The following is a 144,179-nucleotide window of genomic DNA, read 5'->3' on the forward strand; positions in this document are numbered from 1 at the left end:
ACGGGATACGAGTGGAACAACGTAGATGAATTGGTCACTGGGAAGAATACATCAAAGCTGAGGTGTAAGACCTGCGGCCATAATTTTAGTGGAAATGCTCACAGGATAAAAGAACATGTTTTCAAAATTCTTGGAAACGTGTTAGCTTGCAAATACCCCCCAAGAGGTATTACTGAAAAATTTCCCAAGTGGACGCTCAAGGCAAAGAGAATTCTTGAGGGTAAAAAAAAGGGAGGTCCCAAAATGATGGCTCCATCTATGGCTAGGGACATCGAGATGACGCTCGAGAATGATCAAAACCCTCACTCGACCCCTACTGCAGGTCAAGGAACAGGTCAAGGAGGGTTCCATTCATCCTTTGTTGGGAATTGTAGCTCTAATCCTACCGGAAGCTCTACTTCTAACATAAGCCAAAGTGAAGCATGGACTGGAGGAGAATTTGCACCAAGTGATCCTACTTTGCAACAGGCATTTGGGAAACAATAGTTGCTTGAACTCCATCTTAAGTGGACTCAAGCATTTGTTGCATGTGGAATTCCTTTTACTGTCATTCGAAATCCTATCTTCAAAGATGCTTTAATGAGCACGGCAAAGAAGGGTTTTGTGGTTCCTGATAATAATAAGATGTGTACAGAATATTTAGATAAAGTAAAAACAACATCAGAGAATATTTTACAGCACACAACTCTTGATTTTGTGCCAGCGTATGGATGCACAATTGCTCTAGATGGTTGGACAAATTGCCATAAGAAACCATTGATTAATGTGATGTTGATTTGTCCAAGAGGTGCCATTTTTCTTGAAGCAATCGATACATCCCTGAAAGAAAAAACTAGTGGACATCTTGCTGGTGTTTATGAGCGTTCGATTAGAACAGCAGGGGGACCTAAATATGTGATAGCCATTGTCACAGATAATGCACCTAACTACAAAGCATCTGGAAAAGAAATTGAAGCAAAGTATCCAGAGATTACATGGGTTCCATGTGCTGCTCACACTTTGAATTTTCTCTTAAAGGACTTTGGAAAAGTTCCTTCTATTAAGCAACCTCTTCTAGATGCAAACCACTTGGTGAAGTTTATAAGAGAGCATTCATTTTCTTACGCTTTGTTTAGAACAAAGTCGCCAACAAAAAATTTGCAGATTTTTTGTGTGACTTGCTTTGTGACAGCATATTACGTTCTCTCCACACTACCAGCAGATAAAAGCAGCCCTTGTTGAAACAGTGGTAGATAGAAGATGGGACATTTGGCTTGATAAATATCCCAAGTATGAACCTGCTGCTTCCAAATGCTATCAACTTGTAAACTCTCCTGTTTTTTGGAGAAATGTAGACAAAATAGTTACTGTCACAAAACCTTTCACTCATCTGATACGATTAGTGGACAAAGAAGCCTCTATCTTTGGACGGGTTTACTCGTACATGCATGAAGCCACTCGCAAGTTAAAAGATAGTACATCTTATGCAGGAAAAGAGAAATCCATGATGATGACATTTGTCAAAAGACGACGGGAGCAGTTGCATACTCCTTTACATGGAGCAGGTTTTGTTTTGGATCCCAAGTTCCAGATGCACGAGCAATCTTCAAACAATGAAGTGATCAGTGATTTCAAGAAAGTGTGTGCTCAACTATTAGGCAATGTGGATGGACAGGTGGCATAAACATAGAAGACAGCCTACACTAGTAGAGAGGGAACGTTTGGGGATCCTTGGCATATAGATGCTATCAAGACGATGAGCGCACCAGTTTGGTGGAAAGAGTACGGAGGAGAAAAAGTGGAACTTCAACATGTGGCTGTGAGAGTATTGTCTGTTGCCGCCTCAAGTGGTAGCTGTGAAAGAAACTGTTCTTCATTCGCTTTCATGCATACTAAAAAACGAAATCGATTAAGTCCTAAACGAGCTGCGGACTTGGTGTATGTCTTTTGTAACATGCAACTTATGCATAAGCCTGCGAAGTTAGCCGCATGTGCCACAGAAGAAAGCTTTGGGCGCTTCCGAACACACAAAGCAGTTGCAAATGAGCTCAACTCTGATGATGAAATGGAATGGAAATATTGATCCGGACTGTTCAGATGTCAAAGAAATTGATGACATGGTGCCTGTGATTGAGGGGACGGATGAGCTGTAAAGTTTGTACTATATTCTCAATTAATTTTGCGATGCAAAAATTATGTGGAGTTTAGCTTTACAATCTCTCTCTCTCTCTCTCTCTCTCTCTCTCTCTCTCTCTCTCTCTCTCTCTCTCTCTCTCTCTCTCTCTCTCTCTCTCTCTCTCTCTCATTGTTAAACAGAGGGTAGTGTAGAGAGAACATAACTTACACAATTGCAACAACATCTGTCACGTCCATTTGTTCCAATAAGTAGAGATTTACATATCAAAAAGAGGTTTTAATTACTAATCTTGAGATTTAAGATACAAAAAAGATATGTATTGTTTGGGAGATTTAATTTAAATCATGGGCTTGTTCTCCAAAGAGATCAAATACACGAAATTCTGAATTGCCAACTGAATCACTTGGGCTGGCATTGCCCATCTCTTCTTTGTTAACAGGCCCATACCTTGCCTCGTACCATGCCAACTTTCTTTCTAGCTCTGTTATACGAGCGTGCAACATGGCCGGGGTCTCTCCTTGACTTGCCAAATCCATGCCTTGGGTTGCAAGCTGCTCAATAACTGCAGTTTCTTCGAGCAAATATGTGTAACCTCTCTTGCGAGGAGGGTCTTCTTGATTAGCTTCCCGTGCATAAATCTTCTCGGCTGGGCGCCCTTTACCAATGCCTCTTGTAGTGGGATGATCGTTTCAATCTACTTTGAGCCGCAATACGTAATAACAATAGCATTGTTGCACAAAGTAAATTGCCACTTGATTATTATCTGGTACACTTGGATAAATCTTGCAAGGATATTTCATGCGAGGACAGTGTGTTGCAGGTCTGAAACCTTCAAGGGAGCAGAAGCCTTAGCATTTCCACTGACTCAAAATAATGTGTTGCGTACGAAGTGATTTGGGCATAACTGTCTGCATTGCCTGTAATTCAGTGGCTCCCCTTGAAGTTCTGATTCATCTTGTTGGGTTGCAGCCAAAGCCCTAATATCTCCTTGAGCCACCCAAATCTCTTCCTCTTTGTGAATTTTTGAGCCAATGCATGATTAAGCAAAGGATCATTAGGCTGTTGTGGTTCTGGTCGGAAGCAATATCTTCCATAACTGAAATGCAAAATAATAAACTTTAGCAAGACAAGTTTTAGCACTTGAAAAAGAGAAATGGTTTAAAGAATTGAGCGATCTAACTTGAAATACTTTAAAACTTCAACTTGAAGAACTTTAAAAACATTGCGCACGTGACACCACACATTGCACACGTGACACCGTTAATGCCAAAAAAGTTGATCTGGTTTAATCATCAATAGGTCTCAAGCCAGATTCGGTTACAATATGATAGCCAACATTATGGCTTCCATTCAAACAAAGGCTAAATCCCATATCTTAGGTCTATCTAATGGTTTGGGAGATTTTCCACTAGCAAGATGTTTGTTTACATTGCGCAAAAATTCACGCTTGAGAACTTCGGTGGGCTCTGGAATACATAAAAGCAAGCGCCTAAGAATATACGAGAGACTATATATATCAGATGCCTTGGGTGAATGGAGGAGGATTGGTGCTGATATTTTCAGGGGCAGTCCATGGATAATCTCGCTCAAATTGAGCTCTACATTGAGGGGTGAGATTTGGCAGCTTGGGAAATGTTGCCAAAGTGTTTGATGGTGTACTTTGTCCTCAGTCCGCAATGCCAGCATACACTCCTCACTCGCCAAAATGGAGTAGAATATTTCTAGTGTGTAGATCATTGTGAATAAATTCGTGACTATGCACGAACTTAATCGTCTGTAGAAGAGCATTGCATATTGGCAAAATGTTTGCTGTGAACTGCTATACAGTTCCAGATGTGTGTTGGAACTCTCTGATTGCAGGCTTGCTTCCATCATGATGACATGCCTGAATCCACTGCTCAAGATGACCTCCATTCCAAATCTTGAAGATCAACATAGGTCTTTTGCTATACCGAACAAGAGCACGGGTCAATATCATGCCACAATGCTGAACGGTTGTAGCAGTTGCCTCCTCTAGCACGATCTGCAATGTCAGCTTGCTTCCTATTTGGTGTTTGTATATCTTCGCCGCATAGATGGGATCTTTGAAGAGAGGATGAGCCACTGATACTTGTTTCACATTTGCAAAACGTCCTTCACCTAATTGGGGTGCTTGCAAGTGAAAGATGGAATGCTCCCCAAGTAAGTGTAGGACAGGAGGACACATCGTATCATCCAGGTTTACACAACTAAGCACATGATAAAGGAGGTACATCCTCTTCTATCCTAGGACGTTTTGAAGAGCCTTTGATCTTATCCTTGCTCTTCAATTCTGAATGTAGCTGTGCTACAAGCTGCATTCGCTCTTTGATTCCAGGTTTGGTTTTGATTTTTGGATGAACCATACTTTCAAAACTTCTAGTGATCTCGCCTAATAATTGCTTTACTGTGTTATGCATCACTCCATTAGTGCACAGAGCTGGGTCAAACGAAACTGGGAATGCACTGCACAGCTTCAGCCAACAATGTTCCACAAGTTCAATCACAAAATCATCAAAATTTGCCTGCAATGGATCAAATGCTCGTCGCAAATGATCGTCTGAAGCTCCATAGAGAGACAAAATAAGAGCATCACTAACAATTTTGCGATGCTGACGCGTTAACTTTGTCTCTACCATGACTGAAGCCTGAAAATACATGAAGGAAATATAAGTAAGGTAAATCCAGAATAGATAAAAATTTGACATATATAATTGTTAATAATCTAGACAAAAACATTTCATGGCCAATAATAACCTCGAGTAATGAAAGATCTAAACATTTCATGCATCATAATAACAACAGTAATGAAAGACGCGATGGTTAAAGCATTCAGGATTGAAGAATGTATAATATATATCTTCTCCTTGTAGTGCGACACATGGTCAACAGCAACCAGAGATGAAGAATTCATTAAATCCAATCTCCTAGCAGTGCGACACGATGATCAGCAACAACCAAGAATGATGGATGTAAAAACTCGAAACCTCTCCCTGCAGTGCGACACGGTGGTCAGTAACAACCAGAGACGAGGAAGTTATTGAATCCAATCTCCTTGTAGTGCAACACGATGGTCAGCAACAACCAAGAACGATGGATTTAAAAATCCTAAACCTCTCCCTGCAGTGTGACACGATGGTCAGTAGCAACCAAAGACGAGGAATCTATTGAATCCAATCTCCTTGGAGTGCGACATGATGGTCAGCAGCAAACCAAGGACGATGGATTTGGCAACCATAAACCTCTCCATGTAGTGCGACACGGTGGTCAGCAACAACCAGAGACGAGGAAGTTATTGAATCCAATCTCCTTGTAGTGCGACGCGATGGTCAGCAACAACCAAGAACGATGGATATAAAAATACTAAACCTCTCCCGGCAGTGCGACACAATGGTCAGCAGCAACCAGAGACGAGGAATCTATTGAATCCAATCTCCTTGGAGTGCGACACGATGGTCAGCAGCAACCAAGGACGATGGATTTGACAACCCTAAACCTCTCCCTGCAATGCGACACGGTGGTCAACAACAACCAAAGACGAGGAATCTATTTTTTTTAAATCTAATCTTCCAATAGTGTGACGCAATGGTCAACAATAACTAGGAAGAAAAGATGCATGATAGCTAACTCCTCCCTGTATAGTGCAACTCGGTGGTCAGCAACAACCAGGGACGGAAAGTCTAATTGTACAACCTAAGCTACTCCCTGAAGTGCGACACAGAGGTCAGCAACAGTCGAAGATGAAGCGTCTAAAGTCTAACCCCCCTTGCAGTGTATCACGAGGATCAACACAGCCAAGGATGAGTGTCTAAACCTGCAAACTAACACTGAGGTGTGAGCAAAGCTCCACAACAACAGTGTTAACAAATTAACTGCAAAAAAACAGAAAAAAACACTAAAAGAAAATTTACCGACTCTGTGGCTCGCTTTGGATGTGATGTGCTCGTTGTCTACTACTCTCTCTAAAGCTCTAGCAACTCTGTCTCTATCTCTCTAGCAATCACAATCGCAGCAGTTCGTTTGAACTGTTGCGGCGCCTCTTTTTTTATAAATATATTTCGATCGAAGTATATTTCTATTGAAATATACTTCGATCGAACTCCTTTTTATTCGGATATGCATGTATAATATGGATATACATCGTATAAATCTGTAATATACATACAATTTATAATACACGGGCGTATAAATGCAACGTAGATCCACATTTCTTTGAATCAAGAAATCGCATAGTAAAAGGGGATTTAATAAGGTCACCTTTATCAAGAGACTGGATGCCTCTTAATACTTTGAGTCATGCTTATTCTATTGAAGTTGCCGACAGATTGGCTAAAAAAACCCAAGTTTCAATAGAGATAGGAGCTAGAAAGCCTCTGTTGGGAAGGGCCCACACGTGATGGTCCACACCAAGGGCTTTGATTTCAACTTCTTTGGAAGGTAAGAAGGGAAAAACTCGAGAAAATATAGGTACCATTTCCATAAGAGATGTCTCACTAAGGGAGCACATTTCTTTCCGAAAGGCCTAAATCGCATCTATGGCCAGGGAGTTGGTATTGTTTGCATCTGGGTGGATGGAGCTGAAACAAACCCAGGGGTGAGAACACATAATTTGCATAAATAATTGGTTAGTTCAGCACCTTCAAAGTCCAACTTGGCTAACTCTCCTTTGTGAGCAAGTGTCAGTGCCGAAATATTTTCAATGAATTCAAATAACTTTGTCATCCCTTCCTTAGAGATGTTGACAAGTTGGGCAAGGGTATGGACACACTTATCAAACGTCATGTTTTGAACCAAGGAGTTGGCTAGATAAGTTGAAGCCCCTAATATCAGTTCAGATGCCATAGGGTCATGAATGCATCTAAGTACCTGAAGTGAGGCTTTAGAAAGAGGCTCCATAGGAAGCTCTAACCCTTGAGATGAGGCTCTACAAAGTTTATAAAAAGTTATTTAGAGAAATATATCACCAAAGGAAAGAATTGGTAGCCTCTTCGGCCTTCAACCAACCAGGAGAACCTATAAGGGCCATGTGAAGAGAGCCCCATCCCTCAAGGATCAGTCCAAGGTAGAATTATCTAGGACAAACACCGAGGGATTGAAATATAGTAACTAGGTCTTTGAATAGTATCAATATTATTCTTGGTGTTAGGTGTGTGTGTATGTTCCAATAACAATATAACATATACACCAAAGAATGCTTTCAAATTACAAAAGACACTAGAAACTATGTCAGCGAAAAGGTGGTGTAATTCCATTCATTGTACAGAATAGTCTTCATACATCACTATTGAAATCAAGGGCCAGTAGATATAAAAATCCGCCATCTTCTAGCCAAGGAACTTTGAAAACCATAGTTGAGAAGGTAACCCTCACCTGCACCCATGGAAACAACACAACTTTTAGCTAGCATTGGTACCGTATGCAGGTCATGCATGGCTATCCCACATGTTATAGATGTCACCCAACTAGATTCTTTCAAAGAAAAATAATAAAAAAGGTAAAGCTAATCATATATTTAGAGATGGTTTCTTTTACGATGGGAAACCATATGGAGCCCCAAGCTTTCATGAGATAAGGGTAAGAAGAAGTAGCCAACTATACCCATAACAGTCATACACCGACTTAGTAAAGTCAATAATATTCATGAGTTCTATATTGGTATACTGATACTGCTATATTGCAATACTGGTATATGTATACTGGTATATTGGTATTGGTCTCAGATTTTTAGTGCTAGTACTAGTACAGGTAGTACTGCTACAACGACATCATAAAGTCAAGAATATGCATGAGTCTAGATTGTTATACTGCTATATTGATACTAGTATACTAGTACTACTATATTGCAATATTGGTATATGTATACAGGTATACTAGTACTGATCTCATATTATCTCACCGCTAGTACTGGTACTGGTAGTACTGGTACCATAACAGTCAAACATCAACTCAATATAGTCAAGAATATGCATGAGTTCTATATTGTCACATTGCTATACTTGTACCGGTATACTAGTACGGTTATATTGCAATACTAGTATATATATATTGATGTACTATTACTGGTCTCAGATTTCCAATGCCAGTCATAAGAAGTAGCCAACTATTCCCATAAGTCATTCATTGACTTAGTATAGTATTGGTACTAGTAGTACTAGTAGTACTGATGTAGTAAAAACCTATAATATATATATATATATATATATATATATATATATATATATATATATATACTGGTACTAGTACTAATGCAGTAGAAACCATAATTGGTACCAATACGATGTAGTAAAAAACCATAAATGGTACTAGTATTGATGTAGTAAAAACCATAACAAATATATGTATACTAATACACTAGTACTGATCTCAAATCTTCAGTGCTAGTCAGAAGAATTAGCCAACTATTCCCACAAGTCATACATCAACTTAGTATAGTACTGGTAGTACCGGTATCGGTAGTACTCATAGTATTGGTACTCGTAGTGATGTAGTAAACAAACCATAACATATATTCAGAGAGGGTATTTCCATAACATATATATGTATACTGGTATACTGGTGTAGATCTCAGATCTTTAGTGCTAGTCAGAAGAAGTAGCCAACTATTCCCACAAGTCGTACATCGACTTAGTATAGTACTGGTACTAATAGTATTGGTAGTATCGGTAGTACTGGTAGTACTGGTATTACTGTAGTAAAACCCATAGCATATATTCAGAGATGGTTTTATGTACAAGGGGTTTCAGGGAAACCAATCAGTTACTAGTACTGGTACTAATGTAGTAAAAACTAGTACTGGTATTGGTACTGATTTCCTAAAAAAAACCTAACTATTATTGGTGTTGGTACTGATGTAGTAAAAAAACCATAACATATACTTCTATATTGGTGCGGGTCTTAAATTTTTAGTGCTAGTCAAAAGAAGTAGCCAACTATTCCCACAAGTCATACATGGACTTAGTATAGTATTGGGACTGGTAGTTGGTAGTATTCATACTGCTTGTATTGGTACTGTTGGTACTCGTACAGATGTAGTAAAACACAATAACATATGGTTTCATTTATAAAGGGTTGCAAGGAAACCAATTAGTTTTTTTTAGTGCTAGTACTGGTACAGGTAGTACTGCTATATAGGTACTGGTATACTGGTATACTAGTACTGATACACCAGAGAATCCTTTCAATTTACAAAAGACACTAAAAATTATGTCACTGAAAAGGTGGTATAATTCCCATTCATAGTACATAACAATATTTATACACAAGTATTAAAATCAAGAATTTGAAAAAAGTCCTTCATTTTCAAGCCAAGGGACATTAAAATCATAGTTGAGAAGGTAACCCTCACCTAAGGGTCAGAAGAAGTAGCCAACTATTCCCATACCAGTCATACATCAACTTAGTATAGTCAGAAACATGCATGAGAGGGCCTACTGCTATACTGCGATATTGGTATATGTTTAATTGATACTGGTCTATGGTTTTCGGTGTTAGGTCTGGGACAGGTAGTACTGGTGCCATAACAGTCATACATCAACTTAGTATAGTCAAGACCACGCATGCGTTCTATACTGCTATACTGGTACTGGTATACTGGTATTGCTATACTGGTACTGGTATACTGGTATTGCTATACTGGTACCGATTCACTAAAGAATCCTTTCAAATTACAAAGGACACTATGTCAATGAAAAGGTGGTATAATTCCCATTCATAGTACCAAATAGTCTTTATACACAAGTACTCGGATCAAGAGCTTGAAGATAAAAAAGTTCACCATCTTCAAGCCAAGGAACATTGAAACCATAGTTGAGAGGGTAACATTCACCTAAGGGTAAAAAGAAGTAACCTACTATTCTCAAAACAATCATACATCGACTTAGTATAGTCAAGAACATGTATGAGTTCTACTACCATATCAAAGGTGAATCACAACACAACCAAACAGCTCGGATACTAGTCCATATTGGAGACAAAGTCACTTGAGATTGAGTCGAAGCAACTAGTTCCACAATAGCTTGCTTGTCTTTGCCTTTTGCCATAGAGATAACAACACAGACCCTTGCGAGTTAAATCCTCACAATCTCAAAGTACAAACACCTTTCTCGGGAGGTTTTAAGGCTTTAGTACCATAAACAAACAGTATCTTGCCTATAAGAATTAGTTGTGTGTCAAAAAATGCAGCAGTTACTTGTACATTCTCACAATTCAATAACATTTTCAAGTTATCCATTTAGATTATTTTTCTTATTTAGTGTGTCTCAACATCAAGCTTATTGTTGCTCTATATGGCAACCAGTTATAGATTAGAAGAAACCCTTATTCTATTTTATATCAAATATGCCTAAACAACACTATCCATCATCTGATTGATGTTGAGGATCATGTATGATATTCAAATCAGATAGGTTTCTACATGTACAAGAATAAACTTTGCTAGGAAAAACTAGTGCCATTGCTTATGAAACCCTTAAGGCCTTATAAAGCAACAATTCATGCCAAGGACCTACCATAAGTAAGGCACCTTTCCTAAATGAGGAAAACCCAATAATTTCCAAGACCATATTTGTCATGCGAATGTAAACAAAGAACATCTATTAGAAAAACATTGTACTATTATCCAATATGAGTTGTAGTTCGATCTTAACATGTACTCATCCTAAAAAATCAACTTAGACATTCATCATAGCTACTCAGGTGCAGTAGTCATTCGTCATAGCAAAAGTATAAGTTTATGTTACGAATATCCGACAGTAGTGCTTTTTCATTATATGCTAGAGACTTCTGATAAGAGCTAGTTGTTAGTGTGATAAGCATTGCAAAGAATCGTTTAGCTCTTGCTAATTAGTACCCCTCTCTCTTTGTGTCACTATTAAGGCATCTATGCTGGCATTTTCAGACATTTTATTGTATGATTACAGACCTGAAATCCTCTTTAGAGAATGCATATTCAATGAGATCCAAATGTTCGTGTTTAGCCAATTTCAAAAGACTATTATGTTTGTTATGTTAATACTTAATGAGAGATAGAACCATTAGCTGCACAATCCAATGAAAGCAAGGCTAATAGAGCAATCTAATCAAATTTGGACAGAATCTCAATCGTATACCGGGCAATTTTTCAAAAAACTAGTATATGCCATCACAAAGAGACCCTCCACAGGAGTTTTGAGGCTTCGACAAGACAAAGAGCAAGTATTCCATGTATCAATCGTTTGTTATATGTCAAGAGGAACCGTTTCGAGTACCATTTATTATAACCAAGACCAGAAAATAACACTGTCAAATTATTCACCCCAAAATCTCACTCTTATTCATCAAGTTATGTTAAACAGCTTTATCAAAATAGAATTAAATAAGCATGACATATCTAGTTTCCTTATGATTAAGTGTTCTTTACTTATGCAAAGCAATCCAATTTTACCAAGTTACCATGCATCAGCATTAAAAAATCATGTCATAATCAATTTCTAAGTAGGTAAGCACCTACCTGCTTCTGGTAGCAAATGTGATTAAAACCCAATTTTGTAGTAAGTGTCAACCACAGCTAGCCACAAACAAAGTTACTCTGCAATCATATCAAACAAGTATGGTACAACCTCATGAGACCCTTTATGGCTCCTATATATCGTAACAGCACATGCCAAGTCCTGGTAATGCAAATCCAAGTTTTCAAAAAATTATATGCTATCTCATGAAGAACCATCTACAGGAAGATTTAATAACCATAGATCACCTATTGCAAAGATTCATTGTACTTCAAAAAAGCTTTAAATATCTTGCAAAACAAAAAATGGGCAAATTCTAAGTAGGTGAACAGGCACCTACCTATGGGTAGTCTTAAAATGTCCATAGCCGAGGTTGATGATGGCTTCCATCGCACATATTTTCATCATATAGCTCATGCCAACATCCTGCCATCCGAAGAGGTGTATGTATGAAAGATGCCGTGTGTAGGCTGCAAGAACCAACCAATGCAAACTGAGAAACTGCTTCCTCACAATTCCTTGCTTGAAGGGGGTGTGTTGTCACTGCGCCATGAATCATGTGTGTGTTGTTGATGTAAATAGATTTCCAGCAAGGCATTACCTTAGTATTGAGCCCATGATAGGCACCATATCTATATTTTAAGTCATAACCTCCTATTGACATCATAATTTGTGTGTGTGTGTGTGTGTGTGTGTGTGTGTGTGTGTGTGTGTGTGTGTGTGTGTGTGTGTGTGTGTGTGTGTGTGTGTGTGTGTGTGTGTGTGTGTGTGTGACCCTCCCCCATCCCTGAGGAGAGGTCCACATGGTGGAGGATAGTCCACCAAGTGACCTATCCCCCACCAATTGCAATAATTGTTACTGAAAAACTCAAAGATTATGCATCAATCATCTATGATGTGTTCCAAGGGGTTTGATGTGAGAATATCAGATTGTTGTACAATAAAGGGGTCCTCCAAGGAGGAGAATATGGTGAATGAGATAAATGTACTTGGAATCCCATGTTTTAGTTTATATATCAACCAGCCTTGTAAGCCAAAGTTCGTCATGTTGGTCGATGTAATATACTTCGATCCTGCATGACAAAGATCAAACGGGGGACCTTCCTCCTATCTGTCAATGGTCAATGATAATATGTAAGCTTGAAGGTGCTTGACCAATTTAGGAGTTGAAGAGGCCCAACCCATCCCTTTGGATTTGGTAAGTGTCATCCCAAATTTGTGGACTATGTCGTCATGGTGGTCACTATGAAATACTCCAATCCTACAATATAAAGACCACTTGAAATTCCACTCCTGCTCGAAAATGGACATGGTTTACAAGGATTATATGTTAGCTTGTAGGTGCTTGACCAATTTAGGAGCTAAAGAGCCCCAACCCATCCCTTTGGCTTGGGTGAATCAAGCTAGTAATAATGTATTTTGTAGGTGCTTGACCAATTTAGGAGCTAAAGAACCCCAACCCATCCCTTTGGATTGGGTGGATCAAGCTAGTAATAATGTAACTTGTAGGTGCTTGACCAATTTAGGAGCTAAAGAACCCCAACCCATCCCTTTGAATTAGGTGGGTCAAGCTAGTAATAATGTAGCTGATCTACTGCCATTGTATGGTGCTAGCCCGACCAAAAGCTAGCTAGGAAGAAGTGTGTGTGTTTGAAATGAAAAGCCTAACAGTAGTTTGAATATACAAACTATTGAACCATACAATGGAGTAGATCAAATTTTACATATGGACAAGGTCAATGCTAAATGTACAAAGACATTGACAATATACCCAAAGTATAAGTTACATGTATATAACACACTGTCAAAAGTATACTTTAATAGTTTACATTAGCCAAAACCTCTACATAATGAAAACATGTTAAATGTAGATTTTCCTTTGTCCAGGTATTGATATTTATTTGATCCACTTTGAATATATCAAGTCCCTAGAGATAAACCTCCAGTAATCCTACGAGGAGAAGGATCCAGCTATTACCTGCATTAATACAAAAGCATTCGATTAGAACTGGCTCGGCTTGTTCGTATTACAGGTGTCAACGCTGGTCCAGTTTTTATCCATGTCACACCTGCAGAATTAGCTTACAGCCGACCCTATGGACTATTATTTATTTTCAACTATGTATCAAAGTAAATATACTTCAAGTCTATGATCAAAATTAAGACATGGTCTTTGTTTGCAAAAAATGGACAGCAATTAGGTAGATCTCTTGTACAATAAAAATGGTTTGAGCCTTTTTTCAGTGGGCGAGGGGTTCATGTGTTCTAATGAAAGCAAGGTTTAAAAGACCAATGTAAGCAATCTGCCAAAAATGAGGCAGAGTATTGTTTGTAATATGGGTCATTTTTCAAAAACATCCAGTAAATGTCATCTCTTGATGAGACCCTCCACAGGAGGTTTTAAGGCTTTAGTACCATAAACAAACAGTGTCTTGCCTATAAGAATTAGCTGTGTCAAAAAATGCAAGCCATTACTGGCACATTCTAATGAATTCACTAACATTTTCAAGTTATCCATTTAGATTATTTTCCTTATTTAGTGTGTCTCAACGTCAAGCTTATTGTTGCTCTGTATGGAAATCAGTTTAACTTTAGATTTGAAAAAACCTTTATTCTATTTTATATCAAATATGCTTAAACAACACTATCCATCATCTGATTGATGTTGAGGATCATGTATGATATTCAAATCAGATAGGTTTCTACCTGTACGAGAATGAACTTTGCTAGGAAAAACCAATGCTATTTCTTATGAAATCCTTAAGTATTTATAAAGCAACAATTCATGCCAAGGACCTACCATCAATAAGTCACCCTTCCTAAATGAGGAAAACCCGATCATTTCCAAGAACATATTTGTCATGCGAATGTAAAAAAAGAACATCTATTAGAAAAAATTGTACTATTATCCAATCTGAGCTGTAGTTCGATCTTCACATGTACTCATCCTAAAAAATCAACTTAGACATTCGTCATAGCTACTCATGTGCAGTAGTCATTCGTCATTGCAAAACTATAAGTTTATGTTACAAATGTCAGACAATAGTGCTTTTTCATTATATGCTAGAGACTTCTGATAAGAGCTAGTTGTTAGTGTGATAAGCATTGCAAAGTATCGGTTAGCTCTTGCTAATTAGTACCCCTCTCCGTTTGTCTCACTGTTAAGGCATCTATATTGGTGTTTTCAGCATTTTCTTGTATGATTACAGACCACAAATCCTCTTTAAAGAATGCATATTCAATGAGATCCAAATGTTCATGTTCAGCCAATTTCAGTAGACTATTATGTTTGTTATGCTAATTCTTAATGAGAAGTAGAACCATTAGCCGCACAATCCAATGAAAGCAAGGCTAATAGAGCAATCTAATCAAATTTGGACAGAGTCTCGATCGTAGACCGGGCATATGCCATCTCACAAAGAGACCCTCCTCGGGAGTTTTGAGGCTTCGACAACACAAATAGCAAGTATTCCATGTATCAATCATCCATTATATGTCAACACGAACCGTTCCGATTACAATTTATTATAACCAAGATCAGAAAGTAACACTGTCAGATTATTCACCCCAAAATCTCACTCTTATTCATCAAGTTATGTCAAACAGCTTTACCAAAACAATATTGAATAAGCATGCCATATCCAGTTTCCTTATGATTAAGTGTTCTTTATTTATGCAAAGCAGTTCAATTTTACCAAGTTATGATGCATCAGCATTATAAAATCATGTCATAATCAATTTTTAAGTAGGTGCATGATCACCTACCTGCTTCTAATAGCAAATGTGATTAAAATCCAATTTCCTAGTAAGTGTCAACCACAACTAGCCACAGACAAAGTTTCTTTGCAATCGTATCACACAAGTATGGTACAACCTCATGAGACCCTTTATGGCTCCAATATACCGTAACAGCACATGCCTAGTCCTGGTATTGCAAGTCCAAGTTTTCATAAAATTATATGCTATCTCATGAAGAACCCTCTACAGGAAGATTTAATAACCACAGATCACCTATTGCAAAGATTCATTGTACTTCAAAAAAGCTTTAAATATCTTGCAAAACAAAAAATGACCAGATTCTAAGTAGGTGCATGGGCACCTACCTATGGATAGTCTTAAAATGTCCATAGCCGAGGTTGATGATGGCTTCCATCGCACATATTTTCATCATATAGCTCAGGCCAACATCATGCCATCCGAAGGTGTATGTATGAAAGAGGGCTTGTGTAGGCTGCAAGAACCAACCAATGCAAACTGAGAAACTGCTTCCTCACAATTCCTTGCTTATCGGGGGTGTGTTGTCACTAGACCATGAATCATGTGTGTGTTGTTGATATAAATAGGTTGCCAGCAAGGCAATACCTTAGTATTGAGCCCATCATAGGCACCATATCTATACTGTAAATCATAACCTCCTATTGAAATCATAATCCGTGTGTTTGTGTGTGTGTGTGTGTGTGTGTGTGTGTGTGTGTGTGTGTGTGTGTGTGTGTGTGTGTTGAGATGTATTACCTAGGCAAGCAGTAACGCATCATGAGGGGGCTGTCGAGCACATCTACTTCTCATGAGGCGGATGTACAACACGTAACGAGCGCCATCGTGAGTGTAGGAAGAGAGATACGATTGCAACGCTGAGAGATGAGATTGGAACGAAAGGCCAGTAGAGCATTGCAAAATGTTGTAGGGAACTAACGTGCAGGGATACTCAAGTGTTTATTGAATCTCTAAGTTAAGGAGATAATACTCCACATTCAAGTCCCAAATTGTGAGGCAATCTTAGCATCGCTATGCCTTCATCAAAGCAGGGTCGGTTCATACCAAGTTAGTGTAGGGACTCCATCTCGACACGGGAGAATCGTCTTATAACGCCCGTTATGCATGTTAGGTGAGTGTGTGTGTGTGTGTGTGTGTGTGTGTGTGTGTGTGTGTGTGTGTGTGTGTGTGTGTGTGTGTGTGTGTGTGTGTACGCATGCATGCACGCGTGCGCACTAGATCTAGCATAGAGAGAGAGAGAGAGAGAGAGAGAGTAGATTAGGATCAATATGGGTAGTTAGGAGGAACTAATTACCATAATATCTTTGATACCAATTGTTAAGTTATGGTGGAAATACAAGTGAGTCACTCGTATATGAAATGTGCATAGTAGAGCTTCTTTATTCAACATCAAATGAGTACAAAAGAGCCTCTTATATATGCATAAGTAAGAGCATCATGCTCACATCATGAGTAAGGTATGGAACATTCAAAAGATCAGTCCAAATGGACAGAATCAAGAAAAGAATTTGTATGCACCCCTCCAGGGGCTATTTTGACCTACCTCTTGGCTTCATATGCAAGTGGAACATGTGTAGAAACATCCATGAGTCATATACCTATGTATGGACATCATTTGGGATGGCTAGGCATGCATAAGTGGCAAGGGAAAATCTCCATATACAAAGGTGTGAAATATGTCACACACCCCAACACTCTTATCATGGTGTTTATTGTATACATCAGGTAGGCTTCGCCAACTCAACCATGGGTGGTTTTGGCTGAAGGTGTAAATAAGTCAATGTGGACAATTCATTCTTACTTTGTTGTAGTAGGTTTCCCATTTTCTTTTACTTTGGATGATGGGACAAAGACTCAGATCAATCTACAGCTTGATAGGCATGGCGTTGTAGTGCATTCTTGAATATTTTTTATGCTTGAACCATATCTTTCTCTATCATGGCCGGCACTCATCAATTTGTTCCTATGTCCAACCTTAGTATGTTTTTGGCTGTATTCACCCATTACGGATGGTTGTATTCAAGAAACTACTTGTTCGTTAGCATTAGAATTTAATGCCATTATGAGGGTATAGCAAGGTTGGCATGTCTAATCCCTCTCAATTTCTTTGTGCTTAAGATATGTGATCAAAGTTACCATGTGTTCATAGACAATGTTATTTTTTAGCATTGCCAATGTGGACCTTCATCTTTCGAGTAACCATAAACAGGTCAACTGCTTCAAGTGTATATAAGGTCTTGTCCTTTAGTCCCTCTAGAAAGCAAAAGGCAATCGTTCTCTGATGGGTTCTTAGAAGTAAACAAACCCCTCAAAATATACCGCTTCAGCCTATTGATTGCATCATGCACTCTCCTTTGATTCCTACTTAAAACTCGATGTTTGGGTAGTGGGTTGTGCTTGATGTCAGTCTTGGAGCTCTCTTCTATAAATGCCTTGACCATAAGTTCAGAATCAAACAAAACAAGCACTTGTAGGGTTTGAAACCACACAAGGAATTTCCCTTCCAAAAGCTCCTCAAAGAAATTCGGGAAGATCTAGCACCAAGAAAAAGGATACTCATTGTATACCTATTAAGTGCATGCAACCTTATCCCAACCATTTCGTGCTTTGAATACTTGGTTCTAACTAGAGAAGTTGTCTAGAGAGCTATAGGCTTCTTTTCGTGCTACACATTCTTAAACAAGACTAGTTATTGGCAATGGTTAGTTTTATTTTGGATGGTGGTAGCATTTACTTGTAGACCCCTAGCTTTCCATTCTTCTTTAGAAACGCCATTAATGGTAAATACCCATTCTGTGCAATCTATCCAAAAGAGAAACATTGGGTATAGGAGCTTATCAATCTCTTCCTGGATCTTTCAAGAAAATGAGCTGAATTCAAGTCAAGTCACTTCAAGTCCTTGCAAAAACATTCAGCCCTTAATGACGAGTAACTCTTTTGATTGAGCTAGGTCAATCTATTTAGACATTCATAATGCACCTTATGAGTCACCTTACTTTTTCGGAGGTATCTATTTAGGCTTTCCAAGCACCTCCTTCAAGATTCCTTTGTCATTAGAGCTATTTGCATCGTTCATAGCCCTCTTTAGCCTCAAGATTGAACATCATTGCTTTCTTTTCCTTCACCTTTGCTCTACTAGCTTCAATTCAACCTGTCCTCTCAAAGAACAGGATGCCCACCTCCATCCATGCTTATATCTTTAACAACCTGTACATGCAACCATGCAAGTACAAAAACATCATTTCTTTTCTTTAACCCAAACAAACAAATCCAAGGGATGTCACCTGTAACACCAAAGAGTAGCATGATTGACCAACAACTTAGGTACACGAACAACCTGCACACCCTCTCTCTCTCTCATTGCCAGCGTGAACATTTCTTTCCTCGAAGTCTCTTTCATGATCCAGGACACAGCCTTCCATTCCAGAAGTGTTTTCCACATGCCCTAACCTTGGGCTTTGAAAAAATGTGCCTTGACACCAGTTGTAGCAAGAGAGAAAAATAAGTGCAAGGGCACATTTTATTAAAGAGAGGAGCTTACAAAAGGTACATGGCAAGGATAATATGGCAAAATGTAGCCCAGACGATGGCATACAAATATGCACATGCCCAAGCACTTCTATTACGAATTTTCCAGACAATCGCAATCAAGCAAAATGTCAATAAAACAATATAAGTAGTGAACCGTGAGGCGCACAAGTGTTCCCTTTCAATTTTTCACACAGGACATGATGCAATACTTGTCAAAAAGAGAACTTCAAGAGAAAAGCTTTGATTATCATTTGTTCTTACAGTGAAGTGTACATATATTGGTCACAATACACAGAAGCCGAAAAAAAGTGGCCCTTTTATTTACACGAACCAAAAATCATTAGTTACAGGGTGAGAAGCCCAAACTGTATGTAGGACTTTCAAAATGGGCAATGCCTACCTGCTAGCAAAAAATGAAAAGCTGGAGCTATTTTGCTTCTGCAACCAGCCTACCAATCGATAAGTACAAAGCATGGTTGATACAACCAATCAGAACCTATATTTCTCTTTCCTACACTCTCCTAGGTATTAACTCTACAATTTCCTCTCTTATACATTCATCCTCCACAAAAAGAAACCCTATAAGAAAATATCAATACAGCCTCACAACCGCATCTCTCTCTGCCCTGCCTGCATTCCTCCAATCCCGGTCGGACGGTCCTAGAAGCTAACCCTTTCACTCCTGCTGGGTGTTTGAACTTCAATCAACCAGCTACTTAAGGCCTCATGTCAATCTTACCAAGCCAGGGCCCAAGAGTGCTCTTATGACGAGTGTTCCTTACACAACCAAAAATAAAGTTTCCTGCCAACCAGCACCTTCTAAGATTCTGATATTGCGCAAGAATCCCTGGTTAAAGATGTAACACCAAACCAAGCCAGCACCCGCAATGACCAGAGCTAATACCATGATCGAGCAAACTACGACCATGATCGAGCAAACTACGGCTCTCTTATTTTCCACAAAACTGAGGTAGGGTCACCAAGAAGGAACACCTTCGACACCAACACTTTATGGATTTGAAAGAATCGACCTGCATTTGATCTAGTCTACTACTTCGAGCTGTCTACGCATCGACCTTTCGGATGGTAATGACTCCGTATGTCCACCAAGACCTTTGCCTGCTCACCCCTCCAATCTCCGACTCTCCTAGCAGGCCAGAGGGCTCTTACTCACCTTCTGCTGATACCAAGATTGCTGCTGAGCATTCCAGGGCAGTAATTATAGAAGGCAATATCATCATTCATACTCCATACTTCTTTGACAATTTCTCCTGTTGCGCTGCATCTAATGCCTTGAAATACGGATCCCAAGAATTGCCAAGCATCTGCATAAGAAAAAGAAGAAACAGAAAACTTCAGACATAACAATTTTTGTGTTGATGAGCACAAACTCATTGCTAGAAAAACAGGCAGAAGCATCTTCAGGAATGATTGTACGACTTAACAAAGTATGGTGTGCACGATGATGCACTAACACAAGCAGGCGTACCTGTTTATAGCCGTGCAACACTTGGCAGATATCATTTCGCAGCTCCACGCTGTGGATCTCCTGTGATTAAAAATATGCACCATCACCTCAGAATTGACACCACAGCAAAGGATTCACGAGCACCCCATATTCAAAAGAGTTATCAATTTGGAGTTCTTTAAAGTTTGACAGAGGTGAACTACACTACATGGGCAAAGATTTCAGGTTTGAACATGCAATAAGACACCACAACATCTCCAAGCTAGAGCACAACACTCACATTCCAACTGCCAATGGCCTCGCACATAGCAGTAAATGAACCAACAGCACCTGTAGGATTCAGTTTGACCTGACAACAAGCTCAGTCAGATTTAAAGATAGAGGCTTCGTCTCCTTGGACAATAATGGAAATCCGTCTCCTTACCATAGCACATAGCCCTCGAAATGCATCCTCTTTCTCAATGTCATCCCGAATCCTGAAAGTGAAGGGTATCTTTAATACTTGGTAAACCAATACTTAAATAACTGGGAGTGACCCAGCCAATACCCAAAGAGCAGCTCACTACAGGAGCTTACTGGCGTAAAGCTCGACACCACGGCTGCATGAAATGTTCCAAGTGTGGGGCAACCTGTTCAGGGCAAACCCACCCAAGTCTGCCGAGTGTAATAGCACTGTTTTCTAGCAAGGACTTATTCAGGCCCTGCAATGTACAGCCACGCAGGCAAGTCGAACAACATACTATCATATACTATATTGACATATGCTATACAATATGTTATCATATGATCTTCATACCTCTGTACTCGACAAAATTGGCACAAGGCAAGTGACAACATTCATCACAATCGGTGCTATTTCCTGTCCAACCTGCAAGGCGATGACAGAGTTCCATCAACCCTCAACTGGCCACCACATCCAATGCACCTTGCAGGAAACAAGTTTACCTTGACAGCAATCTCCCCAATGGCCCAGCATGCATTGTTTGCAACAGAAACATTTTCTTTCACTTCTGTACCCTGCTGTGCTTTCGCGAGGGTACAAAACTTTAGTAATGCAATCCAAGCAAACAAAACACCAAGTAACTAAAAAAAACATTACCAGCTGTTTGAGAGCAAGAGTTAAAAAGTCCGATAGATTAGGCTGTAAATGCACTGCACAAGCCTGGACCAGTTTTAAGAGCAATGCATTAGGTAATTGCTTCACATTTGCTAATTATAAAAATTATTAAGTCCTTACCTTGGCAAGATCCCCAAGGAGAGCAAGCGCACTTTGCCTAACATCAGGGGCATCATCATTACAACACTGGAGTAAAAGCTCCCTTAAATTGCTTCGGCTGACCTGCGAGCAATTGCAGTTTCAAGAGTCCTAATATAGAAGCTCAGACCTAGAACCGGTTTTCATGTTATAACAGCATACAGTTTGAGTAGTACCAGGCTCTCGATGCTCCCTCCAAGACCTTCTGCTAGTCCTGAGAGAAGATCCAAAGAGCAAACAATAAACTCCTTATCATAGTTGACACCAGCCCTTCCTGGATCAGCCTGCAAAGATTGGAGATTAGATACTAGACGTGTTGAACATGACCAAGACCCAGTTTACGATATAAACAGTGCTTATCGTGGGCAAACCTTAGCAACTTCCTGTGCCTGAATAAGATTGATGCACCTCACAAACACCGGCTCTGCGTACTGCACAAAGCCTGGACCCAGAGCCTGCCACAGTACAATACTTCATTTAACAACACGACCTGACTACTTTCATAATGAAAAGTATGCTCGCAAATGCCGATGGTAAACCTTTAAGATGGTCCAAGGTTATCTATCCATGGACATTAAAACAACTCATGTCAGTCCTCTAGATTTTCAGATAGAAAAGTGAAGACCAACCTGCGCTATGGAAGTAAAACATTCCAGCAAGGGAAATAAATCTCTGTCCGAATCACGAAGTTGCTGCCATTTTTCAATCAACGGAGGCATAAGAATGCCAAGGTGCTTTGCCTAATACAAGCCATGAATAAAACAAGCAAGATCACTCTCACATCAACCTGCATTCTTATAAGCCATTATACAATTATGTATGGATGCTACCTCATTGAGATCGGAGCCAACAGCATCTGCAAGTGTCCCAATGGCATCATACAAAATTCGAAGATTCCTTCGCTGTATGGCAAGTTACATAAATGCAATGCATAAAGTCATCAGCCATAACAAATGAACAAAGAAAAAACGCAGTCCTGGCTTCACTGTCAAGATATCTAAACCAGCACAAAAACTTGACAACGCATGCATACCCCTGGATGAATCCACAAAAAGGCCCAAAATCATCTCAAATGGAAAGCACAAGTTCTATACACATTGCAGACAGTTTCTTTTCTGCAGTCAAGACTTAAAAAAACTGACTTTCCCTTTGTCAACACATATAGCCTCCTGAAATAACCCCATGAGCAGGTTGTTTCACACATATGCTTACCTGATATTTACTAAAAGCATACATAAGGTGTTGTAGAATGAGGTCGAGCCGTGGAGACAATTCTTCAGCTGCTTCCTGTGTAAAATTAGCAACGCAAATCTCTCTCTCTCTCTCTCTCTCTCTCTCTCTCTCTCTCTCTCTCTCTCTCTCTCTCTCTCTCTCTCTCTCTCTCTCTCTCTCTCTCTCTCTCTCTCTCTCTCTCTCTCTCGCGATCTTGCCTTTTCCCCTTGCCGCTCTAATCTCCGGCATTACTTCCTGCATATGAGCGATCTGCGAGAGGGTGAGATCATCCCCAAGAAAGATGCCAGTCTCTTTAAGAGTTGGTCTTTTCTTCAAGAATGACTTCTTTGCCTCTCTCTCGCGATCTTGCCTTTTCCCCTTGCCGCTCTAATCTCCGGCATTACTTCCTGCATATGCGCGATCTGCGAGAGGGTGAGATCATCCCCGAGAAAGATGCCAGTCTCTTTAAGAGTTGGTCTTTTCTTCAAGAATGACTTCTTTGCCTCCATGGAGGGAAAACGGAGGATGAATGCTCTTTCTTTTGAGGTTTCTCCACTGCCTCCATTTTTCTTTATGCTGCCCACTCTCCATGCCCTTGTGTGTGTCGGCTCATGAATCCCCATCAAGGCTGTGAGTTCTTTTACTTCTTCGTCCACATTGCCTTAGTCTTTAAGACCGCAAATTCTCACATGTAAAGCGCGCACCCTTCTCCTCTGCTCCTCCTCCAGTGTCTGGTTAATGATGTTGTTTGGTGTGGACGTGGGCGTTATCTCCTTGTCTTTTCCTTTCTTGGCCACCTTGATCCATTTCTCGGCTTCGTCCGCCTTCTGTTGGGTTTCGGTAAGAACATCCACCCAAGAAGTCGTCATTTCTTTGTGCTGTTCTTCTCCCTCTTTGATGGCCCGTACTTGTTCCTTGATCATGTTGATTTCTTCGATTACCGAGGGTTGCAGTTCGCCCTCTTCCATTGTGTTTCTTGATCGGGCTTCGGCGAGTTCTTTCTTGAGTGACGCGATCTCTTCCTCTTGGGTCGTCACTCGGCTTATTTTGCTCTCTTGGATCAGCACACGTCCTTCGAGTATGTTTATTGTGCCCCAGAGACTATGGTTCATTTTGGTAATGGTCTCCGTCATTTCTTCTTTACATTTTTGAATGGCATTCTCTAGGGGGTCGGCTTTATCGTTCGTCTTCTTCATGCTCGATCGCCGTCCGCAAGGGGGTGAGGCCGTTGGGCGTGCGTGGGGGGGGGGGGGGGGGGGGGGGCCGCAAGGGAGTCGCTAGATGCACGGGTGCACCCACCCTAGCGGCGGTCTCGGCGAGTGGTGGAGCGCGCGGCGGTACGGCCGGGGGAGATAGTGGTAGTTATAGATTGGAGAGAGAGAGAGAGAGAGAGGGGGGGGGGGGGGGGGGGGGGGGGGGGGGGGGGGGGGGGTGGGGGGGGGGGGGGGGGAAAAAAAAATTATTAATTTCCTACGCGTAGAGGATAGACATCCTACGTGTGAAAGAAAAAAACGGGGAGGGCAGGGACAATCTACGCGTACGAGAGGGGGGTAGACATACTACGCGTAGGGAATGATGGCACATGCTACGCGTAGAGAATAGAGGCTAGGGCAGCGTGCAGCGAGGGGGGGGGGGGGGGGGGGGGGGGGGGGGGGGGGCTCGGCACGGTGCCACGGTGGTGTGGCGCGCGAGCAGGGCAGGGCAGAGGGCGCGCGAGTGCAGGCAGCGTGGGCGCAAGGGGCAGCGGGGACGGGGGTGCAACGCGGGGCGGCAACGTGCAGACGTCACGGCACGGCAGAGCAACAGCAGGGGGGGGAGGCGAGCAAGAGAGAGAGAGAGAGAGAGAGAGAGAGAGAGAGAGAGAGAGAGAGAGAGAGAGAGAGAGAGAGAGAGAGAGGCTAGGTACATGTGGGTGAGACTGAAAGCAGAGACAGGCAGATACCTCTATCTAGCTATTTGTTACTTCCCCTCGAGTACATCAGTTTATGCACCACCCAGAGGACAGTCCCCTTTCTCTATTTTGGATGATGACATATGGGAGTTCTCTAGGGACGGTGACATTATCATCCTCGGGAACTTCAATGCTAGGATTGCCCATCACCAAGCAGTGTTTTATGATACTTCAGAGGAAATGCTAAGAGAGATAGATGTGGAAGAAACGGGCCTTTCCAGGCTACCGCACGATATGGAACATACTGAGTATGGGCGACACCTGATAGACATGGGCACTGCACATGGATTGGCCATCTTGAACGGCCTACAGAGATTTTCTGCTGCGGGAGGTTTTACATGCTTCCCACACAGACATGGAGCCAGCACGGTGGACTCTATCATGGCACAACCGAACCTCATCTCTAGTATCCAGGATCTCACAGTTGCGGTCGGGGTGGCAGTGGATCATGCTCTGGTGTCAATGACCATCTCCTTCCAGTTCAGTGTAGCACACAGGCCACGAGTAGCAGCCCCTACTCACTACACATTCACAAGGGAGACGGACTCTGTATACATGGACGGAATCTACACACGCCTATGCACTAAAGACCCGGGGCGACCTCTGGAGGAGCTAACTACTATACTGACACAGACATTACATGAGGCAGCAGCAGAAGCATACCCACACACCTAGCCTGAGCAGAGCCGCCGATCTGGGAGCATGCCTCAGAACAGCTAGTACGATGAGGAGTGCCGCCAGACTAGAGCCAGACTTCAGAGGGAGGTGTTGTTGGGGGACATCACTCACAGACAGTCACAGATGAACTTCCGACGCCTGGTGCAACGGAAGAAGAGGGCTTTTTTGGCTCGACTCGAAAAGGATCTATATCAACTATTCTTGAGTCAGGACTCGCGCGAGGCGTGGCAGCTCTTTCATGAGAAGTCCCCCCCCCCCCCCCCCCCTCTGCTATTTCCTCCACAGAGACCTCGGGTCATTACGCATCATCTCTGTACACAGTACCTAGATAGCCGCCCCTCCCCAACCCCCCTGATCCATGCCCACACACATGTGTCTTTTTCACCGCTGAGATGGTGAAAAAAGCTATTGACAGGATGAAGACTGGGAGAGCATATGATCATGAGGGCCTAGTCACTGAGCATTTCATGCATGCCAAAGACTTACTAGAAGAGCTTCTAGCAGTTATGTTTAACCGTGCCATGTGTGAGGGCCTACCGGACACTTGGAGCCTATCTACGATCGTACCTATCTTCAAATCAAGAGACCCCATGCAGCCTGGGAACTATCGCACTATTATGATTGGGCACACACTGGCAAGATTGTATGCATCCTTTCTTGAGGCAGAGAGGGAAGGACTGCGGGCAACTGGGCAGGCAGGGTTCAGGAGAGGCTTCTCTACTCTTGACCACATCTTGACACTCAGGGCTATCATCGAGGAAGGCAGATCTCATAGGAGACGGATCTACTGTAGCTTTGTGGACTTCCGCAAAGCTTTTGACGCAGTACCCAGAGCTAGATTGATGCGCAGATTACAGGAAATGGGAGTACCCACAGAGCTCATTTGGGGGATCATGGCATTATACAGATCAATAGTAGGGCATGTACGCACCCCGGAGGGACTCTCAATACCGGTTCACTCCACTATTGGGGTGAAGCAGGGTTGCCCGCTCTCTCCTACTCTTTTCGGTATGTATGTGATTGAGGTTTCTGACTACATTGACAGGGACGGGGATAAAGGTGCACAGTTGGCAGGGACATGGATTCCACTTTTGTTATATGCGGACGATATTGTATTGATCTCCGAAACCCCAAAGGGAATGCAACGCCAATTGGATGCTTTGCATACGTTTGCCCACGAAAGTGGTTTGTCTGTCAACCTTGGTAAAACCAAGGTTATGGTGTTTAATACCACTCCACAGTGGATCAGGAGATCAGCACCTGCATTCACATACGGCCAGGAGACTGTGGAGTACACAGACGCTTACACTTACCTTGGAGTGGTTTTTACTGGACCCACATTCTCACTCAGAAGAGCAGCAGAGACCAGACTGACTAGAGCCCATGCAGCATTGGGTAGATTAGAGAGGATGTGTTCGCAGGTTCAGTTTCAAGAACCCCAGACGAAGCACTGGCTTTTCGACACCTTGGTGGCCTCAGCATTGCTCTATGGGGCTGAGATATGGGGACCTTCATTGGATCACCACGGGAGGCCGGGTCGCACAGATGAATGGGGGAACATGGAGAAACCTCTCGTCTCTAGGATCTCGCGGCTCATTAGAGCCAAGGCATCAGTACCACGGGCCATTATCCGAGCAGAGCTGGCGGCCCCCCCACTAGTGGTAGAGGCGCTCACCAGATCAGCTTCCTTCATAAACCGCACATGGGAACTTCCCAGAGACAGATATGCTCGCATGGCACTTGAGTCCTCTCGACAGTTAGCCATACAAGGAGATACAACATGCTGGTATGGGGAGATGACATCATGGTTTCAGGCGCATGGGTTCAGCATAGACAGGCTGCCACCATTCCAGTACTCATTGGATGCACCATCTCTCATTCTTACACAGTCGGAGATCACCAAGCTCATCCGCCAAGACCTGACCCAGCTAGACACCGGGAGGACATGGATACAACCAGCACAAGAACTGGGCACGAAGATGGCTTTCTACCGAGCCCACCTTCTCTAGCTTACGGAAGATGGTTTTGTGATGAGACCCAGATACATGGATACCCACCTGTCTCATGGGATATGGTGTGCTATTGGCCAGTTACGCACATCGTCTCACCAGCTGCGGATTGAAACCGGGAGATACAGCGGAGTACCAGCAGAGGCCAGGACATGCCCCTTGTGTGACATGGAACCTGAGACAGAGTTGCATTACACATGCCGCTGCCCCGTCTACTACGAGATACGAGGCCGCTTCCATTACTTGTTCAGAGAGGGTTTTGGACCACTCTCAAGAGTAATGGGATACGAAGATCAAAGATGCCTGGGTTTGTTCTTGCTCGAGCTACGCAGAAATAGAGAGATCTTGATGAATGGCGAGGCTAACCAGTGTTAAAGACGGATTACAGACTTCTTCAGAGCAGACACGGGACAGCCGCAAGAGCCACTCCCATAGCAGAGCTCCCCCCCGTCTCACACCAGAGGCACACTGATTGACCGAGTGATTGAACTAGGGAAATCCAGGCGCCCACGACTGTGCAAGACTACACAGCATCGACGGAGGCTATGTCAAAAGATTCAGAGCACGCTGGCCAGGCATGCATGACGCCCGGTCAGACTACTAACCATGGAGGAAATTGATGAGATTCGCCAACGATCGATGCTAGATCTTTTGTGATTCGGCTATCCCAACTAGCCGCCCATCTTTGCTTAGTTTTTGGCTTAGCTCACATCGACCAATCTAGAATCCCATAATATATATCTTTGTTTTGTACTGTTGATTAGGTTATTTTGTTACTCTGACTTTGTCTCAGATCCCCCACCTTGTAACTTTCTGGTCTCATAGGTCACTATGGCCTTTTGAAGACGTTAATATAACATTTCATTTCATTTCTCTCTCTCTCTCTCTCTCTCTCTCTCTCTCTCTCTCTCTCTCTCTCTCTCTCTCTCTCTCTCTCTCTCTCTCTCTCTCTCTCTCTCTCTCTCTCTCTCTCTCTCTCTCTCTCTCTCTCTCTCCCCCCCCCATTTTTTGCTTAGTCTTTTGCTTGGTTCACATCGATCAACTTAGGACCCCATAGTATATATCTTTGTTTTGTACTATTGTTAGGTTATTTTGTTACTCTGACTTTGTATCAGATCCACCACTTTGTAACTTTCGGGTCTCATAGGTCATTATGGCCTTTTGAAGACGTTAATATAACATTTCATTTCATTTCATTTCTCCGTCTGTAGATCCCGTCCATGTATACAGAATCCGTCTCCCGTGTGAATGTGTAGCGAGTAGGGGCTGCTACCCGTGGCCTGTGTGCTACACTGAACTGGAAGGAGATGGTCATCGACACCAGAGCATGATCCACTGCCACCCCGACCGGTCTGGGCCCAACTGTGAGATCCTGGATACTAGAGATGAGATTCGGCTGTGCCATGACAGTCCACTGTGCTGGCTCCATGTCTGTGTGGGAAGCATGTAAAACCTCCCGCAGCAGGAAATCTCTGTAGGCCGTTCAAGATGGCCAATCCATGTGCGGTGCCCATGTCTATCAGGTGTCGCCCATACTCAGTATATTCCACATCGTGTGATAGTCTGGACAGGCCCGTCTCTACAACATCTAGCTCTCTAAGCATCTCCTCTAAAGTATCATAAAACACTGTCTAGTGATGGGCAGTCCTAGCATTGAAGTCCCCTAGGATGATAATGTCACCATCCCTAGAGAACTCCCATATGTCATCATCCAAAATAGACAAAGGGGACTGTCCTCTGGGTGATGCATAAACTGATGTCCTCGGGGGAAAGTAGCAGATAGCTAGGTAGAGATATCTTCCTGTCTCTGCTTTCAATCTCACCCACATGTACCTAGCCTGCTCATCCCTGCGGGCTATATGTATCAGTGGATGCAGATCCTCTCTAAATAACACTGCCACTCCCCCCGAGCCCCGCCCTCTGTGCTCTGAGCGTGTCTCCTATCTGTAAGCTGTCTCCCATCTGTATCCAGTGATGTGAGGCATGGATTGCCCAGGGGCCTGGTGTGTCTCAGAGTAAAAGATGATGTCTCTTCCAGTAAAGCTATCCTCAAAAGCACCCACATCAAGACGCATAGATCCATTACAGTTCCAAGCAACCACTTTGAGTGTGGTCCCATAAGTCCAGCACAGTCATGTGGAGCGTCGCTCTAGTATTACTGCTTTTCCATCTCGGTAAAAGGCAATCTTGCCTTTTTCCCTTGCCGCTCTAATCTTTGGCATTACTTCCTGGCATTGTACAGATCAGTAGTAGGGCATGTACGCACCCCGGAGGGACTTTCTACACCAGTTCACTCCAGTATTGGGGTGAAGCAGGGCTGCCCGCTCTCTCCTACTCTTTTCGGTATGTATGTGGATGAGGTTTCTGACTACATTGACAGGGACGGGGATAAAGGTGCACAGTTGGCAGGGACATGGATTCCACTTTTGTTATATGCGGACGATATTGTATTGATCTCCGAATCCCCAGAGGGAATGCAACGTCAATTGGATGGTTTGCATACGTTTGCCCACGAAAGTGGTTTGTCTGTCAACCTTGGTAAAACCAAGGTTATGGTGTTTAATACCACCCCACAGTGGATCAGGAGATCAGCACCTACATTCACATACGGCCAAGAGACTGTGGAGTACACAGAGGCTTACACTCACCTTGGAGTGGTTTTTAGCGGACCTGCATTCTCAATCAAAAGAGCAGCAGAGACCAGACTGACTAGAGCCCACGCAGTTGAGTAGATTGGAGAGGATGTGTTCGCAGGTTCAGTTTCAGGAGCCCCGGACGACGCTCTGGCTCTTTGACACTTTGGTAGCTTCAGCATTGCTTTATGGAGCTGAGATATGGGGACCTTCATTGGATCACCGCGGGAGGCCAGGTCGCACAGACGGATGGGGGAACATGGAGAAACCTCTCGTCTCTATGATCTCGCGGCTCATAAGAGCCAAGGCATCAGTACCACGGGCCATTATCCGAGCAGAGCTAGCGGCCCCCCCACTAGTGTTGAGGCGCTCACTCAGATCAGTCTCCTTCATAAACCGCACATGGGCACTTCCTAGAGAAGATATATGCTCGCATAGCACTTGAGTCCTCTCGACAGTTAGCCATACAAGGAGATACAACATGCTGGTATGGGGAGATGACATCATGGTCTCAGGCGCATGGGTTCAGCATAGACAGGCTGCCACCATTCCAGTACTCACTGGATGCACCATCTCTCACTCTTACACAGTCAGAGATCACCAAGCTCATCCGCCAAGACCTGACCCAGCTAGACACCAGGAGGACATGGATACAACCAACACAGGAACTGGGCACGAAGATGGCTTTCTACAAAGACCACCTTCTCCAACTTACGGAAGATGGTTTTGTGACGAGACCCAGATACATGGATACCCACTTGTCTCATGGGATACGATGTACTATTGGCCAGTTACGCACATCTTCGCACCAGATGCGGATTGTGATTGGGAGATACAGCGGAGTACCAGCAGAGGCCAGGACATGCCCCTTGTGTGACATGGAACCTGAGACAGAGCTGCATTATACATGCCGCTGCCCCGTCTACTACGAGATACGAGGCCGCTTCCATTGCTTGTTCAGAGAGGGTTTTGGACCACTCTCAAGAATCATGGGATACGAAGATCAGAGATGCCTAGGTTTGTTCTTGCTCGAGCTGCGCAGACACAGAGATAGCCCGATGAATGGCGAGGTTAGCCAGTCTCCAAAACGGATCACAAACTTCTTCATAGCAGACATGGGGCAGCCGCAAGAGCCACTCCTACAACAGAGCTCCCCCTCGTCTCACACCAGAGGCACACTGATCGACCGAGAGGTTGAACTGGGGAAATCCAGGCTCCCACGACTGCGGAGGACTACACAGCATCGACGGAGGTTACGTATGAAGATGCGGAGCACGCTGGCCAGGCATGCACGACGCCCAGTCAAACGACTAACCATGGAGGAAATTGATGAGATTCGCCAACGACCAATGCTAGATCTGTTGTGATTCAGCTATCCCAAAAAACCGCCCATTTTTGCTTAATTTTCGCTTAGTTTTTGCTTAATTCACATCGACCAATCTAGGATAGCACAGTATACTGTTGTTATGTTATTTTGTTACTCTGACTTTGTATCAGATCCACCACCTTGTTACTTTCTTGTCTCATAGGTCACTAAGGCCTTCTGAAGACGTTAATATAACATTTCATTTCATTTCATCTCTCTCTCTCTCTCTCTCTCTCTCTCTCTCTCTCTCTCTCTCTCTCTCTCTCTCTCTCTCTCTCTCTCTCTCTCTCTCTCTCTCTCTCTCTCTCTCTCTCTCTCTCTCTCTCTCTCTCTCTCTCTCTCTCTCTCTCTCTACTCTCTCTCTCTCTCTACTCTCTCTCTCTCTCTCTCTCTCTCTCTCTCTCTCTCTCTCTCTCTCTCTCTCTGTGGAAAAATCAGGGCTGTATATTACTGAGTACAATATAATCCCCAACGGATGCCAAAATAGCCTGTCACGTGGGGTGTACAAGCTGAATGTAAGGATGAGAGCCACTATAGTGACAACTCGACTAGTACAATCTCATGGTGGTCTGTGTGATGAGTGGAGGAGAAACCACTGAGGGGGGCATAATGCCATATAATCTGACCACCTGTAAGTGTGAAAAAGAGTGGAGCTCGGGCCCAACGCCGAAGAAAGGCAAATCGTCGAGCCTCGGCTTCTCTAGATGTACCCGAGGAAGAATCCCACTGCCAAATCAGGGTGTGAATGATGTCTAGCCAAATGGCAGTAAGGGTATCCTGAAGGAGCTGTGGAGCCGCACTGAGAATGTGAAGACAACGAGCTCTCCAAATATTCCATAGTATAATGCTAGTGATGACTGAAAAAACTTCATCACGTGTCTGAGGATCCACCTGCCATGCGATCTGTGGTAACATAGCCAAAGTTCCTCGCCGATAACCAGTCGAGGTAAGCATAAGAGCTGGATCTGTGTCTGAGCCCTCGTAGAAAAGATGCGGTCCGGGCATCGGCATCAACCATGAGACAGAACCCCAAGTGAGAAATCCATCCTGAACACCTGCTCTGCTAAGTAAAAAGCAAACTGGTAGCCACACTATATGAGAAGAGGAGCATGACCAAAGACAGTGTGCAGGTGACTCATGTAGTCGCGAAGGACATCGAGTGCATAACGGATCATGACCCAAAGTAGCTAGCCAAGTCCCAACTGGAAGTCCTGCATGTGCAATCATCCACATGAAAAAAGAAATACGACGAGCCGCATGTAAATCCCAAATGGCTGACCAAAACTGTTCTAGATAGGCATGGGAGAGACCTGAATGTAACCAGAAACGCATACGAGTGGGCTGCTCTAGGTGCTGTCTCATCAATGCGAATCTTCCAATTCTGACATTGTACTCAAAAAATGATACATGTGCACCGGTGGGGTTAGAGTGAGGCCAATGCCACTCTCCTGGGTCCCAATAAAGCTGAGATAAGGCACGACCCTCCCACACCCAAAGCCTCCAAAGGGCGGCATCAACGGATGCGAAACGAGGGTCAACACAACGACACTTCACGCGAGAGCCAACTACTCGTATGGCCTCCCATCGAGCGCCGGGGTAGACAAGGTGCGGAGAGGTGGTAGCATATGTCAATCTAGCATGAATCCCCTAAGAGTCTGAATCAACTGTGAACAGCATGGTGTCTAAACGAACTAATAAGAGAGTGCTCTGAGCAAAGAGACCTTCCTAGCCACTATGTGGAGGCATCTGAACCGTGCCTCACATCACTGCATCCCACTGTGAAGGAACGGCGGAGTCAATCTCAAGAAGTCTGTCTGTCACCCCGCGACCAATGTCATAATGTTGTGCTATAAAATCTGCATCCAGCATACGCGTCTCATGAAACAACCGCATAGAGGCAGCAGGGCCAGTGTCCCAAGCAGCCCTGTCAATTGGAGTCCTCTCTCCAAGCTGACAGAGTGGGTTAACCGAAGAATCAAGAACTGCATCATTCCAAATGAGAGGCTGGCGCTCAATCTCCTCACGACATGAGGGAGGTGAGCGTATGAGAGCTCGTCGCATGGAAACCCAAATCTGAAGGAGTGATCGGATGAAGGGTGAGAGAGTGCGGGTGGACAAGGGGGCATCCGTAAAGAGAAAACGATACCATGTATGCCAAGTATGACCATCTCTAGTGCCGAGGCGTGGAGTTGCTGTGCAAAGAGCGGCCTGAAGAAGCATCTTCTAAGGTTCTTGGCCGGGAAAAAGACCCCGAACAATAAGCTTGGTAAGAAGAGCGCGACACTGTAATTCTGGATCAATAATGCCAAGGCCTCCCTCTGACCTAGGTCGAATAATCGTGGACCAGCGAACGCGAGCACGAGTATCAGTAGTCCCATCTGTGCCACTCCATAAAAAGTTCTACACTAGTCTGCGGAGCTGAGCTATCACTCCAGAATGTAGCATCCAACAAGAGCCCGTAAACCATACTGTAGCCAGAATGACCTGGTTGACGACCAATGCACAGCCAGCCAACGACAGATGACGTGAAGACCAATGACATAGCTTCCTGCGAATAGACTGTAGTACGGGTGCAAACTGCTGCTGTAGTAGACTGTAGTGCGAATAGACTGTAGTACGGGTGAAACGTCAAATCCAACCTGAAAGCCCAGATATCTGCATGTCTGACCCGGCTGCAGCCATGTGAAACCATCAGCTACCCCCTAAGTAGGTATGTCATCACTGCCAACCAGTAACCCATAGGATTTATGCCAATTAATACGTGCACCACTGGCAATGCAAAAAACCGACAAGGCCTCCCGCATGGCATCAAGAGCTGCTAGCAAATAGTGCAACATCAGCATAGTGTCATCAGCGAACTCCTGATCGATAAGGTCCGGAGCTGAAGGTACTGGCATGGTCAAGCCACGAAATGCATGACTCTGAGCACGAAGAAAATCTGACATAGTCTCTCCAACAAACAGATACAGATATGCTGCTAAAGGACATCCCTGTCGTACAGATCGAGAGAGCTCAAAACTGCGACTGACACGACCCACTAATAGTAATAGTACTGCTGGCAGTCCTGAAGAGAGCGGAAATGAACCTGCGATCCATCGCGAGGGAAACCCATCCTGGCTAATGATCCTTCGAGAAAGTCCCACTCAACACGATCGTATGCTTTCTCGAAGTCAAGAATGAAAAAAGGGCGAGAGGTTCATAAGATGATTTGGCCCACCTCTACTGCCTCATAAAAAGTGAAGATATTATCCAGTATGCATCGATCCATGACAAAGCTGTCTGAGAAGTATGAATAATATCTGGTAAGAACGGTCGCAAGCGATGGGCAGATCAGTAACGCTAATATCTTCTAGACCGAAGGGAGTAGGGTAATAGGTCTCCACTGGCGGAGCTGAGTGGTGTCACCCCCTTTCGGAATAAGAGATATGAGACCTGAGCAAAGATCCGGATGCATATATCCTGATGCAAAGATGTCCTGACAACCGCGAAGCAGTGGTATATGCAATACATCCCAATAAGTCAAAAAGAAAGCTCTAGTGAGGCCATCCTCTCATGGACAGGAGGATGGATCGAGACTCTCGATAGCAGCATGAAGCTCTGCAAGCATGTAGGGTGCCAACAAGATCTCGGCCATAGTATTTGTACAACGGCATCGGGTGTGATGCCAGATCTGCTCACGGGCAAGTGAAACCTCAGTAGTGCATACATCAGCAGTGAACAATGCCTCAAAACAATCTGCAAACATATCAAGAATAACATCAGGATGCATATGAAGTGTCCCCTGAGCATCGCACAAAGTCCGAAGGGTGGTGCCACGAGGGAGCTCTTTATGCGTGGCGAATGATCACGGCAGTAAATACTAGACTAAGTAATGCAATGAGCAAGGAACTCGCCAGGGGGACCACAATAAGAAGCACCCGTGGACCATAAGTCACGAATCTGTTGCTGCAAAACTTCAGTGGTGAGAACACTGTCAGGGATGCGGCAGCCCCGTCTCTGTGCTGAGGATCTAGTGAAGGAGATAAACAATGAGATGGGTAAGTGATCTGAGAGGCTGGTCCCTCTCCAAATAGTAGTAAATCCACCTAGAGCAGCTGCCCAAGGGCCAATGTAAAAACGATCAAGTCACTCTAATAATCTCCCCTGCTGTCTCTGAAACCCCCACGAGTAATGAAGTGTAGCAGGGTGATGACCAAAAGAGAGTATGTGCCATGCATCAACACCTTGAATAGCTAGAAGAAATTGATCCCAAGCTGATTGCTCATCGGGAGAAATGGATGATAGAACAGGAGGTGTGATGGATCGCCAATCAGAGTCGCTTTTGACATTGTTGAAGTCACCTCCAACAACCCAAGAGTCTACAGCAAGTAGAACAGTAGCCAAGGAGGTCCAAAAAGTAGCCCTCTCCCGAGGAGTAGTGGGTGCGTAGACTGACATAAAACCAATGATAGAGTCCTGAATCCGAAGAGACACATAGACTGCTCTGCCAGCGACAAGGGTGCCATGCTGCTGAACTGAGGCCAAGTAACGTGGCCCCACTGAAATGCATACACCGCAACTCTGTCCATGAATGCCCAAAGCAGGCTCCCAAAAAGTGTGAGCGCCGGAGGGCATGAGATTACCAAAGGGAGTGGCAATCTTATGCTCACAATGCCTACTACATGAGCCAGTAAATCTCTGCTAAGTAAAAGCTTGCGGGAACCTCTTACTCGAGAAGTCTGTAAACCATTAGCATTCCAAGAAACTACATGTAAATCCATAGTCTGCATGAAAGAATTGGTAAAGCATCTGACTAACTGCGCATCTTATTGGAGGCAGTTGGGCAATCCAAGGGGTGAGCTTCGAGCGGTAGGAAAGCAACCCGCAAGCCCTCTCTAAAATATGGCGTCTCATTGCACCAACTGCGGACCTCAGCTTGTTTACATTGCATTACCGATGTTTCAGCTTAGAAACCCCAAATGCGCATAGACATAGGAAGCACCACATCTGAGGATACATGAATGACCATAGGCAATGAATAGCAAGCATAAACATCACTCCATTCCATAGCACCAATACAAGAAGGGAAGTGTGGAGACAGTACATCCGGAGCGGAAGTAGACAACCATGAATGAAGCTGAGCCATAGATTGGGCATGCACAAAATGTAGAACCTGATCCTCAGACCATTCCTGAGCTACGTGGAATGGAAGGAAAAGGAATGGGTGGGCTGAGAGCGACTGCCTGTTAAAGAGGGAACACAACCTCGCTTGTGATGCATAAGGTAGAGCTGCACCCGCAGTGGTCCTTCTGAGTCACCGCACATTTCAGCCCGATGAGTGCCCTAGGAAAGAGGGCAAGAGCTGAGAAAACTGCGTGGGACGTAAGTATGAGCGACTGAGGGGGATGATCTATCTGCATGGGAATAGAGATCTCGGGAAGAGAGAAAGGAACGGGCGCGAGAACGGCAACAGCAGGAGGAGCTGGTAGCAGAGGTAAGTGATCCTGTGCTGAAGAAGAAGAAGAATCGCGAGGAGAAGCAGGGGGTAATGGGGTGGTGGAAACTTGAGAGGGAGCAGGAGAGGTAACACTAGGGGCTGCATGCGGTGTAGGTTGCTGACGAGGACGGAATGAATGGTTACGACCCAATGTCTGCCATGCAGTCTCATTAGGAACTGAAGCGGAGGGAGGGACATGGAGGGTCGAAGCTCGAGGAGCACCTGCATGCTGTCGAGGTGCTTGAGAACTAGTAGGAGGAACCGATTGTTGACGTTGACCACGTGGCTAAGCATGAGTGCCAGGAGCCGGCTGTTGTTGTCGCCGATGGCGTGGCAGGGTGGGGCAATCTCATGCGAAGTGTCGCATCTCGTGACAACGTACGCCACCTTACCGTGTGAGCCGAGTAAAGAATGAAAAGATTATGAACCCAGTGAAAGACCTCTTGGAAAAGGGTCTTGTCCAGCCTAGTACTGCACCGTATTGCTCTCCAGTGTTGTTGGTTTTGAAGAAAGACGGATCTTGGAGAATGTGCATCGATTATAGAGCTCTCAACAAATCACCATCAACAACAGATTTCCAATTCCTAGGATCGATGATATACTCGACAGGTTACAGGGATCCTCGTGCTTTAGCAGGATTGACTTGAAGAGTGGATATCATCAGATCAGGATAGCGCCAAGAGATGTCTACAAGACAGCTTTTTGGACGACTTTTGGGTTATTTGAGTTTTTGGTGATGCCTTTTGGCTTAACCAATGCTCCTGCGACATTTAACCGAATGATGGACAGGATTTTTCGAGAGTACAGGCTATTTGTTGGCACTTTCTTTGACGACATAATTGTTTTCTCCAAGAATGAGGCACAACACACAGATCATCTGCTTCAAGTCTTTCAGGCATTACGAGATCACACGTTAGTGATTAATGCAAAGAAAAGTGAATTTTTCCTACCAAAGATACACTTTTTGGGACACATTGTGTCAGCAGCAGGAGTGCAAATGGACCCGGCCAAGATAGAGACTATCCGTGATTGGCCCGATTTGAGGAATGTCCATGAACTTACAAGCTTCTTGGGACTGTGTTCGTACTACAGGCGGTTCATACGAAAGTTTGTAGAGGTTGCTTCCCCTTTGCATACCTTGACACAGAAAGGAGTACCTTTTTCGTGGGGACCAACAGAGGTGACTACCTTTCGGACATTGAAAGAGAAATTGACTACGGGACCTATTTTGACTTTGTCGGACTTGCAGAAGCCATTTGAAGTATATTGTGATGCTTGTGGTCGTAGTCTGGGTGCGGTCTTGATGCAAGAAGGCCATGTCATAGCTTACGAGAGCCGTTTGTTCTCTAGGCCGGAGATGACACGCTTGAAATGAAGGAGGATGATTGGGTGCTCTTACGTTTTGAGAAGGCACGCCTAAGAAAGCTTAGTATGCGATACTACGGACCTTTCCAGATTACTGAAAAGATAAATCATGTCTCCTTCCGATTGAAAATGCTAGATACTTGGAGGATTCACAATGCATTGCATGTGAGTCTCTTGAAACCTGTTAAGGGTGATGTGCCTGATGATGGGGAACCTGATGAGCAACCCGAAGTGGAAGAAAACGAGGAGACCCTTGTTCCTGAACAAATTTTGGCACATATGGATACGAAGAAAGGTAAAGTCCGAAGGCGGTACTTGGTTAAGTTCAAGAACTTTCCTGCATTTGATGCGAAGTGGATGGAGGAGGAGGACCTAGCAGATACTCCTCGGATTGTGAAACTTTACCTGGATGTTTTGGTTTAGCATAGTCTACTCCAAACGGAACCCAGAATTCAGCTTGGCCGGAGATCTGGTGCAGTGGGATGCACAAGAGGGGAGTCACTCCGCTCCTTTGTCAACAGATGCCTTGATTTTGATACTAAAATCACTGATGTCTCTTTGAGCTTCAGGGATACTAAGAGCTGACAGTATTCTGCTGGATGACTTTATGAAATGGAATTCTTGATTATGATACTGATTTGTTCTTGACTTCTTGTGAGTGCAAGAACTCATAGACGAAATGACTGCAGCATTTTGGTTTACTTGATCTCGAATAGACATGGTTGCAATAGGGGTTAGTCAATCGGACATCCATGAGGTCCCGATTGGACCTAGATGTGATTGCTAGCTACATTGCCGATAAATCATGGTCTAAGATCCGAATGAATGTTGAATGTCATGTGATGTCCTGTGATGTCTGGTGATGTCCTGTGATGTCGTGTGATGTGACTGTCGATTTTGTACATGTGCTAGATGTGTGTTCCTAGTACGTAGGTACTAACAGTCAGTGTCTGCTAAGACGGTTTATGGCTTTTGTCGGTTTTGCAGGCGTAATCGCGGTCGATTACAATGCTTTCAAGAGGGGGGTATGTCACAAAGTGATGACATGGCGGACAACAGAAACCCTAATTTCTGCCAGAAACCCTAAAATTCTTGCAAACCCTAATTTCTACCAAAAACCCTAATTTCCGGAAATCGCAGAGGCTATTATAAAAGAAAAAAAAAATTGGAAAATGATGAGCGACGCAAATTTTGCTTTTTCTCTACAATATGAGAAAGAGAGAGAGAATGCTTTTGCTTTCAAGTTTTGATTCTCTGTGAGAGAGAGAGAGAGCAATTGCTTTTGATTTGAAGCTTTTGGGGCTCTGCTTTTGGGCATCCCTTGTAACCTTTAAATTAGTGGTGAGGGCCTCACTTCTCAGAGCATCTGGACGCAGAGTCTGAGAGTGAAACCCTAGCCACTCTCTTGTACTTTCAACTAATTAATATAAAAAGAAATACCGAAAGGGGCGACAGTCTTTGGGGCCAATATCTCTAGGCACAGAACTCCGCCGGGCCAGTGCAAATCTATTGTGATCAGTGAATTGTTTTGAAGTGGTTATTTGGTGCTGTCGCGATTGATTTTTGACTTGGAGTGTCCAAGTCTGTACAACTAGACTCATTCGTCAGGATCTTATACAGTTGGACACCAAGAGGACATGGGTAGAGCCGATGCAGGAGTTGGGCACGAAGATGGCTTTCTACAAAGAGCATCTTCTCCAACTTTCGGGAGATGGGTTTGTGATTCATCCGAGCTACATGGACACTCATTTGTCTCATGGTCTGCGATGTGCTATTGGTCAGATTCGCACATCCTCACACCAGCTGGAGATTGAGAGAGGGATACCACCGGAGTCTAGGATATGCCAACTATGCGATAGAGAGCCAGAGACAGAGCTACACTACATTTGCCACTGCACTGTGTATTATGAGATACGAGGGCGCTTCCATTGCTTATTCAGGGAGGGTTTTGGATCCCTAGATAGAGTCATGAGATATCAGGATCAGAGATGCCTTGTCTTATATCTACTTAAGCTACACCGACATAGAGATAGTCTGCTGAGGAGACATGGAGTACGACAGTCACACAGACAAATCACAGACTGCTTTGGATCGAGGGAGCCAGGAGACCAACTACCAGCACAGGGTTGTACCCACATTCATACCAAAGGCACCCTCATTGACAGGGCAGTGCTTGGGCGATCGAGACGACCACGACCGAGACACAAGAGCACACTCCATCGACGGAGACTCCAACAAAGGATCAGAGGCATTTTAGCACATCCAGAGTGTCATTGAGGGCCTATTCTACATTTTCACATTTCACATTCCCCACTTCATTTTCAGTTTTCAGTTTTTTACATTCAGTACTTTTTTGTACTTGTACTTCATACATTGTATTAGATTCACCACTTTGTATCTGATGGTCTCATAGGTCATTTTGGCCTTTTGAAGACGTTAATATATCATTTCATTTCATTTCTCTCTCTCTCTCTCTCTCTCTCTCTCTCTCTCTCTCTCTCTCTCTCTCTCTCTCTCTCTCTCTCTCTCTCTCTCTCTCTCTCTCTCTCTCTCTCTCTCTGTGTGTGTGTGTGTGTGTGTGTGTGTGCGCGCGCGCGCGCGCGCAGTCCTGCCTCCCCCTAGCGCTGCCCTGCAGTCCCGCCTCCCCCTTCAGAAAATTACAGAACTGGTAGAAAATGCGGAAATTGAATAAAGCGGGGCTTGATTGTAATTTGCAGAAATTGCAGATATGTTCGCAATGTATGCTTAATGTGGGAACATGTATGCATAATGTGGAAGCCCGGGTGCGTGTAGGTCTCCTTCTGTCGCAAAATTTCATCTCGTTTGTCAACAACCACCAAACATGAGGAAGCAAAATGACAAGCCCAACCCCTTAGAAGATGCAGTTCAAAAGTGCAAAGAAGAAATGGTCGAGACCATTAACAAGATCAACCGCCACCTATTAGGGGCAATAAAACTGCTCGAAGATCACGTTTTGGCCCAAGAAAGTAATATCACTGCAATGGGAGATCGTGTAACGGCCCAAGACGAAGAGATTGCGTCACTCAAGGAGCTCGCTGAGGCACGATCACGAAACACGCTAGAAGAGGGAGAATTGCAACCCTCTGTAATAGAAGAACTCAACACAATCAAAGAGCAAGTGCGAGCCATCAAGGAGGGGGAAGAACAACATAAAGAAATGACGACCTCTTGGGTGGACGTTATCACAAAGACTCAACAGAAAGCAGGTGAGGCTAAGAAATGGATAGAGGTTGCCAAAGGGAAAAGTAAGGAAACAACTTCCACACCCACTATTATCAACCTGACATTAGCAGAGGAGCAAAGAAGACGTGTACGTTTTCTACATGTGAGAATTTGCGGCCTTAAAGACAATGATAATGTAGACGAAGAGGTAAAAGAACTCGTGGCTTTGATGGGAGTTCATGAGCCGATGCACTCAAGAGCTTGGAGAGTGGGCAACAAGAAAAGTAGGAGCAAGGGGGAAACCTCGAAAGAAATGGCACTTATCCTTCGTTTTCCCTCCATGGAAGCGAAGGACTTTTTGAAAAAGAGACCAACTCTTAAGAAGACGGGCATCTTTCTTGGGGATGACCTTACCCTCTCACAAGTCGCCCATAAGCAAGAGGTAATGCCAGAGATTAGAGCGGCAAGGAAAAAAGGTAAGATTGCTTTTTACCGAGATAGAAGAGTGGTGATATTGGAGCCATGCTCCACAGACGGTGTGAGACCTATGGGACCACACTCAAAGTTGCTACCTGTGGATCTATGCGTCTTGGTGTGGGTGCTTTTGAGGAGAGTTTTAGTGGGAGAGACATCACCTTCTACTCTGTGAGACATCACGCCCTTGGACAATCTATGCCTCACATTAGTGGATACACATGGGAAACAGCCTGTAGACAGGAGACACAATCAGAGCACAAAGGGCGGGGCTCAGGAGGAGTAGCAATGTTATTCAGGGAGGAGTTACAACCACTGATACATATAGCTCGCACGGATGAGCAAGCTAGGTACACGTGCAGATGTAAGAAGGCTTTGTATGGGTTGAAGCAATCTCCTCGTGCTTGGTATGAGAAAGCTGACACTCATTTGGTCAAACGAGGCTTTCGTAATAGTCCAATAGAAAGCACATTGTATGTAAGCGTGAGGGTGATGTACTTCTCATTGCGGTTCTTTATGTAGACAATTTGCTCATCACTAGACCAAATGAGAGACATATTGCTGAATTTAAGGCTGATTTGAATGCTACTTTCAAGATGAAAGATTTGGGATTGTTGCATCATTATTTGGGCATACAGTTTAAGTAGTGTGATGGTGGTATTGCCTTGTGTCAGAAAAGTTACATAGAGACATAGAGGAACCCAGTTTTTCATGCTCGCACAAAGCACATTGAGGTGCATTACCACTATGTCAGGGAGAGGCTCTCAGCAAGAGAGATCAGCTTGGCTTATGTGCCAACACAAGACAACCTTACAGATCTTTTCACAAAGGCATTGTCTCGTGAGAAGCTCAAAGCTTTCTGCAAAGCTTTGGGCTTACTCCCCTTTGTGGACTGATCATGTCACGGCATGGCACTTCCCTTTACTCATGTGCCAGCTCTCATTCACCGCATCACTCCAAGGGGGATTTGTTACCATATACATGTGGTAGTGATGTGTGTGAACACACTAGGACCGCCGGGGCATTTTTTCCCTCTTTAGGAGGTTTTTTCCCCCGTGCATTGTACATACGCCCATCACTCTAGGGCTATCTATCTTTCCATTGCACACTAGGTAACACACTCTCTATTGTGTGCCTTGAGCTTCCTTCGTCTTCTCCGAGCTGTGTTCGTTTCTCTGCAACCCTAATTCCAACAATTTGCGCCTATATGACTCATGCTCTTTGGTCTATTTAGTGTAAATTTGTGATCAAAGTGATGCTCTCTGTGTGTGGCATGTGTGTAGGTCAAAAAATGCCAAAAAAACTCTTCTTTTTTTTTGCCGTTACGACCTCCGTCCCCATTTCATGACTTTTGCCCTCCAGTCCCCGTCCCCGTCCCCGTCCCCATTCCCGACCCCGACCCCGACCCACCGTCCCACATAACTCCTACGTCACCCACCATGTGGCGCATCAAGATTACCCATCAATTAGTCTCTCACTCACATAACATACGAAATCGCTCCTTTGCGATGCTCTCTATCACCCATCCCATGACACATAATGGTCAAATACTTCTTCTTGATGCTCTATGTCACCCCTCTCACATGACACATCAGAAGTATCCATTCTTGGCAGCCAGACTGATATTCCCATCTCATAATTCCTGTGAATGACACACTAAAAATATCTATACTCAGATGTCTCAAGCGAGAAAACCCTCTGATAATTCGCTTAGAATTAAGACAAAGCTAATTTAGCAACACTCACCTTGTCACTACTCGAATTCTCATGGTAAAGGATTGTATTGTTGCTTTGCGGACTTCAAGAAATTTTTTAATATGGTTCCTCGGGAGAATCTTTGGAAACGTATGAAAGAAGTCGAAGTGCCAAGTGAATATATGCTTGCGGTTTCTCCTAATGACAGGAAGGTGATGTGTCGAGTGCGTGCAAGAAACAAGTACTATTGGTGTCAAGCAAGGATGCCCACTTTCACCGACTCTCTTTGGCCTACGCATTGATGAGTTGAAACACATGATACTTGAGTTTATGCAATAAGAAGGCATTGAAGAGGTTATGATTGGGAATGCAGTGAATCTCAAGGTTGCATCCGTACGTACGTACGGATCCGTACAATACGGTATAGTCGTATGGTACGGTTCTATACGTACAGATAGGTAGTACGTTTTTTCTTTTTTCTTTTTTCTTTTTTCTTTTTTCTTTTTTTCCCCACAATTTTTTTTTTTTTTTTTTAGGGACATCTTGCCATTAGTATCTAGATTTTAGACGTATTCAATCGAATACAGAATGGGGAGGTAGTAGCGGGATATTCCATTCGGGATGGCTACTTGATGAGGAAAACGTTGTTGTGCGTTACACAGCCGTTGAGATTGTTTTTAGAAACCAGATTGAAGCAGTATCTAATGGATGTTTGAGGTAGTATCTATGTATAGACTCTATGTAGTTCCTAGTATGTATAGGCTGAAAAAGGCTAAAGTCACTATTCTTTTTGTTGTTACAAATGTTACGTACTAGTCATGTACCGTAAAGGCCGATCCGTACAGAAGTACGTACCTTACGTACTGATTACGTACCGTACACTCCGTACCTTTCCACCTTGGTGATCATGCTATCATTGTATGTCAATGATGTAGTGCTTTTGGCCCATACTTTAGAAGATGCACAAAAGCCTATGATATACTTGGAAAACTTTTGCTTACATAGTGAGCTAATTGTGAATGGCTCCGTAACAAAGGTTATGCTTGTGAAACTCTCACCCAGAAGAAGCCATGCATTGTGTACAATAAAGAGCCCCTTGACGCGGTGCAGAGCTTCAAGTACCTTGGCCTTGAGGTTTCGGCGATTCATATTGTGCTATGCAAGCCGAGAAGGGAACCTACTATGCATTTGAGAACATGTACAATGCGAGAGAGATTAGATGTTGGGCTCTCAAAAAATACCTCTTTGACACCTTGGTGACACCAGTGATTCTTTATGGAGTTGGAAGTATGGGGTGGTAGCATCTCCAAGTCTACTTGGAAAGAGTTTGAGGATGTCTAAAAGAATTTTCTCACGAACTTTCTCCAAGTCAAGACACAAACACAAAGCATGCTCTTACTTCTAAAGTCCAAATCACTTCCCATTGAGGTTATGGGTATGGAGAGGGTCATGGAGTACATGGTTAAGATGCAGTAAAACCCTTCACATCCACTTTTAAGGATTGCATGGGAAGCAAATAAAAAAGTCCAAAAGACACATAAAAGTAAAATCTGAAGATTGGCATGGATGCAAGACATTAAGAAGTGGTTTGGAGGATGGGATGCATTGCACTTGCTGTTAGATTTACACCACTCTGCTGCTTCACAATTCTACAACATGCATGTACGGCTAGTATGCCTCCGAACCGGCCACCCATAGCATATGCATAAAGGCTCCATTATCCGACCGTCCTCTTCTGGGCCGACCGTCTCCTTTTGTCCAAGCGCACTATATCCTTATTTTCCATGTTAAGTCGTGGGAGCATTCCTCTTGCACTGCTCGACCTCCCCTTGGGTACCTATATATCTGAGGCCAGGGGGGTACCCACAGATACATACAGATTGGCATTGTACTGGTCTCTTCTGCTCTGGTAGTCACGGGGGGCTGATCGCCCCCTCTTCCCCATACCAGCATTAGTGTTCTACTATCTCTCTCTCTCCTCTCCTCTCTCACACTTCCGCACACGTGCACTCACATGGTATTAGAGCTAGCTTTTCATGGCCTTGAGACCAGGCGCTTCATCTGTAACAAGGTCTCCTCCCAAGATCAAAAACAGCGAGCGTTTTCAACATGGAAGGAGGGGGGGGGGGGGGGGGGGGGCTTAGAAGGATTTCATCGCGGTGAATTGCCTCTTCCACTGCGTTTTGGGCTGCACATCTCAGATCTGCCCTTGCTCCATCAGCACCCCTCTGTTGGGAAAGATTCGTCGCCAGAAGTACCTCATATACACCAACATTTTTTTCAGCCTTATGCATTTTTAGGGTTGTACCTGCGTTTTTGAAAGGACCCCCTGCGTTTTGGCTTGGGGTGGTGGGCAACGCTGTCACAAACTGCTGACGTGTCAAAGCCCTAAAGAAGGGAGCCAACTTGCAAATGCCGGCCGAGGGGCCTAAACCCTAAGAGGAACAAGTGACATAAGAAGAAGTCCTACCAACTTATGGGGACCCCGTCCGATGGGCCCCAAGTGACATAAAGGATTAAAATAAAGCGCGACACACACACACACACACACAAAAAAGGGCTGGCGGAGGAGCTGATGACGAGGCAGTTGTACGGAATTTCTGACAGTTGCGTTGACATAATGACGTGGCAGACTGTACGGATTTCCGCGTTTTATGCTGATTGTTGTACAAAATTCCATGATTTACGCTAGTAGCTTTTTGGCATTGCTTTTGGACCAAAAGCTTTTGAGTTTGAAGGCTTTTCATGTAAAACTGCTTTTGGGACCTAGGGCCTTTAAATATGAGGCTAGGGCTCATTCTTTGGCATGCTTCCTGGAGAAGGTGCAAAGTCTGGAGTACCAGCTTGTACTAAGTTGATGCAATATAAAGAAATACCTAAAGGGGCGCCAAGGTTTGGGGCCAATACTCTCTGGGGTGGAATTCCGCCACTCTCTCTCTCTCTCTCTCTCTCTCTCTCTCTCTCTCTCTCTCTCTCTCTCTCTCTCTCTCTCTCTCTCTCTCTCTCTCTGTTCAGTTGTTATTGAAGTTGTAACAAACTTGGACACTCCAAGTCAAGAATCAACCGCGACAGCACCAAATAACCACTTCAAAACAATTCACAGATCACAATAGATTTGCACTGGCCCGACGGAGTTCCGTGCCTAGAGATATTGGCCCCAAAGACTGGCGCCCCTTTCGGTATTTCTTTTTGTATTAATCAATCATCAAAGTACAAGAGAGCGGTTAGGGTTTCACTCTCAGACTCTACGTCCAGATGCTCTGAGAAGTGAGGCCCTCACCACTAATTTAAAGGTTACAAGGGATGCCCAAAAGCAGAGCCCCAAAAGCTTTTAAAATCAAAAGCATCAGTTCTCTCTCTCTTAGAGAGTCTTTTCTCTTTTTTTTATTAAAAAAAAGCAAAAGCAAAATTCGCGTCGCTCATCATTTTCCAAAAGAAAAAATTATAATAATCCGCCTCCGCGATTTCGGGAATTCAGGGTTTTTGGCAAAAATTAGGGTTTGCAGGAATTTTAGGGTTTCTGGCAGAAATTAGGGTTTTTGCTGTCCGCCACGTCATCACTTTCTGACATACCCCCCTCTTGAAAGCATTGTAATCGACCGCGATTACCCCTGCAAAACCGACAAAAGCCATAAACCGTCTTAGCAGACACTGACTGTTAGTACCTACGTACTAGGAACACACATCTAGCACATGTACAAAATCGACAGTCACATCAGACGACATCACAGGACATCACATGACATTCAACATTCATTCGGATCTTAGACCATGATTTATCGGCAATGTAGCTAGCAATCACATCTAGGTCCAATCGGGACCTCATCGATGTCCGATTGACTAACCCCTATTGCAACCATGTCTATTCGAGATCAATCAGACCAAAATGCTGTAGTCATTTCGGCTATCAGTTCCTGCACTCACAAGAAGTCAAGAACAAATCAGTATCATAATCAGGAATTCCATTTCATAAAGTCATCCAGCAGAATACTGTCAGCTCTCAGTATCCCTGAAGCTCAAAGAGACATCAGTGACTTTAGTATCAAAATCGAGGCATCTGTTGACAAAGGAGTGGAGTAACTCCCCTCTTGTGCATCCCACTGCACCAGATCTTCGGCCAAGCTGAGTTTTGGGTTCCGTTTGGAGTAGACTATGCTAAACCAAAACATCGAGGTAAAGTTTCACAATCTGAGGAGTATCTGCTAGGTCCTCCTCCTCCATCCACTTCGCATCAAATGCAGGAAAGTTCTTGAACTTAACAAAGAACCGCCTTCGGACTTTACCTTTCTTCGTATCATTATGTGCCAAAATCTGTTCAGGAACAAGGATCTCCTCGTTTTCTTCCACTTTGGGTTGCTCATCAGGCTCCCCATCATCAGGCACATCACCCTTAACAGGTTTCAAGAGACTCACATGCAATGCATTGTGAATCCTCCAAGTATCTGGCAGTTTCAATCGGAAGGAGACATCATTTATCTTGTCAGTGATCTGGAAAGGTCCGTAGTATCGCATACTAAGCTTTGGAAAAAGCCTCTCCTTTCCCTTTTTCTTTCTTAGGCGTGCCTTCTCAAAAGTAAGAGCACCCAATCATGCTCCTTCAGTTTCCAGTCGCGACGATGGCGATCAGCTGCCTTTTTCTGTCGTTCTTGAGACTCCTGCAAACCCTCGCGAACCTTGGCAAAAGCCGTATCCAAATCTCGCGAATATTCATCCGCTTCAAATTTCTAATCTTTCGTGCTCAGGAAGGATGGAACCTTCGCAGCACTTTCAACAATCTCACATGGCGTCTTCCCCGTCGAAGAGTGTATCGTGTTATTGTAAGCAAATTCCACCAAAGGTAAGTTCTTTTCCCATTGAGTCTTCTGATGCGAGATACAAGACTTCAATAAATCGAAAATCACTGAATTGGCAATCTCAGATTGTCCGTCAGTCTGCAAGTGGAACGATGACGAGAACTGCAACCGCGTGCCAATGTTCTCCCAAATTGCCTTCCAAAACCAACTCATAAATCTGGGGTCTCTGTCGGAGAGAATCGTCTCAGACGTGCCATGTAATCGGAAAATCATCGTGATCATTCTGTATTCTCGGGAGATCAAAAAAATGAAATCCATTTCAATATTTTCCGAGGGGCAGGTGGGTATGGGTAAAGGCTCTAACAATCCCTGTGCCTTATGCCTGTCAAACTTGAACTCCTGGCATACCAAGCAACTGCGCACAAACTCTTCCACATCCTCCTGAGTTTCCGCCAAAAGAAATCTCTCTCTACCCCTTTCATGGTGGTAGCAATGCCGCGGTGACCCGTAAAAGGTGGACAGTGGCAATCAGTCATAACCTTTTCCCTCAACGGCTGTGTAACGCACAACATAGTCTTTTTCATCAAGTAGCCTTCCCGAAGGGAGTATCCAGCTACTGTCTCCCCATCCCGTATCCGTGTGAAAATATCTGCAAAATCTGTATCTGTGGCACACTGATCGACCATATCCTCGAAGCTCCTATAATGTATCGCGGAAATAGCTAGAACCAACGGTTTTCGAGACAAAGCATCTACCACCACATTCTTCTGTCCCTGCACATGGACAATCTAGAAGTGGAACTGTGACAAGATGTTCACCCACCGCATCTGCTTTTCCGAAAGCTGCTTCTGTGACAAGAAGTAGCGCAAACTCTGATGGTCTGTAAAGACAGTAAAATCCGCTCCGAGTAGGTAATGCCGCCACTGAGTAAGAGCGTGGATAACCGCCAAAAGCTCTTTCCCATAGATCTGTGATGTCATCTCCGGCCTAGAGAACAAACGGCTCTCGTAAGCTATGACATGGCCTTCTTGCATCAAGACCGCACCCAGACTACGACCACAAGCATCACAAAATACTTCAAATGACTTCTGCAAGTCCGGCAAAGTCAAATCTAGTCCTGTAGTGAATTTCTCTTTCAATGTCTGAAAGGCAGTCACCTCTGTGGGTCCCCACGAAAAAGGTACTCCTTTCTGTGTCAAGGTATGCAAAGGGGAAGCAACCTCTGCAAACTTTCGTATGAACCGCCTGTAGTACGAACACAGTCCCAAGAAGCTTCTAACTTCATGGACATTCCTCAAATCGGGCCAATCACAGATAGTCTCTATCTTGGCCGGGTAGGAAAAAATCACTTTTCTCTAGTAGGAAAAATTCACTTTTCTTAGCATTAATCACTAATGTGTGATCTCGTAATGCCTGAAAGACTTGAAGCAGATGATCTCTGTGTTCTGCCTCATTCTTGGAGAAAACAATGATGTCGTCAAAGAAAGTGCCAACAAATAGTCTGTACTCTCGAAAAATCCTGTCCATCATCCGGTTAAATGTCGCAGGAGCATTGGTTAAGCCAAAAGGCATCACCAAAAACTCAAATAACCCAAAAGTCGTCCGAAAAGCTGTCTTGTAGACATCTCCTGGTGCTATCCTGATCTGATGATATCCACTCTTCAAGCCAATCCTGCTAAAGCACGAGGATCCCTGTAACCTGTCGAGTATATCATCGATCCTAGGAATCCGAAATCTGTTCTTGATGGTGATTTCGTTGAGAGTACTATAATCGATGCACATTCTCCAAGATCCGTCTTTCTTCAAAACCAACAACACTGGAGAGCAATACGGTGAAGTACCAGGCTGGACAAGACCCTTTTCCAAGAGGTCTTTCACTGAGTTCATAATCTTTTCATTTTGTACTCGGCTCACACGATAAGGTGGCCGATTCGGTGGCGTGCTTCCATTTATCAGATCAATGGTATGATCTTCAGGCCCTCTCAAAAGCAATCGGCATGAGTGTGGAGAAAAAAAATCTTGGCATTCTTTTCTTCAGGTCAAAACATATTCAACCTTTATCCATCGTTCAATTCTCCCAAAAGAATGAGTAAGAAAACTGAAGTTCATCCAGTACAATCTCTAAACCCTTCATTTATCAAAGTCGCTTTCTCGGCCCGGTAGTCAACCACGGCGTAGTTCTTGTGGTACCAAGGGATCCCGAGTAGAACGTCACTCACGTGCCCTGAACACCCCTGTCATTGCAAACGAAGTTTGCCAATGCTCGGTGTAATGGCAACATCCCATCTGGGTGCCAGTCGAACTACCTCCACCTGTGGCGTCAGTCTGTCGGGCGTAGTTCCAAATCGAGCCGCCAATTCCAAGTGAAAAGAAGTTGCCCTTGGCTCCTTCAAAAGAGCTTCCTGATCCTTCGCTTTGCCACGAAAGCGGCAAAGTTTGTACTTTCATTCATTAGATTCGGTGCAAGTCCCACGCCATGTGGTACCAGTTCTGCTTTTCTATCTGCCTTTTCTGCCACATTCCTCAGCTGCTCTCGAACTCTCAGACCTGTCGTCGTTTTTACCATGCTGTTCTTTTTGTGCCGTATCAGGGCACTTCGCGGAAATATGTCCATGTTCCCCGCATCCAAAGCACTTCCCCTCTCTGATGAAGCGAGCTCTCTCCTCAGGAGTAAGCTTGGGTCGTGCATCCTTTTTTTTTTTCTCTGGGTTGCTCTTTTCATTCTACTTTCATTCCCAGAAGTCTGTTCGGCTCGTTGTGTCATGGCCTCATCTGTGGGGTAGGTCAGACTACCAGAGTGAATGGCAAAGCCCCGCTTCGCATGACTCATCAACTCGTGAATAGAAGCCGACTTCTGTTCCAAGTAGTGATCTCGGATCTCTGTAGGTAGACGCAAGGTAAACCGCTCAATCTGTTCTCTGAACGAGATCTTCTTGAATAAAGAGGCGGGTAGAAAAGAGCTCCAGAATCTTTCACAATAAGAATTCACTGTATCGCTCTTGGTCATCCGGAGATGGTTCCAAGCAGCTCGTATATCTCGCTCAAACTCTTGAGTCAACCAAGAAGAAATAAAAAACCTCTTGAATTTCAGCCATGTAACTGGCATAGTCTTGCTTAATAGAAGCGTGGACCACCAAGTACGAGCATTCCCCTTAAAGTAAGAGGCAGCTCTCCGAATCTTGGAGTGCTCTGAATAGCGTCCTCCCGCGAAAGCGATGTCAAACTGCTGTATAAAAGACAAAGCCTTCGAAGCATCTGAGTATCCTGAAAAGTATCAAACTTAATCGAGTGGCCACCTTCCTTAAACTCTCGGACTTTCTTGCTTTTATCTTCGAGAAAGTCATACTGGTTGGCTTTGTAAAAATTCTTCTTGTTCGCATAAAACTTTCCGTCATTGGAATCTGAGCTGTCTGTAGACGAGTCCTCAGTAGAACTGTCAGTCTCTGGGCGAGATTTAGCCTTCTTTGCCTTTCTATTGCCCTTTCCAAAGCGTTGCTTCTTGCTTCGCTTTTTACCTTTTCTATCTTCTTCGCTCGAATCCGAGGAGCTAGAAGAACTGTCAGAAGAAGAAGAAGAAGAAGAATTGGGTAGGTCTTCAAACTTGACGCGCTTCTTCAATTTCTTTGCCTTGTCAAATGTCGACCGACGACCCAAATATCCCGGGAAGTCAGTGCCTTTCTTCTGCTTTTTGCCGTGCTTTTTGGCTTTCTTTTGCGTGTCAAAAAGCTGAGCAATCCGTGCATCAACCACGTTCTCCAGTTCCTGCTCCGTATATTTTCTTGGAGGCAGAAGGTTTCTTGAGAGCGGGTTTCGGGAGTGGTGTTGTGGTTCTCTGTCACTCCATCTGTACCTCTTCCAAAGAGGTTTGGTTCATATATTTTGCCATCTTCGGATCCTTGGCAAAATTGAGCATCATCATTGTTGCATTGCCAATCAATTGACGACACTCCATCTCTGTTTGCTCCGCCCGAGTAGGCCGAGGCGGGCCATACTCTCTGTCTGAATCTTCGTTGTGATCCCAGCCCGCATCTCCAGATGAAGAGGGAGTCGACTGATCATTGCCTGAAGCCATAGGTGCCGCGGAAAAAAAATTCGGGGATCGGATTTCCCGTAGAAGAGAAATCGGCCGTGCTCTGATACCACTGTAACAAACTTGGACACTCCAAGTCAAGAATCAACCGCGACAGCACCAAATAACCACTTCAAAACAATTCACAGATCACAATAGCTTTGCACTGGCCCGGCGGAGTTTCGTGCCTAGAGATATTGGCCCCAAAGACTGGCGCCCCTTTCGGTATTTCTTTTTGCATTAATCAATCATCAAAGTACAAGAGAGCGGTTAGGGTTTCACTCTCAGACTCTGCGTCCAGATGCTCTGAGAAGTGAGGCCCTCACCACTAATTTAAAGGTTACAAGGGATGCCCAAAAGCAGAGCCCCAAAAGCTTTTAAAATCAAAAGCATCAGTTCTCTCTCTCTCTTACAGAGTCTTTTCTCTTTTTTTTATTAAAAAAAAAAAAAGCAAAAGCAAAATTCACGTCGCTCATCATTTTCCAAAAAAAAAAAATTAATAATAATCCGCCTCCACGATTTCCGGAATTTAGGGTTTTTGGCAAAAATTAGGGTTTGCAGGAATTTTAGGGTTTCTGGCAGAAATTAGGGTTTCTGTTGTCCGCCACATCATCACTTTGTGACAGAAGTGTTGAACTGTTCAGTCTGTTCTTTTCTATTGGCACGCGGTGCCCGTTTTGTGACAGTGGTATTAGAGCATCAAGCGTGTGCTTTTCTAAAAGCATACCGTTTCTACAAAAGAGCAGATAGAGCTATCCAGAGACTCCTGAAATTTGATTTGAAGAAGGTTCGTCCTCCAACACCGGACTTATTAGCCACTCCACCCTTACTTCATCGCGCATCGGACGCGCTCCCGTCTTCACCGCTCATGTCTTACAGGGCATAAGCCATAAAGATCGCTTGCAAGAGAAGGATCCAAGATTTGTTTCGAGCTGCTGTTTTTCTTTCTCACAGGCAGTGCCATGCACATGTTGATCTCTATAGGTACCAAGCAGCACACTCCAAGGACTTGGCAAGCTTACAAGAAAAATTTTGCCCGAATTTATATGGTTTCTGACATCTTCCTTCGGAGTGCTACTTCTGGCAAAGGGGGGTATCCTGAAACGCTTGCCATGGAAACCCTAGCAGATTATAACTTGAAATTTCTCGACATCTCCCACTAGATATCTCTTCACGAGCAGATGACCTTGGAGATCTAGTGCGATTGCTATCTTGGAACTACCATCGCCGCCAAAGAAACATTGTTTGTTCAAGAGCTGATACTAGATAGACCATGCTGTGCTCGGCTACGACCCTATGAAATGAACCTAACCTAATTTTTTGGTGCAGGTTTCAGGATGGAAAGTCAATCGACTTTTCGAGCTCGACTAATGTCGAGATTGCTTTTCAAGTTTGAAATCTGTTTGAGAACTTGTTCGGTGATCCTGTTTGGAATTTGTTTGAAGTGGATGGTATCTGTTTTGAACCTGTCTTGGTGCCGATTTGAATTGTTTGACTCTGATTTTAATACTGGTTTCAATGATTGGTGATTTTACTCCCGGGTGGAGTAGTGAGAAAGGATGTCGAAGAATGTAGTTCATACTCATGGCCCGGACCCTTGTGGTTATTTGCGGGGGGAGTATTGAATAATTGAAAAGTGTTGTTTTTACTCATGGCTCGGACCCTTGTGGTTATTTACGGGGGGAGTATTGTTGTTGTCACTCGAGGCCCTGACCTGGATGGTTATGCGGGAGGAGTATTAAGACGTCTGAGCAGTGGTTACTCTCAGCACCTCCAAACGACACACGCTATGGTCTAGGGGGCATTTGGTTGTAAAAGGCCTCTAATCTCCTGGCCTGGACCTTTTTAGGTTATGTGCGAGGAGTGATGAGGGACTCGTTGAATATCTCCCGGCCCAGACCTTGTTAGGTTATGCGGGAGGAGTGTTCATCGGCGGCTTTATGTTTCTATGTCTTGTAATATGCATATGTGAGCATTTGTGTTGCATTGTGATGTGCCAACCACTGAATATTCCTCCTTGGATGAGATTGCCTGGGTATGTAATTTTAGTGCATCAAGACACCCGTGAAAGATCAATACGGTCTAGGTGTGATGACTAATTTTACTACGCCGGAATATCAAGAGTTCCGATCTAGACGAAAGGAGAAGCTAACTCCTTGATCAAAAGAGCCGAAAGGAGAAGCTAACTCCTTCACAAAAAGAGCAAACTGATTGTCCCTCGGAATGACCCTCGGAAATTTTTGAGCTAACTTGTTGTTTTGCAGATATGCTGTAATCGCGGACGATTACTCTCTTTCAAGAAGGGGAGATGTCACAAACTGCTGACATGTCAAATCCCTGAAGAAGGGAGCCAAGTTGCAGATGCCGGCCGAGGGGCCTAAACGCTAAGAGGAACAAGTAACAGAAGAAGAAGTCCTACCAACTTATGGGGACCCCGTCCGATGGGGCCCCAAGTGACATAAAGGATTAAAATAAAGCACGACCCACACACACACACACACACACACACACACAGAAAAGGGCTCGCGGAGCAACTAATGACGTAGCAGCGATACGGAATTTCCGAAAATTGCGATGACATGATGGCGTGGCAGACTGTACGGATTTCCGCGTTTTATGCTGACTGCTATACGAAAGTCCATGATTTACGCTGGCAACTTTTTGGCATTGCTTTTGGACCAGAAGCTTTTGAGTTTGAAGGCTTTTCATGTAAAATTGCTTTTGGGGCCTAGGGCCTTTACATATGAGGCTAGGGCTCATTCTTTGGCATGCTTCCCGGAGAAGGTGCAGAGTCTGGAGTCCGGCTTGTACTGTGTTGATGCAATATAAAGAAATACGAAAGAGGCGCCAAGATTTGGGGCCAATACTCTCTGGGGTGGAATTCCGCCACTCCGTCGCGTGTCGTCTCTCTCTCAGTTCAGTTGTTATTGAAGTGCTAAAAGTCTGTTCAGTCTGATCTTTTCTATTGGCACGTGGTGCCCGTCTTGTGACTAGCGCTACACAGTGGGGTTTTAGATCTTGCCATTCTCTACCCTGTTAGGCATCCGGTGCCTGGACCGGCCCAGATTTCTCTCTTTGGCACTGTTTTGCAGGAATTATGGTGCTGTTTGTTTCTCTGTTTTCAGCCCTCCAATGGCTGTGCAGACAGAGATCAACCCTTTCTGGACCCTCTGCACCACTCTGGTCCTTTCCGGAAGCGTATGAGCACGCTGAAATTCGCTGGACAGCAAAGTTTTAAGCACCTCGCAGTGGCGTTTTTGGGTGGACATTGGAGAATGCTACCTCCTGCTAGGACACCATCTGATGGTGGTCCATGGCGGTCTCTCAATGACTGTTGCAGTACACGGTATCTTCGACATTGGCTTGATCATCTACGGGCGTACGATCCTTGGGAGATCCATTCATTCTAGCCATCATTCGGCGGTTGCACACTCGAGAGGGGGTGGTGCCTTGTGGTTTGCTATGGACACACCTGTGCACTCATCAGAGGAGTTCACACGAGATATGGCCATGCTCATGACATATGGGATTCCGACATTCCCAGAGAAGACACCACCATAGTTGGTGGACAGACACTTAACACTTGACCTCGACACGTCAGATCACTTGCTTACAAAGGAGCATCTACATGGGACTTAAGAAGAGGATCTTGGATCTCTTCTTGAACAAGTTCATTGCTTGGATCTACAGACTGGAGTGGGACTTCAGTGCTTTGGACTCTCATGGAGAGTTTACCCAACAGATGCGGGAGATCAAGCATCCCGCGACTCCATCCGGAGTAACCCGGAGCTTAGCTTGGATGGTAATGCAGTTGCTCTTCTACACTCCTGATCATTTGAGTTGCTACCTTCAGAGTGCTTACACTCACCCTCGATAACCTTACAGCAAACTTATCCCCAGACCTGGGCAATAGGTCACTCCCAGCTAGCCCATTCACATTGAGAGCCACACCGAGATGCGGTTTGGTGGCGGCGTTGGTGTGGATTTTGTTTTGGTTGACATCGGAGGATTGGAGGCAGGAGATACAGGCAAGACGGCGAAAACAGATTGGTCTGGCCTTTCCTCTTCTCAGAGATTATTCACAGCGCAGACTTCTCAATCTAGCTTCCCGTCTTCATACAGGATGATTACAGTGCAGACAGCTTGGTCTGACCACACCTCTTCTCAGAATTCCTTCACAGCGCAGACTGTTGAGTCTACCTTTCCTCTCATCTTGGATTACTCTACCTACTGACACGACACCATCTGGTGGTGCCACACTGGGTTACATGTTCATACATTGACAAGCTTCCCATCATTCTCATGACGGTTCCTGGGCTTCCCCATTTTCTCCAGACGGTTTATTTATTAGGCAGGACACTTGAAGGTCTATTGGTACTTCTTTCACGACAAGGAGTCGTTTTTGCAATCAGTTCCGGACCTTCACGTAGAATCTTCACCCTGTATGAACGGAGCACAACAGTTTGCTACACTGCTCGTGACCGCACTTTACCATGGAGACCTCTCGGACGTTGAGATACCCCAGACTGCTGCAGACATTGTAGCAGACATCTTCATCATTTGCCTCACATCTTCAGCTTCATGCGGTTTGTTCAGCATCACGCGCTGAGAGGGGGTGTTAAATTTACACCACTTTGCTGCTTCACAGGTCTACGGCATGCATGTACGGCTAGTGTACCTCCAGGCCACCCATAGCATATGCATATAGGTTGCATTGTCCAGCCATTCATTTCGGGCCGGCCGCCTTCTTTTCTCCAAACGCCCTATATCCTTATTTTCCATGCTGGGTCCTGGGGGCATTCCTCTTGCACTGCTCGACCTCCCCTTGGGCACCTATATATGTGAGGCCGGGGGGGGTACCCAAAGATACATACAGATTGACATTGTACTGGTCTCTTCTGCTTTGGTAGTCATGGGGGGTTGTTGATCGCGCCCTCTTCCCCATACCAACGTGTGTGCTCTACTGTCTCTCTCTCTCTCTCTCCTCTCCTCTCTCGCGCTTCCGCACACGCGCACTCACATTTGTTTCATTTGACTATATACTTTATGCCTCCATAGAGTGAGCAAGTCTGAGCATCACACCCTATTAGAGTGCTCCACTTCTGATCACATTGGAGCTTGCTTTCCCCACATTTTCAGCCATGAGCTTTCCCTACACACAATCCTCTCCCGACCACGATGTGGGATAAAGATACTCTAATCAAAAAGTGAAAACCAAGCTATCTGGCTGTGATAAGCCTACCAATAGGGACAACCAAGCTTTGGGGCCAATGCATTTGGAAGTGGAACTCCTCCACTTCGTGTCTCAAGTATCGTTTGTTTTCATGTTCAAGTGTTATAATTTTCAGTTATGTTCATGTGTCTGTTGTGGATTTAACATCTTGCCAGTGGCTTGCAACTTACAAGACCATTCATACTTCCCCACCTAGGGATAGAAGTATTTCTAATCAATCATGATTCTGTAGACACGAGAACACAAGTCCAATCTGAATCTTTCAATCGGAAAGAAAACATCTATAATATTTGATAAATTGCTTCATTACATTGGTTATACGAAGGTTGGTGCCATACCGTCACATATGGAGCCTTCCTATGGTATTTCTATAAATGATAATTTACTTCCTTCTTCAGCATTTTTATAATAAACAACAGGAAGATTGCATGCTTATTGAAGTGATTAGAGAGATATGTTGGCTCAATCACAGTGCAATACTTCTGAGAATTTAATGGTGTAGAATGTTGGACTGATGATGAGCTCTCTGCATCGCTTCACCGCAAAAAGCGCACCTGACATATTTTATGTCCTTAGCAAGAGGTTTCCTAGCCAATGTCTTTAATTAGCTCATATGTTTGTACACTTTGAAGGACTATGTATTTATTGTAAAATCCTTTGGGGCTTTTCCTTTGAACATTCTTCGAGCCCATTTGAAAGTCATAACTATCAAGCCCACTTGAGAGAGAGAGAGAGAGAGAGAGAAGAAGAAGAAGAAGAAGAAGAATAGAATTTTAACATCAAAACCAGGCGCATATACATTTGAGCAAAGCACGAGAGTACCTCTTCAAGCGTTGCAAATGCGGAGCAGGCAGCTTCTTGAACGCGTTTGTTATTGTCTAGGATCCGCTGCAGCAGACCTGTTAGCACATTGTCAAACTGCATATGCCCCTCTGCATGGTCTGCAGCCTGCAGCAGGATCATAATCAGTACCTGACCTTCAAGAAGAATATGATCTTTGAGGAATTAATCAAAAGGACTCAATACCTGTACTATCCACTTGCTATAGCGGGAAAGAGTCCAGCAGGTTATGCTTCGTACAAGTGGAAACTTATCTTCTAGAAGAGGTAGAAGGAAGGTCACAATCTGCAGTAAAGTCAAAAGACACCTAAATCAAAAAAAGTACATACTTCTTCAATAATGCTGCATGAGACGCACTCAAACGGGTAGCTTGGGCAGCTACCAGATGGATGACTTAATCAAGCAATAACGACTGTGAGCATTTCAAATCAATTTGATACTACAAAGGCCACCTCTAAAATCATTAACCTTCCCTTCGCAATTGCAGCAAATTTATTTATTTTGTTCAATACCTGCCTCAAATGGGGAAGAAGACCATTGATACAGCCCTCAGCAACTGCACCGAGAGCCAAAACAGCAGCTTCTCTTTCTTTCCAAAGAGAATCGCCTTTGCTTTCTAGCTTGGTCTGCAAACCCAATCACAAAAACTGAGTCCTAAAGTGATTACATATACAAGGACGGCTGTCATGCAAAGACACTACAACATAAACTTTGCACGTTATGTTCGGGAAAGCAATGGGACATGCACCATCTCTACTGCCCGTTTCTGATCCTAAGGTGCTTATACCAAAGGCAATAACCCATTTCCTAATAATTTATGGTAGAGATTTTGACACCACAAATCACAAGTTCACTTCTTTTCCTTCAAATTAAGCTTACTTTAACAACATTCCTCACGGTCAACTACAAAAACGCCACATTTGCAACTGCAAACTTATAAAGCTAAGGCTACCAAGTGAATGTCGACTTTTGACCTAGTCATGGCTAACCTGCAACAAAGGCATCAAGATAGGAAGCATTTCATCTCCAAAAATCGAAGACAAGATGTCAAGGCCCGCAGCACTGCATTTCCGCAGGTTCCAAGCATTGACAATGTCATCATCATCCTAGAACCATATAATGTGCTTGTTAAGCCTGAACAAAAAATGATTGAATGGCAGAAAATGCTACAGCATCATCATCTCAATGTTAAAGTCGGTAGAAAAGCACCTCATCCTCATCCTCATCAACAACAGACCCATGTAAGCGAGACTGCTTAAACCTAGGTCTGATATCCTGTCGCAAATCAGATGGAGCATAATCAGAGAACGGGATTGGTATACTATAAAACAGCAAAAAGGAAGTGATCAACCTATCTAGGCTACCATATCGGCACTTACCTGATCCCTATCTGGGATTGATTGGTCATCCTGCATCATAGACATTTGCATCAACATTGATGGTAGAAGAAACATAACAAATCATTGATGAAATCATAGGATCACCATCAATGGTATTAGTCTCTAGAAGTGTAAAAGTTTAGCAGTAGAATGCCTAACCTCGGCATCAAGGAGTGCTTCGTCATCATCTGCATATAACATATTGGATAATAAAACCTGCAAACCACGTGAGCTTAATAACAAAAGACCACTTGCAGGTATGATAATACTTTTTGTTTTGTGCCTATATTTAAAGTGCAGATTCAGGGTACAAATGATAGATAAACGGCCCATTACCCCAATAAGGCGGGGTAAATAATCTCTGATCAAGTCCGGGGCTAGATGCACCTCACAGTACGTGGACCTATTACAGACATGAAAGACTTGACTTCATAGTGACAAGAATGAGCAAAATAAATGGTAAAAAATTATAGTTTGGCATAAGCCACACAACCTTTACAGCTTGTAGCATTAACTTTAGACTAACAAATTCCCAGTAATCAGGGACTTACCAGAATTCACAAGCTTCTAAAGCCACTTCTGCGTCCTCATCCTGATTCGCTTGTAGCATGTACTCAATAATATTTCTAAGATGAGGCTGGTAAAATGAACACACAAGGGGTTAGATTCTGGAAGATCCATCCAATTATATTAGAGAATAACCACAGTTACCTGCAGGAAGCTCGACTGAACTTCTAATAGCTGCACAAGTGCAGCACATACCTGCAGAAGTACAAAGTCATGCTTTAAATGGGCTCATATTGTAATGGGCTTGAGAAAGTTATGTACTGTAACGACGCATTGACATGTCCACAAGTGGATAAGTTTAATAAGTGATTACCAGCTTTCGTACTTCAGGAGCAGAATCATTGGCGAGATTGAAAAGCTCTTGCAAAAATTTATCCATGTTCATAAATAATGCCTACATCAAAACAATGTATGATTCAGACCACCCAGTCTACAGGCAGTAAATGCCTGCCCCACATGAAAAGACCCTTTAGTTCTACTTACGGTTGGCATCAATACAATGAATTCGTTCACTGAACTGAGTGCCAATCTCCGAAAAGTAGCATGCGGGGATGAAAACATCTGTAGAAACAATGGGCAGAGAATCGTTAAGCCAATTTGACAAAAAAGTAAGAATAACATAGGATAGGCGCTTGCATCAACTTGTAATCATAACCTTCAGTAGCCTTGGAAGAAAAAAATTGATAGGTCTCTCTAAAATTCCAGGCACATCAGCATCCAGCTCTTTGGGACTGTCCTCACATATCTAACGGTGGTAAAAACAAGTGTCTGATTATGAGAATAGCTGGAGAGAGACATTCACATATAAACGCTAAATCCAAAATAGCAACCTTTGAAAGTGCACCCAATGCACCCTCGGTGTGATTGTAGTCATTGCTTTCCAAACATTGAAGCAGAGCACCCAGCAGCTGGGGCCAACCCTTCACTAGCCCTTGCTGTATGACCACAGAAATCACAGTACCAACAGTTGCACGAATGTGCCTATCCGATGCTCCGATAGAAAGCACCAACTCAGATTTTATGTATTCCTGGAAGGCAGGTGCCAGTGATGTATAATGCATTTTGAGGCTATTCTTCAGTAACAAACCTGCAACTTGCCTAACATCAACAGCCTGGCTCTGCATACAAAATTCCAAACAACCGATTACTACTACAAAAGCTTTTAAAAAGCAATGCTAAAGATAAACAAAACATGTGAGTACAGCAACCTTACAAATGATATCAAAGACATAACTCTAAACAAAAGATTACTATCACAAAATCTTCCAAAAAACCCAATATTCAAGATAAACAAAGCATGTGATCAGGTGAAACTAGTGATTGAACAGCATTTTGTGCTACCACAAACAGTGACACTGTCATGATCAATATTGCACTACTTCAAAAAAATAAACTAAACGGACTAAAAGAGCAAGGGGGGGAAAAAAGAAGAGGAAAGAGGGTTTTTTTTTTTTTTTTTTTTTTGGGGGGGCGGGGGGATTACCTGACTGGACAACCCAAAGCAGAATCTGTTTGCGCAAGCCAAAGACTTATTACTTTTTCGGGCTAGAGCCGGCAAGCCCACAAGGGGCAAAGACGAGCTCCAGCCGCCGGGGGCAAGAAGCAAGTTTTCTCCCTTAGGGAGGTAAAAGTCTTTCCATGCCATGGCATTTATTCCATGTCCCCTTCTTAGTCACGCCACCCGGAAGTGACGTCAGAATCACTGGAGAGTCACCCCACACAATGATGCATCATGCACTTACGGACCAAGGCCAAAAGGGACATACCCTTTTCATTTCAACCCCCCTTGGATCTGCACTGGTGCTCTAGGATTCTAACCCAATAGAAAAAAGCGCCCGTCAAAGCGCAGCAGCCTGGGAATCATGCCGGGGTTCACAAAACTGTACGAACAGTACTGACACGGCAGGTGTATGGACTAATGATGTGGCACAACATATGGGCAGGCTGACATGGCTGATTTTACGTTGAACGGTTGAGGAAATGCTTTTAAACATCAGATTGTAAAAGCAAATTCCATAGCGCCTAAGGGCACCAGTTGATGATATAAGATGATTTTAATGTGCTTTTAGCATTGTCATAAAAATAACCAGTGATTTTTAGTTGCTGTTGGGGCTTTTGGTGTCATAAAAGTGAGGCCAAGGGACCACCATTACTCAGACTATGACTCTGATTGTAGCAGATCTTGTGAGTGTGATCACTCAAAACATTGTAACCGCGACAGTTCATCAATAAATTGAAGAAATACCGCCATGGGTGCATGGTTAAGGGGCCAGTGCTTCTAAGAGTGGAACTCCGCCACTCTTATCTCTCTTGTCTATGTACGACTAGCATGGTTTGCAAGAAATTTATGAACAAAGTATAGATCGAAACTAGATAAAGGACAATTATTGCAAGTGAAAGATGATTCACGTAGTTGAGCTATTTGATTTGACAAGTTCAAAGAGGGATCCTCTAGACTTCTATTTTGGGAGGAGCCAATGACATTCCTGGAAGTTCTCATTGGAGGGGGGTAACTTGGCAAATAGTCCTCAATGGAAAATGTAACCAGCAAGCCACTGGCAAGGCGGTAAAATCACTACAACAATCACCGAACTCAACGAAACAGCAAACACTTGAGCTTGAAAGAGAGAACACCCCACAATAGACAAGAGAAACACAGTGGTGAGGTTATATTTTGTGGCCCCAAACCGCTTTCACGGCCTAGATGAATGGCCCTCATCTGGACAAATTCGTGATGGTATACTTGGATGATATCCTCGTTTTCAATAAATAACTTTGGCAAGTCACAAAGAGCATTTGAAGATTGTCTTAAATTTTGCGTACCAATTGCTTTACATCAACAAAAAGAAAAGTGAATTTTTCAAGGATCACGTGGAGAATCTTGGTCACGTCATTTCTACTACCGGAACTGCAATGGATCCCAAGAAGATTCAGGTCATTGCAGATTGGCCTTTACCTCTCACCATTTCAGATGTGCATTCTTTATTGGGACTTGCAGATTTTACCATACCTATTACCCAAGTGCACTGCTCCTTTGACATATACTATTTTTATCAACTCCTGATGAATTCTTGCCGAGGATGATGGATTGAGTTTTTGGCAAATTTTCACATGATCATTTGATATGTGCTTTGGCTTTAGAATGTAGTTGTAGATTCTTCACGCCGCATGCCTCATGCCATAGCTGCTGTACACATGGAAATCCCGACGTGTTTCAGGAATGAAAACTTAATAAATCGGGATTTTGGAGATGTCTTTCAAGCTCTCAAGTCTTCAGACCCAACTCTTGCAGAGATGAAAATGTTTGTAGATGCATTATGTTGATCGCATTTGTGTGCCTCACATACACCATTGAGAAAGATTTTGTTCAGGAACATCATGAGGTCCCTTTTGGTGCTCACCCTAGCATCAACAAGACATATTGTCTTTTGTCAGCTACACGTTTTTTGCCTCAGATGCAGCAAGATGTTATCAAGTTTGTGAAATTGTCACTCATGTTAGATTATGAAGGCCTCTTGACAGCTTCCTCGGGATCCTTTACTTCAACCTTTGCCAATAGCTCAAGAACGGTGGGGAAGCATCAACATGGATTTTAGCATTTTTTACCCAAATGCAATGCTCAAAATTACAGTGGTGGTTGATTGATTTACAAAAACAGCACATTTCTATTCCTTGCAAGAAAGCTGCTTCTGCTTCAGATATTATGAATTTGTTTATGCGACATATTTTTAGATTGCATGGCTTGCCAAAGTCCATTGTCTCAAATAGACAGCAGAAGTTCACGTGACATTTTTGACGTCTCTCCTCAAGCCTCTTGGCTCAAATTTGTTGTTTTGTTCAGCCTATCATCCTCAAATGGATAGCTAGAAAGAAAGATTTAATTTGATTTTGGAAGAGATGTTTCAACATTTCATCCAAATTCGATTGGCATCTTGGGAGATTATTTGTCATTTGTGGAGTTTTTTTACAACAATTCTCTTCATTCAGTAACTGGCATGAACCCATTTCAAGCGCATACTTCTCTCATGCCTACGAACTTTGTTTCTCAGGCATTAGCAGACCAATTAGTTCAAGAGATGCAAGATGTGCTTGTACAACGTCGTGATAAATTGATTCATGTTCAGCATAAATATCAAAAACAGGCAAGCAAGCATCATCGTCATGCAAAATTTCAAGAAGGCGATTTGGTTCTATTATATGTGGTACCAAACGCTACAACATGGTGAAGTCAATTTTTCCAAAGTTGCGACCTCGCTCCTATGAAGCTTTCAAGATTGTCAAAAAGAATCTAGTTGTTAGATATAAGTTGGAGCTTCCCCCTTCGTGGCAAAAAATGCATCTAAAACCGGCCCGTGGCGGGGCGGTAGGCTTTGGCTTTCACCGGAAATTCTTTACTTTACTTTAGACACACACACAGAGAAAGAGAGTACTTTGCAAAGGGAACCTGCGACAGGAATTAACACTTGAATACACACACGGCTTGGAAGCTAGAATGCTCCGAGCAAACGCTGATAACCTGTAGGTCCCAAAATTGGTGCCCCTTTCGGTATTTCTTTATTCTTTGAGAGGGTAAATTACAAACTAGAGTCCTGGGAATCCTTTACCTGTATCCCTCTAGATACTACCTGATTTGGCCAAATTTCAACAGCGTAACTCCCCAGAACTTGCGCGAAACCAATTCCCTTGTTGGAACTCACTTCCACTCGCATAAACCCTCTGATTCCTGCCCAAAAACAGTAAATTCAGCACGCTGTATTTACTGGTTTTTGCCCTGTTTTCAGCCCCAAACAGTCCCCTAACTGTGCTCTACCAGTGGGGCACGATTTCCAATGGTTCAGGCATCCGTATGGCTGATAAACAGTCAATTTTCTGCACATACACAGCACTGAATTTGCACCTATACGGTGAGGTTATGACCCTCACCGGTGCCTGCTTTGGAGTAGCAGCTAGCTACCCCTGTTCCTGCTCAAGGAGGCTCTTGCCTCAGCACAAAAGCATGAACCCACACAGCTGTACATCAGGCAAATGAAGAGCCCTCTTCTGAGGCATCACATAACTGCACGTAGGGGGGAGAGAGAGAGAGAGAGAGAGAGAGCAATGTGTAGCGTGCAGGGTATCACTCCTAGCACCACACTGTACATGAGAGGGAAAGAAAGCACTCCATAGCTCTTAACCTGTGACAGGTTCTCAATGAAGCGTCCCCCAGCATAAATCGAGCGCCCCCTCTTCTGCGCTTGACCTGTAATGCATCTGTGAACAAATAGACGCAAAAAGGAGAAGATTTCCATGGCTGCCAAAACCTGCGTATCACTAAAAACGAAGCAAAACAGCCCTATAAGCACACATCTGATGCCTTCCAATGCTGAAAATGAGCTCCTTGGTCCTAGGTAAAGTCATGGGAAGCTCAAAAATGCAGAGAAATGGCTGAAAATCAGAGTTATCAGCCTCCAAAACTGCTCCAAAAAGTCAGTTGCAAGTTCTCTTCTCCCAGACTTGGTAAATTGACCAAAAGTGCCACTTGGCACTCATGCATGCAATTTCCCCGCATTGGGCTTCCTGCTTAAAAATCTCTCAATTGGTGCATCAGTTGACTTTACAGTAGAGTAATAAAATGTTCCCCTTGTCATTCTAAAGCTAATGACGCGAATAGATTTTGTGGCCCAAAATAGCAATTCCCTAAATTTTAGGAGATGCTTCCATTGGGCTCTCGCTGGTCTTCTGACCATCTATCCTCATTGGGACCGCATCCAAAAGTGCAATGTGGCCCAACTGTCGGATACTTTCTGTTGGTGATCCCACCTTGACTTTATACCTTTATTGAGTTCACTTCCTAGTATCCACCAACTTGCTAAGTGCGACAGGGGTACCTACATGATCTTGAATTGAGCCTAGACGTCCTTTTACTTTACGAGTTCCAGTGCCGATCAACTTCCCGTCTCTGCGGGTGAAACTACCGTTCACATTGGCCAAACAATGTCCGACCATTTGCAACTTCAAAAAGAGGGTCTCAAAAATTAAACAAAAATCATCAGAAAGAAACCACCAACTTAAGTTAGCAATTGCCACGTCCTCGTGACAACATCCAACTTTTCACATTTCATGGCTCAGACAATACATTCAAGGAGATTTGATTGCAGACGTATCTTCTTATGTACCAAAAATTAAGGATGAGCATATCACTCTTGTTCTAGAAGGAAAAAATTTGACACTCGTCGGTTTTGCTGCGGACTTCCTACAGAGATCCGAGACTATTGCTTGGAACAGAAGTTGAATTCTTTTGAAGAATTGATGGGTCATGTGAAACGGGGTTCTTGCGATACATTCGGGAAATTTGACTTACCCCCTTGATGAGATCTTGACTCAGAGAACCCAACAGACCTCTCACAATGAAAGTAGAAAGAGAAAGAGTTGCCAGAACAACGAAAAGAATGATACATGTTCCCGACAGACTCTTAGAGAAAGGGTTATCTATCTCAAAGAGGGGAAGTGTTTTCGATGCGGGGAACATGGGCACATCTCCGTAAAGAGTCCCAAAAAGGCACAGCAAGAACAGACTGCAGACAGGCCAGAGAGTTCTAGAGCAGCAGAGGAATGTGGCTAAAAAGGCAAATGAAAACAGAACTGGTACCACCGAACCGGATCATATGAACGAAAGTACAAACTTTGCCGCACCTAGGGCAAAGTGAAAGAACAGGAAGCCCTCATTTTTCTTTGATGGAGGAGCCAAACCCAACTTCTTTTCACTTGAATTGGCAGCTTGATTTGGGATTACGCTCTACAGGCTGAGGCCACAGGTTGAGGCCACAGGCAGAGGTAGCGATGATGCCATTACATCGATCATTGGCAAACTTCGTTTGCAATGTCAGGGGAGTTTAGGGCACGAGGACTTCTACGTAATGCCCTTGGGAGGTTGTGACGTCCTCCTTGAAATCCCCTTGGTACCATACGAACAATGCCGTGGTTGACTCTCGCGCTGAGAAAGCGACTTTGACAAATGAAAGGCAAAGAGATTGTACTTGATGAAATTCAATTTCTTTACTCAGAGAACTGAATGATGATTGAAGGTCGAATATGTGTTGACCTTGATAAAGAACGCCAAGATTTTCTCCACACTCATGCCAATTGCTTTTCTGAGAGCCTGCCAAGTGAGTAGCCACCAGCTCGCTCCTAAGTATCATACCATTGATCTAATACCTGGAAGCACACCACCGAACTGGCCACCTTACCGTGTGAGCCGAGCCCAGAATGAAGGATTATGAACCAAGTGAACGACCTCTTGGAAAAGGGTCTTATCCAGCCCAGTACTTCACCTTACTGCTCTCCGGTGTTGTTGGTTTTGAAGAAAGACAGATCTTGGAGAATGTGCATTGATTATAGAGCTCTCAACAAAATCACCATCAAGAACAAATTTCCGATTCCTAGGATCGATAATATTCTAGACCGATCACAGGGATCCTCTTGCTTCAGCACTATCAATTTGAAGAGAGAAGTCCCCAAAGAGTTGGTCTAACGGTAAGGCTTTGGCCTCTCAACCTACGGGTTGTGGGTTCAAATCCCTTGTTGGGTCACACTCTAGAGGGACACCTTGTGCTCACCTGGTGTTCACGTTGCTAGGGCTCTTGCCCTTGGACACTCGAGTGCATCCTCCTCCTGGGGTGGGTCACCCGAGGAGGAGGTTCCTAGCTGGTTGCTACGAATTCTCTCCGTCGTTCCCAGCATGTGGTGCATCAATTAGGTGGCCATGGTGATGCCTATGCGTGGCTCTTGCCCAATGGTACACGGCCCTTGCCCGACCATGTAACATGGCTAATATTTGGAAGGGATAAGCACCTCCCCCTGTGGGCCCTCTGGTGTGTCGAAAAAAAAATTTGAAGAGAGAATATCATCAGATCCGAATCGCGTTGTCTACAAGACAACTTTTCTGAGGACTTTTGGGTTATTTGAGTTTTTGGTGATGCCTTTTAGCCTAACCAATGCTCCTGCGACATTTAACCTGACAATGGACAGAAATTTTCGAGAGTACAGACTATTTGTTGGCAGTTTCTTTGACGACATCATTGTTTTCTCCAAGGATGAGGCAGAACATAGAGAACATCTGCTACAGGTCTTTCAGGCATTACGAGATCACAAGTTGGTGATTAATGCAAAGAAAAGTGAAGTTTTACTACCCGAGATAAACTTTTTGGGACACATTGTCTCAGCAGCAAGAGTGCAGATCGACCCGGCCAAGATAAAGACTATCCATGATTGGTCCGATTTGAAGAATGTCCATGAAGTTAGAAGCTTCTTGGGCTTGTGTTCGTACTACAGGCGGTTCATTATAAATTTTGCAGAGGTTGCTTCCCCTTTGCATATGTTGACGCAGAAAGGAGTTCCTTTCTCGTGGGGATCCACAGAGGTGACTGCCTTTCAGACATTAAAAGAAAAATTGACTACAGGACCAGTTTTGACTTTGCCAGACTTGCAGAAGTCATTTGAAGTATATTGTGATGCTTGTGGTCATAGTTTGAGTGCGGTCTTAATGCAAGAAGGCCACGTCATTGCCTATGAGATCCGGTTGTTTTCAAGGCCAGAATTGACAGCATAGATTTATGAGAAAAGAGTTTTTGGCGGTTATCCATGCTCTTACTCAGTGGTGACATTACCTACTCAGAGCGGATATTACTGTCTTCACAGACCGTCAGAGTTTACGCTACTTCTTGTCACAGAAGCAGCTATCAGAAACGCAAATGCCGTGGGCAAACATCTTGTCACAGTTTTACTTTCGGATTGTCCATGTGCAAGGGCAGAAGCAATTGGTGGCAGATGCATTGTCCCAAAAGCCGTTGGTTCTGGCTATTTCCGCGATGCATCATAGAAGCTTCGAGGATATGGTCGGTCGGTACGTCACAGATACAATTTTTTGCAGATGTATTGAGTTGCATACAGAATGGGGAGGTAGTAGCAGAATATTCCATTCAGGATGGCTACTTCATGAAGAAAAACAATGTTGTGCGTTACACAGCCGTTGAAGAAAAAGGTTCTAACTGAATGCCATTGTCCACCTTTTACGGGTCACCGCGGCATTGTTACCACCTTGAAAGGTGTGGAGAGATACTTTTGTTTGGCCAAGACTCAAGAAGGGCGTGGACGATTTTGTACGCAGTTGCTTGGTATGCCAGAAAGTCAAGTTTTGACAGGCATAAAGCACAGAGATTGTTACAACCTTTACCCATACCCACCCGCCCCTGGAAAAGTATTGCAATGGATTTCATTTTTGATCTCCTGAAAACAAAGCGTGGACACGATTGTTTATTGCCCAGATCTTCAGATTACATGGCATGCCTGAGACGATTGTCTCCGACAGAGACCCCAGATTCACGAGTTTGTTTTGGACGTCTATTTGGGCGAACATTGGCACACGGTTGCAGTTCTCATCATCGTTCCACCCGCAGACTGACAGGCAATCAGAGATTGCTAATTTAGTGGTACTGGATTTGTTGAAGTCTTCTTCTTTGAATCTGAAGACTTCATGGGAAAAGGTTTTTACCTTTGGTGGAATATGCCTACAGAAACACGATTAACTCTTTGATGGGGAAGGTGTCATTTGAGATTATTGAATTTGCTACGAAGGTTCCACCCTTCCTTGGCACGGAAGATACGATTTTCTTTTGAAGCAGACCAATTCACAAGGGACTTGGACTTGGTCCGGAAGGCTTTGGAGAAATCTCAGAAAAAGGCAGCAGATCAGATCAACATCGTCGCGATTTGAAATTGAAGGAGAACGATTGGGTGCTCTTACGTTTTGAGGAGGCACGCTTGAAAAAGAAAAAGGGAAAGGAGTGGCTTTTTCGAAAGCTTAGCATGAGATACTATGGACCTTTCCAGCTTTTCCGAAAAGATAAATGATGTCTCCTTTGGACTGAAGTTGCCGAATACTTGGAGAATTCACAATGTTTTTCATGTGTCTCTTGAAGCCTTTTAAAGGCGATGTGCCCGATGATGGGGAGCTAGATGAGCAACCCGAAGTGGAGGAAAATGAGCAGATACTCGTTCCAGAACAGATATTGGCACAGAAAGATAAAAGGTAAAGCGATAAGACGATTCTTGGTTAAATTCAAGACCTGCTCCGCATTGAAATGCGAAGTGAACGGAGGAGGAGGACCTGGCAGATACTCCTCAGATTGTGAATCTTTACCTTGAAGCATTTGGTTTAGCATAGTCTATTCCAAATGGAACCCCGAAATCAGCTTGGGCGGAATTTGGTGCAGCGGGTATGCACAAGAGGGGAGTCGCTCCGCTCGTTTGTCAACAAATTGCCCCGATTTTTGATACTAAAGTCATTGATGTCTCTTTTTTGAGTTTCAAGGATATTGTGAGCTGACAGTATTCTGCTGTAATGACTTTATCAACTGGAATTCCCAAAAACAATGATAATGATTTGTTCTTGACTTGTTTAAATGCAGGAACCAATAGACAAAATGAATGCAGCATTTCCGTCTGAAAGATCTCAATAGACATGGTTGCAATAAGGATTAGTCAACCGGGCATCTATGAGGTCCCGAGTGGATCTAGATGCGATTGCTAAATACGTTGTCGATTAATCATGGTCTGAGATCCGAATGAATTTTGAATGTGATTTATCATGTGATGTCAAGTGATGTCATGTGATGTGACTGTCGATTGGTACATGTAATAGATGTGTGTTCCTAGTGCGTCGGTACTAACAGTCAGTGTCTACTAAGATAGTTTATGGCTTCTCTATTTTGCAACCGTAATTGAGGGCGATTACAATACTTTCAAGAGGAGGGTATGTCACAAACTAGTGATGTGGCGTGTCAGGTGCAGCAGAATAAATGATTGAACTTTGCTCAAGATGAGTGCTCCGAACTGTGCTCAAGGTTCCTTTTACTTACGAAAGGGAGAGCCTTCCGTTCCTTTAGTGAGAGAGTGCAATGGACACAAACAAAGTGAATGGACACTGTGAATGGAAGTGCATGAGACTGAGAGATAGAGAAGAGAATACTGCACCATAGACATTGTAAAACCCTCCTCCGAAGGCCCCACTCTCTATGGCGAGAGCGGTCTACTTATGATTGCACAAATCTCTACAATGCTTGGACTTGCCGACGATGTCGACGACGATGAGGACGACGACAAGACGGGCTGAATACTCAAAATGCTAAGGGCTGAAATCTGCAAATCTTTATCTGCTGAATTCTGACTCTATGTCGGGGACGATGTCGATGGTGACGATGCGACGACGACGCGCTGAAAACGCAGATGCTGAAATCTGCGTTTTCCGGGTTGAAACTGCAAACTTCACAGGATTTGACCGTGCGGCAAGGATCTACTGCGGGAAGGTGAGATCTGCGTGGTTCGAGAGTTCTTCTACGGGTTTTAACTACTGAAAAATAAAAAGGCTGGTCTATGGGCTAATTCTATCACGAAGATCTGCAAAACGCTGAGGGTATCAAATTGATGCAAAAACGCTGGGCTGATCTGATCTCTGCTGTGAAAAATCGGCTAACGCTAGGGCTTCTGCTGTGTCTTGCTGTGGATCTGTTGTGCCTTGCTATGGATCTGCTGATCTGCAATGCAAAAACGCAAAGGCTGAATTTGGATGCAAAAACGCCAAGGCTGAATGTGGATCTCCTTCCAAAAACGCTAGGTCAACTGCTTGGGGGGGGGGGGGGGGTCTTGCTAAGAAGGTGCCTGTTGAACCGAAGCTCCTGTTGCCTCTTCTACTGTAGAATGCTAGCGCTAGGTTTTCTTATATATATTCTTACTGAATTTGCCCTACCCAGTTCTCAACAAAAGTCACTTAAAAATAATAAGTGAAAAATGTCAAAAATAGGGAAAATAGGTCTATGCACTGTAGAAATGCTCCTGATGGGTTCTTATGGAAACCTAATGGTCATGTTGTGTGCAACCAGAGGACATGCATCTAATCTAAGTGTCTGGACATGCACGGTCTGCGAACAGACTCACAAAAGTGCCAGATCACTTCCTATTCTAGATTGACTGAACTAGACTGAACCCTTGTCATGAAGTAGCTTGTCCACGTACACATAGGGTTAGATGTGTCACGTGACATGGCATGGTATGGACACATTCTCCAGAGGCAACAAAGACACACACACACACACCCCAGTTGAAAGAATTCTGCTGCAAAAATGTTGACGTGGCAGTACGGCAATTCCCAAAAATTGCGGCGTGATTTGCGGAAGCTGGCTGACATGGCATGCTGTACGGAATTCCGCGTTTTGCACTGGGAAAAGCAGTGGAAAAAAACCTACGCAATGGTTGAAAAGCTCTTGGGAGAAATTGCTTTATTTTAAGTGTCACAAAACTGGAGCATACATGAGCCTTAGAAAATCTCGAAATTATAATTCTTTGAAAACATGAGAGAAGGGAGAAGATCGACACAGTATTGGGGACCAGAAGATGGGCTGGTCCCCCCCCGTTAAGAGTATTCATTTATTCAGGGAGAATTCTTGCACAAGCACGAGAACCCGAGGAAACCCCTCCGTTCTGTAATCTTAGACCCGAAGGTCGTGCTTTCACGTAAGGGGCTTGGGCACAAGGCCGTTCCTTCCCGTAAGGGACTTAGGCACGAAGCCGTACTTTCCCGTAAGGGACTTAGGCGTGAAGCCGTACTTCCCGTTAAGGGCCTTCCCGTAAGACGAGAGATTCCTGCAAAACAAACCACACAAAGCAATAATTCTCAAAGCGTATCAACACCTTATACCTGTCGCTTCTTGCTCGGAGAATCGATCTCCGTACTCAGTCGTAACGCGAACACTTGCAAATTCTGTCGCCAGGCTCTACTCCAGAATCCCAGCGCTAGTACGTCTTGTTGCTCCCGGCGTCTGCAAACTGAAACGCTAGCTACCCTTTTATAGGGTCTGACACCCGACAGGAATAGGGGTCCAAAAGCAGAGCTTGGCGCTCCTAGAGAGAGGAGAGAGAGAGAGAGAGATCGCAATTCAGCCCCCCCTGCGTTGGTTTTAGCGCTGGCTTTTTCTATAAGAGCCTTGCCTGCTTTATTTTATTAATAAAGAGACCGGTCACTTTATAAAATAAAGTGTGAACCTGTTCAAACTTTAAAAACTCACTCAGTTAGTGAAAACAATGCTACACGGACACATTCCAGGCATCCCCGGGTGCAGGACACGACACAGATGCAATGCAGACACAGACTCCTCGCGGGAAAACATCTGTCCTCCCGCGGCCGTTCCTGCTTTTCGTAAAAAGCATCATTGAACCCATCTTTATTCTTGTGCTTGCGTTCTTACGCGTACTTTCTTACTCAGTTCGGATTTTTTCCTCAGCCTACGGGATGCCCCCTTACTGATGCACCCATCACCCATCATGTGACGCATCAGAGGCACTCGTAACCCGGCCCTTTCCACCGAACTTACAGAAACTCCTTCGCGATGTTTACCGTCACCCATCAAATGACACATCAGAGTTGTCCGTTCCTGATGGCAGTTCCTGTAGCTACAATCTTTTTAACAGTTCTTAGTGCACATAATAAAATATCCTAAAAAAGAGATTTAATCATTAAAAAAAATAAGAAAATAGTCCAATTAGCAACATTAAGCCTATTCTAGAAGCATTGCTTTATTTTTGAAGCTTTTGGTGCTCTGATTTTGACAACCCTTGTAACCTTTATTAAGAACCCAAGGGGGCTCCCTCTGCAAAGCATCTGGACGCAGAGTCTGAGAGCAAGCACCCTCGGGAGTTGTACTTTGCTCAAAGATTAATATAGAAAGAAATACCGAAAGGGGCGCCAATCTTTGGGGCAATACCTCTTGGCACGGAACTCCGTCGGGCCGTGTCGAATCAATGGTGAACTGTTTTGAAGTGAATTTGTGTTGTGCGATCGCGGTAGATTCTTGACTTGGAGTGTCCAAGTTTGTTACAAGGAGAGCAACCTGCAGGCCAACACACCGTCCAGAAGACTCATTCCCAGCTGGGGGTGCCCAAAATGAGAGCAAAGGCTGCATTTTATGCTTTTGTGAGTGGATTTTCAGGTGTAAAGCGTAAATGGAAAGCTTGCCTTCTTCCCTTGTCTCATGTAGTGCAATCGACCCGTAGGGCGGTGGACTTGGGCTTTCACCCAAAATTCTTTACTTTACAACTTTACGACGCAAAGGAACTTCACGAATAAGCTTGTGATTGGAATTCAACACTTGGAGACAAACCACGGCCTGGCAGCTAGAGCACTACCAAGCAGACAACGACACCCTGTTGGCCCCAAAGACTGGAGCCCCTTTCGGTATTTCTTTATTCTTATTATACTTGAGAAAAACCTATAAAATTCTACAAGCTGTCCCACTTTTATCGGGCTAAAATTCCTCTACTCTTAACCCGATTTCGGTAACATAACCACAGTAGAAGTCTCCACGAACAAAATCCCAAGTAAACATTGACTTTCCGCGCACTTTAGAGCACTCTTCAAAACCTGGCGAGAAATTACAGCTCGCTGAATTCTCTGTTTTGCGCTTTGATCCGCGTGCCGATAACTTCTCTAGGTAGCCCTTGAGCTCTCGCACCTGAAGGGTCACTTGCCCCTTAAATTAGATGAGATTCCTCGCAGGAAATCTCTCTAAATTGTCCTGTACAAGCACCCAATGCTTTCTGGAGGCTCCCCTGACAAATAAACGATATGAACGCTTCCACCTAACCCTCACCAAGCTCTCAAAACCTGTCCATGGCTGTAATTGCAGATTGTTGACCCAATTCCGCCAACATAACGGCGCAAATATCCCTGTAGGTCAAAAGTACACATCAAGGACACTTTGCCTTGCGGTATGGAAGCTTCCCAGTGAGCTGCAGGTCAATTTCAGCATGCTATAATTTTCTATTTTGCCACTGTTAGGTGCCTACTGCCCTATACACGCATCCCAAATCCTTTCCAAGGCTCCCCTGGCGACTCCCTACAGTTTAGATGTAAAACCTTAAACCTGCAAAAAACCCTAAACCTGCAGAAAAACACAGCAGGCTGCAATTCTCTGTTTTGGACCAAGCGGAGCGAGCATGCCTACGCGTGTCTCAGGTGCTCCCGCAGACAATGGGACAGTTCCCTTGTAAATCGGACGAGTTTTCACGCGAGAAAACTCTCCGTTTTTGCATTCCTTCGCGATGGAACTGTGCGTACCTGAAGGGGATTAGCAATTAGCTAATCCGGTTCCTGTACAAAAGGCTCTTGCCTTGGCAAACGCACATAAAACCCCCCTAACTGTACATGGTCATCTGAGAAGCCCAAATAGAGGGGCATTACCATATGTGCAAAGGGGAGAGAGAGATGCACGAGAGCAAATCGTCGCGCTACATAGAGCAAGGGAGAAGGCAAGCTTTCCATTAAAGCTGTGAGCATCTGCACCCACTACTCACACACATTGTATGTACAAAAATCAGCCCTCTCTCTCTCTTGGGCGCCCCAAGCTGGGATGAGTCTGGCAATTGCATCTCCTGCCGCCAAGTGTCCAGTTTGCCTCTTGAGTTAATTTCCTAGTACCCACCAACTTATAAGTGTAGCGAGGGGCCTAAATGACTTCGAACTGAGCCTAGACACCCTTTCGCTGCTCGGATTCCAATGCCGATTGGCTCGCGACCAACTCGTGGTGACCTACCCTTCCCGACTGCGGGTGAAACTCTCGGCCTTCGGCCGTTTCACACTGGCCATACAATGTCCGACCATTTGCAACTTCAAAAAGAGGGTCCCAAAAATTAAACAAAAAGCATCGGAAAGAAACCACCAACTCAAGTTAGCAATTGCCACGTCCTCGTGACATGTAGTGCAATGATTTGCTCTCGTGCATCTCTCTCTCCCCTTTTGCACCTATGGTAATGCCCCACTAGTTGGGCTACTCAGACGACCATGTAAAGTTCTGGAGGTTTTTTGCACGTTTGCCAAGGCAAGAGCCTTCTGAGCAAAAACCTAATTAGCTAATTGCTAATATCCCATAGGTACGCACGATTCCATCACAACAAATTGTGAAAACGGAGAGTTTTCTCGCATGAAAACTTGTCCAAATCAACGCGTAGATGTGTTTGCTCCGCTCAAAACGATCCAAAGCAGAGAATTACAGACTCCTCTGTTTATTTACAGGTTTAGGGTTTCACACCAAGAAAGACTCAGAAAAGCCTTGGGGTGGTTACACAAGGGTTTGGGCAGCTGACAGTGACCAAAACAAGAAATTACAGCATGATGGAATTGACCTACAGCTAACCAAAAGCTTCTAAAATGCAAGGGAATCCGTCCTATACATGTACTTTTGACCTACAAGGGTTTTGGCGTCCTTCTGCTGCCTAAATTGAATCGAAAACCTGCAATCTCAGCCCTTGATAGGTTTGGACAGCTTGGTTAGAGTTTGGTGTGAGTGTTGTCGTTTGCAATTGAATAAAGAAATACCAAAGGGGCGCAAGTTTTTGGGACCAACAGGGTGTCATTGTCTACTGGGGAGCACTCTAGCTACCAAGTCGTGGATTGTTTTGAAGTGGTGAATTCCAATTGCAAGTTCATTTGTGAGGTTTCTTTGTGTCATAATAAAGTGCAAGTAATTTAGACGACATAGCTTTGGGTGAAAGCTAAAGTTTTACCACCCTTTACTAAGGCTACAAGCCGGTTACAACTATTCGTTCATGTCTCTTGATCTCTTATAAAAGGAGCCTATTGTACTCAATTTCACTCAATAAAGTAGCAATGTTCTAGTCTCCTAAGTTCAATATCAGCTTTAAGTCTTAATCACACATATTAAGTAGGATGAAACACTAAGTAAAAACTAGAATGCTTACAAAACTGCTCCCACATCGCATCTAGTTCTTAGTGATACAATGATCTAACAGTGGATACAAAGCATCTGCCACTACATTCTTCTATCCCTTCACATACACAATCTGCAAATAAAAAAGGGATAAAATGTTCGCCCATTGCATATGCTTCTCTGAAAGCTTATTCTAGGACAAGAAGTATCTCAAACTCTCATGATCCGTGTACATTGTGAAATCTTCCCCGAGTAAGTAATGCCTCTAGTGAATCAAATGTATCATAGCTAAGAGCTCCTTTTTTTAACTCTATACAACCATATCTAGCTTAGACAACATCGAGCTCTTGTAATCTATAACATGGCCCTCCTGCATTAAGACCACACCCCAAGTACTTCCACAAGCATCACAATAAACCTAAGAATAATTATGCAAGTCTCGCAAAATCAAAACTCATCCGATAGTCGACTTCTGATTAAGTCTCGTAAACGCTGCAATCTGTAAAGGTCTCCTTTCTGAGTCATGGCATGCAACGACAAGGCAACCTCTGCAAATTGTCTGATAAACCGCATGTAATACAAAGCTACAAAGATCACGTACATTCCTCAGTGTAGGAAAATCTCGAATAGCCGTCACTTTAGTTGGATCCGTGCTAATTGTCACAAGACGGGCACCACGTGCCAATAGAAAAGAACAGACTGAACAACTTTAAGCACTTCACATAACAGCTGAACTGAAATAGAGAGAAACGACACACATTCCGCCACCCCAGAGAGTATTGGCCCCAAACCTTGGCGCCCCTTTCGGTATTTCTTTATATTGCATCAACACAATACAAGCCGGTACTCTAGACTCTGCACCTTCTCCAGGAAGCATGCCAAAGAATGAGCCCTAACCTCATATTTAAAGGCCCTTGGCCTAAAAAGCAATTACAGTGAAAAGCCTTCAAAACTCAAAAGCTCGTGGTCCAAAAAGCAATGCCAAAAGCTGTCAGCTTTTCGTAAATCGCGTTGGTGTCCGTACAGCAGGCCACGTGTCAGTCCGCCACGTCAGCAAATCAAGGTTCGGGTTAGGATTTCGGGTTAGGATTTCGGACAGAATTAGGGTTTTTGATTTTAGGGTTAGGGTTTCACCAAACTTAAGGTTTCGTTCAAAATTAGGGATTTTGATTTTAGGATTAGGGTTTCAACAGAATTAGGGTTTTGGACAAAATTAGGGTTTCTGATTTTAGGGTTAGGGTTTCAGCAGGATTAGGGTTTCGGGCACGTCAGCAATGGAATTGGAGCTGATCTCTTGAGACAACTAATTCCAGTGTTGGAAGATTTCAGCTACTAGTGTGGGAAGATTTCGCACAGCAGACTGGACAGGAATCAAAGACTAGACTGGAATGTGGATACTGAAATAAGAATCAGACTTATGTACTGGAAATAAGGTTCAGATTCAGAAGACTGGACGAGAAGTAAGTATAACTGAAATATATGCCATGATTGGGATTACAGATCAAGATTACAACGAATATGATTACAGAGAGAAAGTACAGCCAACAATACTGCCAATGATTCTCAAGTACAAGTATAGCCAAGGCGCTAACCCAAATGATAATAACTGCCAACCCGATTACAATGTAATGGGCCCTATTTATACACTTCGGGTTTACTGTAGTAATTACTATAGTAATTACTAAGTAATTCACTGCCCATCTTCTAAGAAGACGTTCCCACATAGTGAACTATCCAGCCATCTACATCCTTCCCTTCTTTCTTGAATTTTCGCAAGAGTCCAAATTTTTTGAAAAATTCCCCTGTTTGATTCTGATGTGAGACTGAAAAATCCAACGTCTAGATCTGATGTTGGGATTCCGGCTTGACCACTGATAGAATGGCCATACAAAGATTGCGAGTAGGCAGCTGAAAAGGCCAAGGATTGCGAGAGGCAGCTGAAAAGGCAAAGGTGAAGCTCTCACCAGGCCAAGGTAGAGTTGTCATCTCCGTCTGCATAATGAGGAGAAAATTCGCCACTGAATTCTGAGATGGAACTACCCAGTATCCTTCCATTGGACCGTCTTTCGTTTGCCCTTTGACCTAGACGGTGCCTGAGAAGTCCCAATACCAGCATTCTCCTTCTGAATCAGTCGGTAAATGGCCTCCTGCTCAAGCTGATCCCGCCGGTCGGTGGTCATCTCTACTTCATAAGGCGTGAGAGAATGATAGGTTTTGGTGTTAGGATCATAGAGTGTACGCCTGCCCTTGCTCAGTCTGGTTCTGGCCAGCTTATGACAATGCGAAGCAGTATGGATCCATCCTTCTGGAAGAGGCTGATTAGTTTTGACTTGAGCTTCGAAAAGAATCTCAACCATCTCCCTGTACTGTGGTGCCAGACCCGGCTTTGCCGCAATGTCTTTTTCAGTCAATTTGGAAGATTCGACCGTAAGTTGTAGCAACTGATTAGTAATCCTGGTCAGTCCTCTGACTTGAATCTTCCACTGGCCCATACACAGCTGGATCCTTTGCAACTCCTCTTTCAGTGCCTGAATGTCATTGATTTGGAGAGCATCATTGAACAACGTCTGCCAAGTCTTCCATTCCACAGTTGATCGCTCATACCAATCCTGAAGCTCATTAGTAATTTTGAAGTATATGAGACGATCAACTGGTTCTTGATGTTGAGGATACAACGCTGGAAAGAATCTTGGCAGCTCGGTTTCTCTTGCTGGAACAGCATACAAGAGAACTGGAGAGTCAGGCACAAATTCTAAGAAATTGAGAACAGCCTGGTTCTCCTGCTGGATCATCTTTCTGGTGATTCTCACTAGCTGGAACAACGTTCGAAGAGAAGTTGCCTGTGCTTCGACTGACATTCGCGTATGAGGTCCTCTGCTAGTGGCTGTCTGGTCCTCTAGAATGGCTTTGACTCTCTGATCCAAAACACCTCTGGCAGTTTGCATTTGCACCAAAACTTCTTTGAGTTGTACCCTAACATCCTTCATACAGCGGTAAGTTGGTTTGTTACCCAGCAGAAGTTCCAGTTCCAGGACTAGGGAGCGACAATCTGCAGTAGACTGCCTTTGCCAGTGCGGGTTTGCCACTCTCTCATCAGCATTGAGTATCCATTCAGAAACTCGTTCCAGCAGCTGGACTGTACTGGGATGCGAAGGTAGTCGGCAAGCTTCTTTATCATGGAAAGCTGTTGATTTCCGATGTTCTATCATTTCCCTGGCTCCCACATATAACCTTTAAAATCTTTCCAAGTCAGACAAGAGATCTTCATCCTCCAGATACTGTCTGGTTATGGAGACCTGTTGATATCTCAATTGCCTATTCAGGGTAATGAGCTGCAGTGAATGCTGATGATCAGCAACTGGTCCCTCATCCTGTGCTTTCATTTTCCCTTTAGCATCTCTGCTGAGATGGGACTGATCAGTTGGCTGATTCCCAGTGTGACTGGGCTGCTGCTCTTCAGTTTACTGGTTAACCGACTGGTGCTCTTTGTTCTGTCCTTCTTGCTGGCCCTCATTCTGGTCTGGCTGGTCTGGCTATGACTGGCCTCCTTCATTTGGCCCTATCCCACCAGTACCAGGTCCTTGAGGTGAAGATGGTGGGGCATCATCATCATCCTTTGTATGCCCAGCTTCTTGATCATCCTCCTCTTGATCAGCTTCATCTTCCTCGTCTTCTTCTTCCTCATCTGGAGAAGTCTGTTGCTCAATATAATCAAGTATAGCTTGGTTCATCAGAGCATTATTGTACTCACTCACCTTGTCCTGCAAATCGCTCTGCATACTTTCCATCAAGGACTTTAAATTCTCTAAATTGAAAACAGCATTGCCTGATGGATTAAAAATTTCAGACAAGCTGTTATAAATGTATCTTTCAGTCATAGAAGCCTTCAGAGCTGTATGGTGCAGTAGCAGTTTTCTGAACTCTGCCCGCTTCATCCTGAGCATTGTTTCAGCCCACTCGACAACTCTCAGTGCTTCATTTCGTTGATTTTTTATGATCATTATTTCAAATTCAGCCTTAGCTAACTTTTTGTTTAGCAACTCATTAGTTCTTTCTAAATGAGCTTCCATTCCAATACGCTGTGTTATATGTTCTGCTCTTCCTGGGCTTTCTGGAGCTTTTCAATCTGATGTTGTGCTTGTGTCAAGTCAGCTTTGAGCTTTTTGACTTCCTCTTCTGATCCAGCAACCTCCATCAGTTGTCCCATACAACTGACAATGGTATTCCAAGAAGACTGTATAAGGACTGAACATCTGTCTTTGACTGTGGTTGGATCAGAATCAATAGGCTCATATATTGCCATTGGAGCCACGTAGGGTAGAGTTGCATAATCAGCTTTGCTGAGCAGAAGATGCCCTTTCAATTGCTGAGTCTGCATTTGCTGCAACTTATCCTGTTTTACCAGTTGCAGAAGGTTCTCAGTATTTGTAGGAACTCCACCAAGCAAAGTCGAGAACGCTGGACCTTTCCCTTTGTCCAGTTGACTCTTGCCTTTGTCCCCTGACTGGTCTGCTATCTTCTCAACAGTTTGGCTGGCTTGGCATGATCTTTCCCAGACCCAGTAGCAACTGTATTTTTTACAGCTGATTGGTCAGGCACAGTCTTCTGAGCAGATTGCTGCTCAGTCTGACTCACTACAGCTTTCTCAGTGGTTACTGTCTTGACCTGGCTTTCTATTTGCTTCAAAAACTCACTACTTTTTGTTAGTGTAATTTTTGGCTTCTTTGAACTGCCAGCCTGCTCTACAGTTGCTTTCCTTTTCAGGTCAGTTGAAATGGTTTGACTGTCTGTTTCCTCGTCGTCTGAGGACAATTCAATGTTCTTTGGTTCAGAAATTGGCTTCTCACTCCAAGCCTTCTTTACCTCCTCATTAACATCTGCAGCAGTAGCCCAATACAGGAATTGCCAAACATACAAGGCCTTGAAAACATTTTGAGATTTTAGCTTGGCAGTCTGCTGGAGTACATTATGCGAGAGAATTTGACAAAGATTAATAGGAACCTGTGGATCCAAAATCTTGGCCAACAGCATAGCAAACAGTTTTTTGGATACATACGTTGGGTTGTTTTTGAGACTTACTGCTTCGGCTACAAACCTGTAAGCAGTGGAGGCTTCCAGTCCTGCTACTGGAACTCCTTGAGCACTTGCCTTGCGCTTTCGTCTAGCCGTTTCATCCTCCTTCAGAGCTATACTTATCTGCTGCGTAGTTGCCACAGAAGGTTTGGGCTCATTGGGCATTCGAAATGGAAATGCTATGGCTTCTGGTGTTACTGACACCTTCCTACTATTTACCATGGCACTGCCATTTTCAGCGTCGAAGTAATCAAGAACTTGCTTGATGATGTCTGCATCAAAAGCAATCCTTGTAGCTTGCAACACAACTCGAAGATCCCATAGTTGTAGCAGAGTCATCGCTTGATCAGTAAATACATAACGCTGGATTTTACTGTATGGGATAATGGGAAGGCTTGCCTTTGCCTCAGCAACTATGGCCTGGGTTTCCTCAAGAGACTCCTGCATCTTCTCTGGGCGTTTCCTTCTACCCATACACTGTGAGGTTGATGATGATGAAACAGGCGAAGGAGAAGATGACTTACTTGTCGTGTCGAAGCCGTTTCCTGGTGTCGCTGGCAAGACTAGTTGACAGTCAATTGTCTCGTCAGAGGTCGATGTTTGCGGTTGCAGCGAAGAAACCTCGGAGCTTGGCGATGGCGAATGGTTAACAGGAGGAAAGCGTCGCGCAGGGGATTTATGAGGAAAAATGCTAACTCTCCTGACTGTTATACGTGTTCGCGCCATAAAAGCTCCACCACTCGCCGCTCCTAGACTTGTGTGCGTCGTTGCTATCGTGGCAAACATGCATTGGACAAGACTGCGACCCATCCTTGAAATAATTATCACTGGCGTGCCATTTGACCGTTGGGCGCTTAAAAATGGAAAGTGTGTCCACACTCGTACTGGATTGATTTCCAGTCTGGCTCGACCATACTGGTACTGATTCTAAGGTCAGCCTAATCTGGTCCTTCTAGTACTGGTTCTGAAGTTGGAACTGGTTGCACATGAAAAAGTCCAAAAATGTCTGATTCCGGTATCTCTTGATCAGCAACCTCCAGTTCCTTAGTACCTTGTTCTGGCCCAGTTTCTCTGGTCTCTGAATAATAAAGCTTGACCTTAACTCCATTATATACTCCTGGCAACATCAGTCCAAATACATCTTTCAGTCTGACTGTGCCATTGGAGAAGACCCAATCTACCTCAAAAGGTCCTACCCAGGCAATTTTCAAGTTCGGCTTCTTTGGACCCAGTTTAGACTGATATAGAAGCACTAAGTCTCCTTTCTGGAATTCTCGAACTTTAATTCGGCGATCATGCCAGTGCTTCCTTTGTTGTTGAACAATTTCTTGTTCCAACATAGCCCTTTGCCTGAGTTCATCTAATTGCATCAGTTCCTCTAGCCTTTTCTTAAGATTATGGTTGAAGTCTAATCCATACTTCACAGCCATTCTCAGACTGGGGATCACAAATTCTATAGGAACCACATCTTCAGTGCCATACACCATTCTGAATGGTGTCATTCCAGTGGTTACCTTATAAGCTGTCCTATAAGCCCATAGAGCAGTCTGAAGTTTCAAATCCCACTGATCTGGTTTCTTTTGCACCACTTTTGTGAGAATAGTCTTTATTGTCGTGTTGCTACTTTCAGCCTGTCCATTGCATCTGGGATAGTAAGGAGTAGATTTCCGATGCTTGACTGAAAGCATATCCAATAGGATTTCCATAGTGTCATTGATAAAATGTGTTCCTTGATCAGTCTTAATCTCTACTGGACATCCATATCGGAAGACAATATTCTCAAATAGAAACCTTGCAGTTGACTTGGCTGTATTGTCAGGAAGAGCCTTAGCTTCAACCCACTTGGTAACATAACAAGTAGCCATCACTATGTACTTGTTCTTCCTGGGAGTCACCTTCTTACAAGGTCCCATAAAATCCAGTCCCCATTTCATGCATACTCCCAGTGGTTGTATTGGCATCAAGGGAGTCATATCTGCAACTGTTGGTCGACCCATTCTTTGGCATATGTCACAAGTTTTACAAAAAACTTCTGACATCAGCAATCAGTGTTTGCCACCATAGACCAGCTTGCAGAATCTTCTTGTAAGTTACTTCGTTGGAAAAGTGTCCACCAGACTCACCATTATGTGCTTCTGAAATCACTTGCATTCTTCCTTCCATAGGGACACATCGTCGAAGTATACCATCCACACCCAGTCGATAAAGTAATCCTCCTATGATAGTAAATTTCAGGCTTTTTATGATCAGAGCTTTCTTCTGATTCTGCTTCCAATCCTCTGGAAAGGCACCTTGAGAAAGGAATTGATAAATATCATACCATTCAAGATCCACTGACTCTTCTGCCTCTAACTGAAATAAATCAACATCCACTAGTTCATCTCTCAAGGGTGATTCTAAATATCCTTACGTACTTCTTGAAAGAAAATCAGCTCCACAATGGTTTCGGCCACGCTTATGGAAAATTTTGAATTCAAATTCCATAAGGAACATCATCCATCTTATCAGCCTGCCTTGAATAATGACTTTGTTAATTAGAAACAGAAGAGCTTGATGGTCTACATAAAAATGGAATAACTTTCCCAATAGGTAATGCCTAAACTTCGTGGCGCTAAAAACCATTCCGAGGGCTTCTCTCAGTCGTATAGCCTTGTTCAGCCTGACTGAATCTGCGACTAGCAAAATAGACCGGATAGTCTGTTTTGCCATCTAGCTGAGCTAATATTGCCCCCATTGCCAATCCCGAAGCATCTACATGTACATGGAAAATAATATCCCAATTCGGCTGCCTAAAGACTGTTTACTGGTAATGGCTTTTTTCAAATTCTGGAAACTCTCCACTCGCAGCAGTCGAGTTGAACTTACTAGTCTTCTTTCTAAGCTCATATAGTGGTACTCCTTGAGAAGCAAACTTGTGTACAAATCTTCTATAGAAATTCACATAACCCAAGAAAGAACTCAACTCTGAAGCAATTCTCAGTGCTTTAGCTTGCTGAACACAGTGGATTTTGTCATTGGCCATCTCTATTCCATTGCGGGAAACCACATGTCCCAGTAGTTGTCCCTTCCAGACTAGAAACACAGATTTGAATGGATTCAAACAAATCCGCTTCTCCTGACAACGTTTCAAAACCATTTCTAGGAATAGAAGGTGTTGTTCCTCATCTGAATAGACAGTGAAGTCATCCACGAAAATGGCGAGGAACCGATGAAGAAATTCATTAAACATCTCCATCATACACCGCTGAAAAGTAGTTGGTGAATTGCACAGGCCAAAAGGCATCACCAGATACATGAAAGCTCCCCACTCAGTGATGAAAGTGGTCTTGGCTCTATCTTCAGGAGCGATCTGTAACTGGTTATAGCCGCTATAACCATCCATGAAGCTATACATCTCATACCCTGCGATCTCATCAAGCAACATATCACTAAAAGGTAAGGGAAATGGATCCTTACTAGTCTCGGCATTTAGTTTCCTATAGTCGACACAAACTCTCAATTTTCCATTCTTCTTGGAAACAACGACTATGGGAAATAGTCAATCACTGCTTGCCACTTCCGTAATGAACCCAGCCTTGAGAAGATTATCAATCTCCTCTTGACCTTCTTTGCATAGTTGGGGTTCATCCGATATCTTTGCAATCTTACTGGCCTAGCATCCGGTTTCAGTGGTATTCGGCGCTGACAGACTTCAGGATCTACTCCCTTCAGATCTGTATGTTCCCAGACAAACACATCTTTATAGTTCTGGAACATTTTTCGTGCCTTTTCCTTCATTGCCGGGTTGAGGTACTTGTTAACCTTGATCATTCTAGGATTTTCCTCTGATCCTAGGTTCCACTCTTCTACTTCTTGGTCATCTGGAAGCAACCAGTTTGGTCCGCTTCCTTTTCGTTTGGTCGATTCTTCAGCGTAATCCCAGGATGGTCCATTCATTTCTGAATCATTATTCTGATCCAGTGGGTACTCTTCAGAACATACTAGTTCCTCTACTATACCAGTATCAGTTGGTTCCACCATCCTTCCAGTTAGCTGAACTGTTCTTTCCCCTGTATTGACTTCGGTAAACTGATCAGGAATTGTCTCTTCTGCTTATCAACCTGCTCTTTGTTCAACAAGACTGCATTCAAGTCGATTTCTGTCAAAGGGAATATGTTCATAGCCGCTAGCATTCGCTCGATCTTCTTGGCTCTGTACTTCTGACACAACTTCTTCGGCCTCATTTCCTTTTTCCAGCTCCTCGTATTGTTGGTTTGGATTTGGATTCAGCCACTGGCCCCTTCTATGGTCAAAGTTTGGTTTGCATAGTCATGGACAGCATGTGATGTTCTCAACCATGGACGCCCTAGTAGCATTCCATATGCTCCATGCACATCCAAGACTAGGAAACTGGTTTTGAATTTCTCCCTCCCAACTCTTATCTGCATGTTTTCAATCATACCCGTCGCCTGTACGACTCGATGATCTGCCATTCTTACTTTGAATGGTGCTGGTTTCATATTAGTGATACCCATTCTTTGTTGAAGATAGGCTCCCATTATATTGACTCCTGCCCCTCCATCCAGGATAACGCTTGAGAGAGGTTCCCACTGCTTCCTGACCTTGTAGTCTACCTGAATAAGTGGAACTTCATCATCCCGGACAGCCGTCAGGTCCACTGTTCTGGCCTCCGCCTTCCTATGCTGTCTGATAAAGTTGGCCACCTCAGGCAAGGTTTTTCTTATATCCTCCAGCTCTACAGTCAGCTTCTGGATTCTATCACAAATTTTCACCTGAATTTCTTCTCTTTCTTGGTCAGACTGATTGTCAGAGATTGAAGAACTGGTATCTTCACACTGCCATTCTTCTTTTGCAGTGCTTCCACTCTTTCTATCCATTCCCATTTCATCAGCTAGTCCTTGTACCACAGCCAGCATGGTCTCTGTCATGGCCGGTACTAACATCTTTATCAGTCGATTGGGCTGGTATCCTCTGAAGACTCTTGCTTCGGAACTTTCTGGCTGCTCTAGCAGCTTCTTAACTAAATCCTCCGTGATTTTAGCTGCTAGTTCCCTCTGCTCTTGCCACTCATCTACCACCTTCTCTTTACCTTTGGCCTTCCAAACTTCTCTTTGTTGAGCCCACTTGCTGCTGTTAGAATTGACTGGTACTTCTGAAATGTCTGGGATTTCTTCAATGACTACTCCCTTGCTCCTGGTAACTACCCTGACTGGGACTAGCTCTGGTGCCTTAGCCTCAGTAGTAGTCGTTACAGGTGCATCTGGACATTGGGCTGCCAAATGACAATACTTCCCACAAGTATAGCGATTCATGCTCCTGTTCTGGAAATTGCCTCTTCCTCTGCCTCTGCCCATTCCTGGTTGGTATCTGCCACGTCCCTAACCAGTACCATTGGTACCTGGTCTTTCCTCTTGAGCTACCTTGGCTGGTTCTACCTTCACTAGTTCAGTGTAGGCAACCACTGACAGATTCTTTCCTTTCTTAAAGTGGTGAATTCTGATGCCACAATTATTCCATAGGTGACCAAAGACCTTGCAGTAGGTACATTGTGGACATTCAGTGGAGATATGGTCCTTGGATTTGCATCTTGAACACCAAGTCTCCATCTTTCGGACTGGCTGTCTTGTGTGGCTAATTTCTACAATCTGCCTAGCCATCTCTTCAATTTTCTTGATCCATGATCCCTTCTTTGATTTCTCTTTTGCTCGTTCATTAGAGCTGCTCTCGGAGCTACTGGACATTTCACTGGAATCAGAAGTTGCTATTGGTCCTTCGCTTCTTGTGGCTCTTTTCCTTCTTAGCGTGCTGTTCCAGCTTCAATGCCCTTTGGACCAGATCATTGAATTTTTTTGTAGGGGCTGGTACTTCTTGTTCCCTAAGCTTCTTACTTCTGAACCCATTCAGGAACCATGCCCTCGATCTCTTCTCAGATGGCGGTTCTTACAACTGTCTGGTTAGCTCTTTTATCTTTTCCACATAGCTGCGGACTGACAAAGTCCTCTGTTTGATCTTATCTAATTCATCGAGAATATCTTCGTCCCGTCTATTGTCGGAATATTCCAACCTGAAGGCCTTAAGCAATTTGTTATATGATCTCAGCTGGCATGCAGGGTAATGGTAATACCATTTCCTCGCTGCCTCCTTCAAGGTTTGTGGAAAATATTTCCCCCAATCATCTTCATCAATGTTTTTTAGTTCAGCATACTGCTTGAAAGTTTGTATGTGAACATCTGGATCATCCTTTTTCCCCCCTTGAATATTGGAAAGGAAATCTTCAGGGAAGCTGTGTAATCATTTCAATTACTACAGATCCTGCCACTTCTCTTCTTGGCTTCAGAATGACGCTTGGGAGCCTTCTTGCAATTGTCAGTGTCAGCATCCCAATCAATCTCTGTCTCTGTCTCAGTGTCAGTGTCTTCTCTGGTTTGTCTGCTAGAAGTACGGTGACTTCCCTTACTACCCTTGGTATTCTCATCTCTCTGGCGAGACTGAGAACTCTTGGAACTCTTTGCCTTCCGTGCTTCCCGTTCTGCCCGTCGGCGTCGAGAAGGACTCGAGTGCTGTGAGTCCTGCGCCTCATCAGCCTGACTATGCTCCTCCTGAGCCTCTTGCTTGGGGTCAGACTCTCTTCCTGACTCCTCAGGAATGGGGTCCACACAAATGGTAGATTTCCAGCCACGATTGGATTTTGGTGCCATTGCTGAAAACTTCAACTGGGAGAAGAGTCTTTCAGTCAACGAGCTTCAGCTCGAGCCACCGTGATCGCCAAAATGGAATTGGAGTTGATCTCTTGAGACAGCTAATTCCAGTGTTGGAAGATTTCAGCTACTAGTGTGGGAAGATTTCAGACAGCAGACTGGACAGGAATCAGAGACTAGACTGGAATGTGGATACTGAAATAAGAATCAGACTTATGTACTCGAAATAAGGTTCAGATTTAGATTCAGATTCAAAAGACTGGACGAGAAGTAAGTATAACTGAAATATATGCCATGATTGGGATTACAGATCAAGATTACAATGAATATGATTACAGAGAGAAAGTAAAGACGACAATATTGCCAATGATTCTCAAGTACAAGTATAGCCTAGGCGCTAACCCAAATGATAATAACTGCCAAACCGATTACAATGTAATGGGCCCTATTTATACACTTCGGGTTTACTGTAGTAATTACTAAGTAATTCGCTGCCCATCTTCTAAGAAGACGTTCCCACATAGTGAACTATCCAACCGTCTACAAGCAGTTTGTTACATCTCCCCTTCTTGAAAGAGAGTAATCGTCCGCGATTACAGCATATCTGCAAAACAACTCAAGTTAGCTAAAAAATTTCCAAGGGACATTTCGAGGGACAATCAGTTTGCTCTTTTTATTAAGGAGTTAGCTTCTCCTTTCTGCCCTTTTGATCAAGGAGTTAGTTTCTTCTTTCAACTGTTATGATCAAGGAGTTAGCTTCTCCTTTCGTCCAAATCGGAACCCTTGAAATTCCGGCGTAGTAAAATTAGCAATCACACCCAAACCATACTGATCTTCCACGGGTGTCTTGATGCACTAAAATTACATACCGAGGCAATCTCATCCAATTAGGAATATTCAGTGGTTGGCACATCACAATGCAACACAAATGCTTACATATGCATGTTACAAGACATAGAAACATAAAGCCGCCAATGAACACTCCTCCCGCATAACCTAACAAGGTCCCGGCCGGAAGATATTCAACGACTCCCTCATCACTCCTCCAGCATAACCTACAAAGGTCCGGGCGGGAGATATAGAGGCCTTTTACAATCAAACGCCCCCCAGAAGATCAAACAGAACTCCCAATCAACCCCCTTATCGGGTGAGTCTTGCTCAGCAAGAGGAAATTTTGAAGCAAGTCAACGAGCTTCTAGAGAAAGGGTTAGTACGGCCCAGTGCTGCACCCTACTGCTCTCCAGTTCTACTGGTGCATAAGAAAGATGGCACGTTACGAATGTGCATAGACTACCGGTCTTTAAACAAGATCACAATCAAAAGTCGCTTTCCAATCCCTCGGATTGATTATATACTTGATAAGTTGCAGGGTGCAAGTGTCTTTAGTCGCATAGACTTAAAGAGTGGGTATTATCAAATACGGATCGCCCCTGAGGATGTCCATAAGACTGCTTTCCGCACGACCTTTGGACTATATGAAGTTTTGGTAATGCCTTTCGGCTTGACCAATGCTCCTGCGACGTTCAATCGCATGATGGACCGCATTTTCAGCCCGTATCGAGCTTTTACGGGAGTATTCTTTGACGACATACTCATCTTCTCTAAGTCAGAAGAGGAACATCGGAAGCACTTGGACTTAGTGTTTCAAGAATTGCGAAAGCATGAGTTGCATGTGAATGCAAAGAAGAGCGAGTTCTTTCTCTCAGAGATACACTATCTCGGCCATATAGTCTCTCACAATCAAGTGAGTATGGATCCTGCCAAGATCCGAGTGGTCGAAGATTGGCCTATTCCCACTACGGTACATGATGTGCGTAGCTTTCTGGGATTATGTTCATATTATCGAAGGTTTGTCCGAGGATTTGCTCATGTAGCAGGACCACTTCATGATTTGACAAAGAAGAAGATTCCTTTCAAATGGGGATCGAGACAACAAGGAGCTTTTGATCGGCTCAAGTACTTGCTAAGCCATGGACCTATTTTGATAGTGCCTGACTTAGGGAAACCATTTGAGGTTCACTGCTATGCTTCAGGTGATTGCATCGGAGCAGTGTTAAACCAAGAAGACCATGCAGTGGCTTATGAAAGCAAACGGCTTAAGGATGCAGAGTTGCATGCATCAAACTACGAAAAGGAACTCTCGGCTGTGATTCACGCCTTATCCAACTGGAAGCACTATCTTCTAGGAGCGGATTCTATGATCAAGACTCATCACCAGAGTTTGCGGTATTTTCTTACGCAAAGGAAACTATCTGAAAAGCAGATGAGATGGGCAAACTTTATATCTATGTTTCACTTCCAGATCCTTCACACGGCTGGGAGTAAGAATGTAGTCGCAGACGCATTGTCTAGGCGGCCAAGGGCGAACGCTATCACTTCGATGTATCACCAAGAATTAGAAGCACTACCGGATTTGTATCCGAATGATACAGACTTCTCCACCATTTGGGGAAAGCTACATCGGGGAGAGAATGAATTTCCCTATTCCATCCTGGACGGTTATCTCTACCACCATCAAGCCATATGTGTGGCGGAACCATTAAGAAAGAAGATCATGGATGAAGCACACGCTTCGCCTTATGCAGGTCATCGTGGTATTCTCCCTACAACCTTAGCAATGGAAAGATATTTCTTTTGGCCTAGCCTTAAAGCAGACATTGATAAGTATGTCAGGGATTGCTTGGTTTGCCAAAAAGTGAAGTATGATCGGCATAAGACGCCTGGGTTGCTGCAACCTTTGCCTATGCCTAATGAACCTTGGGAAAGTATTGCCATGGACTTTATCATGGACCTCCCTAGAACTCAGACTAGAAATGACGCGATCTGGACCATTGTGGATAGGTTTAGCAAGCAAGCACACTTTATACCAGTCAAGAAAACGATCAAAGCAGATCATATGGCTAGGGTCTTTCTAGCACAGATCTTTAAGCATCATTGGAATGCCTAAGACTATTGTGAGTGATCGAGATCCTCGCATGACAGGAAATTTTTGGCGTGCCTTGATGGATAATCTTGGTACAAAGCTGAATTTTTCATCTGCCTACCATCCTCAAACGGATGGGCAGAGTGAGAGAGCCAATTCCACAGTATTGGATATGCTAAAAGCTTATGTGTCAGACCGGCAATCTGACTGGGAGAAATATTTGCCTCTTGTCGAGTATGCGTATAACAATACCATACACTCATCGACGGGGAAAGCACCTTTTGAGATTCTCTATGGTAAGCCTTTGCTTCCACCCATCCTTTTAACTAAGCATAAGATCTTTGCAGCAGATGAATTTGTCCGGGATTTGGACACCGCCTACGGGCAAGTTAGGAGAGCTATTCTACGCTCTCAGGAAAAGCATAAGAAAGCTGCAGACAAGCACAGAAGGAATCTAGACTTAACAGTCGAACAGTTAGTCTTACTCAAGTTTGAGAAGGCAAGACTTAAGAAACAAGCGTCTCATAAGGGAAAAGTGGTAAAACTTTCTACCCGTTATTATGGGCCGTTTAAGATTACTGAGCGAGTGAATGATGTCGCTTTCCGATTAGAGCTACCGCCTAATTGGAAGATCCATAATGCTTTCCATGTCAGTTTACTCCGGCCGTATATGTCCGCCTCCAAGCAAGCCTAGTGCTGAGGAACCTCCTGAGGTTGAGGAAACAGAAGAAATACTCCTACCGGAGCAGATAGTAAGTCATCAAGAGCGGCCTCTCAAATCCGGAAAGATAACACGGAAGTATTTGGTTAAGTTTAAGAACTACTCGAATCTAGATGCTCAGTGGATGACGCAAGAGGAATTAGCAGCTTATCCCGAGATACTGGAGGTATATGTCCAAGCACTACAGTTGAGGTCAACTATTTAGAAGCCAGTGGGATGTTGCTTATTGGACTATTTTCTTATTTTTAATGATTAATCTTTTTTTAAAGATATTTTATTATGTGCACTAAGAACTGTTAAAAGATTGTAGCTACAGGAACTGCCATCAAGAACGGACAACTCTGATGTGTCATTTGATTGACGGTAAACATCGCGAAGGAGTTTCCGTAAGTTCGGTGGAAAGGGCCGGGTTATGAGTGCCTCTGATGCATCACATGATGGGTGACGGGTGCATCAGTAAGGGGGCATCCCGTAGGCTAAGGAGGAAATCCGAACTGAGTAAGAAAATACCCGTAAGAACGCAAGCACAAGAATAAAGATGGGTTCAATGAAGCTTTTTACAAAAAGCAGGAACAGTCGCGAGAGGACAGATGTTTTCCCGCGAGGAGTCTGTGTCTGCATTGCATCTGTGTCATGCCCTGCACCCGGGGATGCCTAGAATGTGTCCGTGTAGCATTGTTTTCACTAACTGAGTGAGTTTTTAAAGTTTGAACAGGTTCACACTTTATTTTATAAAGTGACCGGTCACTTTTAAGTGACCGGCCCCTTTATTAATAAAATAAAGCAGGCAAGGCTCTTATAGAAAAAGCCAGCGCTAAAACCAACGCAGGGGGGCTGAATTGCGATCTCTCTCTCCCCTCTCTCTAGAAAACACGATTTTCTCTCTCCTCTCTCTAGGAGCGCCAAGCTCTGCTTTTGGACCCCTATTCCTGCCGGGTGTCAGACCCTATAAAAGGGTAGCCAACGTTTCAGTTTGAGAGGAGCCGGAAGCAACAGGAAGTGCAAGCGCTGGGATTCTGGAGCAAAGACTGGCGACGGAAACTGCAAGTGTTCGCGTGACGACTGAGTACGGAGGTCGATTCTCCGAGCAAGGAGCGACAGGTATAAGGTGTTGATACGCATTGAGAATTGTTTCTCTGTGTGATTTGTTTTGCAAGAATCTTCCGTCTTACGGGAAGGCCCTTTACGGGAAAGTACGGCTTCACGCCTAAGTCCCTTACGGGAAAGTACGGCTTCGCGCCTAAGTCCCTTACGGGAAGGAACGGCCTTGTGCTCAAGCCCTTTACGAGAGAGTACGACCTTCAGGTCTAAGATTACAGAACGGAGGGGTTTCCTCGGGTTCTCATGCTTGTATAAGAATTCTCCCTGAATAAAAGAATACTCTTAACGGGGGGGGGGAGGGGGGACCATCCCATCTTCTGGTCCCCAATACTATGTCGATCTTCTCCCTTCTCTCATGTTTTCAAGGAATTATAATTTTCAGATTTTCTAAGTGCTCGTGTACGCTCCCGTCCTGTGACAGGCACATACTCAATCAAACCTCCAAATTGCTCAAAAAATTGTGACCATCGCGCTTGGCGATCACTCCAATGTGCACTAGGCATAGACTGTAGCCACTTGAGGGCTTGATGATCTGTGCGCACTGTAAACTCTCTACCATACAAGAAATGCTTCCAATGCTTAAGAGAGTGAATGACAGACAAAAGTTCTTTATCATAAACTGAATAATTCTTTTCCGCACTATTGAGCTTCAGGCTAAGGAAAGCTATGGCGACATTACTTGCATCCGTCCATACCTGAAAAGGATTATCCCAAGGAGCAAGGATAAGACACGGAGCTTCCGTCACCGCAACCTTGAGAGCTGCGAAAGCCTCAATGGCTGCCTCGGGCAAGTCTACGCGTTGACGGCCCTTTCAAAACATCAATCATAGGTGCAGCAATGCGTGCAAAATTCTCTATGTGCGAACTATATGCTTGACATAAACCAAGAAAAGAGCGCACATCATATGCAGTTTTGGGCAAATCCCAATTACGAACCCGTTCCACCTTCGCGGGGTCTAGCTTGACGCCTTCTGCTGAATGATATAACCCAGATAAGTGACTTCAGTAAGAAAAAATTCAGACTTCTTAGTTGCAATGTACAACTGACACTCATCCAAACGAGTTAGTACCCTTTCAACATCTCTTTCATGTTGTTCCCATGATGCAGAAAAAATGAGAATATCATCTAAAAAAATGAACACACATACACCTATCATATCGCCAAAACGACCTACCATGAGACGAATGAACGTACCCACGGCTCCTGTCAATCCAAAAGGCATAACAATATACTCCCATTGCCCTCGCTCGGTGCGAAAGGTTGTCTTGAAAATGTCGCCTTTGAATACCCGTACCTGATGGTATCCACTTTTGAGATCGACCTTGCTGAAAACCTTTGCCCCATTGAGCCTATCGAGGATATACTCAATGCGAGGCATTAGAAACTTGTTCTTGATGGTCATCTTGTTTAATGCCCTGTAATCAACACACAAACGAGATGAACCATCCTTCGTGCGAACGACCAAAATAGGGGCAGCAAAAGGACTTACACTAGGACGTATAAATTCTCTAGCCACCAACTCCGTGAGTTGTCGCTCTAACTCTTCCTCCTGTGACTTGTTCAAACGGTAGGGAGCCTTACTGACCGGCTGCGCTCCCTTCATAAGCTCGATGCGATGGTCCTCCGGCCGCTCCGCTGGGAGACGAGGGGGAAGATCATCCTGCAAAAAGAGATGTTTAAATTTCGTAAACAACTCCGAATACTTACCTGGAGCCTAAATGCTCTGGGAAACTGGGGCAGCATATATGAATGCCGCTTGTGCTCCTCGTCGTAATTCACGCTTTACCTGTACATGCGAGATGAGAGGCAAAGAATGCAAGCCCTCCTCAACACGAATGATGAGGGGGGAATCAGATTTGGCATGTAAAATGAGAGTGTTAGCTTCAAAATCAATGAGAGCGTTGAGTTCACGAAACCATTTTATGCCCAAAATCATATCACATCCTGAGAGAGGAGACACAAGAAATTTCCTATGAAAAGAAGCTTGTTGAACGGTAAACATCACATCAAGGCACTCCTTTGTGATGAGAGAGAGTCCATACCAGGAGCGAAGCAAGAAACCTGGAGAGGAGATTTCTGACTAACCTCTAGGCGAGCTCTCTCAACAAGAGGGGGACTAATCACATCATGCATACTGCCTAGATCAAACAATATGATAAAACGCTAAAACGCTGTCCTTTTACATGACCATAACACTTCAAGAGAGATTCATCGATGTGTGTGTCAGAGTCAGGAGAAGATGCAGGTTGTGTTGTGACAGAGTTTGTGGTAGTTGTGGGTGCCTTTGGTTCTTTAGGCGGGACTGTCTTCGGACAGGCCTTCTTAATGTGACCCTTGGCATGACATTGAAAACATGTACCTTCTTTAGCATAAATCACTTGTTCTTCTGCCGTGATGTATCCTCCTATAATTCCTTGAGAAGCTTTTTCATCAAGGGTTAGCTTAGGTTTTGCAGGTGCTTTAGCTTTACCCTTAGATTCATTGTTAGAGTTCTTTTCCGAGGAATTAGAGGAAGAAGGGCTAGAAGAATTACCGTTCTTACCGTTCTGTGTGTTCTGAGAATTCTGAGATGTCCCTTGAGAAGACTTGTTCTCCTTAGGCTTTCCCTTGTTGTGCTTCATCTCTTGGGCGAGAGCGATTGCTACCGCCTTGTTGAGATCCGCCGGGTCAAAGACTTCAACATCAAACTTGATGTATTCGTCTAACCCAAAGAGAAAAGCCTCTTTGCGCTCATCATCCGACTTGCGTAGTTGAGTGCCTAGTTGCAAAACACGGTTAGAAAAAGACATGACTGGAATACAATGTTGCTTGAGATTACGCCAATCCTCTTTCAAGCGTGCAAGGTACTGAGGTGGCATAAACCGCGCCTTGAGCTTGTCTTGGAAATCAGCCCAACTAAAAGAGAGGGGCGTGAAATCATCGGCTGCCTCTAGGTGCGCGGCTAGCTGTGCCTCTTGCCATGCATGGTACCAATTTATGGCATCACCGACAAGGTACATAGCTACCGTCAAAACTTTGCTATTTCCTGATTTCTTAGTTGTCGCAAAATAAGCATTAAATTGATGCAACCAAGAATGAATCACCGTAGCATCCATCTTACCATCATACTTACTGAAAGTCACTTTTTCGGTGACTGGATTGTTTGAATCCGCATCATAACTTGCACCACGAGAGGAACTCCCATGATCTTTGGGTGATTTGGTCTTCGAGGCTAGCAAGTGGAAAATAAATTCTTGAAGGCGAATCTCCCGTAGAGCTTCTCGTTCATCGCGCTCGCGTTCAAAAGCAAGCCGATTTTCTTCTTGTTTTGCGGCAAGAGCAAGACGATTTGCTTCTTGTCTATCCATCATGGCCATCATCTGCTTGACCACTGCCTCCATAGGATTTGGCGTAGGTGGCGAAGGGGGAGGGTTGAAGAGATCATCTCCGGGTGAAAACGAGTCTTCATCGCCTCTCTCATGCTCATCACTTGTATGCGAAGTATCCATTCCGCTTCGGGTGACGACCATGCACTATAATCTTGGGGTCTTAAGCTCGCGAGGAACTTGGGTTCTTGAGGGTCTTCAGATTCTTCAGGTCCTTGATTTGGGAGAATCTTGGGTTCTTGAGGATCTTGAGGTTCTTGAGGTGTTCTTTCGCTTGCAAATCGTGTTGAGAAGGATCTTCTCTTCACCCGAGTTCTACCCTTTTCTGCGGCGGGCGCACCCCTTGGCGGCCTTGCGCTCACACCGAGGTTGCTTTTTCCCACCTCACGTCGATTGGCCGGCCACTAAGTGCAAGGTCCGCTCTCAATGAGTGAAAAGAGACACAAGGGGAGGCTGGACAAGCCCTTCTTTCTTGGGATTCCTGTCACTCTTCAACAAAACACGATTAGGAATCGCCACGCCCAAGTAAACTTGGGTTCGTGCGATCGCAACAAGCAAAAAAATTCTTGTGGTTCTTTCCTTGAGTAATGCAGAACACTTCCAAAGCTCTGATACCCATGTAAGGTGAAGCGGAATGAATGTTGTATTTTCTCAAGATTAGTGATCTTTACTGCTCAAGGTTCCTTTTAGTTCTTAGGGAAAGAGAGAGCTTTCCATCTTATAGAGAGTGCTGTGATCACGAACAAAGTGAGTGGATATTGTGCGTGTAAATGAGTGAGAGAGAAGGAGAGAGAAAAGATACGACACCGAGAGGTTGTATAACTCTCCTCCGAAGGCCCCACTCTCGTCGGCGAGAGTGGTCTACTTTGATTGCACAAAAGTGTACAATGCGAATGCAATGGACTGATGCAATGGGACTATGTCGATGATGACGACGACGACTTCGTGACTGAAAATTGGGATCTTCTATCTGCTGATTTTCATGGACTGTTTGGGGCTGAAATGGCCTGTTTTCTACTGCTGTCTTTAAGGCTGAAAATTATTGTTTTGTCGGGCTGAATTTGACTGTCCTTGAAGGGGCTGTATTGATGAAGAAAAACGCTGGTATAGCTGCTGAAAGAAAACGCTGGTTTCTAGGGTTTGCTACGTTTTTTAAGGGGCTGGTTGCCGGCTGGAAACGCTGAGAATCTGCAGCGTTTTTGAAGGCTGAACTGATGACAATCGCTGGTCTTGCTGCAGGTTTAAAGGCTGAATTCTTTGCAGCGTTTTGGGGCTGAAAACGCCAATGATCTGCAATTGAATGCTAGCGTTAGTGAAGTCCTTTTGCTGCTGCCAATGGATAGTGAAAACGCCGGGCATGAAGGGACATGGGGTGGCGATGGCTGGGCTAGAAAACGCCAATGGAAGGGAGCACTGTGGTGATGGCTGAAAACGTTGGTGGAAGGGGAGTGGCCTCGGCAAGGTTGGAGAGGGTCTTGCTGAGAGAGGGTTGGACACCTGTTGCTTGGGGAAGCATGTTGTGCCTTTGCTCATCTGCCAATTTGTGCTAACTTGGGTTTGCTTATATATTTACTTACCCGATTTGCCCTACTGAGTACCCAACAAAAGTCACTTAATAAATAAGTGAAAAATGTCAAAAATAGGGAAAAATGGGATAAAGTCATCTGAAAAATCCCCAAACTGACTCTGATGGAATCTGATGGAAATGCTTATGCTTATGCAAGGTGCAACCAGAGGATATGCATCTACACTGAGTGACTGGGCATGCACGGTCTACGAATAGACTCACAAAAGTGCCAGATCACTTCTAATCTAACTTGACTAGACTTGACGGAAACCCCTACTATGGTGTAGCTTGTCCATGGACACATAGGGTTGGGATGTGTCACATGACAGTCAAGGTTAGGGTTTCGGGCAAAATTAGGGTTTCTGAGTTTAGGGTTAGGGTTTCAGCAAGATTAGGGTTTCGACCAAAATTAGGGTTTTTAACAGAATTAGGGCTTCTGATTTTAGGGTTAGGGTTTCAACAGGATTAGGGTTTCGGGCACGTCAGCAATTTGTTACACTAACACCCTTGCACAAAACAATGTGACCCAAAAAGTGTGTATCTCTGGTTGGAAGTGTTACAAGTTTGAACACTCCAAGCAAGAAATCAATAGCAACACACGAAAAAACTGCAAAATCATTGCACTTTAAGAGAGAGAGAGAGAGAGAGAGAGAGAGTCGACACGGCGCGGCGGAGTTCCGCGCCCAGATGCACTGGCCCCAGAGATTGACACCCCTTTCGGTATTTCTATTATTGCTCACAGCAAAGTAGAACTCCCGACAGTCCTCTGCGCTCAAACTCTGCGCCCAGATGCTTTGCAGAGTCAGGCCCCAAGGGTCCTCATAAACAGTACAAGGGATGCCTAAGAGCTGAGCCCCAGGAGCAATCGGCTTTAAAGCACTTCTTCCAAAAAGCATTTGCTCTCAAAAGCTAGCGATAGGATCTCCCAAAAGCAGCCAAAGTAATTTGTGGAAATCCGTACAGCCTGCCGTGTGGCACTAGCAATGCAAAACGCGAAAAATCCCCATTGTCCTACCATGTCATCGTTTGTACGGATTTGCCACGTCAACGTGTCAACGCAATTTACGAAAATTTCTTTCAGAGTTCAAGCTTCTGTCCTTTACGGTTCTAGCCACCACAGCTGATGCTCGGAAGTTCTTTCAATCGATAGCCATCTTCTGGGTTCAATTCCTCTTGTCCACTCGGTCATTTCTCTGCCAGTAGGACATGCCACATCATCACTTTGTGACATCCCCCTCTCTTGAAAGAATTGTAATCGCCCTCGATTACCCTTGCAAAAACAGCCAAAGGACAGAAACTCTCTTCAATAGGCACTAACTCTATGTACTCATGCACTAGACTCCAATCTAGCACTTAGACAAAGACATCAATCACTGATTAATCACATTTCTGTCGAGGGTCTCAGATACAGATCCTGATCATTGTAACCATTTAGTAATCACATCCAGACCACACTGATCTTTCACAGATGTCTAGATCTACTAAATCTTGTTACTATCAGATTTATATCCTTTCATTTCACATGTCAACCAAGCAAACCATGCCCATGACCATACAAGACAGTACATCCACATTGCATGCAGTTCAAAAAATCACACACCTATTTCACAGTGAACACTGTGTTTTCAATCATTTAATCTAGCCATCTCATTCCGTCCAGAACTCTTGATGCACCTAGATCCCTATGTAAGCATCTAATCCTTCTGAAACTCTTAATGTACTCATGGACATCTTGATGCACTAGAATATCATTCAGTTCGCTTAGCCATCACATCCAGATCTCGCTAATCTCTAACAGATGTCTAGACGCACTAAGTTCAAATCATTCACCAGACAAAATGTTGCAGACATTTCATCTTTCGCTACATGTCGCTAACAACACACACATGAAAGAGCACATGTTTTCAATTCAGCCAAAAGAATTTCCAATTCAATGCACACAGTCCATAAAGTCAATTCTTTCATAAAATTATGACGTGGCATGACCAATTGACAGGACCTGAAGTTATAAGTTGGAAAGTTGTTCCAACTTAGGGTCCCATCCGATGGGTCCTAGGGACAACTAGAGTATAAAGAGAGAGAATTACATAAAACGCGCTAACGTGGCAGTTGTACAGACCCTCCGCAAATCACACTGGCTAGCTAACATGGCAGACCGTACCGACGCTCCGAGTTTTACGGCAAGACTTTACAAAATTTCCGCAAAGAGCGTTGGCAGCTTTTAGGAGCCAGTGCTTTTGAGTTTGGCTTTTCATGTAGCTTTTGAGAGCCCTCAAGGCCTTTAAATTGAACCCAAGGGCCACTCTCTGGCTCAGATTGCTGACGAGCTTCAGAGCAGAGAGGACCCGCCGGCATTGTAACTTTTGCTCCAACATTAATATAAAAAAATAAATACCGCAAGGGACGCCAGTCAATGGGGCCAATCTCTCTCGGCACGAAACTACACCGGGCCATGTCGACTCAATTGAACTATGATTAAAATGTTGTCACGTGACACATCCAACCCTATGTGTCCGTGGACAAGCTACAGCATGACAAGGGTTCAGTCAGTCCAGTCAGTCTAGCTTAGCAAGTGTTCTGGCACTTTTGTGAGCTTGTTCGCAGACCATGCATGCCCAAGCACTTAAGAGTAGATGCATATCCTCTGGTTGCACACAGCATGATCATCAACATTACCATCAGAATCCATCAGGAGCATTTGCAGTGCATTAAACCTATTTTCCATATTTTTGACATTTTTCACTTATTATTTTAAGTGACTTTTGTTGGGAACTGAGTAGGGCAAATTGGGTAAGATAATATATAAGCAAACCTAGGCTAGCACTATTTGGCAGAAGAACAAGGAGAACACAGGCCAAGGGCAACATGTTCCCCCTCTCTCTCTCAAGCAAGACTCCCCCTTCTTCCCAGCACGACCCGCAACCTACACCACACTCCCCCTAGCGTTTTCAGCCATTAGCCCCATCGCCATAGCCTCAGCAAATCAGCGTTTTAGACCATCAACATCAGCGTTTTTGGAAGTCTCAAAAGGCCGGCAAATCAGCGGTTTCAAGGCAGCAGAAAGCACTGAATTACAGTAGTAAAGCAACGTTTTCATGCTACAGCGGGCTGCGTTTTTGCATCAGCAGATTTCAGCCTCCTTGGCATTTTTGGACAGCAGTACACAGGTTGTCAGAACACTCAGTTTTCAGCCATAAACTCGGTCCGTCGTCAACTGTCGACATCGACATAGCCATTAGACTTGCATCAATTAGCATCCATCCACTTTTGTACCAGATTGTGCAATCAATAGTAGACCACTCTCGCCAACGAGTGGGACCTTCGGAGGAGGGTTTTAAACGTCTCTGGTGTCGTATTCTCTTCTCTCTCTATTTCTCAGTCTCATGCACCTTCACACACAGTGTCCATTCACTTTGTTCGTGTTCACTGCACTCTCTCATTAAGAATGCAAGGCTCTCCCTTCCATAAGAAAAAGGAACCTTGAGCACAATTCGGAGCACTAAAGTACAACGTTCATTCCGCTGCACCTTACATTGGTATCAGAGCTTTGGCAATGTTCTGTATCACTCAAGGAAAGAACCACAAGAACCACAGAAAAAAAATTTGCTTGTTGAGGTCGCACGAACCCAAGTTCGCTTGGGCATGTCGATTCCTAATCGTGTTTTTGAAGAGTGACAGGAAACCCAAGAAAGAAGGGCTTGTCTAGCCTCCCCTTGTGCCTCTTTTCACTCATTGAGAGCGGATCGTGCACTTAGCGGCCGGCCAATCGACGTGAGGTGGGAAAAAGCAACCTTGGTGTGAGCGCAAGGCCGCCAAGGGGTGCGCCCGTGGAAAAGAGCAGAACTCGGGTGAAGAGAAGATCCTTCTCTTAACACAAATTGCAAGCGAAAGAAGAACTCGAGAACCTCAAGAACCCTCGAGAACCCAAGACCCACAAGAACCCAAGTTCCTAGTGAACTTAAGAACCAAAGATCACAATGTATGGTCATCCCCCGAAGCGGAATGGATACTTCGCATGGAGGTGATGGGCATGAGAGTAGTGAAGAAGAATTTCCTCACCATGAAGGTTTTCTTGACCCTCCCCCTTCGCCATCTACGCCAGGGATTGCACCAAATCCTATGGAGGCTTTGGTCAAGACGATAATGGACATGATGGCACAACAACAAGAAGCGAATCGCGTTGCGATGGCTCAACAAGAAGCGCAGCGCATTACCTCGTAGCGTGAGCGCCAAGAACGACAGGCAGCCTCCGAGGAACGAATGCTTCGCAAGCGTGAACAAGCATGCTTGGCGGACAAGGAACGAAAAGAAAGAAAAGCATCTTTGGAACGTGAGCACGATGATGCGCGCTTGGCGGCCGAAGAAAGACGAGCGGCCTTGGAGGCCGATCGTGAGGCACAGAGAGAACTACGCACACAAGAATTGGTTCGACATGTCCTCGCCTCGAAGTCCGAGCCAGCCAAAGATGTTGGTAGTTCATCAAGTGGCACAAGCCGGGATTCGAACTCCAACAACCCAATCACAGAAAAGTTGACTTTCAATACGTACGATGGTAAGATGGATGCTACGGTTATTCATTCTTGGTTGCATCAATTTAGTGCTTATTTTGCAACAAATAAGAAGACAAAAAATAGCAAAGTTTTGACGGCAGCCATGTACCTTGCTAGTGATGCCATAAATTGGTACCACGCATGGCAAGAGGCACAGTTGGCCGCGCACCTAGAGGAAGCCGACGAATTCACGCCCCTTTCCTTCAGTTGGGCTAATTTCCAAGACAAGCTCAAGGCGCGGTTTATGCCACCTCAGTACCTCGCACGATTGAAGGACGATTGGCACGCTCTCATGCAACATGGTATGCCAGTTATGTCTTTCTCTAATCGTGTTTTGCAGCTTGGCACTCAATTACGCAAATCGGATGCGGAGCGCAAGGAGGCATTCCTTTATGGATTTGACAAGTATATCAAGTTTGATGTGAAGGTGCTTGATCCAATCGATCTCAACAAGGCGGTAGCGATTGCTCTCGCACAGGAGATGAAGCACAATAAGGGAAAGCCTAAGGAAAACAAGACTATCACGGCTGAAGAACAAGTGATTTATGCTAAGGAAGGTAGATGTTATCAATGTCACGTCAAGGGTCACATTAAGAAGGCTTGTCCTAAAACAGCCCCACTAAAGAACCAAAGGCACCCACAGCAACCACAAGCACTTTAATGAACCAAGCTGAATCTTCTCATGTCTCTGACACATATTGATGAGTCTCTCATGAAGTGTTATGGTCATGTAAAGGGTCAACGTTTTATCATATTGTTTGATCCAGGCAGTATGCATAATGTGATTAGTGCCTCTCTTGCTGAGAGAGCCCGCCTAGAGGTTAGTCAGAAATCCCCTCTCGAGGTTTCTGGCTTCGCTCCTGGTATGGACTCTCTCATCACAAAAGAGTGCCTTGATGTGATTTTTACGGTTCAACAAGCTGCTTTCCGTAGGAAATTTCTTGTGTCTCCTCTTTCAGGATGTGATGCTTTTGGGCATTAGATGGTTTCGTGAGCATGACCCTCTCATTGATTGGGAGGCTAACACTCTCACATTAAATGCCAAGACTAACTCCCCCCTCATCATTCGTGATGAGGAGGGTTTGCATTCTTTGCCTCTCATCTCTCATGTGCAGGTAAAGCGTGAATTACATCGAGGAGCACAAGCGGCATTCATCTATGCTGCTCCAGTTTTTCGCAGAGCATTCAGCCTCCAGCTAAGTATTCAGGTTTTGTTTACCAAGTTTAAACATCTCTTTTTGCAGGATGATCTTCCACCCCGTCTCCCACCCGAGCGGCCGGAGGACCATCGCATCGAGCTTATGGAGGGGACACAGCCTGTCAGTAAGGCTCCCTATCGTTTGAACAAGACACAAGAGGAAGAGTTAAGAGCGACAACTCACGGAGTTGGTGGCTAGAGGATTCATACGTCCTAGTGTAAGTCCTTTTGCTGCTCCTATTTTGTTTGTTCGCAAGAAAGATGGTTCGTCTCGCTTGTGTGTTGATTACAGGGCATCGAACAAGATGACCGTCAAGAACAAGTTTCCGATGCCTCGCATTGAGTATATCCTTGATCGGCTCAATGGGACAAAGGTTTTCAACAAGGTCGATCTCAAGAGTGGATACCATCAGGTACGGGTATTCAAAGGCGACATTTTCAAGATCGCTTTTCGCACCGAGCAGGGCAATGGGAGTACCGTGGATACATTTAATGGTCTCATGGTAGGTCGTTTCGGCGATATGGTCAGTGTATATGTGTTCATTTTTTTGGATGATATTCTCATTTTTTCTGCATCATGGGAACAACATGAAAGGGATGTCAAAAGGATACTAACCCGTTTGGATGAGTGTCGGTTGTACATTGCAGCTAAGCAGTCTGAATTTTTTCTTACTGAAGTCACTTATCTGGGTTATATCATTTCTGCAGAAGGCGTCAAGCTAGATCCCGCGAAGGTGGAACAGGTTCGTAATTGGGATTTGCCCAAAACTGCATATGATGTGCGTTCTTTTCTTTGTTTATATCAAGCATATAGTTCGCACATAGAGAATTTTGCACACATTGCTGCACCTATGACTGATGTTTTGAAAGGGGTCAAAACTCGCCGTCAGCGTGTAGACTTGCCCGAAGCAGCCATTGAGGCTTTCGCAACTCTCAAGGTTCCGGTGACAGAAGCACCGTGTCTTATCCTTACCTCTTAACATGATCACTTTGAGGTATGGACGGATGCGAGCAATGTCGCCGTAGGCGCTGTGCTTGAGCAGCATAGTCGTCCTGTAGCTTTCCTTAGACGGAAGCTCATTAGTGCGGAAAAGAATTATTCAGTTTATGATAAAGGACTTTTGTCTGTCATTCACTCTCTTAAGCATTGGAAGCATTTTCTTTATGGTAGAGAGTTTACAGTTCGCACAGATCATCAAGCCCTCAAGTGGCTCCAGTCTATGCCTAGTGCACATTGGAGTGATCGCCAAGCACGGTGGTCACAATTTTTTGAGCAATTTGGAGATTTGATTATGTGCTTGGAAAAGCTAACCCTATTGCAGATGCGTTGAGTCGCAAAGGACAGATTTTGGCTCTTGAGTCAAGCTCCACATTTTCTATTCAGGGTGTGTCTTTTGACAGCATGAAGAATTAGTATGCGGATTCCGAGTTTGGTAAGCATTAGTTGCAGGCTCTTGCTTCCCAAGGGCCAAGCAACTATCTCATTCGTGACGGTTTGTTCAATGTTGTATTTTCGTCAACGTTTATGTGTGTTTCCCTCTCTCAAGCCAACCATATTGCATGATGCACATGATTCTCTCACGGGTGGGCACAGGGGAATAAACACCACTTTGAAAAAAATAGAAAGATTCTTTTATTGGCCTAAAATGCGAAAGGATGTGTTTCGTTATGTCACACAGTGCACTATATGTCAAAAGGTAAAATCTCCTCGAGGTACGCAGCAAGGCCTCTTGTTTCCGTTGCCTATTCTCGATGGACCTTTTCAAGATATTTCCATGGATTTTGTGACTAACCTTCCACCAAGTTTGCATTCAAGGAACACTCAATGTTTAACAATTGTTGATCGTTTCAGCAAGTTTTGCATGTTGATTCCTTGTAAAGCCACAATCACTGCACAAGATGTAGTACGGTTGTTCATTAAGCATTGGTACCCCCTCTGTGATTTGCCAAAATCAATTGTTTCAGATAGGGATGTTAAGTTCACGTCCAATTTTTGGCGCGCACTCTTTGAAAATTTTGGCACTAAGTTAAATTTTTCATCGGCTTTTCATCCACAATCAGATGGTCAAACAGAGATTTACAATCAATTGGCTTTTGATGTTTTAGAGTCATACGTGCATGATCAACAGTCTCAGTGGGAGCTCTATCTCCCATTGGTTCATGCTATTTTGAATGAGTCTTTTTCCTCTGCCATTGATCGAACTCCGTATGAGGCAGCTTTTGGCCATCCGTTCCAGTCACTTTTGACTCGCTCGGTCACTCAAATGTCTGATGCCAATGCTAAAAGTCAGTCATTGGATGAGATTTCTGAGAGAGTGAAGCTTCGGCTAAGCAAGGCTCAAGAATCTTATTCACGACAGGCTAATAAGCATCGTCAGGATGTTTCGATCAAGGAAGGGGATTGGGTGTATTTAAGAATCATGAAGCAACGTCTTAAGCAAGTTGAAAAGAAGTGTCCCAAGTTGTCTTTTCGGATGTATGGTCCATTTCCAGTCATTAAAAAGATAAATGAGGTTTCAATGAAATTGCAGTTGCCTAACTCATGGTCAATGCACAACGTTTTCCATGTTTCTTGGTTGAAAGTGTTTCAGGGAACGCCTACAAAGGACATTTCGGAAGAAGAAGAACTGGAGATCATAGATGAAGCTAAAGTCATGGAGTCGGAGCAAGTGTTGTTGCATCAGTTTCAACATGGTTCGAAGAAGCAAGTGAGACAATACTTCTTGAAGTTCAAGGATCGAGGAACCCACGAAGCGGTGTGGATCGACGAAGAGTTTTTCAAGGATTATCCAGAGTTGTTGGCAGACTACAAGGAAGCCATGCAGCTCGGTACCAGTACCTCACTTTAAAAAGGAGGGGATGTCACCTGACACATCCAACCTTATGTGTCCGTGGACAAGCTACAGCATGACAAGGGTTTAGTCAGTCCAGTCAATCTATCTTAGGAAGTGTTCTGGCACTTTTGTGAGTCTGTTCGCAGACCATGCATGCCCGGGCACTTAGAGTAGATGCATATCCTCTGGCTGATCATCAGCATTACCATCAAAATCCAACAGAATCCATCAAGAGCATTTTCCAGTGCATTAAACCTATTTTCTCTATTTTTGACATTTTTCACTTATTATTTTAAGTGACTTTTGTTGGAAACTGAGTAGGGCAAATTGGGTAAGATAATATATAAGCAAACCTAGGCTAGCACTATTTGGCAGAAGAGCAAGGAGAACACAGGCCAAGGGCAGCAGGTTCCCCCTCTCTCTCTCAAGCAAGACTCCCCCTTCTTGGTGGCGATTTCCCCCAGTAAGACCCGCGACCTACACCACACTCCCCCTAGCGTTTTCAGCCATTAGCCTCATCGCCATAGCCTCAGCAAATCAGCGTTTTAAACCAGTAACGTTTTTGGAAGTCTCAAAAGGCCGGCAAATCAGCGGTTTCAAGGTAGCAGAAAAGCATTGAATTACAGTAGTAAAGCAGCGTTTTCATGCTACAGCGGGCTGTTTTTGCTTCAGCAGATTTCAGCCTCCTTGGCGTTTTTGGACAGTAGTACACAGGTTGTCGAAACACTCAGTATAGACTCTGTCCGTCGTCAACTGTCGACATCGACATAGCCATTAGACTTGCATCAATTAGCATCCATCTACTTTTGTACCAGATTGTGCAATCAATAGTAGACCACTCGCCAACGAGAGTGGGGCCTTCGGAGGAGGGTTTTACAACGTCTCTGGTGTCGTATTCTCTTCTCTCTCTATTTCTCAGTCTCATGCACCTTCACAAACAGTGTCCATTCACTTTGTTCGTGTTCACTGCACTCTCTCATTAAGAACGGAAGGCTCTCCTTTCCATAAGAAAAAGGAACCTTGAGCACAGTTCGGAGCACTCATCTTCATTTTGCTGCACCTTACAAGTGTGAAGTAGTTTTAAATGAGTCTCTCGTGCGTCGTGCCAAATTCTCGACTTGGGGTGTCCAAGTCTGTTACAGTGGTATCAGAGCCCAGCCGATTTCTCTTCTACCAAGAAATCCGATCCTTTTCCCTGCAACACACATGGATTTTGGAGATGAACTCACAATAATCAGACGAACCCATTGGACAATTTTGGAACGGGGTGGAAGCACGGGAGATTCAAATGAACAACAGATGAAGAGTATGGGCCACCTTGACATACAGAGTACTAATCAATGAAGACGAAGCATCAACAGCAGGTTGATGATTGCGCAAAGCAGATGCTCCAATTTTCGAAGGATCCCCAAAATGCCAAATTTTTGACCCGGCACCCGATCAATGAAGTGCATTCACGATGGCAGACAGCCATCGACTTCCCATTAAAGTCAGCCCTCAAGAAACCTCATGTTCCACGGATGTTTAGTGAAGATGCACTCGATGACGTTGTTGAAAGATAAGTCAACCAACTTTTGGGGGCGAAGAAGCAACTGAAGAAACACAACAGGGAACAGACTACCCTGGCTATTTGGGTCGTCAATCTTCTTTCGCGAATGCAAGAAAAAAAAAAGCACGTACGCGTCGAGGGATTGTCCAATTCGTCCTCATCTTCTTCTTGAGGTTTGGATAGCTCTTCCTCTTTTGGTTTAAGTCAAGAGGACAAAAAGGATAAGAAACGACAAAAGAACCAAAGACATGGAAAGAACAAGAAGAAGGCCAAGAAAAGTAGATCCCACCGCAGATCCTGACAATTTTCTGACAGTTTTGACAAGGATGCATCCTCTTCTGAGAGTTCGAACGCTGAGGACCAGATGTTTTATTCAAAAAGGAAGCATTTTTATAGAGCAAATGAATACGACTTTCTTGAAGACGAGAATAAGAAGACCAAAGAATTCAAGGAAGGTGGACAAGCAGTCAAATTTAATACTTTTTCAGGGTATGGTGGTCCACTCGGACATGGTGGTCCACTCTTTTCTTACGAAAAGAAGCACCGACCAAGTGGCTTAAATTCAAGCGACTTTTCAATTCCTCTTGGCTCACTCAAGAGTACAAACGCAATGTGATTACAACTTGGAATCATCTTCTGATGACCAAGGAAGACACTTTGGATTCAGTTTGCGAAAGGTTTTGGGATGCTTTTCTACCTGCCTCTTCCTTCAAAAAGATCGGTTTCAAGCAGCAAATCAAGCGGTTTTGTTGTAAACTCCCTAAGGAGATTCAAGATTACTATTTACTACAGAAATCCGAGTCCATCCAACAACTTATGGGACATGCTAAGCAAGGGTTTGCTATGCATTCATGTAACCTGACTTATCCCACAAATCAACAATTGATGCCAAGGACTGGACAAAATTCGACCAATGACAACAGAAGGAAAAAGAAGTTTCACAAGAAGAAATATACTCGTTCCCGTATGCCGGAGGAACAAAAATCCGAGTACCTCAAAGAAGGCAAGTGTTTTGATTGTGGCAAACAAGGGCTTATTTCCGCACGATGCCCCAAAAAGGCACACAGAGCACCATTAGAAGATAGGCCAGAGAGTTCAACAGCAGTTGAACAACGTGGCTAAAAAGGAAAGATGAAAGTTGGACTGGTACCAAATTGTGTGGGAACCAACCCAAATCAGATGGATGAAAGCACAAAACTTTGTCGCGCATGGGGCAAAGTACGAGATCAAGAAGCCCTCATCTTCTTTGACGGAGGAGCCAAGGCCAACTTCATTTCACCCGAATTGGCGGCTTGACTTGGGATCATGCCCGAGAGAATGGGGCCACAGGCAGAGCTTGTTCTAGCGGCACCTGGACGGGATGTTTCCGTTACACTTGTCATTGGCAAACTTCGTTTGCATTGGGGTATCTAGGGCACGAGGACTTTTACATCCTCCTAGGAATCCCTTGGTTCCACAAGAACAGTGTTGTGGTTGATAATAGGGCCAAGAAAGCGACCTCGAAGAATGAGAAGGGCAGAGAAATTGTACTTGATGTAAAATTGAAGGGCCAGTCTATCCCACTTGTATCGGCTTCGGCCAATTCCAAATTATTAAAATCCAGTCTTTTGTTTACTCGATCTTCTTAAAAGAACAAAATGATGAACAACGATCAAATATGTCTGAATTGGATAAGGAACGACAAGAATTTATGCACACACAAGCTAACTGTTTCTCTGAAGGCCTACTAGACGAGTTACCCCCACCTCATCATGAGGACCACACGATTGATTTGATTCCCGAAAGTACACCATCGAATCGACCACCTTATCGAGTCAGTAGAGCCCAAAATGAAGAGATAATGAACCAAGTAAAAGAACTTCTTGAGAAGGGTCTCATCCAACCTAGCACTTCACCTTTTTGCTCTCCGGTGTTGCTAGTATTAAAGAAAGACGGATCTTGGAGGATGTGCATTGACTATAGAGCTCTCAATAAAATCACCATCAAGAATAGATTCCCTATTCCAAGGATCAATGATATACTCAAGAGACTACAAAAATCCTCTTGTTTTAGCAGAATTGATCTGAAAAGTGGATATCATCATATCCAAATTGCTCCACGGGATGTCTACAAGACAGCTTTCCGGACAACCTTTGGTTTGTACGAATACTTGGTTATGCCTTTTGGACTTACGAATGCTCCGGCAACATTAAACCGAATGATAGATAGGATTTTAAGAGAGTATCGATCTTTTGTGGGCACTTTCTTTGATGACATTATAGTTTTCTCCAAGAATGAGGCAGAACATTGACAACATCTGCTACAGGTTTTCCAAGCACTACGAACACATAGATTGGTTATCAATGCAAAAAAAGCGAGTTTTTCTTGCTAGAGATACACTTTTTGGGACACATTGTCTCAGCGGAAGGTGTAATGATGGACCCAACCAAAGTAGACACCATTCGCAATTAGCCTGACTTGAAAAATGTTCATGAAGTTCAAAGTTTTCTGGGCTTGTGCTCTTATTATCGGCGGTTCATTCGAAAATTTGCAGAGATAGCTTCTCCTTTGCATTTACTGAGTCAGAAAGCAGTCCCTTTCACGTGGGGACCGACGGAGATTACCACTTTTCAGACTCTCAAAGAGAAATTTACTACCGGACCAATGTTGGCCTTGCCAGCCTTGCAAAAGCCATTTGACTTTTATTGTGATGCTTGTGGTCATAGTCTCGAAGCAATTCTGATGCAAGAAGGCCATGTCATTGCTTACGAGAGCAGGATGTTTTCACGTCTAGAGATGGTAGCACAGATTTAGGAGAAATAGCTATTGGCAGTTATCCATGCTCTTACACAATGGCAACACTATTTACTTGGGAGTTGATTTTACAGTCTTTACAGATCATCAAAGTTTACGCTACTTCTTGTCACAGAAGCAGCTTTCGGAAAAAGAGATTGTCACAGTTTCCTTTCCAAATAGTCCATGTACAAGGATAGAAGAACTTAGTGGCAGATGCGTTGTCTCGAAAGCCCTTGGTTCTAGCTATTTCAATGATCCATCATCAAAGCTTTGAGGATATGGTCGATCAGTACGCCACAAATCCTAACTTTGTAGACATCTTTAGCCGAATACAGACTGGGGAGACAGTTACAAGCTATTCTATATGGGACGGCTATTTGATGCGTAAAACGATGTTGTGTGTTACACAGACGTTGAGGGAAAAGGTTTTGACAGAGTGCCATTGTCCACCCTTTTCAAGGCACCGCGGCATAGATACCACCATGGAGCGTGTTGAGCGTTACTTCTACTAGGCTCAAAAAGGATGTGGACAACTTTGTTCATAGTTGCTTAGTATGCGGACTTGCTTAGTATGCCAAAAGGTCAAGTTTGACAGGCATAAGGCACCAGGACTTCTACAACCTTTACCCATTTTCTCTCGCCCCTCGGAAAGCATTGCTATGGATTTCATATTCGATCTTCCCAAGACCCAAAGTGGACACAATGGCATTTGAACAGTCATTGACACATTTAGCAAGCAAGCTCACTTTATTCCGGTAAAGAAGACGGTTAAGCCTGATCATTTGGCAAGGTTGTTCATTTCACTGATTTTTTGGTTACATTGCATGCCTAAGTCGATAGTCTCGAACGGAGATCCCCAATTCACGAGTTTGTTTTGGAGGGCAATCTAGGAAAACATTGGCACGCGGTTGCAGTTCTCATCCTCGTTGTCACAAAATTATGACGTGGCACGCCTAACTGACAAGACAAAGACTTGTAAGTTGGAACGTCCCGTCCACTGGGGCCCTAGGGACACTACAAGGATTAAAAAGAGCTGCCGACTAGCTGTACGGATTGAGTGGCCAGGATATGCCAACCCTACCTCTGTTGTGTACTCCATCTCTGCTTTGATGCCCAACTTGATGGCCAACTCTGGTGAGATAAAGTTTGCTTTAGCACCTACATCAAAGAAGATAAGTGATGTATGGTGTCTGACTTTACCCCACGCTCTGCAAAGCTCACTTGCATCTGAACTTGGCCTATCGCCCACCATATCTGGCACTAGACATGCCGTGGGTTTAGGCTTCTTGCTTTTCCGGTCCTCTTTATCATCCGAATCAGCCGTTCTTCTTAATGGACAATCTGTAGCAAAGTGACCAGGCTGCTCGCATATGGAACATTTGTTCTCAGCCATTAGAACTTTCTTTTCCTCGAACGACTTGCGCACAAAACGCTTCCTTCTCTGTTTCTTAGCCTGCGCTCCAGACGTTTCGACTGAGTCCTTGCCTTTGTTTGCCTTTTCTGACCCCTTGGATGCTTCAGGAATCACTATCACAACGGGCTTCTTTGCTAAATTTTTCTTTTGCTCACCCCTTTCACGTTGCCCTGAAACCCACTATCCTCCCCCTTCAACAAGGCAAGACCAAAGTTGGCAACTTTCATAAGCTGAGTGAGGGTAGCCACTCTGTTGTCAAGCCAACAACGCAAAATATACACTCAATTAGCATGCAACATATCAGCATATGAAAGGAAACAACCCTGCAAGAATGTCTCTTCCAATGGCCCCCCATGGAGCATGTGGTCTTTGTCCTATGTACCAACATACAGAGTGCATTCTCTCATGTCTAGTCATAGCCTATGTGGCATATTTCTATGCGACTTCCCTATGAGTTGTATGAAGTGTATAAGCTTCCAAATGAGTTGTAAATGTTGGAGTAAAGGTAGCATGTGCCTTGTCTTGGAGTCGAACGTTCGGTATCCGACCGTCCACTGACTTTACTCGCCATTGACCTTATGGGCAATGTAGAAATTGAGAAGAGAGCATCTCCATCTCACATAAGATCCCCAAGTTTTCCATCACAAAGTAGGAGCAGTCTCCACAACCTTTAATTACTCCACAACTACCTCCCACAATGGGATGCATCCCAACCACGTATTGTAATGTGCTCATAACAAGAAAAAATATCCAATTCCACATTTTCTTTGAGTTTTTATTTGTGAATATCCTCACAAATTCTACAAGATTTCGATATTTTTTATACCTAGTGGTATAGTTTGTATTTATATATCCAGTCTTATTTTTTTAAATATCTCTCATAATTTATTTAAGTATATGTGTGTAATATGTCGGCAACCAATCCATCTTACAAAGAAATCTATTGAATAATATGTGTTATAATTGTAGCAAAGAAAGAACGTCATTGTACCCAAAAAACTTCATGGAAACACCTTCTACACTTCTGAAGTCCATGATTTCCACTGATTAATACATTCAAATGATTAAGGTTCAGCATCAAGCATTTCAACCATGAATGGTCAATGAGAGAAGGACAAACCATTATCTCATTTGACAACCATATACAATCACTAAACAAACTTAAGGCCATCATCTGTTCGAGGAGCCTAAATGCTAGCCATTGTTGCGAAGGAAAATCACCTAAAACTCTAGCTAAGATCAACATCACAAGAGGCACAAGATGGCAGTGCACTTAATAAAAAACAATTTTTCACCAATGCTTTGATGCCGGAAGAGCATACGCACATACCCCCAAACAGAAAATGAAGAACCGTAGCTCGTCCACATATTTTATGTGAAAGATAAGCATGTACAGACAAAAACTACAGCATTCCTTTGAAGAGGACATCAAGAAAACACAATTGGAGTTGCCCGCTTATGAACTCGAATTGTCAACCAGGATTTAAACTTTAGCAGCGATGCAGGCTACAAGACACTAGCAGATCAAACACTGTGAATTTGTAAAACTATAGATTCCGTACCTCAGCACGGCATAGGATGAAGGTGAGGTAATTGTTGAAGTCTGGCAGCTGACTAAACTGTTGAAGCTGCTGGAAAACACGAGTTTGATCAGCACTTGGGGCTCTGTGTTCTTGCAGAAGAGCACAAATCCCTCTCAACCCTTCTTCTTGAGGTTGCCATACAGGAGACGCCATAGCTGCGGCTCCCTTATACGATCCGATCTTGAGAGCTCCAGTATACTGTCCAATTGGTCTTCTGATCTGTGCGCCGCAGCCCAAGACTGGTTGTACGATATAGGGATTTGATCTGAGTGGGACGAGGTACAGACCCTAATCTGTTCAGCCCCAAACCAGACAGCCCCGAACCAGAAGATGGGTCTATGTGCAATGCGGTCGGCAGTCGAGAAAGCTTCGAGCGCTATACACAGACAGATCGAAGCTGATAAGAGAGATGAATTCACTCTCTGTGGTGTGTGGGGTGTCGAGCAAGAGTGAGGTCTTGTGTTATGCTCTTGCTAATGAAATTTACGATGATGATGGTTACCCACTCTCCTAAATAAATAAATAAGTGGACTCTACATCATAGCATCCATGTAGGGTTTTGTTGGAGAAGGGAAATGGGGTCGGGCATAAATGAGAAAATTCCAGCCATGGTTCATCAATATTAAGTACATCTCACCACATTCTCAAAATAATTCGCATTCTTGTGTATTTGTTGGCAGGCAAAGTGTGAAAGTTGAATCTGCAAAACGGTACAGGACGATCGTATCATTCACACGACGGATTGGTGCATTATTGTGTTATTCTAACCCACAGGATCCATTCATGGTTGTCCACTCTCCCGTTCTCTACATCATAGCATCCATGTTTGGTTTTGTTGGAGCAAGGAAATGGGGGTTGGCCATAAATGAGAAAAATATATTCCCTTTATATCTTTGATCATTGTATCTACCTATACCAAAGCAACAAATTTTAAAACAATTTGCATTCTAGTGTCTTTGTTGGAATTCAACTGGAAAATCGCAATTGTAAAAGGTGCAAGATGGAAATTATAAATCAAGTGAACCAAATTTGCAAAAATGTGCAAGATGGATGTCGTAAATCAATTTTACTCTAAAACACCTTATTTACTCCTTTTTTCGTGCACAAACTATTCCATTTTTCACATGACAGGACAAAGACAAAGGGAAGATAGAGAGAGAAGCAACAAAAATTTTGTACATTGGAGGGAAAGATATAAATTTTCTTTAGCCTTCCTTGTATTGAACCGCTTTATGGGACTTTCTTACTCGTTCTTTGCTATTATGAAGTACGCTTGTGTTACATCTCACAATAGCTTTTAAAGAGCAATATTTCTTTTGGATTAACAAACTGGAAATAATAAGGAGCTCAATTGTGTAAATTCAAACTTTGAATTTATTTGCAAGAAAGGAGGAAGAGAGAGAGAGCTTCTTTTGCATAAAAAGTTATCTGTCATCCTAGCAAGTGCTTGTCATGAGAAGTATATTTATGATGCTCCTAGTATCCATGACCTTCCTAGCCCCTAAAACAACCCCTCCCTTTTAGCCCTCGTGTGAACCACGTAGACATAGAGACTAGGGAATGACTTTCCAATTATTCACTATGTCCTTGCAGACTTTACATAGGACCCCCTTTCACTGAGCTATTGATCCCTATAGCCTTGCACATAGGACCATTTTCTAGGCATCAATCCCCCCTATAAAAAAACGCTAATTTTCAAAAACAAAAAAGAAATGTTGGAATAAGTGTTCGAGGAACACATACACACAACTCTAGAGAAAATGAAGAAGCTCAAGGCAGACAATAGAGAGTGTATTGCTTAGTGCACAAATAGAATGATGGGCGTATATACAATGCAAAGGAGATAAACCTCCTAGTGGGGGAAAAGTGCCCCGACGGTCCTAAGTGTGCTCCCACACATCACTACCACATACATGGTAACAAATCCCCTATGGGAGTGATGTCGTGAACGAGAGCTAGCACATAGTGTATAGGGAAGTGCCAGGACCTAAGGACATGATCAATCCAACAAAGGGGAGCAAACCCAAAGCTTGCGAAAAGCTTTGACTTTCTTTGGAGGCAATGTCTTTGTGAATAGATCTGCAAGGTTGTCATGTGTTAGCACGTAAGCCAAGTTGATATCTCCTGTTGAGAGTCTCGCCCTAACAATGCACCTCAATGTGCTTTGTGCGAGCATGAAAACTAGGTTCCTCGTAATTGCCAATATGCTCTAACTATTTGTGTAGATGATGTTGGCAGTGTCATGTCCAACACCCAAATCAGCCATAAGGCAACTAAGCCATACACACTTAAACACAGTTGTGAAGATTTCCATGTACTCAACCTCCCAACTAGAAGTGGCCGTAGTAGGTTGCTTCTTGCTCAACCATGATATAGATGAACTACCAAGCATGAAACAAAAATTGCTTGTGGACATGCATGTGTCATAACAACCATTCCCAACTTGAATCCAAAAAAGCATGCAAATCTGGCGGCAATGATCCCCCTTAAGCTAAAACAACCCAAGATGTAAAGTGTTAGTCAAGTAGCAAAAGATCCTTTTCATATCATACCAACACTTAAACCCTAGGCATGCATAAATTGGTCTTGTGAGACTGCGAATTGAATATTGTAGGACAAAACATCAATAAAGAGTGTCCTATACAATCAGCAAAATGGTGTTGTTGAAAGAAAAAACAGGTCGCTTACAGAGATGGCAGATGTATGGTCAAGAGTCAAGCTTTGCCACATTCGTTTTGGCTTGAGGCTATCAAGTGCACTACTTATGTCCTTAAGATGTGTTCTACCAAAGCCTTGTATACAGCCTATAACTCCTTGTGGAGCATGGGATGATAAAAAGGCATCTATTGATCGCATGTGCATTTTTGGTTGTTTAGCTTATGCTTTGGTGCCACAAACACAACGCAAAAAAATTAGATGATAATGTTGTTAAATGCACTTTTGTTGGTTACAATATTGAAAGAAAAGGTCAATGGTTATACCATCCACAAACGAAAAATATATTGGTTGCGCGAGATGTTGTGTTTTTGGAAGATTCTTTTCAGCTTTTATTATCATGTACATGAGATAGTAATGTAAGCTCATAGGATATTTATGACACTTTGTTGCCTCTTTTTAATGGTGGAAACTTGAATGTAAATTCCAATGAGGCACATGTAGAGCCTATGGAGGTTTTTTAAATGTTACAAACCAGCCTATCAGTGATTCGGATGTACATGATGTACTTGATGTGGAAAGGGCTGAGAATGAGGAGGCTAGAGATATGCCAAAATGGCTAGCGCACATACTTTGCGTGAGAATAAATTGGATGCACCTATGTCTAGTCACACTCGTTGAGGTTCTCACCATGCATCTTACGCGTCAAATTGTTGTGCTTTGGTTGTTTCTAGTTTATTTGATGAGGATAAACATCTTGCCTTTGATGAAGCACATGACTCAAAGTATTGGATTGTTGCCATGCAATCAGAATATGATGCACTTATAGAAAATGACACATGGAATTTATGTGATTTGCCATTTGGTAAAAAGGCCATTGGTACAAAAAGGTTTACAAGTTGAAACATGAGCCGAATGATGAGATTGATTGCTACAACGTTAGACTTATTGCAAAAGGTTATGCAAAGGAAAAAAGCATTTATTATGAAGAGACCTTTGCTCCCACTTGTTGTATAACTACTATTCATTTTCTATGTGCATTGGCAGCTCATTTTTTATGGAATGTATAGCAATTAGACATTGTTACCGCTTTCTTGAATGGTGATATATTTGAGGAAGTTTACGTAATGCAGCCTTATGGTTTTTTCAAGAAAGGACAAGAAAATAAAGTGTACAAATGTAAAGAAATCTGTGTATGGGTTGAAGCAATCTCTTCATGCTTGGTATGAGAAAGTTGATGCTCATTTGGTTAAACAAGGATTTCGTAACAATTCAATTGAAGCACTTTGTATGCCAAGCATGAGGGTGATGTATTTCTCATCGTCATTCTAGATGTAGATGATTTGTTGATTATTGGTCCAAATGAGACACACATTATTGAATTCAAGGATGATTTGAATGCTACTTTCAATATGAAATACTTGGGTCTTTTGCATAATTACTTGGGCATATAATTACTTGGGCATATAATTACTTGGAGGTATTGCCTTGTATCAAACAAGCTACATAGAGACATTACTATGTAAATTCGGCCTTGAGGGCTGCAAACCTATTTCTACTCTAATGGAAACATGTTTGAAATTAAGTCTTCATGATGTTGGTGATCTTGTCGATGTCGCTCTTTATCAGACTTCTATTGGATGCCTTATTTATGTATGCAATAGGAGGCCGGATATTCAGTTTGTTATCTCATAGGTCAACAAATTTATGCATAGCCCAAGGTCTAAGCATTGGCAGACTGTTAAGAGGATCTTTAGCTACTTGAGTGGCACTTTGCATCTTGGTTGTTTTATCCCAAGGGGGGGGGTCATTGCTGCCAAATTTGCATACTTTTTCGGACTCAGATTGGGTTGGCCCACATGAGTGTCCTCAAGTGGTTTTTGTTTCATGCTCAACAGCTCATGCATATCATGGTTCATGGTTCTTCTCAATCGGTTTCAACATACTACTCGCATAATACACTAGTTTGAACCATCCTCAGATCTTCTCTTGCATCAAAATTGCTCTGACCACCATAGCCGATGCATCCACAAAACGTGGAAGGGTAACTGCCAATTTGGTGGTTGGATGATAGGGGAAACCACAAGCATCTTCTTAAAGATCTGAAATGCCTTCTCCTAAGCATCTCCCCATACAAACTCAACATCTTTCTTTGTTAAATGACTCAAAAGTGTACTTACATATTCCAGATACCACAAATAGAAATTATGCCACTTAATCTGCCCCATGAATCTTGACACTGCCTTCAAGTTGTCAGGTGCTACCGCCTTCTGAATTGCATTGATTTTGTCCGAATCAATCAACATTCCTTTCTTTGAGATAATATGCCATAGAAATTTTCCTCTTTGTACTACAATTGCACTTGTAAGGAATCAAGACATCCGAAACAGTCGACATCTCTCCAAACATTTCCTAAGATACTCCAGGTGCTTTGCCTTCTCTCCAAACACAAAAAAGTTGTCCATAAAAATCTGCTTTTGAATATGATAGTGGTCCATTCTTCAATCCAAAGCTTATCACTGTATATGCAAATGCTCCCCATTCAGTAATACATGTCGTCTTCGCGACATCCTCTTCTACCATCAGGATCTAATTGTATCCCATAAATCCATTGAGAAAGCATGTGGTGCTACATCATCTAAAATAGAATCCACAGATGGCAATGGGAATGGATATGCAATTGTTGTTGCATTCAGCTTCTTATAATCTACACACACACACACAGATTTTGCATGACTTCTTCAGGACGACCATTATCGGTGACAACCACTCCGCGTGATCTATAGGTAAAATGAAACCCACTTGCAGAAGCTTATCCAACTTCTCCTTAACGTGCTTCACATAATTTGGATTTATCTGGTATCTTTGTTGAATCACTCGCACTACATCCTCCTTCAAATTAATTCGATGTTTATACCCTGTCGCGATCCATGATTTTTAGGTCAGAGTAATCCCAAGCAAATACATCAATGAACTCTTGCAACAACTGCTTAAGATCCTCCTTAAATCTGTCATCTATGTTGACACTAACTTTGACAACCTTTGGGCTGACTTCAGATCCCAGATTCAAATCCTACAAATCATCCTCTTTTACTCGTGAAACCGTCTCCATCAGCATATCATACATCAACTCAGCTCTAGTGATTGCCTCCTTTGATGTAACCTCCCCTTATGAAAATTCCAAATCTCCTTCAAATTAGACCTCTGACTGACTTCTGATTCCTGAATTGAATTCTGATCTGCATCTCCTCTCTCTGACTTATCAGATGACTTCTTAGAGTTCTCATGACAAACATACTTTTCAACAATTCTTTCCACATCAACTTCAAACACCAATACAACAGTGGGATTGACTTCCAAAAAACATGCTTCTTCATCATCTTCCACTTATTCGGCTATATTAATAGTGTGGTAGTTCCAAGCGACACTTGAGGGAAGAGCCATGTACTGGCTAAGTAATTTCATTGTGGGTCATTTTGCAGGTTACACAGCATGTACACAGCATTAAGAAATGAAATTTTGAATAGATTTTGAAAGGAGAAAACTCCGAATGATGTGCTTACTAAAATTAAGGAGATTAAGCAAAAGACGATGTTTGTAGAGGATTATACTCAAAAGTTTAATAAGTACTTGAACATGCTTACAAATGCAGAGAAGCCTACAATTGAGATGTTGGCCATGTACTGTATGAATGGTCTACGGAAGGAATTGCGAAATGCAGTAGAGCAGGTGTGGATGTCAGAGCTGGCCTGAATGCTTTGGTAGAAACTACAACAAGAGTGGAGAAGAGGCTTGGAGTGTCAAATACAACTTTCTCCCAAAAGAGTTATAGGGAGAAGAAGAAGAAGAAAAAGAAGGGGAAGATGAAGAAGAGATTTGCATATGATAGCAGTGATGACAATTCCAATTCAAATTCCGATTATGATTCATATAGATTCAGATTTTGATTCAGAAGCAAGCAGCAATTCACATTCCAATTCCAATTCGGATTTAGATTCAGGTTCAGATAAAGGGAGGATAAGAAGTGGAAGCATAAGAAGAAGTCTATAGGGAAGTCGAAGGGAAGTTTAGTGGAGAAGATGGTGGAAAAGAAGCTCAAGGACATGGGTGTCACACAAGAGTCAAAGTTCGTTGTAACATTTGTGACAAGGATGGTCACTTAACAACCAACTGTCGTATAATCCAAATTTTAGAGGACCAATCCCAGAGAGGATTTAGCAAAAGATTCAGTAAAATTTGGCACAGGCAAGTGGAGTGTTTCTGAATGCAGTAGGACAATAGAAGATGATTAAAAAATCCGAGATGGCAAAAGAAACAATAATAACTTTTTGATGGAGACCAACTTTTAATCAAAATAGGCCAATTAGAGGGAATTTTAACCAAGGGTACCAATCGAGATTTGGTGGATTTCAGAATTCTAGACCTTGGGACGTAATTGGAATCAACAACAAGGTTGGCAACAATAGCAGGGATGGCAACAACCACAAAATTGGAATCGGTCGAATTGGAATCAGCAAGGGTGGAGTCCACCAGGATGGAATTAGCAACCACCAAATGAGCAGTTTCCACAATTGCCTGCACCACCTGTGCAGCGGGGGGAAGCAAAGGAGGCACCTCAAATTAATTTGATTGATGTTGAAATTTCTCAGAATCATGGGGCAAATCAAGTTTCAATAGATTGTTCTTTGCAGTGTGATTGTTCGCAATGTAAGTTGGGTGAGCCGGATATATTGACAGTTACACGTTCTAAAGCAAAGCTTAAACCACCTTTGGATTGGGAGGAACAAAAAGAAGTTAGAGAGGAAGCAACTGAGGAAGTTGAGAAGTTAGGACAAGATGAGATGACTTCCAAGTGGAAGCAAAAGTAGTTGAAGAAAGTGAAGAGTTTTGAATTAACATCAGAAGCGTTGTTTGAAGAATTGTTGAATACTTATGTGCATTTTACATTGGATCAATTGCTCTTTTCAAGATTGGGATGACCAATGGATATCGGTCTTCAAATAAAGTGAGGCCACACTCAATGTATAAATGTTAGAATAGGTCAAAAGCAGGTCCCCTAAAGTAGTTGGCTGCAAATTCTGGCGTAGAGGTAAATATCCTTTAGTAAACATAGTCCTTTACGAAGGAGTATTGGAAACAGTGGCAGGGATGTGATACATAAGCAAATAAATTGAACAATATTGAGTAATATGCAACAACAATTTGATTGACATATGATGTAACATTTAAGACAAGTTGTAGAGCAATCAAAGCGAAAATCGAATTACACTACATCATTGCTAATGGGTATAAATTGACATTATGGAGATAATGGCTCTTGCAAATAATGATGTGAGAGGGATTTTCTTATTTATGCTTGATAATTGCTTACATTGAGCCGGGTAGAGTTAAAAAATCACAACCCACTGAAGTATGGAACATCTATATTCATGAAAAACTCTAGAATTATTCAAGTTGTTAAGTACCACTAACGTCACGGCCCGTGGACATATATTATCTTTCTCTTAGTAAGGCAATTAGTGGGTAGCTTATTCTTCTTTTCTGGAAAGAGATTGTTGAAAAATGGCACCATCACATGTGCTAGAAGAGAACATTCATTATAAGAAGAAGAAAAAAATTATTTTTTAAAAATATATATTAATATATAGCTATGTTTTCAAACCAAATGTTGTTCAAGATCTCTGGGCTACACGAGCTATTTATTTCAAGTTTGAAGGTAAATTTCAATTATTGATGACTTCTAATTCGGGTTTCATTCTTTGAGCTCTAAGAGAAAAATTGAGTTATCAGGGCAACCATTATGCCAAGTAAAGGGAATATGAAGACAACTCTCAATGAAAAACAACGTATATCCAAGATATTGGTCATGTTATAGAGATATTTTATTAGCCATAGTAACCAATTATGAGTGAGGAATGGAGAGAGAGAGAGAGAGAGAGAGAGAGAGAGAGAGAGAGAGAGAGAGAGAGAGAGAGAGAGAAAGAGAGAGTTGCATTGTGGTTGGATTGTTGATATGGACCATTGTCCAAAAGGAAAGGGGAAGAGGGGGAAATAGAGAGAGAAATGAAATGTTATATTAACCGTCTTCAAAAGGCCAAAATTACCTATGAGACCCAACTGATACCATTCTTGTGGATCTAAACCAATGCTTGGGTACAAAAATAAAATGAAGTAAAGTGAAAGACTGAAAAAAAAAGACAAACGAATTAAAGCCTAAAATTTCGAGGTTAGAATCAATATCATCGTCAATGCTGGTGGATGCCTGACAATGGGCGTTGTCTAAGAAACGATTGCAGCGGTTGCTGAAAAGCATGAGTGTGGCATGGTGAACATTGATCGAGTATGCTGCAACAATCCAATTATAAAAAGCTCGCCCTCACTTTACAATGGAGATCAGGTTAGCCAATGATATCCAGTACACATGCATGAGCTAGTTTTGTTGTGATGCCATGAAAGTGCAATGCTTTGATTTTACCCAGCATTGGACTTGACTTGAAAATGCGTATTATCATGCTCTTGCAGGCAGCAATCGCTTGATCATCATCCAGGATAAGCCTTTAGATTGTTTTGTCAAACATTTCGCTCCTACCCATTGATCCCACGATTCCCCTGCCGCTTAATGATGAGGACAACCCAGTTGTGAGTAACTCAGCAGGAAGAAAATGGTCATTCTCTCCCAAAAGATCTTATTTCAACCCGGAATTTCAAATGTCAAAGGCCGTCTTTTTGCAAACTCTATGCAAGAAAAGCTTGCCAATATACTACCTAGTATCAGCAAGATTTATGATAAAAAAAGTAAGAGTGATGCTTGTCAATGCCAGAGCGCAGTTTAGCGCAAAGAATTATGTTTCTGAGAAGGGAAATTTCAAGCCAGATGTTTCCAACAATGGTTATGGGACTCTTACCAGTGGTAAGATGTGTTCTGTTGATAATGGGTGAGACCAAGATGGAGTGATGGGCTATGGTACAAACCTCCAAGGTTGCAACAACGAATACTCCAGGTTGAAACTGGGAAAGAACGTTCTCAACTTTTTCCACGTATCACACAAACTTAGTCACTCAAGAGTAGACACATCGGTGGCAGATGAATTTGAGGAGCTTATGGATGTGGGGATGGTTCTCTTGACAAAAGGGGAACATGGGCTTGATGGTAGGTTAGAGGTGGGTGTTGCATCCCGCATGCTCAAAGAGTCTGCGGTGCGATTCATTACAGCTTTAGCCTTCAATCCATCAAGTGTAGCTGTTGTTAATGCATGGGGTACTACCTTGCTTGCCCATGGGAATTTGAAACTCATATTGAGTGAAAAGCTCAGAGATATGCTTTTAGAGGTAGGATTACCTCATAAGAAGCTGGATTTCCTCAAGGCACAGTCGTCAATTTGGAGGATATGATTCCAAAAATTTGTGAGGAGTGTGAGAAATTGCTTATGGTTGGAGAGTTGGTTGGCAGATAGTTGGCGGCTGCAAGTCATGCATGGGCAAGAGCAACACCAAGTGCATGCAAAAGCAAAGGTGAGAGAAAGAGCGGTAGACAGACTACAGATAAATGGCCTTGTGTGTGTTTCTGTGGGTTGGTAGATCACGACAGCTAAAGTCGCTTGTTAAGAGAGATCAAAGAGGGAGAGTGAGAGGTAGTTGAGGCATGGTGCCAGTGAAAAGCCTTGCATGGATGAGTTGTGAAGATGAGTGTGCATGGTAGGTGGCAGTTTTGGCAACTAAGAGTGTGTGTGCACTTGTACTGCAGCAACGAGGGGTAGACAAAGAGAGAGAGATAGAGTCGAACTGCAGATGGGGATGTTCTCACCAGGTCTTGTGTGGTAGGTGCCCCCAGCTGCTGCTACTGTTGCTGCTGCTACTGCTACTACTGCTACTGCTACTGCTACTACTACTACTACTACTACTGCTACTACTACTACTACTAGAGAGAGAGAGAGAGAGAGAGAGAGAGTTGAAATCCCTACACCTACTCAGGCATTGTTAGCTGCAGATGAAGCTGATAGTGGGCTGTGTTGCGCATGCAATTGGAATCTTTACGCCTACGCCATGAGGAGCTATGCACCGGTTGTTACCATTGTTAGGGGGTCAATAGCGTGCTGAGAAACATTGCGTGCTACTGAGTAAAAAGAAATATAATGATAATCGGGGCATGGTCATACAATGGGATAGTTTCCCACCACTTTACTAGAATTCTACCTCGAATAAGAATTCTGGAGTACAAGGCTCGTCGAATATACATGTGGAGTCTTTTCAAATGAGAATCTCTTGATTACTCCTTCTTCAACTCTACACACCCTCTACCTAATTAAGTATTTTTTTCTTGATCTTATACAATCCGATGAGTACCCTACTAGCATGTTCACGAGTTATATTGATGCTATTATACATATTTTAACACTATTTAAATTTTTCTAATGATATAAAAATTGGCACTTCTGGTATTTAGCAAGTCTGATCTCTTTCAATTATTACAAATCAATAGAAGGCTAGCACTAACGTACTCTAAAATTTATAGGGAACAACTAATTGTATATAGGAGGAGTAAAACAATAAATTAAACAAAATAGAAGATAAGCCAGTTAGTGCACTTATCTTTGATGTCTAATCGTACAGTCCTACATTCCTATGAGGCAAATCCTGCATGACTAGTATTGCTTGTTCTAACCAAGAGCATATCCCATGCTTTGATACCACTACTACAAACGGGAGCGTGAAGAGCCCTGCAAATACGAGAATAGTGCACTACAAATCATAAAACGATAAATACGCATACCTGGCACATCCACGAGCACGGAATAGAAGTTGTACGCAAACATAGAGAGAGCGAGAGCGAGAGAGAGTAAGCGAGAATGTGCAGGTGCACCTCATAGAGTGGAGTGCTATGCCGGCACAACGAGAGAGGAGGGAGGAGAGGAGAAGACACAAGCACTGGGTGAAATCTCCCCCCGTGCAAGAGTGAGCATTTCCCTCTTGCACGTATTTTATTATTTATAGATTCTTCAATGCTCAAAATGAATACACGTTGGCCGGCTGGCACAAATGACCATAGCTCCTAATGAGGATTTGAGTAATAAATGTACATCCCTTATAAATAACAAGGATAACATCCTCATGTTGGAGAGGAGAGATGAAAAACTCTTCTTTGTCGACATAGCTTTGGACACGGAGCCTCAACTTCCCAATCAAGGAGTAACGGAGGCTCGTTGTCCCTTGAAAGCAGTGTCAGCCGCGTTACAGCATCTCCCATCTTGAAAGCTTGAATCCCCAACTTGGTTACCAACTCCGTTGATATGAATTTGTGAGTAGAGCCACGGTCAAACAAGATGAATGCATCATGCTCCCTTACCTTTCCCCAAGCATAGGAGAGAGGTGCACCTTTGCAATGAGCATCCTCTTTTGGAGCTTCGATGGTGGAAGCCCTAGGAGTCTCATTGCGAGAATTTTTCTTGGGGCAAGAACAATAGCCATGTCCTTGCTCCCCACACTTAAAACATTATGGTCCTTACAAAAAAACTTCAAACTCTTCAGGAGAGAGTTTGTTTTTACCTTTGTAAACTCCCTTCTCCTTGGACCGATTGTTGTTGTTATTGTTGGAATTGCCTTGGGAAGAATTTTGGGCATTGGTTTCCCCCTTTGCATCATTTTTGTCTTTGTTTTCCATGGGTTTGACATTCCATCTAGCCCCTTGTTGGAAATTGATGCGCGAAGCAACCGTGGTGTGGTGGATTACTTCGATGATAGAACCAGGCCGTCGAGAGTTGACATACTCGGCCATCTCTTGAGGTAATCCCGCAAAAAACTGTTGCTTTTGCTCGACAAAGTCTATCTTTTGGAAGACAGTAGCCTTGAGATGTAAGTCCCAAAACTTGTCTACGTATTTGTGGATAGACTCATGAGAGAGAAGCTTCAAACTGTGCCATCGATGAGCACTTTTTCTTTTGCATTGCTTGCAAAGAATCGCTTCATCATGGAAACTCGTAGAGTTTTCCATGTCTTTGGGGCTTCTCCGTTGCCACGAAGGCTAGCCCACCATTGACGAGCCAATTTTTGGAAGTGCATAGCTACATGGAGCAGCTTGGAGGACTCTGTGAAGCCCTCGCCTCCAAAGGTCGCATTAAATTGCTGGATGAAGGCCAATACTTTGTCAGTGGCACCAAAGGTGCCATCATAGGTGAGAAAATAGATACTCTTTTCTCCCTCTTTGAACTTCTTGAGCTTTTGTGATCTTCCCCATGTAGGGTATGATTTGCGATGTCCTCCCCTCTTGTATTCTCTAGGAGAATAGCCATAGCTTTCATCAGAAGAGGGTGACCTCTTTCTTGCCCTTTTCTTTTTTTGTTTCCTCTCTTCCCTTTTAGAGTGATGAGGAGAAGGACTGTGTGTTGATCTTTTCCTCTTGGGAGGAGTTGACGATCATCTAGACCGCAGTCTTCGTGGAGCCACATCTTCAAAAGAGCTTAAAGTTTCATTACTTTCTTGCTCTTTGGGCCCCTCCTCTCGTATGGGAGAGAGTCGTCTTTTGAGGGTCTCTTCAAGAGGCCTCCTAAGCTCTCTTTCCTCTTGGAGAGGAAGGGTAATCCCATAAGCGCGAAGTTGTTGAGTAACTTCGGCTTGCAAAGCAAGGTTGCCCATAGCTTGCTGCAACCTAGTAACAAGATAATTGACAAACATGGGGGCATCATCATTAGCACCTTCATGTGCAAAATCAAAGTTATCAATGTTCATTCTACTCTCTTGGTTATTGTCAGCCACATTAACAAAATTTATATACTTACTTAGTGTATGCTTTGGAAATTCAAAACCTTAGTTGCTACTCCTCTTAGCCTTTGAAAATCGGCACTTAAGTATCTATATCCATGGCTCGAATTGGTTAATTATAGAGAGTAGTGGAGTGGGTCTAATATTGCAGAGTTGCCGAGGGCTAGCTCCTTTTTGGCTTCTTATGGCTCAATAATGGCAAAGCCATAGGCAAGTCTAAAAAGACCCCATTATCAAGTCCAAAGCTCCCAAGGTGTGCATCATATTCCACATAGTGGGCTCAACAAAACCGATAATAGATCCCAGTCCAGCTTACCCTAATATAATTAGCAAAATCAACCATTTATAGGCTACTTAAGCACTTCTCTTCTTAAGCAAGAAAATATAAACCAAATGCTCTAATACCAATGTAATGGAAATGGCCTATTAACTTTGAGAATAGCAAAAATAAAACAAAGTACTTTTGTGGAATTACTTTGTGAGCATAGAGGGTGAACTTAATTGATGATAGCAACATAAACACAACATTTAGTTAACTTGGCATGAACAATACTTTTGCAAGAGAGAGAGTTTAGAAAACATGACAACAATTGAGGACCGGATTTATGTGGAGCCGGTCCCCCCTCCAATAGGCATTTGTATTATAATTTCTCCCATCAAGAGAGACTTGGTACAATACAATCTTTGTGTTCCTTGTGGCCTAGGTGATGCAATGAAGATGGAAAGCTTCATGCATCACGAGCATAACATAAACTTTGTGGAAAGCATTAACTATCCCAAGCCTCAGTCCCAAGGCCTTAAACACCTTCGAAGGTGGAGAGAGCTAGCGGGGAATGAGAGTAAGGAAGAGGAAGAAGAAACATTTCATAGGAGAAAGAACTAGTTCCTCACTTATCATCACTCTTCTTGCTAGCATACATAATAGCATAGTAATGAAGATAGAGAAAATGGCAAGCTTAAGCATTGAAGCATGGCTCTCGGTTGGATTTGCATTCCATAGCCAAGAGTGTTGCTGTAGGCTCTCAACTTCTCTACTTGCTTGGAGAAGGAGATGGAGCTCTTTCACTTTGCACTTCACACAATGAGAGTGTGTGTGGGAAGTATACAACTCAAGCAACCCCCTAGCTTGCTTTGGTCGACACCCCCTTGTAGCTCATGCTTGAATATCATTGGAACTCTCCATGCCTAGCTAATCACATGCAAGGGCATATCAAGCAACAAGGGTAGCCTTGGGACAAGTGTCCCCCTTTCCCCTTTGAGAGAGAGGACTTGATAAATGCTAAAAGAATTAATTAAATCTACTTAATTATCATTGGACCCCTTGGGAGGCCAAGCAATAGGCTTTGGACACTCCTTGAGGGTAACCTAGCTAGGGGCTTGACATGTGTCCCACCTGCCTCTTGACCAAGGGGTGCCCTTTGGGAGAGAGAGAGTGGTCAAGCAACCACCCCCTACTTGCATGGCTTGCCCCCTCTTTGTAGGGATATGATTTTGACTTTTGTGACACCTCAAGCCCCTCAACCTTGGGCCCAGTTCTCTCACCACAAGCTCGGACCTTAAGCCTCTGAAGCTTGGGCTGGGTTCCCACCTCAAGTACAACCCTAGCATCTCAAGCATGGCAAGCACCTCAAGCATCTCAATCATCAAGCACTCCAATCATCTCAAGCATCTCAGGCATCATGCACGACAAGCACCTCAAGCTTGGGTCAGGTTCCCACCTCAAGCTCAGCACTACCTTACCTAAGGTGAAAGGACTTTTACACCAACATTTGGAGGTCTTTAATGAAGCTAACCCTAAGTTCTTTAAGCTCGATTAGCTAGCCTTGCTCTTTGACATACCATCTCTCATTTGGACCCCTTTACCATTGGCCATGTGTTGTTGAGATAGATCTGAAAGTAGATGTCTATATTCTAATCCTTGTTTCTGTTTATTCTCCCACATTAAATGATCAGTTTAATATGAGGAAATCATTTGGGTTGGTTAGATATTAGATTTTATAACATTCAATAACCCTAATCATCCATGGATTTGTCATTGTGGTTTGTTAAGCTACACACAATTGATTATGGCACTTGCAAATGCATAAATTTATGAAGTTTTTTTACCATATCCAATCAAATTGGCATACACATCAATGATAATATATATAAAGTTGTCCTCAATTGTGCTCCATGTATAATGGTTACTCAGCGAAGTAGTTTCTACACAGACTTTGACAATTCCATTGTATATTTCTACCCTGACAAATGTAAGAATTTTTCCTACTCCATAAACATTGCTTAAACAACATAGACACTTCCCTCTTAACATTATTGCATTGGTATTGCACTCAAAAACATGGAATACACAGAGAGAATGAGACAGAAAATAGGACAAACAGTCTGACACACTGCATCTTCATCTAGAAATCCGCCATTGCTACACAGTAAATCCGCCCAACACCATCGTGCTACATAATTTGCATAATCTTCTTCACATGAAAAACCAAAATGACCTTCTAAATTCTCAAGATTTGAAAAGTCACCATACTAGACTAAGGTTCATACATATGTCAAAAAGTAATCCACCTAAGTATTAGCCCTTAAACACTCCATTGAGTAAATCTAAGTCAATGAATTTTACCAATCTTTTAGGTTTTGCAATCATTATGATTAGTGATGGACACAAACTATTCATTCTCTACTTGGATAGATAATGCCATTGAATAGACACACGCATTCAAACTTAGACCAAAACTTCATGCAACCATTCCACAAATTTCCAATTGCATTGCTCAAATTGGACCCATGATCAAGCATATATGAATGCATGCATGCTGAATTCCTTAAAAATTAACCCTAATTTGACATAATCAAGGAATGCACATATCCCAAGATTAAGCACACAAGTTCAAATTTACCTCAATTGGCAATGCTTACACCTAATGATTGCACACGTATTTGACGCACATTTCATAATCAAAAGCATCTAATATTGCATAATGTTAACCAGTAGTACTATGCTGAAATCACTTTGGGATTTTGCATGATGATGCATGTTGGCTCTTCATTTGTTTTTGAATCTGGTTGACACTCAGGCCTTACTTTGTTGGCACTCCCTTCCTGAACTGGTTGCAATTATTGGGCATGCTTATGAGGGGTATTACTTCTAATATAATGGTAAAGAGCATGGTTTATTGCTTCCCATGCTGCTGATTATGATACTCACACTCTAATATTAATATAATCCTATTTACTAGTTCCTATTTATCCCTCTACGTTTGTGGCTATGATCATCTAATAGCCCCTAATTGCGGCTATTGCACATAAACTGAACTTAGTTATGAATTCTAGCTCATGTTGGCTGAAATCATTGCTAGCTCCTGAGGCTTTCTCTGATCTGTGTTCATAGGAGTAGTAATCCTTTACTCCTGGTTTTGTGTTCCTTTAATGACACTAATAGAGCTACATTATGATGACTTGGCAGTACTTGGGCATAATTAGTTGATCTGGTATACCGACTTGGGTATTTGGGTTTGTAGAACCATGAGAAAGCTTTATGTTCGTAAATTGGTGAGCCTTGATAGGCTGCATTGATATGATTAGTGATGCTAGACTTAGACCTGGGGGATGGCTGCTGTGATATTCTCTTTGCATTATGATATGGTCTTCAAAGCATGATATGATTTGGTCTTTACTAGACGTTTTGGATACTCTCAATCCCTTGGGGATAATACTTGAGATGGTTGGCTAGTTTGGCTGTGGTTGGTGAGTATGGCAAGGATGACCTAAAAGCACTGATATGCTAAAAAGATAGAGCTATACTACTGGTTTCTATTTTTACTAGCTTTTGGGAGCTTTTGTAATATTACATTGGGAGATTTTTTTCTCTGGATTTTAGGGAAATTCTGTTGGCTACTATTACTAGTGACTACTGAGAGCTTTTTGTACTACAATACTTCAAGTTTGGGAAATCTCACTTTTGTAAAATTTGTTGATTTATGAAAAGACTAGTAGATTCTAATTGAGCTCAATTTAGCTATAGTGGGACTAGCTGTGAAGGTCATTTAGAGTTAGGACATTGACTTTTACTAATCATTCTTATAAATAGGCACATTGGATATTGTCTACTTGGAGTAATATTGTTGAGTTGGATAAAAGGCTTTCATTGTTGGATGTAGCCTTTTTTGGTTTGACTCTTAATATTACCAAGTGTGGATGCTTTTTAGATAGAACTCACCAATCTTGACCTGAAATTGTTGATTGAATTGAGTAGTATAGTAGAACTAAAGCTCACTAAATGGGGGATTGTTGGAATTAGGGTTGCAAGAAAACACACACAGCTTGGAGAAGATGAAGGAAGCTCAAGGCACACAACAAAGAGTGTATTACTTAGTGTGTAATGGAAAGATAAGTTAACCCTAGAGTGATGGGCGTATGTACAATGCACGGGGGAAAAAAACCTCCTAGTGAGGGAAAAAATGCCCGACAGTCCTAAGTGTGTTCACACACCTCACTACCACATGTATATGGTAACAAATTCCCCATGGAGTGATGCGGTGAACAAGAGTTGGCACATAGAGTAAAGGGAAGTGCCATGCCCTGAGGACATGATCAATGCACAAAGCGGAGTAAGCCCAAAGCTTTACGGAAAGCTTCAAATTTCTCACAAAACAATGCCTTTGTGAAAAGATTTGCAAGGTTGTCCCGTGTTGGCACGTAAGACAAGCTGATCTCTCCTACAGAGAGCCTCTCCCTGACATAGTGGTAATGCACCTCAATGTGCTTTGTGCGAGCATGAAAAATTGGTTCCTTACAACTGTCAATGCGCTCTGACTGTCAATGTAGATAGTGTTGGCAGTGTCTTGTCCAACACCCAAATCAGCCATAACGCGTCTGAGCCATACACTCAACCGTACCTGTGAAGACTACCTTGTACTCAGCCTCACACCTGAAAGTTTGTTAACCCTCACGGCTCACGGACACCCTATCACCTACGACGGAAGTTGTATTATTTACTTGTAGAGTCAGGTACCGGGCTTGTCGGCCCAATAGGAAAAGGGTAAGAGTGATCGCCGATGAGAGGCGCACTCTAACTGGAACATTGAAGGGATTAGTTGGCTAAGCATGGACGCCCAAGTGTGAATGGGGTGAGCTCATATAAAAGTCAACTAAACCTAAAATTCACTCATTCTCTCATTTGTGCAATTGAAGAGTGCTCTTGCTCCATCTCCATCTTCTTCTTCTTCATCTCCTTGTGTGTGTGTGTATGCGTGAGAGAGAGAGAGAGAGAGAGAGAGAGAGAGAGAGAGAGAGTGCGATCGAGCATTGCGGTAGCACAACGATGACGAGGCGGTCGCACGTGTCAATGCAAGGAACTTGCCGATACACCGTGTGCGAGCCACAAATGGCTCCAAGCACACAACAAGTCTAAACTAGTAAGCTCAAAGATGGCATTGGTGTGTCACTCACTGCTCTGCTCTTCCTGTCGTGGAGGATTCCTTGCGGTGAAGAAGAGGGAGACGCCGCTACACCGCGCTCAAATGCCTCGCCTCCGTCGTGCCGCCGCAATGCTCGATCGCACACACTCTCTCTCTCTCTCACGCATACACACACACAAGGAGATGAAGAAGAAGAAGATGGAGATGGAGCAAGAGCACTCTTCAATTGCACAAATGAGAGAATGAGTGAATTTTAGGTTTAGTTGACTTTTATATGAGCTCACCCCATTCACACTTGGGCGCCCATGCTTAGCCAACTAATCCCTTGAATGTTCCAGTTAGAGTGCGCCTCTCATCGACGATCACTCTTACCCTTTTCCTATTGGACTGACAAGCCCGGTACCTGACTCTACCAAGTAAATAATACAATGTCCGTCATAGGTGATAGGGTGTCCATGAGCCGTGAGGGTTAACATGCCCCCCTTCCTGATGTAGATTCCGTCCTCGGAAGCTATTGAGTTGAAGCTTTTCGTTGAGGTGGAAGAGCATTTGAGATGAATGTCCTTAGCCTTCTGCAGACACTGCAAAATCAAACAACATTGGCACAACAATTGCATTCTCATATAGAATTAAAAAGCATATGCAGTTGTAGACAGACAATTTGATTGGTAACAGAATTTTAAACCATTTGTCAGCAATAAACATTAAATTGCAATATAATCAAATGCATAAACATATGTAAAGGTAAAAATTAAACAAGTCTGGGGTCGCTAATTTAACGATCGAAAGGTACTAGAGATCGACTATTAATACCATGGGTAAGCTTCTTAATTTTCTCTGGTCAATTAAGTTGTTTAATCGTGAGAGCCAAGTATTTCATTTTCGAGGGCTGACTAGAGGCTATACCTAGAAGACCTTGTAGTTAAGCTACGATAAAAGGAATTTCTCATGAAATCATTGCTTGAATGATTACCTTTTCTTTGACCCCCCAAAGTCTTTTCGCAGTGATTCAATTTTGATGTGTGTGCTTATTTTGTATGCCTTGGGTTTTTTGCTTTTCAAGGAAAAACGCCCACACTGGGAACCTCTAGGGCTCTAGTACCATAGGCTATACATGTGAGTGAAGTACCAAATCAAGCTGAGGTTTCTCTTCCAGCTTAAGATTTTACAATTTGGCACTTTGATTTATTTATTTTTTGTTCGTTTTCAGCATTTTAATTTTGTAACTTTGGGGGGTCATATAACACTGTTACACCTCCCCAGGCTCATCACACGAGTAAACTCCCTTTATAATACTTAAGATAAAGGTCAATAGGGACTAAGCCCACTAGAAAGCCCTAGTACATTTCACAGAATGCTGCCTAAATCGGATTAAGAACCTAAGTAACCATTGATTATTAGGAAGGCATTCCCCATGGTATTAAGAGAAGATCTCTAACACCTAGCTTGGTCAAACTAACTTAGTCGGACTGCTTGATTTTTAAACCTAGACAAGTGATTATGACAAAAAATTACATTGAATTTAATGTTTGGTACTAAGCAAATGCGTTGAATATTATGCTACCAATCACAATCAAAGCAGACAAACATGGATGAAAAAAAGATTAGGGGCAATGCTAATGGACAAGAAACACCTGTTTGTGTTGATGATCGCGCTTGATTTGAAAGTGGATTGAGAAAAATTCCATGAAGGTCCAAATCCTAACAACAGCAACACGTTCCTGTACACACTAGGAAACACAAAGAATACCTCTAGGAGGCACATCAGTGGGAAAAAGGAAATTTGCTAATCACTCAACTCTAAAACAGAAACACTCCTATCGTACTAATTCTACCTACTCTCCATCACTCGAGTGATGAGGATCAAAGGTGTTTATGGCATAGGTTTCTGTTTCAGTGTACCGTATGTGAATGTGTCGGTCTGGTCAATGTTTTGACTTTTATTGTGCATACTTGTTTGCTAATTGCTCTTGCTCTTTATTATTTTTGTTTTTTGTGAGTATAAGGCTTTATATATACATTCCCTAAGATTGAGAGATTGAGAGGTCAGGGAGGAAGGCTGAGAGGGGAGTGAGTGAACGATGACTGTCAGCAAACACTCCCCTCTTCCTTGGGTAGATCATACCATTTGAAATGAGCTTGTCACCCTTTGAAACCAATTGTTCTAGTTGGTAATAGGTGAGGATTTTTGCCAGTAGTTTTCTATTACCTTAGGTGCCTCGTCGAGTTGCAAGGGTGGTAAGGTACTTTCCTAGGATCTAACTTGAAGTGGTTCATCAGGTGATTCTTGAACGCTGGGAGGTGTGGATTCCTTTGTAACTTCATGGAGGTCCACTATCGTAGGTGGAGGTTGTGGAGAAGCTTTTACCTCTATGGATGCATTACATGAAGAGCTAGAAGCTTCATGGGACTCCCCCCTTCCTGATCTAGGTGGAACAAATCGTTCTTTCTTCGGTACCCAAACTAGCTCTGGAGCGGGTGTGTAGCATTCCGAGATTTTTTTCTTTCCATGATCGTCAATTTGTTTTGGAGCTACAGGATTGGGCTCACATGGGTCAAGTGACAAGTAAGAACACAATCTACGTTTTGGCACTCAGATTTGATCATTTCCTTGATAGTAGCCTTGGGCTTCCAATAGTCGTTTAGGAATCCAACGTCACGTTTCCTTACATTTCTTGGAGCGAGTGGGACGTTTCTTACCAGGCTTTTGTTTTTTAGCACTAGCTATGGCTGCTAAAGAAGTTTTAGGGACCCACTTGTATGTTTTCTTCGTTATATTAGGATGAGTCTTGTCAAAAGCTACATGCATTGCTTCTAGCATATTTAAGGGTACGAGTGGTGGCATTTCATCCCCCTCAAGTATTACCCAAGTAGTCCCCCTATTTCCCCAAGTGTCTATGGTTGCCGCTAGGTGGACCCAATCCACATTGTCCGACTCAGTCATTCCAGGTAGTACGTCTATATAAGTAGAATCTTCCCCAACATTAGTGTCCGCTTTACACGTATAACAATATTGCAATGGGGCCGAGTGAACTGTGGTGTCAGATCTATGATCAATTATAAACTTGTTTCCTAGAGGATGTGCTCGACCAGTAACAAGATCCACTTGAATGACAGAATCTTGGAACTGCAAGTAGACATGGTTTCTAGACCAGTCATGCACCATTTTTGCTTCCCTCATGAAAGGACGTCCTAAGATCATCTCAGATGCCATAGTGTGTTTGGAGAAATCCATAACAATGAAGGGAATCCTTATTTTATGTCCAAAGACCTTGATCTTGAGATCTTCTAGCTTTCTAATAGGCTTAACAATAGACCCATTGGCCATCTTCACTACTATAGTTGTGGTCGTAAGGTGAGGTCTTCCCATAGTTTCCCATCAATTTTTAGTCACAATGCTAACCCCAACGCCACCATCAAGGATTCCCTTCACAGTTAATCCCTTAGTAGTGATTGGTATGGTCGCATTGGATTCATCACCTTCAAAGTATTGTCCCAACTTGTTAATAGGTATTTCTATAACAAGGTTCTCATCTAGGTTGGGTGTGGATCTAAGTGTTCCTCCTCTGTGGGCATCTCCCCAGCTCCATCCATCTGTGCAAATTGTGGTAGCCCAAACTTTAGTTCTCCATTGAGGAAGGCTCGAAGAGCTGAGACTAGCTTAGGGTCTTTATATAGTTTGGACATGATGGTGGTTCTAACTTCTGAAGACATGAAATCCATCAATTTGGCAATGTTTAACGGCACCTTTTGGCCTTGAGTCCCTTGACGTGGGAAGATGGGATCTCCATTTCTTGGATAGGATCAAGTAGTCCCTATGTAAACATTCTTTCCATCAAGAAGTGATTACGCCCACTTTCCCATGACTTTAAGTCACTTTCTTCTTGGATGACACTAGGTATGGCTAAGGGTCTATGGACTTGGTGAGGTTGATGTTGCGTAGGGAACACAGTGTCTGTAATCTGGATCTGCCTAGGTGTTGGTTCTAGATCCCTTTGGGTATCTTATACCAAACTCCTTAATTGCTTGACTCGCTCAATCTCCTCTGTAGGGTTTGGATAAGTTCGTATCTTCTTCTTGGATCCTTGCCATTGTGGCTCATGAAGATCTTCCTTGTTGGTTTCTATCTTAGTGGACGTTCTGGTCTCCATGGTTTCACCTGAATCAGAATCCTCTTCAGTGTCATTCATATATACGCGGTCGTCACCAGTCCCTATGTTGGTCTTTGAACTGGGGTCTGACTTCGCTGCTTTTTGCGATCTCTTTCTTCGTGTTTTCTTCTTTTTCTGAGATTGGGCAATTGATGCCATGTCTCTTTCCTCAAGAATATAATTTTGTTTTTGGAGCATCGATCGTGTGAGTACATTTATTGGTACCACAGGTGTGCTTTGTGATGGCTCCTTGGTAACTTCAATCAAGTTTAATGGCGTGATCTTCGGTGCATTTGGATTATTTGGACATTGGGCAATCAAATGATCTATGCCACATCGATTACACATGAGTATCGGCATTGTAGACGTGCTCGCTTGATTGGTTTTCATTAGTGTGGCGTTCTTTTGTAGCCTAATAGGACACTTGGCTACACGATGTGGACCTCCACACTCATAACATTGAAGAGGTGGTCTCTTAGCAGTGTAAGTGATATTTTGGCCTCTTGCCGCAAGAGCAGCTACTTGATATACAGGTTTGACTTGTCCCCAATAGTCCTCCATGTAGTATTGTGGACTTTCTTCAAGCACATCCATCCCATAGGCAATATTAGGATCTATATCTTCCTCACAGCCTTCCAAACAAGAAATATATGACTCACAACCCACTTGATTCACAGAAGTGATTCTCGGATGTGGTGGTTGCGGTCCTAGCATTGGAGGTGGTAAGGGTGTTGTTTGAACAACATTTTGGGCCCTAGGGACCATGTGTTGTGCTGTTTGTTCAAGAGGTGGGGCCAGCATCAATGCAGGCACTCGAGGTGTGTCTGTCCATGCTAAGGTTGGTCTATCGGCCATCGCGCGCTTAAATACTATGCAATCCTTAGCTTGATGACCATACCTCCCACAGGCATTGCAGTTCCCATTGAATTTTACTCTAAAAGTAGGGCATTCACTGGTACTATGCGGTCCATAGCATACTGAGCACCATTGTTGCTCCCTTCTTAGATACATATGATTGTTTTGCGGAGCACGATTGTCTCTAAGACTCTCTTGAATAGCCTTGGTGAGATCTACTAAAGTCATCTCAGATATCTTTAGCTCTTTAGCAATAGGCTTTAGGGTCATTGGCTGATGCTCTGATGCTTGCGAGCTAATAGATTTAGTCTCAACAAACACTCTTTCTCCTTGAATCATTAAATTATCCTCCAATTGGATCGCATTGGTGGTGACTGCTTCCCAAGTGGTGATACCTCTAATGAGTAGGCCATTGTAGATATCCTCATGTCGTAATACCCTAATGAATCTATCAAGCAATTGGTTATTGTTGAAGCGCTCATTTGGATTACAACGAGAATTCAAATGCTTCGAGCGACTAATAAAGTCTCTCACCGACTCTCCTTCCTCTCGTTGGGCTTTCTGGAGCTGAGAGGCTACACCCCAAAGTACTCCCTCTCGTATGTATTCTTTTAAAAACACTCTCCTAAGAGTAGGGTAAATCGTTTTTTCTTCCGCCCTTAGGGTTCTATACCAATCCCCTGCCTTCCCACTTAAGGTTAGGCTTAAAGCATTACTCTTACGTAGTCATTGTGTTCTCCTAGAGAATCACATATTTGTTCAAACACTTCAATATGCTTTCTCACGTCTCCGTCTCCACTAAATTTTTGTGTGATCTTGGCTATTTGTACTGCCTTACTTCTAGGTTCTCTATCAGGTGTATTACGCATATTCTCAGCAATAAATCGACCAATAGCTTGAGCAAATGTTGCCAAGTCACCTAAGTGAGCAGGCACCGTGGGTGGAGGTGCTCCAGAGACTACATGTGGAGTAGGTATTGGCATCGGGCTTGGCTCATAGGAGGCCTTGGGTTCCACGTTGGGTACGATGTTGTGCCATGTGGTGGTCCAAAGTTCATATGTGTGGCCCTAGGCATAGCAGACATTGGATGTGACATGCTAATGCTAGCCGGTATAGTCCCATGGAAATAAGAACTTGGGTGTTGTGGTTGTGGAGCATAGGTATTTGAAACAATGGGAGGAGTAGAGACTACATGAGTACGAGGACCCATGGGTGTATACGATTGGTACACACTTGTAGGTACTGTTGCAGGCATTGAGCTACCATGTAGCGGTGCTTTACTAACAAATGAGGTCCATGGCGTGTTTCTTGGCATGCCTATCATTGGGGTAGGCATGGTAGCCGTGGTGTCATCAAGGGAAAGATGAGCTAGACTTGGAAAGGTAAAGCTATCACTTGTGGGCTTAGATTGCACTGAGACCCATGGCAAAACAACATATGGAGGATCCATCGGACTTACCGAGGGAGTCTCCATTTGTGATAAGGTCGATTGTTTAGCCTTTCCTGTATCTAAGAATCTCATGAGACCCATTGAAGGTATGTTGATCCCCTTGTTCTGTCTCTCAAACTCAATGACCCTATGGATAACCTCACAAACTCTTTGTTGTTGATCCTCCACACTAGTAGCACCCATTGTGGATTGAAGGACATCTAACCAACCCACGTGATAGGTGTGACCTGTGTATAGATCGGTCAGAGTTTTTGTTTGTAGTTCGTACTCCCAGTTCTCATTTAGGAACACTCCATCTAGGATTGATGTGCTAGGGGTTTCCTTTGAGCTAGATGCAATGTTGCTTTCTAGGGGTTGGCCCTTAGCGGTTGCTAAGTCAGGAGCACTTGATTGCTCTCCTAGCAAAGATATTGACATAGGCCCTTTCGATTTTAACTCTCTTCGTTGCTCCGCCTTGCGTAAGCTCTCAATTTCCTTTTCCCTTGCTGCAAGGATATATCGCTCAACCTCTTGCACTTCGGCAAGGCTTCTACCATCGGGTAATATGACCTCGGAGGGAAATAACTCTGAAGATTCAGGAGGTGCAGTGAATGAAGTATTCACGTGCACATTCTCTAAGGATATAGGGTCTACGTTGGTCATGAATGGAGAATTTACTTCCCCACCCCCCTCATTTACATCATTAGCTCCATGTTCGGAGCGAGTGGCTCTACTAAAGGTTTCCTTCAGGCAGCTAAGCACGCTCGGCCCGGACTGAGGACCCATGGCATGCATGTCTTGGCTTGAGCTATTGGGATTAGGCATTAGGAAACCCTCCATGACGTCCTAGTCAGAGGAAGAGTCACTAGCCGCTATGTTCGGGTCTTGGTTTGTACTACCTTGGGTCCAGCCGAGGGCCCGGAACCTAAGGTAGGTGGATATTGAGAACTCGCGTAAGTCGAAATTCTCTCTAGTTGCTTCGTCTCTAGCACACGACCAGAGCACAGATGCATGTGCCTTTGACACCCTACAAGCGTCGGTGAATAACCTCGAAGGTTAACCGCTTACTTTTTTAAGCGTCCGTTTTCACTTGTGTTTTTTACGTTTTTAATATTTTTAAAAATATTTTTTAATGTTTGATTTTTTTGATTAAAGTATGTGATAGCTCGAAATGAGCGTATCACTTAGAGGGTCGATGTGTGCTTTACAACACAATTTTCGGGCATCTGAAGTTCCGTTGGTCCTCAAAAAATCAATTTTTAGCTACGTGTGAAGCTAAAATTCATAATTTTAAAGGGCGATAGATGTCTAAGCCTGAGCGTGAGCTTGGGCTTGGGTCTGGGAGATATTCCCGATCCTTGTCCTACCTTTAAATTTTATTTATTTATTTTTAAAAGGATAAGGTCGCCGCGGCCTGCACGAGAGCACACACACACACACACACACACACACACTCTATCTACCTACTTCTAACTAATACACCTATTGTTACACACTAACACACTCTATTAACTTTCACAGATCTACTTCCTACTTACTGCACACAGAAAACTAACAACCTTAATACACAGAGAATAAACACAGTACCTTTGAAAACTCTATTAACAAAGAAAACTAACAACCTTAATACACAGAGAATAAACACAGTACCATTGAAATCTCCATTAACAAAAAAAATACACAGTATAACACAAAATCCTTCTTCTCAACACACACACCCTCCTTCCTTACCTTTCCTAGAATTGAAATTGCACCACAAAAGAAGCACAGACTTCCATTCAAGCTTAGTGTATGGCATTCCCCCGCAACGGTGCCAAAAATGTGCACGTATGTCGCACGTGTCAATGCAAGGAACTTGCCGATACACCGTGTGCGAGCCACAAATGGCTCCAAGCACACAACAAGCTTAAACTAGTAAGCTCAAAGATGGCGTTGGTGTGTCACTCACCGCTCTACGCTTCCTATCGTGAGGATTCCTCGCCGTGAAGAAGAGGGAGACGCCGCACCGCCGCGCTCAACCGCCTCGTCGCCGTCGTGCCGCTGCAATGCTCGATCGCACACTCTCTCTCTTTCTCTCACTCACTGTCTCTCACGCATACACGCACACTCTCTCTCTTTCTCTCACACACTGTCTCTCACACGCCCACAAACATCATTATGCACAAGTTGCAACCTGCATGTGACCCTAACTGAACCATCCTTTGGAAACTTAGAATGCTGCATCTTGCCCAAAATACAGCCTTCACAGACATGTTTGACAGGTGCTTCATTAAGAGGCGGCAAAGAAGCAACCATATAAAAATTCTTCAAACACAGCAAGCTGACAAAATTCAGATGACCAAAACGTGCATGCCAAAGTTTTGCATCTAAAATAGCCTTTGAATCCACAACCGCATTTGTAAAATTTTGCCCATACTTGTCATTATACAAAGTGAGCTTATACAACCCACAACATTGTTAACCACCTGCGTCCACTTCTAATAGTCATGGGCCGGGCTTGTTGGTCCAATAAAAAAAGGGTAAGAGTGATCGTCGATGAGGAGAGCACTCTAACTGGAACATTCAATGGTTAGTTGACTAAGCATGGGCACCCAAGTGTGAATGGGCGAGCTCATTTAAAAGTCACCTAAACCTAAAAATCACTCATTCTCTCATTTGTGCAATTGAAGAGTGCTCTTGCTCCATCTCCATCTCCATCTCCATCTTCTTCTTCATCTCCTTGTGCGTGTGTGTGTGTATGCGAGAGAGAGAGAGAGAGAGAGAGAGAGAGCATTGCGACGGCACGACGACGGTGAGGCGGTTGAGCGAGGCACGGTGGTAGCTCCCTCTTCTTTGCGGCGAGGAATCCTCCACAAAGGCGAGCGTAGGGCGGTGAGTGACCCCCCCTCTCTCTTGAGCTTGCTAGATTAGTCTGGTTGTGTGCTTGCAGCCATTTGTGCCTCGTACACAGTGTACGACAAGTCCCTTGCTTTGACACGTGCGATAGACGTGCACATTTTTGCACCACTGCCAGGGAGATGCCCTACATTAAGCTTGAATAGCACTCTATGTTGCTTTGTGGTGTAGTTTGAGATGTAGGAAAGGTAGAGAAAGAAGGTGCGTGGCTGTTGAGAAGGATTTGGACACTTTGTTTTTGCTGCAGTGTACTGTTTTGTGTTAATAAGGTCTTGCCATGTACTATTTTCTGTTGATAAGGTGTTGAATTAAGGTATTAGATCTATAATGTTAGATCTGTAAGGTGCAGTAACTAGATCTGTTAGTTGATTAGTTGTTGTAGTACTGTGTTAAACATCGTGTAATAGTAGCTCTATTAGTTGCAAGTAGGTAGGTTAGGTATGTGTGTGTGTGTGTGTGTGTGTGTGCGTACGAGACACGGCCGCGGCGATCTTATCAGAAAAATAAAAAATTAAAATAAAAAAATAATAAAAAATTTATTTAAAAGGAAGGGCCGAGATCGGGAACATTCCCCAAGCCCAAGACCGAACGTTGTGTTGTAAAGCACACCATGACCCCTTGAATGATACGCTCTTTCTGAGCTATCACACGCTCTAATCCAAAAATCGATCGTACAAAGACATAAAAACATCGAAAAACCAGTGAAAACGGGGTGCAAAACGCCTAAAAAAATCAAGGGGTTAACCTTCAAAGGTATTCGTTGATGCTTGTGGGGTGCCAAAGGCACATGCATTTGCGCTCTAGTCATGTGCTAGAGGCCGAGCAACTAGCGAGCACTTCAACTTACGCGGGTTCTCAATACCCACCTACCTTAGGTTTCGGACCCTCGACGGGGACTCAAGGTAGTACAAACTAAGACCCAAACATAGCAGCTAGTGACTCTTCATTTGACTACAATATTATGGAAGGGCATCCTACACCAAACCCCAAGCAGATAAACAAAAACATACTTGTTTGGGCCCCACAAGCTGGATCTAGTGTGTTTAGTCGCTTTATAGGAAACTTTAGTAGAGCTACTCGCTCTGAACTTGCGGCTAGTGAAGTTAACGAAGGTGAGGGAGAGGTAGATTCGCCTTTGGTATCTGAGGGGGAGCCTATACTCCCCAAGAGTGTCCACGTCGATATCCTACCCCTTGCTTTCATGGAAAACCCTGCAAAGCAATCACTCTCCGAAGTTCTACTACCCGATGGTAGGAGTCTTGCGGAGGTGCAAGAAGGAGCGCTATATACAAGCAGCTAGGGAGAGGGAAATGGAGAGTTTCCTAGAACAACACCAAGCCATG

At 43.5% G+C, this 144,179-nt stretch overlaps 2 protein-coding genes and 1 pseudogene across 3 annotated transcripts; 2 read left to right on the top strand and 1 right to left on the bottom strand.

Moving 5' to 3' along the window:
• Positions 1-19,145: 19,145 nt before the first annotated feature.
• TRN1 (transportin 1) lies at positions 19,146-115,167 on the bottom strand. 2 transcript variants are annotated; one of them, XM_086484978.1, is made up of 29 exons: positions 114,656-115,167; positions 61,401-61,688; positions 61,226-61,315; positions 61,054-61,131; positions 60,884-60,964; positions 60,715-60,765; positions 60,555-60,640; positions 60,340-60,406; positions 60,163-60,219; positions 60,004-60,033; positions 59,834-59,899; positions 59,614-59,730; positions 59,137-59,250; positions 58,811-58,909; positions 58,607-58,732; positions 22,860-22,934; positions 22,478-22,549; positions 22,277-22,387; positions 22,019-22,102; positions 21,824-21,931; positions 21,630-21,731; positions 21,492-21,554; positions 21,338-21,409; positions 21,189-21,260; positions 20,969-21,093; positions 20,817-20,868; positions 20,673-20,741; positions 20,414-20,473; positions 19,146-20,249 (listed from the first exon to the last, which is right to left on the bottom strand). In XM_086484978.1, the coding sequence occupies exons 1-29, from the start codon at positions 114,827-114,829 to the stop codon at positions 20,166-20,168; spliced, it is 2,673 nt and encodes an 890-aa protein (XP_086341104.1). In that variant the 5' UTR covers positions 114,830-115,167; the 3' UTR covers positions 19,146-20,165. The 2 variants fall into 2 exon arrangements, with proteins under 2 accessions (XP_086341104.1, XP_086341097.1); XM_086484971.1 differs by having other exon boundaries at positions 21,338-21,412.
• On the top strand, positions 24,696-25,506 carry LOC147462692 (uncharacterized). Its single transcript, XM_086527096.1, has one exon. The coding sequence runs from the start codon at positions 24,766-24,768 to the stop codon at positions 25,483-25,485; it is 720 nt and encodes a 239-aa protein (XP_086383222.1). The 5' UTR covers positions 24,696-24,765; the 3' UTR covers positions 25,486-25,506.
• Positions 115,168-123,993: 8,826 nt separating the features above from the next.
• LOC147462693 (uncharacterized) lies at positions 123,994-124,785 on the top strand (annotated as a pseudogene).
• The last annotated feature ends 19,394 nt before the right edge of the window (positions 124,786-144,179 follow it).

This window comes from Adiantum capillus-veneris, chromosome 2, assembly GCF_014529385.1.
Source record: "Adiantum capillus-veneris isolate H3 chromosome 2, ASM1452938v2, whole genome shotgun sequence".
In the NCBI taxonomy this organism is placed as follows: Eukaryota; Viridiplantae; Streptophyta; class Polypodiopsida; order Polypodiales; family Pteridaceae; genus Adiantum; species Adiantum capillus-veneris.

What these genes read in the sequence shown, in the direction of transcription:
- TRN1 (XM_086484971.1), bottom strand. Translation starts at nt 114,829, where the DNA reads ATGGCGTCTCCTGTATGGCAACCTCAAGAAGAAGGGTTGAGAGGGATT. An exon ending in TTAGAAGCTTGTGAATTCTG is followed by an intron (nt 60,407 to 60,554) that starts GTAAGTCCCTGA and finishes TGTCTGTAATAG; the next exon opens with GTCCACGTACTGTGAGGTGC. An exon ending in TGGTGTCGAGCTTTACGCCA is followed by an intron (nt 20,869 to 20,968) that starts GTAAGCTCCTGT and finishes CTTCACTTTCAG; the next exon opens with GATTCGGGATGACATTGAGA.
- LOC147462692 (XM_086527096.1), top strand. Translation starts at nt 24,766, where the DNA reads ATGTGGGTGAGACTGAAAGCAGAGACAGGCAGATACCTCTATCTAGCT.